Genomic DNA, 118,282 nt, shown 5'->3' with positions numbered 1-118,282 from the left:
CTATTTCCACTTACCACGAACTCTTTCCCCCAGCCATGCAAGCCACTGCATATTCTGCAATTTTCATCAATTTCCCCCACAACATGCTACATCTGGAATCTGGTCTTCTATGAAGTGGTCGGTGGAGTTTAGCTGCTATACAATGAACACATTGAGCTAAAAACTGCTGCAATAAAAGTACTAAAAATCTCCCCCTCTCCTTTCCATAGACTACATAGACTATATCTGATGGCAAATTCAAGTCTTCTTTTACTGAATATGGATCTGAGCAGCAAATTAAGCAGTTTTGGAGGAATGAGCAGGTTGATAGCAGGATTCTAAGGCTAAGGCTCCACGGGCTGTATCCGCAGCACTAAAGCTCTGCAGGAAGAACCACTGCGTTAACGCATTGCAGTTCTGCAGCGCTTTTAAGAGAAAGTTCACAGAGTTTTCCTTGGTGGACTTTCTCTTAACATTATATCTACGGGAAAGCCGCTGGCGTTTCCGTAGATATAATTGACATGCTGCGTGTCCGCGCTGCAATCTTTTCTACAAAGTGGGGATGGGATTCACATGAATCTCATCCACATTGCCTGCACTGTACGATGCCGCAATTTTTCCCACAGCGTCTCCGCTGCAGGCAAATCGCGGCGTTTCCGGTCCGTGGTGCCCTGGCCTAAAGCGTTTTTCTCTACTATAGCAAAAGTTTCATAATCTCACCGGAAATTCATAAATAGTTTGTATTATAAATATTTACAAGACTACATTCATACAAAAGTAGAACTACAGGGGCGTACTGTGCATGCGCGCAAGAGCTGAGTGTGACCCCAGCCGGGCGAAGACGCGGTTGCTGTTGAAGATGGAGGCGTCGCAGGAGAGAGTTCTCTGGCAGCATTGGGGACGCCCCCAGTGCTGTCTGGGCGCTGGGGCCCGCCCCAGTGCTGTGAAAGAACTCATTTGCATACCGGTGAAAACTGGTATTTCTACCGAACGGCGTGTCGGATGCAACGGATAAGGCTAATCCGACGTGTCAACTAGAAAAAAAAAAAGTGTTTAAATGATAGGATCCCTTTAAACATCCAAAACTTTGCAAAAAAAAATTCTTAGTCGTAATTTTTTTTTTTTTTTTAATATTTCCATGTATATGAACTATGGGAAGAATATGCAAATCTGCCTTCTATGATGTAATTAGGAAGACAGTTGCTGCCTCAGTATTGCAAACCAATAGAGGGCGCTCACTGGAATGTGCAAGCCTGTCTTAAGACAGGATTCCAGTGAAATAACCCAATAATGGCTGCTCCCTTTAGCCTCATGCCCGACTTTCCAAGAGGCCTTTGTTTTGCAATGACGCTGGGATTATTACCAGGTATAGTCTCTCAATCGAGGACAGCTGTTTCGATCTGGTTGGATCTCTTCAGCCCGATGTAGAGAGGACTATAACCTGGTAGAGGTGAGAGGCTTAGACAGGGTTCGGAGGATAGCCTCTTGGAAGGTCGGGCATGAGGCTAAAGGGAGCAGCCATTATTGGGTTATTTCACTGGAATCCTGTCTTAAGACAGGCTTGCACATTCCAGTGAGCGCCCTCTATTGGTTTGCAATACTGAGACAGCAACTGTCTTCCTAATTACATCATGGAAGGCAGATTTGCATATTCTTCCCATAGTTCCTTGCAAAGTGGAGTGCTAAAGGCTTAACAAGTCTCCACACACCTATATGGTGGTCTCTCCCTAAGGAGTGACAATATCCCCCGAACCATGTATATGAATGCATATGGCATTTTTTTGCAGGGCCATATGTACTTTTTAGCTGTGCCATTTGGGAGAATGTCTATTGATCACTTTTTATTCAAGTTTTTATCAGAGGTGAAACAGCAAATAGCACTTTTTTTTTTTTTTTAAGTACGGCGTTCACCATATCGGAAAAATAAGTTTGTAGACTGCGCGTTTGCAGAACAGGGATAGCTACTGTGTGTTTATTTTGATTGCAGATTCCAAAGACTGTATAGAACTGTAAAAGGTATGGAAAGGTAACATGAAAGGTATGTTAACTGTCTGTAACCAGCAAGATACAGGGGGCCTTTTTTCTCTTAACCTTGGGGGCCCTAGAAGGTAGTAGGTATTAGCACCAGATATAAAAAAAAAAAAAAGCGTCCCACCCATTTTTTTTTGAAATTAATGAGACGCTTTTTTTTTTTTTTTTAACACGCCGTCAATTCGGCACAGTTTTGTTTATTGTGCATAGACCCTTTAAGTACTAACAGTACTCAGTGTTACAAGACAAATTAGAAAGACCAATTTTACCTAGGAAGTTTATGGAAGGTATCTGGTATCTAAAAATTTCAGAGAAATCATAACTCTCCACTTAACCATCTGTTTAAAGACTGTAAATAATTTATAAGGGATTCTATAGGACGACTTTATTGAAACATGCTTGACAACATCTTTTCTATGCACATGGGACACAGTTTGAGACACTAAATTGAAAATAACTAAACATAGATGCTTAAGTTAGATACTATAAAAATCATTTTAATAATTTGATCACTTAACAAATGTCATATCTACCAAGTGATATAGTAAATGTAGCCATAATTGATGAGTGCTGCCTAGCAGCAACGCAAAGCAAGCTATTCCAGTGGCTGAGACTGAAATAAAGAATTACTGGGACTGGCAGTTGTCAGTGTGCAGGAAATACAATATCATAAATTTCATCATAGTGTTCAACAAAATGCACTTCTAATCCTTCAGTGATGAACTTAGCCAGATCATAGTAATCTTTCTTGTTTTCTGAAGGAAGAATGATACATGTAACACCTGCTCTTTTAGCCTGAAATGAAAACAAAAGAAAATAATATTAGTCTTTAGGAATCTTTTGGGTGATTTCTTCATCCTAAACTGACTCCAGAATGTACAACATTTAAAATCTTATGCAAATTGGCCTGAACTATTCATGGAGGAGCAAAGAACAGCTTCATCTAGTCATACAGTCATTGGTTAAGACTGTGCAGTGTTACTATTATATCCCTCACTGTCAGACCTCAGCCTGATACCCTACCTAACATACAGCCTTTCAAAGTGTGATTTAATATGATGACTGCATGACTAAATGAAGCTGCCCTCTGTGATTAGTTAAGGTAAACTTACAAAACGTTTTAGAAGCTTATGACTTGACTTTTCAGTAACAGAAGAAGCACCATCAAATTTCAGGAGGTCCTAGCAGCATTTTATGTTTTATATTAACATATATTTGAAACAAACACATAAAACGTTTAGCCATGTGCATTTAAAAAATGCAGGGACCAGTGACCACAGCAAAGTGCTGTGAAAGAAGAAAATGTCCGAATTCTTTAATTGACCAGTACTGTGAGGTTGAGTGACTGGCTCATTTACAACAGCTTAGTCAGACCTCTAAGTTTCTGCATCAGCCATAACAGAGAAGAGAGCTGCTTTGCTAAAATTATTAAAGTTGTATTTCTATTTTAAACACAGTAAGTGGGGGAGACACTATTTGTTAATTACATTTAGGCTCCGTTCCAACGGAGTAACGTGTCGCTCATTTAGACACGTAAACACGTGTCAGAGTGAGGCGCTTCAAAACAGATCCTTTTGACTTCAATGAGTGCCGGCTTATGCGCGCTACCCATTGAAATCAATGGGTTATAAAGCCTCTCATTGATTTCAATGTGTAGCACGCATAAGCCGGCACCCAATGAAATCAATGGGATCTGTTTTGAAGCGCCTCGCTCTGACACGTGTTTACGTGTCTAAATGAGCGGCGCGTTACTCTGTGGGAACGGAGCCTTAAAATGTAAAATTGCTGTACATTCTGCATGGACAACTAAATCATGAATACTTACAGCTATAGTTTTTTCTTTAATTCCCCCTACAGGCAGGATTTTTCCTGTTAGTGATACCTCTCCAGTCATTGCCACATTTTGGCGAGCTGGATGTCCAAGCGCAAGGGAAAGAAGTGCAGTAACAATTGTGCAGCCAGCACTAGGACCATCCTTTGGAGTAGCACCCTAGACAGAACAAAAGTGAATTAATATGATCTTTTCACATATAACAATTTAGCTTTATAGAGGATGCACAGATCAGGAGACCCAGTAAATACCGTATTTTTCGGACTATAAGACGCACCTAGGTTTTAGAGGAGGAAAATAGGGAAAAAAAATTTTGAAGCAAAAAATGGTAAAATATTTAATATATGGGAGTTGTAGTTTTGCAACAGCTGCAAGGCCACATTGACAGGTGACCCTGCAGCTGTACGGGGATGCATAGAGTGTTTTTTTTTGTGGGGCCAGCTGTACTTTTTAGTTATACCATTTTGAGGAATATCTATTGCTTAAATCACCTTGTATTGAAAAAACCCCGGTGGTTTATGATATATATATATATATATATATATATATATATATATATTTTTTTTTTTTCTAGGGACATGAGGTGATTTAGAACTTTTATTTATATTTTTAAAGCTTTTTTTTTTTTACTATTTTATTCCCCCCCGGGGGCTTGAACCTGCGGTCACTTGATTGCAAGTCCCATAGACGGCAATACAAGTGTATTGCCGTCTATGGGACATTCTCTCTATTAGTATTACGGCTGGTCATAGAGACCAGCCGCAATACTAATACAGCAGTGACAGGCCTGGGAGCCTCATTAGGCTCCCTGCTGTCACCCGAACAGGTTGGCTCCTGCGATATCGCCGCGCAGGAGCCGGCCTGCAACTCTACAGGTACGGGGCCGGTGGGGACCGGCTCCGGGGGAGAAGGGGCCACCGATACTGACCCGGCATCCGCTGTACTAGAGAGGCGGATGCCGGGGAGGGATAGACGCTGGCACAGGTGCCGGGCCTGAGACATCGCTGCGCTCCTCTGCCCTGCCTGAAGCCAGCGGCGGGGGGACGGAGGAGCGGAATAGCATCACTCCTCCTGCTGCTGGCTTCATGCAGGGCAGAGAAGCACAGCGATGTCTCAGGCCCCGGCGTCTATCCCTTTCCGGCTTCCGCCTCTCTAGTACAGCGGGTGCCAGGCGCCACATTCGGGGGGAAAAAAGTGCGTCTTATAGTCCGAAAAATACGGTAAGTAAGTAAGGTAGAATGTTCTAAAGACCAAGGCTTAAAATGTGTGACTGTTACACAAGTATATGTAAAATTCTGTGTAAAAACTGTTCCCACAAGAGAAACATCAAGAAGGAAAAGTCATTGAATTATAGAAACCACAGGACTGAGAGAAAGACTAAGGACTAAAAAAGGGTTTGCACTCATGAAATTTTTCCAGAACATGAAGTATTTCTCCCAGAAAGAGTATCAAAATAATCCTGTTTGCATTGGAACAACACAAAAAACGGGGGGAAAAAAAGAAAAAAGGCAAATTGGACATGATTTCATACAAAACTCCAAAAATGAGCCAGATAAGATTGTTGGCACCTTTTTCAAAATTATGGGTAAATAACTGTTTCAAGCATGCTTGTTCAAACTCACTTATGGCAAGAAACAGGTGTGGGCAATATAAAAATCACACCTGAAGCCAGAGAAGTTGATGCAGTCTTTACATTGTGTGGCTATATGTGGCACAATAAGATGGGGAACAGAAAGAAGAGAATAACAACTGTCTTAAGGACTTGAAAACCAAAATTGTGGAAAAATAACAACCTGAAAATTACAAGTCCTTCTCCAGTGATCTTTATGTTCCTTTGTCCATGTTGCACAACATAAAACGTTTGCAACCTATGGCACTGTAATTAATCTTCCTGGATGTAGACAGATGACAAAAACTGACAAAAGGTTGCGTGATAGTCTGGATGGTGGATAAGCAGCCCCATTCAAAGCTGAGTGATTTGCAAAAAGTTGAAACTCATCTACCCTCCAACTTGCTGTGATGTTTTGCTAGTAGTAATGGCACTGCACAGAGGGAGGGGGGGGGGGGGGGAGTGGTCTGTGGTGTGAAGAGAAGCAGTGCTTGGTCTAAAATGGAATCTGCTTCACTTATTTAAAGGGGAAAATTTAAAAAAAATCTACATGATTATTTTTAAATTTTCTGCATTTAAAGTTTCTGCATTAGTGGTCGTATCCATGGCAACCGATCAAGACAACAGACTGTCACCACTAAGAAAGTTCGAGAAAATCTTTAAAACTCTACAGAATTTTTAATTACTTATATTTGCAAAAATGTTTAACTTTTAATTATCTACAAGTATAGATATGATTATGTACATGGAAATACCCCTTTAAGCAGAGTTAGCAGAGAAAAACAATGGCGCCCCAGGTGAAAAAGTCTGGAGTATACAGTCTGGTGGTGATCAGAGGTAAAGATCCAAGTTCTTAGTTTTCAATATTATCTGAAAGATGAAGACTCTATTGTGTTACTAGCAGGTCGAGAGAGAAAGCCAGGTAATAGTGATTTTATGGAAAACAATAGATCTCCAGACATGTACTGTTTCAATACAGAGTTCAGGGAAGAACTGTACAGGAGAAAGTTGTAGGTCTTAAAGGGCCTGAACAAGAGCAGGAACAATGGATGAAGGAGCCAGAGGAAGGTCAACAGAGCAGTAAGGGCACTTGATGGTTAGTAAGGAGAGACATTTCAACTTGTCTGTGAGACGGTCAGCTGTAAGACCTAATGGTCAGTGTGCACCTGAAGGGCTCCTAACTGGACAGTGGAGTCAAAATCATGGAGTTGACAATTGGGTGGAAAAAAAAGTTAGACTCCAGATTCAACATAAATAATGATTGAATTGATGATTGATATTGAATAATTAATTAGATGCATAGTTTATTGCAAAGTTACTTTAATATGAATTCAATCAGTATCTAATGAATTAGTGGAGCTTTACGACTTCTGACTGACTAAGGGGTAGGGAACCTTTGGCTCTCCAGCTGCTGTGAAACTACAACTCCCAGCATGCTCCATTCATTTCCATGGGAGTTCCCAGAACAGCAGAGCCAGTATGCATGCTGGGAGTTGTAGTTTTGCAACAGCTGGAGAGCCGTACGTTCCCTACCCCTGGACTAAGGGCTCGTTCACATCTGCGCCCAGTCTCCGTTCTGCAGGTTTCCGTTACCTGCACAAAACAGAGGCAGGAGACGGAAACCTGCAGGACTCTCTCAATCCCATTCATTTGAATGGGTGAGAAAGATGTCCGTTCGTGAGTGGCGGTGAGCGTTTTATGCTCTCCGACGCGAAACCAGTTTTTTAAAATCAGACACAGAGTCGGACATGCAGTACTCTGTGTTCAGTTTAAAAAAAAAAAAAACATTTCGCGGTGGAGAGCATAAAACGCTCACCGCCGCTCACGGCCGGACCCGGTCTGACGGTTTCCGTCTTCTGCATGCAGAAAACGGAAACCACAGAACGTTCTGCCGAACGCTAGTGTGAACCTAGCGTAAAATGGAGTTATAAATGAGTCTGAGTCAGTGGTTTAGCTATGAACTCCACAGCTCTGGCTTTTAATCATGGATAAGATGGGCAAAGATTTAGCAGGTTTGTTGATTTGCGGAGCCACTGCCGAGCAGATAGTTAGAGAAGGTCCGAAATCACAAACTCCCCAATTTAAAAAAAAAAAAAAAAGCATTCAAAATAAACTACAGTTGATCCAAACAATCAGAGTATAACTGGATACAGATTCATACACAATCTAAAAAAAGAAACCAATTTCCAATTAATTTCTTGTGCCAAGATCAAAGTATTATTCTCACCTCTGGTACATGCAAATGAATGTGTGATGTCACTAGGAATTTATTCTCAGGGTGTTTCTTCATAAGGAAGGCACGTGCAAATGTGTAAGCAATTTTCGCACTCTCTTTCATAACATCTCCAAGCTGGCCTGTTACTTCTAAAGAACCTTCTTTACTTTCCTTGTCTAGAGGACGACGGAGGGATGTCTCTATAAAGAGAGTGGATCCACCTACAAAACATATATTAATATAAAAGTGATTAGCACTAAAAACAGATTGACATATATTTTTGGATATTTCCCAACAATCGTAGCCTGGGCAGTTTTCACACTTGTGACATATACAAATAGAATCTAAACTACAACAACATTTATTTAAAACAAAAAAAATGTAGGTATTTTCGGAAAGTAGACACCAGATACATTGTTAAAATGCCACTAAGGGCCGGTTCACACATACTGATGTGTTCCGTCCAGGAGGAGTCCGCATGAGGACCCCCTGAACGGAACACAAGTGCCACTGCAAGCGCTGTGCAGTTCAAGCGCATGGACCCCATAGACTATAATGGTGTCCATGTGCTTGCCGCGCACTGCCCGCAGAAATCATTTGTGCGGGCAGTGCACGGCAAGCACACGGATCCCATTATAGTCTATGGGGTCTGTGTGCTTGAACTGCACAGCGCTTGCAGTTGCGCTTGTGTTCCATCCGGGGGGCCCTCATGCAGACTCCTTCCGGACGGAACACATCAGCATGTGTGAACTGGCATTTAGTCGGTATACAAACAGGCACTTTCATACAATCTTCATTTAAAGTGGATATTTTATTGAAAAAAAATGCATTAAAAAAATACATATAAATTTATACTAGCTCTTAAAAGTGTAACCCAAACATAACATTACATGAGACATCTCCTTAAAATAAGAATTCAACATGTGCAGAGTTTATGCATATCACTAAGGCCTACATGTACAGGCAATGATCAGAACTGGAAGGTATGAAATTCTGCTTTTAGGCTAAGGTCCCACGGGCCGTAATCGCAGCGCTAAAGTGCTGCGGAAAGAACCGCTGCGTGAACGCATTGCGGTTCTTTCCGCAGCGCTTTTAAGAGAAAGTTCACAGAGTTTTCCTCTTAACATTTTATCTACGAGAAAGCCGCCGGCGTTTCTGTAGATATAATTGACGTGCTGCGATTTGCAAAGCCACAATTTGCATGAATCCCATCCACTTTGCCTGCACTGTACAATGCCGCGATTTTTCCCGCAGCGTTTCTGCTGCGGGCAAATCGCGGTGTTTACGTCCCGTGGGACCCCGGCCTTGAGATGAAAATGTAGCAACCTATAAAAGTAGGGTTTACACACACACACACACACACACCTCAATGGGTTATCGTTAGCCATGTGTAACGGTGTCAATTTTTTTTTTTATGGAAGTGAATTAAAACATAGCTGCACAAAACATATCAACCCCTTAGCGACCTTTGACGTAGTATTACGTCATGGGTTGCATGCAGATGTATGGAGCGAGCTCAGGAGCTGAGCTCGCTCCATACAGGCCAGATGCCGCTGTATAATACAGCCAGGACCTGCCGCTAACAGCAGCGGTTGGTTCCCGCACCGATCGCTGCTGCTAACAGTTTACAAACTGTGGTCAAACGCGACTGCAGCGTATAAACTGTGCAGGCGGCCGCCATTTTCCGCCCTCCTGAACGTCACCAGAGGGCGGCGATCAGTTGCTATGACAGCTGGAAGCCTATTGAAGGCGTTGCGTTTCCCCCGTCGTTTCTTCAGGCCCATATCACGGTTCTCCCTAAGGAGGGTAAGGACCACACTCTTTGTTCGAGCTACTTAACACGGACAGCTAGCTCTATATAGGTCTCCCTTCATTCTAAATTAATAGCCCACTTATAAATAATTGCTTCCCATTTATATATAATAGTTCCTCCATTATACATAATTGCACCTTATATATAACAGTAAGTATTTGACATACTGCCGATTTAGCAAGTTTTCCCACCTATAAAGAATGGAAAAGTCTGTACTTTTTATCATAAGTACACTTCAACTGTTTAGATGGAATGCAGAAAATATTTTTTATTGCATTGCGTTTTATTGCATGAAATAAGTATCAACCAGTAAGAATTCTGACTCTCACAGACCTGTTAGTTTTCTTTAAAGGGATTCTACCATTAAAAACTTTTTTTTTTTTTTTTTTTTTGTAGACAAGACGTCGGAATAGCCTTTAGAAAGGCTATTTGTCTCTTACCTTTAGATGTGATCTCCGCCGCGCCGTTCCTTAGAAATACCGGTTTTTACCAGTATGCAAATTGGTTCTCTCGCAGCAATGGGGGCGCCCGAGCGCTGGAAATGCGATGGGGGCGTCCCCACTGCTGCTCGAAAAGAGGCTCCAGCGACGCCTTTATCTTCTGCTGGATCCTCCCCTTCTTTCTTCGGCGTCACCTCCGACGCCTGCGCAGTTGGCTCTGCCAGTGAGACACTAGTAGACAGCGCCGCACCTCCAGGGGTGAACCTACCCCTTTCGCCACCCGAGGCGAACTACAGAAAGCCGCCCCCCCCCCCCTGGGAGGAGGGGGCGGAGTGAAGGGGTGAGGCAGAGTGAAGGGGGCGTGGCTTCACGAAGGGGGGCAGGGCTTAGTGCTGTTCGCAAGCAGAGAGCAGGCACGGAGAAGACCTGCTCTCTGCCTGAGCGTGAGGGGAGGCTGCTGGATCAGCACTGCTCCAGTGGCCTCCCCAAACCACCGCTCGGTGCTAAGCCAGTCCAGGGCAGCTTGTCCTGGACTGGCTTAGATAATCAAAAATGCCGCCCTCCCTGGCATAGCGCTGCCTGAAGCGCTCGCTTCAGGTCGCCTCATGGGAGGTGCGCAACTGATTTGACAAGGGGGCAAACTATTTATAGAAGGGCTATTATTTATAGTGGGGGAACTATTAAATATGAGGGGGCCTATTGTAAGAGTGAACTATTATTGTTCATAAGCTGTAACAGTCATATGGAAGGGGACTACTATATATATGGGGAGACTATTATTTATAAGTGAGATATTTATAAGAGACGACCTATTATATATATATATATATATATATATATATATATATATATATATATATATATGTAAGCAGGGGGCTATTGTAAATGTCCCCCCTTATATTAGTCCCCTTATATATTATAGTTCCTCCCTAATAAATAACAGCACCTTTTGAAATAATAGCTCTTCCTTTATAATAGCCGTCATTATAAATTATGGTACTCCCCTTGTTTTAACGTTCAGAATCAGGCAGCGTATCAGTAGTGTGAACTTACCCTAAGACGCACTTTCCCCCCCCCCAATTTGGGGGGGGGGGGGAAATGAGGGTGCATCTTATAGTCTGAATGTGGGCCTCCGCGTATAGCGGACACCTGGTTGCTATGGCATCTAAAACCCCATTCCCAGCATCCGCCGTTCTTTTGCTGGTCTGTAAAAATAATGCCGGCCGCTCTGCTGCAGAGCGGTCGCCATAGCAACTGGGTCTCCGCTATACACGGAGGCCCAAAGCGAATGCCCACAATTAGAATGCATTCTAATTGCAGGAATTAAAACTTAACCCCCCTTTCCCCAAAGTGTAGAATACACCCCGGGGCTAGTCCCTACTGCCCCCATACCTTTAAAGTTGCAGGCCGGCTCCTGCGCGGCGAGGTCGCAGGAGCCAACCTGTTCTGGTGACAGCTCGGAGCCTACTGAAGGCTCCCAGGCCTGTCACTGCTATATTACTATTGCGGTTGGTCTATGACCAGCCATAATAGTAATGTAGAGAATCTCCCATAGACGGCAATACACTTCTATTGCCGTCTATGGGACTTGCAATAAAATGATTGCAGGTTCAAGCCACCTAGGGGGAAGGGGCAATAAAATAGTGAAAAAATAAAAAGCTTTAAAAAAATAAAATAAATAAAACTTCTAAATCCCCTTATTTCCCTAGAATACATATAAAAGTAGAAAATTACTGTGAAACACATTATACACATTAGGAATCCCTGTGTCCAAAAATGCCCAGTCTACTAATAGTTTTCAAACCGCCGTGGTTTGTTTGTTTTTTCACCGTTTTGCCTCTGATTTAAATAAAAGGTGATGTAAGCAATAGACATTCCCCAAAATGGTATAACTAAAAAGTACATCTGGCCCCGCAAAAAAAAAACAAAAAAAAAAAAAACGCTCTATGGATCTCCGTACAGCTGCAGGGTCACCTGTCAATGTGGCCTTGCAGCTGTTGCAAAACTACAACTTCCATATATTAAATAGTTTACCATTTTTTTTTGCTTCAAAATTTTTTTTCCCCTATTTTCCTCCTCTAAAACCTAGGTGCGTCTTATAGTCCGAAAAATACGGTACTTGTTTGATTTCAAGTCTCTTAGACTGCAATACAATTATACTGCAGTCTATGAGAATTTCGGTATGTTATTATTGCAGAAAAAATACATAGTAAAATACATATTGCAGGACTCGAAGTCCTCATAAGGCTCCAGGCTGCCATAGGAATAGGTCAGCCACCACAATCTCACCATGCAGGAACCGTCCTGTAAAAAGAAACATATCTGGATGCCTGGGGCGATTTATTTTAACTTTAGGGGGGGTTCCTGGTGTGCATTGTCTGCAATCAGAGTACATTATAGCGGAGACTCAGTAGCTAAGGCAACTGTACTGCAGCAGAGTAGCGGCCATCTTTAAAGACCCAGCATCCGCCGTACTATTATCACGGATATCAGGAAGGAGTTAAATACTCGTTGGTATAATCCATCTGAACCTGAAGCCTTGCTCACATTTATTTTGTTTGGTTTGGCCAATTTCTATGTTTATCCAGTTTAGTATTTTGGTTGATGTATTACCAGTATTGGGGACAACCATCATCAACTATTGCCAGTTACATAGAGCTAAAGAACCCATTTAATAGCTCTGCCTTTTCTTGATAGGACCTACCTGTTGTGATCTTGATTTTTTCCCCCCCATTTAGTATCTGACAATAGCTGCTCCCAGTATATATTGTGAAGGGCAGCCCTTAAAGGGGTTGTCCAGCCTAAAATTTAATCCATTAATCAGGCTGATGGAGGTGAAAAAAAGTATAAAAAGAAAACCACACTCACCTGTTCCTGCTGCTCTTACAAACAGTATGGAGTAGATAAACAGTACGAATACATTTTGTAGGAAAACCTTTTATTGTTCTTACCCATGGCAGTCCAAGCTAGGCCCATCACCACCCCAGGAGGAGTGACATCATACATTCTGTCCACAGTGAAGATTGGTTTTCCTACAAAGTCTTGAAGGTTGGATGGATTGATTTCTACATACTCAGCTTCTCCATTTACAATTTTGTATGCAGACTTACGCAGAACCTTAGGCACAAGATGCAGAGGAGTTATTTATGCTCTTACATATACTTGCCAATCTTAAATCCACCTACTTTCTACATTGTACAGTTTTAAAAGAAATACATCACTATTTAATTTTAGCTTTACTACCAAGATGTAGGTCTCTAGAAATCATGTCCTTGTTATTGTTTTTAAATGTATGTGCTTTATTACAGCAGCAAGTAACTTAGGGATTTTTTTTCTTCTCCATTTTAGACATTTATGGCACATCCACCACGTCACAGATGTCTTATGGATACAGGTCCCACTTCTTGGACCAGATCTGTTTAGAAAACAGGAACCTCCACCCCATGACTATTGTAAACGAACAAATGGCCATAACACCTTACCTCCCATTTCCCAGAGGATGGACCCCTCACCAAAAAATCATTTGCGTAAAATCCTGTGGATTTGCCATGAATGTTTTAGATAAGAAAATCCCTTTCATGTGAATTAAGTGGTATAAAAAGTACATACTATTAAGTTTTCTAGGACATAATAGACTAGTGCTCATAACTTTATTTTGTGAATCGTGTCTTTATTTGTACCAAAATTAGTGTTTTTTTCTAATATGCAAATAAGGAATAAACTTGTATGAGGGAGTGGCTGAACCCAGATGCCTCTGAAGCAAAATCTCGCCAACCTCCTGCCCATTGCAGTTAATTAACATCTATGGTTTCTTGGCTCTTGACAGAACTTGTGAATCAGCTAAAATCCACCCAGCACCCATTCTAGCAGGGTCAATTAAGGAAATATTGTACTGGCAACAATCAACTCTGTAGCCAGCATGGCCATCAGCACATTTTATATACTATTACAGGTAAATTGCTAGCAGCGCATTTACACAAACAAAAAAAAAAAAATGCACCAACACTCTGTAGGAGCAAAGACACATTAAAAAAAAAAAAAAGTGTGAAGTTTAACCCTGTCCCTGCCACTCACATATTTATATGTGTGAAATAACTGAAAATATGTTTTACTAGCCTCTGCCTGCGACTTTGCCTGCAGGTTGTTGGAGTGGATGATCCACCTATATTCAGCAAATTGCTGCCGTCGATGGTTTTCCTGCTTTGGCAGCTCTTAAGCTGTGCTGCTGCTGAACTTGTTCCTCGCAGCTCGCTGGGACGCCATATAATGAGCGTGTTCCTGGTGTTTATGATCCACCTGCTCCGGCGTTTCGACTTCTGTGAAGCTGGCCTGTTGCTGAACGCATTCCTCACGCTGTGCCCGGGATTGTTCCAGCATCTCAGCAACTCGCTGGAACGCCATGTAATAAGCGTATTGTTGGTGTTTATAATCGGCATGCTCCGGCGGTGTGGCAACTCTCAAGCTGGCCTGACACTGAAGATGTTCTTCGCACCGTGCCTGTAATTGTTCCGGCATCTCAGCAGCTCACTGCAACGCCATATAATGCATGTGTTGTTGGCGTCGATGATCCCCCTCAGCTCCGCTTGTGGAGAGCTCTGTGACTTCTGGCTCCTTCATAGCTCTCGTTTGCGGCCAATTAGATTTCCTTTTTCCAGGCATGTTTAAAATTGACAAACTGCCAATTTGGATTAAAGGTGTTTGCCTATGTCAATTTGCAGTGCCTGGAGCAGATCAGATAATATGCAAATGTGTGTAGACAAACCACTGAGGGTTAAGTGTGTTTACACAGAGAGATAACAGCCCTGGGACCTGAGATAAGGCTGATGCAGCAGCAGTGTAATATAGTATATGAACATAAATACATAATAGTCTGGAAACCATGTAATTTATCGGGATAAAAAGTAGCCTGTGTGTTAATCGAGGTTATAATCTATGTGCCATATTTCATTCAAATCCGTTCAGCCGTTTTTGCGTGATTGATTGACTAACAAACACACAAACATCGAAACTTTCACATTTATAATATTAGTAGGATAGGATATTCTATTTGCACACTCTTGACGAGCTTCAAGAGGTAGTCACTGGAAATGGTATTCACTTCACAGGTGTGCCCTGTCAGTCTTAGGAAAGGAAGACCAAGAATCACCTCTGCTACAGAGGATAAGTTCATCGAGTCACCAGGCTCAGAAATCGCAGGTTAATTGTAACAGAACCTAGGAGCCTCATTTTCACATGTTTTCAGGCACATGAAAATGGCCACTTACACCAGTTTATTGTGCAAGCAGCTACAGGAAAATTGCCGCGGGCATGCGCAGTCGGCTCTGCCCGAGGCCCAACGGCAGAGCCGACTGCGCATGTTCAGAAGTTTGAAGTCAGCGCCGGAAGAAGGGAGAAAAAATGTCATGTTAGGGAGAAAAAAAATGTAATTGTAATGATTGAATCCCTTTAATATCTGATTTTTGTTACGTTTAAAAATGTCTGGTCCTGCATGTAGGATTTTTTTGTCCGCTTGAAAAAAAGGACATTGTTGTAAACGAACACTAAAGGACAAGATAAAATCCCATTGAAATGAATGGAAATTGCAAAAAGACCAGCAAGTGTCTGTTGCTAAAATCTTTTATTGTACGGACAATAACCCTGGACACTGCTGAGCGGACACCAACAGTAGTGTGAATGCCCACTAAGCTGTAACATAAAAGAATACAGTAATATCTGAAAATTATGGATTGTATGGTAAATATAGACCCCACACTTTTAGACCACAGGCTGAACAGATCTGAATTCAAGATTTTTTAATCGACACTGTAATAGCTACTGTATATACTCGAGTATAAGCCGAGTTTTTCAGCACAGTTTTTGTGCTGAAAAAGTGCTCCTCGGCTTATACTAGTCATCATTTTCTGCTAGCAGGCCAGGAACGCAGACCCCCCCCCCCCCCACTGCTCCATCACACGCCGGGTGACGTGGCCACGTAAGCTCAGGCCCGCACCCAGCATGTGTCTGCTTCCTGGCGCGCTAGCAGAAGTACCGTAAGTACTTCTGCAGTTTGAAATGTACAGTATCACCATGCTCCTGGCAGTAGCGTGACAATGCTGCGGCCCCGACACCCGCCCCGGTGTCTGTAAGGGCCGGGTCACACATGCTGATGTGTTCCGTCCGTAAGGAGTCTGTATGAGGACCCTCCCAGACAGAATACAAGCGCAACTGCAAGCGATTCACGATTCATGCAGGCAGTGCGCTGCAAGCCCATGGACCACATTATAGTTTATGGGGCCCGTGCGCTTGAACTGCACAGCGCTTGCAGTTGCGCTTGTGTTCCGTCCGTAGGGGTCCTCATGCGGACCATCAGCATGTGTGAACCGGGCATAAAAGTGTAATGGCGCCGCTGCAGAGCGGTCGCCATAGAAACCAGCACCTCCGGTGATGCCGGAGCTGCTTTGGCATCTCCGCTGCAAGAGTTACACCCCCCCCCCCTGTACAAGTTTAAGATTAGCCCCGGGGCCGGTCCCCTCACCTTTAAAGTTGCAGGCCGGCTCCTGTGCAACGGGCTCGCAGGAGCCGACCTGTCCTGATGACAGCCGGGAGCCTAATGAAGGCTCCCAGGCCTGTCATCGCTATATTACTATTGCGGCTGGTCTATTTTTTTTTTTTTTTTTTTTTTTGTAACAAATTTTTATTGAAAATTTTTTCTGTTTTATACAATAAGAAAAGACAATTACAAGAAACAAGGCGAACACCCGCCCTGCGAACAAAAAAGCACACAGTGCAACACAAGAAAAAATAAAAACAAAGAAAGCAACAGAGAAAAAACAAAACAAAAAGGGGGGGGGGAGGAGGAGGGAGTGGGTTAGTGGGACAGGTGGGTGGGGGAGAGGACTAAACATAGAGGGTGAAAGGGTAGGTAGGGGTGAGTGTGAGCAGTCAGGAAACCAGCGAGAGCGCTCGTCAGGTCAACCATACCACAGCCAGTTAGGAAGGGCTCGGGAGCAACCACCGGTCAAATACTTGAAATGAACAACAAGAGTATCAATCAGAGGAGGGGTCAGAGCCCAGGAGTGTCCGGTACTCTGCAGACTGTTGAAACCTGAACCAGTAGAACCAGGTTTTGATGTACGCCTCAGTCGTACCATGCAGGAAAGACGTGAGATTTTCCATGTGCATTATCTCGTTGACCTTCGAAATCCAGAGGGAGAGAGGAGGAGGATCCACTCGTTTCCAAAAAAGGGGGATACAAGCCCGGGCAGCGAGGATCAGGAATCTAAGCAGGGAACGCTTAAAGACCTTTACAGAAGACTCACAATGATTAAGGAGGAACAAGGCAGGGCCCAAATGGTGAGAAGTTTCAGTAAGCTGGAGGGTTATCCGTTTGACCCCCTCCCAGAAGGACGAAAGGGCAGGACAGGACCAAAAAATGTGTAGCAATGTGCCTTCCTCGTCGCCACAGCGCCAACATAATGGGGAGACCTGAGGGAACATAGCATGGAGTCTCGTAGGAACCCTATACCATCGGGACAAGATTTTGTAGCTGGCCTCCTGGTGGCGAGAGCTGATGGAGGCAGTATGAGAAAGGCAAAAAATACGCCTACGCTGTTCCTGAGAGAGGGAAAGGGATAAGTCAGATTCCCATTTCAGCAAGAACGGTGGAACAAAGTCCTCCGGAGGTTCAACCAGGATCTGGTAAGTGAGCGAGAGGGAGTGGCGGAGGGGGCCAGCGCCAACACAAATCTTCTCCAAGGGGGTAGGTTCGACACGGAACTCAGTAGGAGCAGGGAGAGAATGCAAAAAGTGACGAAGTTGCATCCCCCGCCAAGCATCCAAAGGGGGCAACTCAGGAGGGGCCTGGGAGTTCAGAAGTGTATTCCATCCCCCTGCGTCCTGGAAGTGACAGGCACAAAAAATCCCATGACGGCGCCAATTACGGAAAACTCGATCAAACATTCCAGGTGGAAAGGCAGGATTGCCCAGCACTGGGAAAAAAGCGGAATCCTTAGGGAGGAGAGTGGAGCGAACAAGGCCCCTGGAGCAAATCCGAAGCGTGGGACCAAGGGTAGGGTGAGAAAAGAGAGATGACAATGAGGAGGAGTCCAACCATGGGGCAACCTGCAAAGGGATAGGAGAGAATGCCTGTTCGATGTAGACCCAAGGTTTAGAAACAGCATGCCTACACCAGTCCACGACACGAGTCAGGTGGGTAGCCAAATAATAGGACTTCAGGTCCGGAAGCGATAAACCACCACATCTCTTGGGACGAAAGAGAAAAGCCTTACTCACTCGGGCGGGTCTGCCCGACCAGATGAACTTCAGTTGGATGGAAGTGAGGGATCTAAGAAAAGACAGAGGAATGTGAATGGGAAGCGTCTGCATCAAGTAGAGAAGACGAGGGAGAATGTTCATTTTAAAAATCGCGCATCTCCCGAACCAGGTAAAGGCTCCAGTGGACCATCGAGTACAATCAGCCCTGATAGACGCCAGAAGTGGGGGGAAGTTGCAACGAAAGAGATCTTTCGGATCCGGAGTAAGATAAACCCCCAAATACTTGAGAGAAGTGGGGGCCCAATGAAAAGGGAAAGATTGACTCAATGAGGTGGCCGCTGAGGAAGAAAGGGTCACATTAAGGGCTTCCGACTTCGAAAAGTTGATTTTAAAGTTTGAAAGGGTCGAGTAAGCCTGAAAGGCGAGCATCAGAGCCGGAAGAGAGACATGCGGGGAGGAGAGAAAAAATAGCAAGTCATCTGCATATGCCGCCACTTTATATAAACGGGAAGAATGAGCAGCACCTGAGATGTTCGGATCGGCTCGAACCTGGCGGAGGAAGGGTTCAAGAGTCAAGACGAAAATGAGAGGCGAAAGGGGGCAACCTTGCCTAGTGCCATTTCGGATAGGGAAGGACTGGGACAGTAAACCGTTCACCCTGACCATCGCTGTAGGGAGAGAGTATAGAGCCATGATCCAACTCATCATGCGGTGTCCAAGACCAATATGTAACAAGGTCTCTTCCATGAACCGCCAGTTGACCCTGTCGAAGGCTTTCTCGGCGTCAGTTGAAAGAAGCATGAGAGGAGAGCCCGATCGTTTAGCCCCATACATGAGGTTGATAGCTTTGGTAGTATTATCTCGAGCCTCACGGCCGGGTAAAAATCCAGCTTGATCCGGGTGAATAATATTTCCTAGCAAGGGCGATAAACGGGTCGCCAGGATCTTGGCTAAAATTTTTAGGTCAACATTGATTAGCGAAATGGGGCGGTAGTTAGAGCACAGAAGAGGGTCTTTTCCCGGTTTGGGGATAACTGCTATGTGAGCACGCAGGGAGTCACGACAAAGGGCTGAGCCATCGGTAAGAGAATTGAAAACTTTCAACAGTCTGGGGCGGAGTTCAGGGCCAAGTTTCTTATAGTATGCCAAGGTAAGGCCGTCTGGACCTGGGGCCTTACCCGTTGCCATACTGGAGATAGCTAAAGAAATTTCCTCTTCAACAATAGGAGATTCCAAGGCTGTCAAGTCCTCCAAAGACAACGACGGGAGACCAGAGGAGGAGAGATAAGAACGAATGCGATCTCGGAACTCCGTGTCAGGGAGAGGAGAAGGGCCAGAGTCTACAGAATACAAAGAGGCATAGTAGTCCCGAAAGGCAGCCGCAATATCAAGGGGCATGTGTAATCGAGTACCCTGGGCGGAACCGATGCATGGAACATAGGTGGAGGACTGCTGAACCCGAAGGGCCCTAGCTAGGGAACGCCCGCTCTTATTTCCAAACTCATAAAAATGACGTCTGCATTTAGCTAGAGTACCCTTCACCCTATCAGTGACGAGCGTACGCAATTCTTCTCGGGCGCTGGCAAGCTGGGAATAAACATCAGGAGTGATTTGGCGCTTATGAAGGAGTTCCAACGAGCGGATCCGCTGCAGCAGAGATTCAATACAAGCCCGGCGTTCCTTGTTTAAGCGGGAACCATGTTGCAACAGAATACCCCGGATAAAACATTTGTGAGCCTCCCACACCATAGGAGGAGCAATCCCCGACAATTCCTCCCTCTCAAAGTATTCCCCCAAATGGGTCTTAATGTCATCCAGGATGGTTACATCATCAAGAAGTGATGCGTTAAGCTTCCACTGACGCTGGAAAGGAATAGGAGAGGACAAGGAAACAGACAAAGTAACTAAAGCATGGTCGGAGAAAGTAATGTTGTCGACTTCCGCAGCCAACAAAGAATGGAGATGTTGGTGACGGATAAAGAGGTAGTCAATACGAGAGTATCGGTGATGGACCGGAGAGTAATAGGAGTAATCCCTATCCAATGGGTGGAGTAACCTCCAGGAGTCCACAAGCTGGTGGGAATGAAGGTCCCTCTTAACCCTCCTGATGAGTGAGTAAGGGTGAGAAGAGACGCCAGCAGAAGAGTCCAATGAAGGGTCCAGGACCAGATTAAGATCACCCCCCGCCACCAGGAAGCCCTCCACAAAGCCGTCCAACAGCCCTAAGTAAGAACTAAGGGCACGACCCTGTCCCGAGTTAGGTAAATACAAAGAAACAAAAGTAAAAAGTTGAGAGGAGATACGACCCTTTACCATAACAAGTCTCCCCTCAGAATCAGTGCGAGTCTCCAAATGTTCCCAAGGCAGGGAGCGAGAAATCAAGATACTAGTCCCTCTGGATTTCGGATCAGGAGAGGAGCTATGATATGCATGAGGAAACCAAGCATTAGTCAACTTGTATGGCTTGGTAGAGCAATGGTGAGTTTCCTGCAAAAATACAACATGAAGGCGCTTACCTTTGAGCAGATTGAAGAGTACGGAGCGCTTCTCTGGACTATGAAGGCCTCTCACATTGAGGGAGCCAACGGTGATGGAGGAAAGGCGATCAAGCGGAGGCATGGAGGGAGACGGGCTTTCCCAGCTCACACCCTAGGAGCAGAGGGAAAAAAAAAAAAAAAAGGGGGGGGGGGAGGGAGGGGAGAGGGCGAAGAATTGAAGAGGGTAAAGGGAGAGGGAAAGAAAAAAGAGAGGAAAGTAACAGGGTAGAGGAAGGAGAGCAGTAAAGAAAGAGGGGGGGGGGAAGAAAGGAGAAGGAAAAAGAACCAAGAGTAGAACAAATCTAACTACCCCTAGACAAATGGGCCAGGGGCACAACAACAGACAGGAAGGATTGAGGGAGTAAGAAAAGATGGGGGGGAGAAGTGGGCCCGCAAGCACCACGAGTGTACCTGGTAAGGAAGACCCCATGCCCCCACCCCCAACAAAATGTATAGGGATAGGATGCACAGGGCTACAAAGTGACTCTAAGGTCCAAATAACAATATTGTATAAAAACACAGCAATATCAACAAGGGCCATCTATAAAGCCCAGCAGGCACAGGATCAAGAGGAACAGAGTAGTCACAGAACAAAATAAAATAAACATAGTGAAAATGTCCACCAACCGCGAAACAAGTCCAAGACCACTCAACATAAAAGGATATCAACACTGTCCTGTGGGCAGATCAAAGACCGGTGGCATGAGGGATCATGCTTCAATGGGAAGCTGAGCTGAGAGATCTGGTTGACGGAGCGGAGACCCAGGCGGATCCGGTATTGGAAGACGTCGTGGAGTTGAGTTTCGCCGAGGTCTCTCTCTAGAAGCAGCCGAAGAAGAACGCCTGGAGCCGCGGCCGCGCCTGGATATAGTAGGGCGGGAGGAATCCAGAGCAAGCCAGTTCGGGACTGAGACAGGGCGCACATCCAGGGAGGCAAACAAATCAGGCAAGTCCGCCGGGGAACGGACAACAATCGAAGACGAGCCAACACGAACAATCAAATGGAAGGGATGACCCCACCTATAGGAACCTCCACAGTCCTTAATCAGAGTCAACACCGGCTGAAGGGCACGGCGCATAGCCAATGTGCGGGATGAGACGTCTGGGTAGAGCTTGACAGAGGCATTCTCAAAAGGCACCGATCCCATATCCCAGGCACACCTCAGGATGTGTTCCTTGTCCGTGAAGTAATGTAGTCTACACAGAACATCTCTAGGATTAGCAGGGTCAAGCGGGCCAGAACGTTGGACTCTATGCACACGGTCCATCATGAAGGTAGCATCCAGCGGGCGTTGAGTCGCCATATTGAAAATGGTATTAATACGGCTGATCAGATCATCCTGAGGGCCTTTTTCTGGCACTCCTCGTAATCGAATATTATTTCTGCGACCCCGGTTCTCCTGGTCATCCAGGAGCAAAGCAATTTGTTGAAGGCGGGCCTCAGAGTAGGTTTGATTGCTCTCCACCGCAGACAGGCGTTGTTCCAAGGAGGACAGTGTTTGATCAGTAGCGTCAGCCCTAGTAGTAAGTTGAGACACATCAGACTGGATCGCACCGAGGGCCTGTGCCTGGGATTGTTCCATTCGGGAAACTACAGCATCCAGGTCCTGTTTAGTGGGCAGAGCTTGAATAAGGTCCCGAAGTAGCTGAAAGTCCGCAGAGGCAATATGGGCTGCCGAGCAGGGCAGGGAGGCTGAATCCAAGGATTGCATGTCATGTCCAGGGGGGGTGGCAGACATTGAAGGAGGTGACTGTGATTGACGAAGCGGAGAAGATGGAGGAGCCATGTCATCAGTGCCAGACCCAGTAGCCGAGGTTCCAGATCGGGACAGGAAGGTAGAGATTGACGGTGAGTGAGTAAGAGAGCGGCCCGGCGTGCGGGAAGGAGCAGTAGAGGTGTTAGGACGTCTTCTGGACATATCACAAGGAGAAGCGACCATAGAAGGTAATGAAGGTACACTCGCAGTATCACCAGGCCTTACATGAGGCGGTCACACAGTTCCATAATCAAACTCGGTACCCGTGAGGTGCCAATAGAGCAGTGGGAGAAGTGCTAGTTCCGTGGGGATATACTGCAGAGCATATAACACACAGCAAGTGGAGGAAGGTGAGGAGCCCCCCCTGATGGTGGAGTAGGGGCTCAGCACTTCCTTCACACCACTGCAGTCCACAGCAACAAAAAATAAATTCCCTGCTAGAAAGGCCTCTGAAGAGTGTAAGAAAGTCCAAAAAAACAGCAGGGAGTACTCACAGGGTTAGCAGAGTGTCCCAGTAGAAAGTGTCAGGATGGGAGCCAGAACAGCAGGGGGGGGGGGGGGGGGTGAGGTGTCTCCACTTCAGGCAATGCAGGGAGGCCAGGCAGCAGGTAGAGCAAGGGCCTAACACAGTGAAGCCTTCAGGGAGCTGCAAGCTGCATACCCCCACAGACGCTGCAGGAGGACCAGAGGAGGGACACCAGAGGACCTCGCCGAGCCAGGAGTCACCACAGAGCAGCAGGCAGGATCAACTGGAGGCAGCCACCCACAGGGAAGCCAGCCGGGATGTAGGCCGCAAATCCAAGATGGCGGCCGCAGCGGTATGAAGAGGAGGCAGTACTGCAGACGAGGAGACCGGCAGGCGGAGGACACCAGGAGGCACCAGAGGATCTCCACCGGGATGAAGAGGGACCGGACGGTCCGGCAGGTAAGTCGCTGCAATCAGGCCACAGCGCAGGGTTAAAGGAGCCGGGTAGGCCGCGAGGCCAAGATGGCGGCCGGACTCGGGCAGTGCAGCAGGCCGCAGTGTTTTCAACCGCCCGGGACCACGCAATACCTGACAGACGGCGCCCAGATACGGCAGACAGAGGCTTGGGGGAGAGCCTCAGGGCAGCCCAGGCTATGTGCAGCAGGATGGCTCCGGTAAACTCAGGATGGAGAGCGAGAACACAGAGAGCTTCGGGAGATACGTCCGCTCTCATACGCGGCTAGCCACGCCCCCCCTGCGGCTGGTCTATGACGATCTGTAATAGTAATGTAGAGAATCTCCCATGGACGGCAATACACTTGTATTGCCGTCTATAGGACTTGCAAGCAAATGATTGCAGGTTCAAGTCCCTTAGGGGGGGCTAATAAAATAGTGAAGAAAAAAAAAGTTTGAAAAATATAATAAATAAAAGTTCTAAATCACTCCTTTCCCTAGAATACATATAAGGGCGGGTTCACACCTGCACCCGATCTCTGTTATGCAGGTTTCCATTTTCTGTCGGTAGAAGACGGAAACGGACATTCACTGTCCGCCGGTCAGCGTCTTCTGCTCTCCATGGCGAAACCATTTTTTTCTTTTACCGGACACAAAGTCCTGCATGTCCGACTTTGTGTCCGGTTAAAAAAAAAACAACCAAAAAAAAACGTTTCACCGCGGAGAGCAGAAGATGTTAACCGGCGGACACTTTTCAAACCCACAAGGTTTGAAAACTGCCTGCTGATTTCCGTCTCCTGCCCAGTTTCTGGGGCAGGAAATGGAAACCTGTATAACGGAGATCGGACACAGGTGTGAACCCCCCTTTTAAAGTAGAAAATTACTGTGAAACACATACACATTTGGTATCCCTGTATCTGAAAGTGCCCGGTCTACTGAATATAGGGAATCTGCAGTGCTCCTATTCCATCGGGAAGGGGTTAATAGGAGCTCTGCAGATACGCTATATTCAGCCAGGCTGAGTTCCAAGTAGGGGGAAAAAAACCTCAAGCTCAGGGAAGGGGCAGACAGACAACCAAAACACCCCCTCCCCTTCCCCAGCATATACTGCACCAAAAAATTCCGGCTATTTTAATTTTTGAAATTTTCCAGTAGCTGCTGCATTTCCATTTTGACTGGGCCATTCTAATATATGAATATTCTTTAGTCTAAACCAATCCACAGTAGCTCTGGCTGTATGTTTAGGGTCATTGTCCTGCTTAAAGGTGAATCTCTTTCCCAGTCTCAAGTCTATTGCAGCCTCCAACAAGTTTTCTTCCAGGGTTGTCCTATATTTAGCTCCATTCATCTTCCCATCAACTGACCAGTTTCAATGTCCCTGCTGAAGAAAAGCATCCCAGAGTATGATGCTGCCACCATCATGTTTCACAGTGGGGATAGTGTGTTCAGAGTGATCAGCAGGTGTTACTTTTCCAACACACATAAAGCTTTGTATTTAGGCTAAAATTTTGATCTCATCTGGCCAGATGTTTGATGTGTCCCCTGTATGGCTTGTGGCAAACTGCAAATGGCCTTTCTTTCAACAATGGTTTACTTCTTGCCACTCTTCCATGAAGGACAGATTAGTGGAGTGCATGACTTATAGTTGTCTTGTGGACAGATTCTCCCAACTGAGCTGTAGCTCCTCCAGCATGACATGTGCCTCTTGGCTGCTTCTCAAACCAGTGCTCTCTTTGCTCTGTCAGTTTAGGTGGATGGCCATGTCTTGGTAGGTTTGCCGTTGTAGTATACTTTTTCCATTTTTGGATGATGGATTGAATGGTGCTCCTTGGGATTCTCAAAGCTTGGGATATATTTTTATAACCTAACCTGACTTATACTTTTCCACAACTTTATCTCTGACTTGTCTGGTGAGTTCCCTGGTCTTCATGATGTTATTTGTTCACTAGTGATCTCTAACAAACCACTGAGGACTTCACAGAACAAATATACTGAGACTAAATTACATACAGTTGGGCTCTGAACTAATTAAGCAACTTTTGAAGGCAATTGATTTGATTTTAATTAGAACCTGTGGTGCCTCATAAAATGTGAGAGCTACAGGGAGGGAAAACAGTACACCTCTCGGAACAGTGTCTGGGAGGCTGTGGTAGCTGCTGCATGCAATGTTGATCTTAAACAGATCAAGCAACTGACAGAATCTATGGATGGAAGGCTTCTGAGTGCCATCGTAAAGAAGGGTGGCTAGATTGGTCACTGATTTTTATTTTATTTTTTGAATGTCAGAAATGTTTATATCTAAATTGTGTTATATTGATTTACCTGGTGAAAATAAACAAGCGAGATGGGTATATATTTAGTTTGTATTAAGTTGAAAAACAACTAACTATAATGAACTGTTAAAACTGTACTATTTTATTCAGGGTACATAACCCAATGTGTCACACAAATAAATATTTGATTAAAAAAAAACGCTTGTGTATTGTAATTTTTGATACGCCAGGCAAGGTAAAACGTTAATAGATGATTACAGTGTTATGTTACTCAATACGCCATGCAGGGTGTATGATGTTATGCGTAACATAACACTGTAATCATCTATTAACGTTTACCTTGCCTGGGGTATCAAAAATTACAATACACAAGCGTTTTTTTTTATCAAATATTTATTTGTGTGACACATTGGGTTATGTACCCTGAATAAAATAGTACAGTTTTAACAATTCACTATAGTTAGTTGTTTCGTTTGATTTGTGAACTTACCTATACAGCCACAATCTGATATAGGGTGTTGGTAGTTTTATTAAGTTGCCTAATAATTCTGCACAGTAATAGTTACCTGCATAGACAGATATCCTCCTAAGATAGCCAAATCAAAAAAAAAAACAAAAACCAAAAAACACTCCAACTTCCAAATATATTAAGCTTTGATATTTATGAGTCTTTTGGGTTGACTGAGAACATAGTTGTTGAACAATAATAAAAAGAATCCTCTCAAATACAATTTGCCTAATAATTCTGCACACAGTGTATGTGCTACTTTGTGTTGGTCTATCACTTAAAATCTCAATAAAATACATTTTTGTTTACGGTTGTAAGGTGACATACTGTGAAAAAGTTCAAGGGTATGATTACTTTTGCAAGCCACTGTATACTGGTGTGTCAATTAACCAAAAAAAAAATTGGACATACACATCACACTTTTTGACTGAATAATTTTGAATTTGTTGATGCCCAGATATATTGCTGAACCTATGATGCAGGGATACATAGATGCTTAGAGAGATGGACTAGATCGATGCATAGCTGTCAGAGAGATGTATAACTTCATAGGTGAATACAAAGTTAGAAAGATAAATATAGTCTATCTGTAAATCTGGGAGTCTATCCATCTGTGTAGTGTATAAAATTTACTGGCAACAATCAACTCTCTAGTCACCAATCAAATGCATGGCCAGCAAAAGAGTATTCCCTTGGATGGTGGGAGGATTTTAGCTGCTTGCTGAGCTCTGTCAAAAGCCAGAAAAGTAGAGAGGATGTCAATTATCTGCAGAGAAAGGGATCTGGCAGGGGATTTGCTGCAGAAATGCAGAGTAGGAAAAAGAGCTCAAAGTTCTGCCGCACCCCAAAGCGCTTTTAGTTTTCACATCAGTAAAAATGCACAGGTAAGTATTGGATTAACCAATGGATAATCGGTTGACGCGCTTGAATAATAGCCGGAAGATATTGCTTCTATCAACAGATGCAATATTTATTTCAGATTACACATTTTGGGGTATGGGAGTCGCATAGGAAGCTCCACCCCTTCATCAGATCTAAAAACATATAAAAAAATTCTACTAGTAAGTATAATTACAAATATTAAAAAATAGGCACATCTGTTAACTGTTATCAAGAGTGGTATATTATTACGACATTATGTCCCCTATACATGTATATCTACAGTGTATGGAGGTGGACAATCGTGTCGAATCTATTGTTATGCAATAAAAAAAAAGAGAGAGACTAAGGTTTTATCTATCGATAAAACCAGGAACACATAATTTGATACTTGTGTGCAAAAATATAATTAGATTGTTTCTGCAATACATATGCACATTTTGCAGTGTGAAAAATAAAAAGATAGTAAACCATTGAATAAAACCAGATGTCAGCAAAGAATAAGACTCCAAAAAAAAAAAAATAATAATAATTTTTTTCTCCAGATAGTATCTACAATTATATAACAAGCGTATGGATCTTGGATCTCTATATAATAAAACCATATCAAAGGGATATCAAACACTTTATCTAAACATGCATGCGAAATACACAATTGTGATTTTAAACATTTTCATGTTACTGTAATCGAACAAATCCCTTCCACCGAGTTTAACCGGTGGATTTAAAACTCAGAAGGAGGGAAATGTTCTGGATCTTCAAACTTAACACCTTAACCCCTAGGGGACTAATGAATCTGTCATCTGAAATAAATAAATATTGCATCTGTTGATAGAAGCAATATCTTCCGGCTATTATTCAATTCCCGAGTGAGCGCGTCAACCGATTATTCATTGGTTAATCCAATTCTTACCTGTGCATACTGTATCGACCTGCTGTCATCTAAGGTCAACGCTGCCAGTTACACTCGGTCCACCTCAAGGCATATACAGTATATGTCTCTGTGATGTATAAATCTCCTATATCTTTCAAGATCAGAAGAAGCGCAGTTATTCTGGTCTACCTCACCTTATTGTACCGGACATCAGTAAAAATGTTATTTTTGTGCAAATGAGAAAAATAATCAGAAAAATAAAGGCATGAGTGCTTGAGACACTATACAGTTAGGGATTGTAGCTGGTTGCATTTTCCTGCTGTTAGTTTCAGCTATCGATCAGAGGGGTTACATGATTTAGGAGGTGATTTATTTTGAGTTTTCAGTTAAAGATGTACATATCTTGATATTAATTTAAACAAAAAAAAAAATTATTACTCACCTTTTCCACTTGCTTCTGCAAATTTCGCACACCACTTTCTCTACAATATTGCTTAATTAGAACTGTGAGTGCCTCAGATGTAATACGAGTCTTCTTTTCATCCAAACCACACATAGTTAGAGCCTGTGGTACTAGATATCGCTAGTAATAAAAAGATGAAACAGATAGATTAATTTTCTTTTTCAAAAGAACAAATAATTAATTCCATGACCAGCCACTTCCGGGACTGAACAGAGCCCTATTCTGGAGATAGATACGAGTTCCACTTCTGAGATCTGTATCTATTAGACATTTATGAAATACACTATAGTTATAGCCAGAAATATCAAGGTGGGAATACAACCTTTAAAAAATAAAAAATGCTACTTTGAAAAAGAGCTGTTATTTTTTTTATTCTTCCCCTCTTTTCTACATCGTTGGTTCATTCACTGTTCACTTGCTAATAGTTGTATAATTCTGTAGCTATAAAGACCCACACTGCCCCAAGTGACCTGCTTCCAAGCTACCACAAGTCACTGTGGAATTCACTGATGCGGAACTCAGTCTTTCAACATCAATCTTTGTGTTCTACAGGAATACATGTATTGTGTCCCACAGGAACAAATAGAAAGTGGTACACTAAAAGCGGAATGCTGCTTTAATCTGTAAGTGTATAACATGCATATTTTACCTCAGCAATAGCCAATTTTTCCTGAGCCACATAACCAGAGACATTGATCATCTCCATGCGATCCCTGAGAGGTTCTGGAATGGTTTCTGTGACATTGGCTGTGCAGATGAAGAGAACCTACAGAAAATGCATTCAATATAAAAATCAACACTAGGATAAAATTTCAGCTAATATATAGAAATCTGAAAGTTTCGTAAACAATAATAAACCATACAGTAATATATAGGAACTCCATGCTACTTTTTTTCTTTTTTTTTTTTTTTTCTTTTTTGGTAGAGTTGGAAGGGACCTCAAGGGCCATCGGGTCCAACCCCCTGCGAGTGCAGGTTTTCCTAAATCATCCCAGCTATATGTTTATCCAGATTCCGCTTGAAGATTTCCATTGATGGAGCGCCCACCACCTCCCGTGGCAGCCTATTCCACTCTCTCACTACCCTCACTGTCAGAAAGTTTTTCCTAATGTCTAATCTGTATCTCTTTCCCTTTAGTTTCATCCCATTGCTTCTTGTACTTCCTTGTGCTAATGAGAATAGGGTAGATCCCTCTGCACTGTGACTACCTTTCAGATATTTGTAGACTGCTATTAAATCTCCCCTCAGCCTTCTCTTCTGCAAACTAAACAATCCCAGTTCTTTTAGCCGCTCCTCATAGGACATGGTTTGCAGACCTTCCACCATTTTGGTTGCTCTTCTCTGGACTTGCTCCAATATATCGATGTCTTTCTTGAATTGAGGCGCCCAGAACTGTACACAGTATTCCAGGTGTGGCCTGACCAGGGAAGAGTACAGCGGAATAATGACCTCTCTTGATCTAGATTCAATGCTTGTCTTAATACATCCCAGAATTTTATTAGCCTTTTTTGCAGCAGCACCGCACTGTTGGCTCATGTTGAATTTGTGATCTACTATTATGCCCAAGTCCTTTTCCCCTATGCTATCACTAAGTTCTATTCCTCCCATATTATATTTGTTTTTTACTTCTTAATTCTGGTGACATATCTCCCAATCCTGGACCACACCAGCAAATCCCTACTGTTGGCTCTTTCCACACAACCAGGAGCACCGCATGGAACCCCTTTAAATCTTAAACTTATCTTACCCACTCCTGCCCCTCCCCCTATTCCGATGCACTATGGAACGATCATTCCATATGCAACAAACTTGACTACAACCTCTTCATCTTTCATGAATTTTCATTTCTTGATATCACAGAAACATGGCAGACAGCACCTCCTGTGCTGCCCTCTCCTACGGAGGTCTGCAATTCTCGCACACTCCCATCTCAGACCTGGCCCTTTCCTGGATCTCCTCATAAATCACCAACCGCACATTCAGCATCTCCCACTTGCGTGCCACACCCTTTTTCTGTAGGTGTCCCCCAAGGCGCCATCCTAGGACCCCTCCTGTTCTCCATCTACACCCTCGGTCAACTCATAGAATTTCATGGTTTTCAATACCATTGCTACGCTGATGACACTCAAATATATATTTCTCTGGACCAGACATTACCTCTCTGTTGGCCAGAGTTCCGAAGTGTCTAGAGGCCGTAAACCTCCTTTCTCTCCTCCCGCTTTCTCAAACTCAACATGGAAAAAACATCATTTTCGCCCCACTCCGTACAGTCCTCTACCTGACCCATCTATGAGTGTCAATGGAACCATGCTTACCCCTGTCCCACGGGTCTGCTACCTCAGGATAACCATGGACTCTGACCTATCCTTCAAATCGCACATACAAACCCTCAACACCTCCTGCCACCTCCAACTCAAGAACATCCATCGAATCCGCTCCTTCCTCACCCCAGAAACTACAAAGATGCTAGTTGTTGCCCTCGTTATCTCCCGCTTAGACTACTGTAACACCCTTCTCCATGGCCTCCCTGCAAATACTATTGCCCCCCCTTCCAGTCTACCTTAAACTGTGTTCCTCGCTTAATACACTTTTCCCCCCATTCTTCATCGGCTACTCCCCTTTGTCAATCCCTTCACTGGTTACTCATTGCCCAGCGAATAGAGTTCAAGTTACTAATGCTAACATACAAAGCCATCCACAACCTGTCCCCTCCATATATCTCTGATCTAATCTCCCACTACCTGCCCACACGTAACCTCAGATCCTCCAAAGACAACCTACTCTGCTCTGTTCTTATCCGCTCTTCACAAAAGAGTCTCCAAGATTTCACCTGTGCATTCCCCATACTCTGGAACTCCTTATCAAAACACATAAGGCCCTGAAGACTCACCTATTCAGGAAGGCCTACATCCTCCAATGACACTACTGTTACCACACCACTATCTGAACAAACTCTCCTCTTACCTTCTGACTCTATCCCACTGTGCTAGTTGGTCACTATTTGTATTATATTTGTTTTGTATACCATATGTAAACCCTCAAATGTAAAGCACCATGGAATTAATTTTGCTATAGAAATAAATAAAAAACCTCAACAAAATATTTTCAACAGGTCATTACTTTCCATTGCTTATATACTGTAACATCAAAATAAGAGTTTTCTGTAACAAGAGATAAACACAACAAAAATGAAGATTTCACTTAAATTTGATTTCCTTGATGACAGCACCCACAGATCAGAAACCCCCAGATCCAATCAATGGTTTCTGAATATTGTGGACAGAGAGGATCATATGGCAAACTTGTGAAACTGATAAACAGGCACATGGCTTCTCTCTGAAGTGGCTATAGATCTAGTAGTGAGCCTCTAGCCCTGAAGGCGGAGAGATTCCTTTGAATTTTAGGCAAAGGAAATGGCCTGCTTAAAGAGATCCTTTCATAGAAACCCTTTTTTATGAGTAACACGTAAGAATAGCCTTAAGAAAGGCTATTCTTCTCCTACCTTTCGTTGTCTTCTCCGTGCCGCCGTTTTGTAGGAATCCCGGTTCTTGTCGGTATGCAAATGAGTTCTCTCGCAGCGCTCAAACAGCACTGGGGGCATCCCCAATGCTGCAAGAGAACTCTCTCCAGCGCAGCCTCCATCTATGTCAGCAGCGTCCTCTTCCTCCTCTTCTTCCGGCGGTGGCTTGTAACTTCTAGGCCTCGGGCAGAGCAAACTGCGCATGCCCACAGGCCACGAGAAAATGGTCACTTGCATATTATAGTATTGTAAGCGGCCATTTTCTCGTGGCCTGAAGGCATGCGCAGTCTGCTCTGTCCAAGGCCCGAGGCCTAGAAGTTACAAGCCACCGCCAGAAGAAGAGGAGGAAGAGGACGCTGCTGACGAAGATGGAGGCGGCGCTGGAGAGAGTTCTCTCACAGCAAAGGAAATGGCCTGCTTAAAGAGATCCTTTCATAGGAGCCCCATTTGCATACCGACAAGAACTGGGATTCCTACTGGACGGCGGCGCAGAGAAGACAACAAAGGTAGGAGAATATCCTTTCTTAAGGCTTTCTATGATAATCCATCTTTCCAGATTACCTTTACTAGCAAGGGAGCCCTTATCTTTCCCGGCAAATGTTATTAAAAGGTGCAAGCCGATGGCTGCTCAGGTAATTAAGGGGGTGTACATCTCACCCAGACTACTCAGGTCTACTTTCGTCTGCTGAGCATTTTGGTAAATGCTCAGTACTGGGCTGGATTTTTAGGAATGACAGGTAGGATTGGTAGTGGGACCTGTCATTCCACCCCCCTCCAGTCCACACTTTGGGGATGTTCCGGCAGCGACTCAGCTGCAGAGAGTCTCCTCGTCAAGGAGGCTTAAGAAGCCAGCTCCAGCAGCAACACTTTGGCAGAGCTTGGCCGGAGAGTGAAACAGAGAGGTCATATTTGTGGAGCTGTGTCCTGAATGATTCTACTGTTTTTTTGGATTCTGCTATTCTAGGTGAAGTAACCTATTCTTATGTTTTGTTAGAGCCTAGCCGGGCAGGTATTTATTTTTGTATTGTTTCCTTTTGTTGCAGCACTGCCTTTTTGAGTGAAAATAAACTCTACCTTTGTTTTGGACTAAAAGAAACTGGACTTGTGTGTCTATGCCCCCCCTCCTAGCAATCCCAGACCCTGACAAGGGGCTCTATCATTGGGAAAAGTCATTTTTAAATAAGCACATACTTGCATAGCCTTTAGAAAGGCTATTCCACACATACCTTTTGTATGTAAATTGCCTCAGTGGTTTTTGAATAAGCCTATTTTTATTCATATGCTAATTAGTCCCCAGCCAGCACAGGAAGTTCCCAGCAGCACTCCTCTCTACTATTCTCTCCTATCTGTGTGTTCAAACAGGAAGCAGGAAGTCATCAGCAGCAGCAACAGCCTGTGCTGTACACATACATAGGAAAGAATCGCAAAGAGGAGTGCACGATGAGACTTCTGGGTTGCACCAAGAGGCTAATTAGCATATGAATAAAAACGGGCTCATTCAAAAACCACTGAGGCGATTTACATACAAAAGGTACATGTGGAATAGCCTTTCTAAAGGCTATGCAAGGATGAGCTCATCTAAAAATGACTTTTCCCAATGGTAGAGCCCCTTTAAACAGCCCTCTAGACTTTCTCCATTCTCTAGTGGTATTTTGCCCTATAAATTGCTAGGCATGTAAATTTGTTTGAACCACCATAAAAACTGTTAAATCAAATAAAAAAAAAAAAAGTTCAGAGGGTGGAGATTGCAGGGGTTGAGGTCTACATTGGTTCTGCACTTTAAACAAATTGCCTGCACAACTGCTGGATTGCCATGTCACTGGTCTCCGAGACCCCTTAATGCCAGGATGTACTATTACGTCCAGTTGCGCCAAGTCCCAGGCGGCCAGGATGTGATAGTACGTCCAGTGTCACTAAGGGGTGAAGTAGCCGACATCCACCATACTATTACTGTTGATGTTGAGAAAGGATTAATAGGGTGGAACAACGTGAGCTGAAATCAGGCAAGGAAGTGAGGAATGAAAACCAAATCGCTTTACATCATGCATGACTCAGTTAATAAACCTACTGACATAATGCGGGGTTTATTTCCAAACTAGTATTTCTATTCCAAAAGGAACAGATTCCCAGCTATGGACAGCGCTGTTTCGGTCTTTTGGACCTTCTCAGCATAGCGCAGGGATACTAATATGGCAGAGTGAGAGACTATAGACGAGGGTCAGGGGATAATCATACACACTAGGGAGCGTGTGTGCCTAATTACATCCTAATTATATCCTGGAGAATAGATTTGCATATTTTTTTACCCAGAATCCCTAGCGGAGCAGGAATGACTTGTAAGTCTCCGTACGCCTATGTAGGCACACACTCTCCCTAATGAGTATGATTATCCCCTATATTAAGTTGTTCTTAGAAGCTAGACACTAAGTAGTGGACACAGCTGAAAAGTAGAAAGCTTTGCCAACTGTGTAGGGCTGTACTAGGTTATTGCACATCAGCTCCTACTTAGTAGGGCTCAGTAGGTCATCAATATCAGATCGGTAAAAGCAATATGTTCACAGGTTACATAAATCCACCACATTCGTATAATTGGGACTGAACTTCAAAATGAAGCACAACCGCTATTCAATTTATGGCACTGTGCTTGGTTTGCAATTAAGAGGCCATAGCACTAGTCCAAATACCATGGCTTTTTTAAACAGCTGATTGGAAAAGGTAGCGTGAATGAGACTCCCAACAATGTCACATAGATAACCTAATGTACCCTAAATATTTAAACTGATTAAACCCCAATGAACCTCCTCACCCTTCCCCACTAGAAATCAATGACAACTGTTGGCTCCAGATATGTGCCACATTTCTGACTTTACTATAAGTGGAAGGCTCAAAGCAGATAGAAGCAGTGAGTTAGCACTATATAAATAAAATGTATTATTACTACTCTAACATATTCGTCACCCCTGTACAATTTGAAGAGTTCAAGTACAGACAAAAAAGATACATTACAAAGAAATAGACAATTCACACAAATGGACTGTGGGCCAAGCTCGCAAGAGCTTACAACGTATGAGGTTGAGGGAGGGGGGGGGGGGGGGGAAGGTGACACGAGGTAACAGAGGCGGCATCGGGGGTAGCATTGCTTGTACAATGGTAGGACAATTTTGTAATAGAGGTGACCGTCATTACACAGACATAAAACTGTATGAGCAGTCAGCAGTTATGTCCTTTGACATGCAGATTGTGTCTGGACATATAAAGTTAGTTTGAAACAGCATATCCTGTTGGGTAATGTGGGAGCTGAATAGAGGGGGGATTATTTTAGGGATTCTAACTACGGAAGGATTTATGTTAGGAATTGTGATAGGCCTGTCTAAAAACTTGTCTTAATCTGAGTTAATCTGATTGTCCGGGATAGAGCATTCCAGAGAAGTGGTGCAACTTGGGAGAAGTCTTGTATTCAAGCGAAGGAGGTTCTGTTTATAAAGAAGGTTAGTCTTAGGTCATTGCATGAACAGAGAGCACAGGTTGGGCAACAGACAGAGATGAGGGAGGAAACGTAGGGAGGTGCAGTATTATGCAGAGCCTTGTGGATTAGGGTAATAAGTTTATATTGTATTCTGTAATGAAAAGGCAGCCAATGTCATGATCGACAAAGACCGAGGCATCGCTGTAGTGTCTAAACGGATAGATGAGCCTGGCCACTAGAGCGGAGTGTTTAGTAAGAAGACCAATTGGAAAGCAGTTGCAGTAGTCAAGACGAGAGTGAAGCTGAGCGACAATAAGCGTATTTAATGTATCTCTGGTAAGGAAAGGGTGTATTCTGGACATGTGTTTGAGCTGGAAATGACATGAGCATGTGAGGGACTGGATATGAAGGGGGGGGGGGGGGTGAAGGGAAGGTCTGAGTCAAACACAACCCTGAGACAGTGGGCCTGCTGCCTAGGAGTTATAATAGTAATGCTGGAGACTGTAATGGACATATCAGGGACAGATCTATTAGCTGGTGGAAACAATAGTAGTTCAGTCTTTGAGAGATTCAGTGGTGTTCTGTATTAGTGCAGCGGTGATGTCACGGGATGATGTGTATAATTGGATGTCATCAGCATAGAGATGATATCTGAAGCAAAATCTGGTGATATTTTGTCCAATGGGGGCTGTGAAGACAGAGAAGAGCAGAGGATCTAGGACCCTCAAGGAACCCCAATGCAAATGGCAAAAGAGGAAGAAATAAATAGAACCTGCAAATGATACACTAAAAGTGTGGTCTGAGATATAAGAGGAGAACCGGGAGAGCACCGTGTCTGTGGGGCCAACTGAGTGGAGCATAGTGAAGATTATAAAATTTTTATATATATTTATATTTTAGAGGCCTCTCAAGTCTGTTTTCTTGTTTATTGACAAAGTGTCTGCAGAAATCTTACCTTTGATAAGTCTACAGGTACATCCAAGTAGTGGTCAAGAAAGTTTGCATTCTGTTCAGGATCTAGAAGTTCTAAAAGAGCAGAAGAAGGATCGCCTTGGTATCCACGTCCAAGTTTATCAACCTACCAGTAGAAATATATTGCAAATTATTACATACTTGGCCTTCTGTACAAACGATCCATTCTAACCTTCCCACCAACAGAGGAAATATTCCTAGCAATCTTTTTTGTCAGTGATATCCATATCAGTTATCAGCCTTCAGGGGGAGAGAGCAGGCTTTATGCTGAACACATTTGGTCTATACAGAGAGTGTGGTCATTCTATTGAATGTCCCCCAAATAACTGACATCAGAAAATAGATATGAATAACTTTGCAAACTTTGCTGGAATTTGATCTAAAACACCATTATGCATTTGCAGAAGTGCCAGAACATTGGAAAGGTGCCTCAAATGACCACATTTTTAAAATTACTAGATAAAAAAACCCACAAATAACAACAAAGCATAATTTTTGCGCCAAATTTTTCACCTTCACAAGGGGGTTAAAGGTGAAAAATGCACTCACAATATGTTACTGACTACGGAAATGTCCCACATGTAGATTTTCATGTAATAGTTTTGAGGCACTATGTTCCATTCTAGAGCCCCCAATGTGCGCTATAGTAATAATCGCGTTAATTCTGGCGCCCTGTATGTTAATGAAGCCGTTCAGTGTCAGAAGGGCGTTTCTGACTATAAAGACAAGAGCTACGTCAGTCTGACACTGTCCAATTAGTATTGGACAGTGTCGGAGCTGCTTCTGCTGTGTGTTCTCGTGAGTTCTCGTGAGATCAGGCAGTCGTCTCTTCACAGGGCTGCACAGAAGACCCGGAGAAGCAATCCAGGCCGTGTATTGAAGTGGACGAAGGGGAACTTCACTGACATTGCTACAGGTAAGTAAAGAAACCCCTAAGCAATGAGCATAAGTGCCCAGTACACCCTGTGGACCTAGGTCTAGCCCCTATACAACGAGCATTAACCCCTATAGCCCCTAGGCAATGCTCATTGCCTAGGGGCTATAGGGGTTAATGCTTATTGCCTAGGGGCTATAGGGGTTAATACTCGATGTATAGGGGCTAGACCTAGTTCCACAGGGTGTACTGGGCACTTATGCTCATTGCTTAGGGGTTTCTTTACTTACCTGTAGCAATGTCAGTGAAGTTCTCCTTCCTCCAGTTCAATACACGGCCTGGATTGCTTCTCCGGGTCTTCTGTGCAGCCCTGTGAAGAGACGACTACCTGATCTCATGAGAACTCACGAGAACACGCAGCTGGAAGCAGCTCCGACACTGTCCAATGCTAATTGGACAGTGTCAGACTGACGTAGCTCTTGTCTTTATAGTCAGAAACACCCTTCTGACACTGAACGGCTTCATTAACATACAGGGCGCCAGAATTAACGGGGCTCAGAGCTCCAAAACGAGGGGGGATAGGGAGATAATTCAAAGTGCACCAGAGTCTGTGCAGCAGCGCCTATAACATGGGGCAGAAAGCTGCACAGGCTTGGAGTAATGAAAGGTCCTCTTTAATTGTTCAAAAGTACCAAATGCAAACTATTACCTTTCAGTACAAAGTTGTATTATTGAAAGCTCTGTAAGCCCTACACAACTGTATTTTGCGGGTTCGCAATTGTGGATCTGCACAGTATTGAGGTTAAATTGCAGTGTTGGCACTTTGTGATAAATTATTTGGTTTTGGGTTGTAGTTTGGGTACTCTGTCTCTAAAAGGTTCGCCATCACTGCCTTAGTGTATGACAATATTGTTGAATGTTGGCACAGGCTGTTAAAATGTAACTACCGTATTTTTCGGACTATAAGACGCACCTAGGTTTTAGAGGAGGAAAATAGGGGAAAAAAAATTTGAAGCAAAAAATGGTAAAATATTTAATATATGGGAGTTGTAGTTTTGCAACAGCTGCAAGGCCACATTGACAGGTGACCCTGCAGCTGTACGGGGATGTATAGAGTGGGTTTTTTTGCGGGGCCAGAAGTACTTTTTAGTTATACCATTTTGGGGAATATCTATTGCTTAGATCACCTTGTATTGAAAAAAAAACCCGGTGGTTTATGACATATGATTTTCTACTTTTATATATATATATATTCTAGGGACAGGAGGTGATTTAGAACTTTTATTTTTCATATTTTTATTATATATTTTTAAAGGTTTTTTTTTTTTTTTTTTTTTTTTACTATTTTATTCCCCCCCGGGGGCTTGAACCTGCGGTCACTTGATCGCAAGTCCCATAGACGGCAATACAAGTGTATTGCCGTCTATGGGACATTCTCTCTATTAGTATTACGGCTGGTCATAGAGACCAGCCGCAATACTAATACAGCAGTGACAGGCCTGGGAGCCTCATTAGGCTCCCGGCTGTCACCCGAACAGGTCGGCTCCTGCGATATCGCCGCGCAGGAGCCGGCCTGCAACTCTACAGGTACGGGGCCGGTGGGGACCGGCCCCGGGGGAGAAGAGGCCGCTGACAGACTGCAGACCCGGCATCCGCTGTACTAGAGAGGCGGATGCCGGGGAGGGATAGACGCCGGGGCCTGAGACATCGCTCCTCTGCCCTGCCTGAAGCCAGCGGCGGGGGCACGGAGGAGCGGAATAGCATCACTCCTCCCGCTGCTGGCTTCATGCAGGACAGGGCAGCGATGTCTCAGGCCCCGGCGTCTATCCCTCCCCGGCATCCGCCTCTCTATTACGGCGGGTGCCAGGCCAGGCACATTCAGACTATAAGACGCACCCTTCTTTTCCCCCAAAATTTTGGGGAAAAAAAGTGCGTCTTATAGTCCGAAAAATACGGTATTCAACTTATTTTAGTTATGAGTAAATAAAAGCTGTGTTTTAGGAATAGTGTAGAATCATGGGTTTTTGTTGGAAAAAGGCAAAATTGTGATTAATGTGGTGCTATGTATCATTGGATCTGTGCCGGTAACGCTGCTATTGGCCGATCAGGATTCAGGGGCGATGTGAATTAATGCCAGAAAAGTCTGGAAGCCTTTAATAGGCTCCCGGCTGTCATCACAATTGATCGCTGGGACCCAGATCTCGTTCCGGGAGCTAGCCATCCTCCCTTAAGTGTCGCTGCCCATGCACTTCCGTGAAAATGGTACCTCGGTCAGCCTGCTGGCACTGATTATAGGCATTAGCATCAGGTTTACCCTGATGACAGACTAATTTAGAATATACTGTATCAAATAGACCCAGTTTTCTAGATCTCTGCTAGTTTACTTCCAGTGGATAACAAATCTGTCCATGGTCACGTGACGGACAGTCTAAGGCCAGGTAATAAACATTCATTATTAGCCACAGCTCAGTAAGCAGACATCTCTCTTGTATCTAGCTGTACAATGCAGAAACAAATATGGATTTTTTTTTTTCTTTATTTTTAACCTTTTTTTTTTTTTTTTTAGCTTTTTAACCACTTCAGTACCAGGCCAATTTCAGGTTCATCACCAGACACATTTTTGGGTTTTTGGTATTTGCAGGGGCTATAACATTTTTATTTGAGCTGTTCAACTAAATTCAGCATCTTTTTTTCAGTGATACATACCATATATACTCGAGTATAAGCCGACTCGAATACAAGCCGAGGCCCCTAATTTTACCACAAAAAAAAACTGGGAAAACTTATTGACTCGAGTATAAGCCAAAGGGAGGAAATGCAGCAGCTATTGGAAAATTTCAAAAATTAAAATGGTCGGAGTTTTTGGGTGCAGTAGTTGCTGGGTGCTGGGGAAGAGGAGGGGGTGTTTTGGTTGTCTGTCCCTTCCCTGAGCTTGAGGAATGGGGTTTTTTCCACCCATTTGGAATTCAACCTGGCTGAATATAGGGTATCTGCAGTGCTCCTATTGACCCCTTCCCGACGGAATAGGAGCACTGCAGATACCCTATATTCAGCCTGGCTATAGACAGACTGAATTCCAAGTGGGGGGGGGGGGGGGGAACAGTGTCTCAGGGAAGGGGCAGTTAGACAACTTTTATTTTCCAGCTATGGCGTATACCGTACAGGGAAAATATTTTTATAGATTTGTAGAGCGGGTGTTTTCGGACACAGGGATACCTAACATGTATGTGTTTCATAGTATTAGTTTTATAGGGGGGGGGGGGGGGGGGGGGCATCTCCACTGTAACTCCAGTGCTCAGGAACGCCATTATAGCTACAGACCACTACAGACTACAGCTACCGTAGTTACAGACTCGGCATACAGACACCAGGGCGGGTGCCGGGTCCGCAGCATCGCCACGCTCCTGGCAGGAGCATGGCGATGCTGTTCATTTCAAACTACAGAAGTACAGAAGGCCCGGGACTTCTGCCAGCAGCGTGGCGATGCTGCGGCCCGGTACCCGCCCCCGTCTTTGTATGCAGATTCTGTAACTACGGTATTATCGTAATGATTTGAATATAGGCCAAGGCTGAAAAACTCGGCTTATATTCAAGTATATATGGTATATAAAATATAAACAAAAACAGGAGAGAAAACGTGTGTTTTTAACTTTTAATTTTTTTTTATTCAACAGCACAAAGTGCTACTAAAAAATAATTTTTAAATTTTTTCCTCTCCAATACAGTAACTTATTTTGCATGGTTTCATCAAGGGTGGAGTTAGCACCTGTGTTAAGGGCATGTTATTGACGTATTCTATATTTTAAGTATTTTATTTAAATTATTTTTGGTGAGGGAGGTCGATTTCCCCTGTGGTTGGGGCTGGTACATTTAACCCCATTTTCAGGAGGAATGCATCCTGCTGCCCATGACTGTTGAGCTCATCTGAGTCTTTTAGGACTCAGCAGTTCTAACAGTGTTTGGTCCCCAGTGGATCACATGATCACCAGGGCAGAGGGGAGCCGCATCATGGTGGCTCCCATAGCGGTGTATGCAATGCTTATTGAATAATAAACCTTCCCTACCTTCTATAGGGGAGCTCTGGTTGTAGTAACAGACTGCTCCCAATTTCAACAGCTGCACGATTTCGTGCAGCTACTGAAAAGTACAAGGACGTACCATTGCATCCTTGCAGAACTAGACATCCATTTTCTGGACGTATATACCGATGGGCGGCCCGGAAGTGGTTTAAAGGAATGAATCACTAGAAAGTGATGCAATGTTTTAAACAAAATTTTAAAGTTTAAAAATTTTGGGTGAGGTTTTAAAAAATATTGCATGTTATCAATATTTTGAAAAATTCCTTAAACTCCAGCATGTTCGTAGACATTCGGACAGTTGATATGCTGAGACTTCCTGTTTTCTGTCAGGCTAGGTTCACATCTGAGTTCAGTCTCCATTCGGGGCTTCCATCCATGAATCTAATTTAAAAAATGCAGAGCGAAAAGTCCTGCTTGCACTCTCTGCACTTTTCCACCTTTTTTGGACGGAAACCAGGCAGACCCCTTTATAGAATGGGATCTGCTTTTTTTTTTTTTTTTTTTTTAAAGTAGATTAGGTTTCTGTTCGTGAGGTCCCCAAGAGATTCCAACAGTCTCAATAGGTGATTTCACAACTTTTCAACTATCCCTTCTGCAGAGGTTATAGCGCATTCCTAGAAAACTGTCCCAAAGCAGTCAAAATGGTCTAAAAATGAGATTTAAAGACTAGGTAATTTGCTTGCGTCAATTTCCCTTTAAGAACATATTTTATTGCGGAAAGATCTTTACTTTTAATTGCTTTAATTTTCCAGTTGCTTAATTCTTCTCTACTTTATAATTTAGTGATGTGTATACCATGAAAAAGTTACCGTATATACTTGAGTATAAGCCGACCCGAATATAAGCCGAGGCCCCTAATTTTACAACGAAAAAAATAGGAAAATGTATTGACTCGAGTATAAGCCTGGGAGGGAATCCTCCATTGCAGATAAAAAGTCTGGTCATGTGCATTACAGCTTAGTAACTCCACGTGCGTCATAGTAATAGCAGTTAACCCCATCATGTTACTCACATTAACCCCGTGTGCCTCACACAAGAGTTACTGATATGTGGGACATATGGAGGTAATAATTAGGTATCTTCATAATTAAGGTCCTTTATTAGTACCCCCCTGTCTCTCACATATTAGTAACCCTTATATGGGGCACACAGAGGTTAATTTGAGGGACATGATGGGGTTAACTGCTATTAATGTGAGGCACATGGAGTTACTGAAACTAAATTAATAACCCCAAATGCCTGACATTACTAGGAATAGTAACCCCAGCAGGTACCTGTGTTTTACTTTCACTTTACTGCAGCTTCCTCTTCTCGATACGACAGACATCGTCTATAAGACACAATGAATCCTGCACATAATGGCCACTGACTTATCTGCAGATGTTACATTCTAGTGGCTACAGGACCTTTGATGTCATCACAGTCACATGACCTACATGACAAGCCAAATCACAGAGCAGTAGCACTAAAGGACCTCCCCCTTCATTTAATTTATGCAGGTTCTTGCAGGTCTCTGTGCTCCATGGATCCTGACTCGAGTATAAGCCGAGCGGGGCTTTTTCAACATAAAAACTGTGCTGAAAAAGTTGTCTTGTACTCGAGTATATACATAATGTGTTTTAAGACTGTCAACAATGTAACAGTAGTGATTTAAGACACAGCAGAAAAGAATGGAAACTTGATAAGAGATAACATTATACACCTCAAACATCTAGAATCATTGCAAACCTCATCAATAAGAATTAAAGGATTCTCAATTTTGGTCTTCTTTAGGCACTGGATAATTTTTCCTGGCATGGCCCCAACATACGTTCTCCTGTAAAGAAATTAAGATGCTATATTTTAAAATCGTAAATGTGTATTCATATACAAACTTATACCAAAGGAGAAGTAATGATCATAGCAGTTAATTAGAAACTAAATAAAATAGCATCTTTGTACATATTATGGTCTAGGTACACATGGTTACGTTTTAGTTGCCTGACATTTGAAAACATTTGCTATATGAAGAAGTCATACAAAAACAGCGCAAAAAGAGCTCACAGATATAGGTCTAATTCAAAATCCAAACTCCAGGCTGTAGGGAATGAAAAACATAGGTCTTGTCCCACAGACTTGAATTAAATCCACTCTGAATAAAAATACTTCAGCACCAAGCCAAAAGATGTTTTTAGAAAATATAAAACTTTTAGGGCTAATTCACACGTCGGCAAAGGGGCGGATTTTGACAGAGGATTTCGCTTCAAAATCCGCCCCTTTACAATGGTGGTCTATGCAGACCGCCGGGCTTCTTTTTTCCGCTAGCGGCGGGCTGCTGCTAGCGGAGAAAAGAAACGACATGTCCTATCTTCAGGCGGAAGCCACGGCTTATTTTTAAAATAGTTTCGAGAGAACCCTTACTGATGGTATAAAATGACATACTAAAAACACAGTATTTAAAAACAAGATGCCACACCCCCACATCACTTGACACAATCATATTAGCGCGGGTTCACATCTGCACCTCTGTCTCCATTTTGCAGGTTTCAGTTTCCTGCCCGAAACTGGACAGGAGACGGAAACCTGCAGTCATTTTTCAAACCCATTAATTTGAATGGGTTCGGAAAGTGTCCGGCCATGAGCGCCTATAAGCGTTCTGTGCTCTCCGCGGCAAAACTGATTTTTTTTTTTTTTAACCAGACACAAAGTCAGACATTCAGGCGGAAAACGGAGAACCTGTGTGAACCTGCTCATAGTGCTCGTCCATAGAAGAGTATTATCAGGAGGGGAGGGGGAGTTCCTCCCCGCTCACACTGTACAGTGCGATAAGCGCTCCTGTGAAGAAGGGCGTCCCTGACTGACTATCAGAAACGCCCTTCAGACTGTAAAGAGCTACGGTACCAGAACCGATAGCGCTTTACCCGGGGCACAGATGGGGAAAGCCGAATTCGCTGAATTCAACTCACTGTCGGCTTTCCAGCAGTATATAGAACTGCCTGTGCCCAAATCAGTGAAAGGTCCTCTTTAACCACTTCCAGAACACCCATAGACTATAAACGTCCAGGAAGTGGTTGCCTAGTTCTGACAGGACGTACCGGTACGTCCAGTCAGAACACAGTAGCTGCACTAAGAGCGTGCAGTTACTGAAGCTGGGAGCCGGCTGTAACTTCAGCCGGAGCTCCCAGAGAGATGACAGGGAAGATTTATGCCTGCCTTCTCGATCGCTGTGTATACAGCGCTCAATGAGCACTGTATACACAGCTATGGACACTGCCATAATTCAGCCACCCTCTGACCCGGCGGTCACGTGATCCGCCGGGAGCAGAGTCTTACCAGAGCTGCTGGGTCCTGCTCAGTAAGCTGTATATACAGTGTGCAGAAGGCTGTATTTCTCCTGCAACTGGGCTAAATGTACCAGCCCCAGTTATAGGGGAAATCAGCCTCCAGTACAAAAAAAAAAAATTTAAAAAAAAAAAAAAAAAAAAGTGATCAGATGTCTCCAAAGGTCTCTTATCACCTTATGAGGACACAATCTGAAAAAAAATAAAAAATAAAGTAAAAATATAATAAAGTTTTTTTTAAAAGAAAATGTAATTAAAATTTTTTAAAAAATAATACGCTAATAAAACTCCGTTATTAAAGGTTATAGCCCCAGCCCCGACGACACCATACAAAATAAAAATTACCGTAACTATATTATAAAGTTTTTCAGTGACACTTTATGTTAATTAAATTTAAAAAAAAATTGAAAACCAGACACAATTTCCCTCCTATTTTGTTTATATTTTCCCGGATATAAAAAAAAAAAAAATTAAAACACATTTGAAAATAAAAACAACATAAAAATAAAGCCCTATGTGTCCCTGAAAAAAGACGCAAAATTTAGTTGACGGAGACATATGAGAAAAATGTTTCAGACCTCAAGACCGCACATACAAAATAAACCTAAAATGTGTCTGGTCCTGGACCACAAATTGGCCCGGCACTGAAGTTGTTAAGTGCACCAGGTTGTACAGTTACGTCTTGGTACATGTCGATGAATATGGCAACTGCTCTGGAACAATGCAGCTGCGCTAGCTGCAGGGTCTTTACCGTTTCATAAAGCAGACATGGTAACATTGCCAGTGATCAGAGATAACTCTGTTCACAGGCATTTAATCATTCCGATGCCGTGGTTAAATGCAGCCACGGCATCTGAGTGGTTACTATCACTTTCTATGTGATGTTCGGTAATGGGACAGCCAACCCCCAACTCCCGTGATTGCCCCCTGGGGTGTTATTGCTTACAATGGCAGCCTGGGGCCTTCTGAAGGCTTCTAGCCCTGCCATAATAATGTAACTACTAAAGCCTGCCTGCAGCAGGCTTCAATAGTTACATAGAAAATCTACCACACACTGCAATACAGAATATGGTGATTCAAAGAATGTTTTTTTCTTCAAAACTTAGAATTTTTGTAACGTTATTAAAAAATGAAAACTAGATAAACTTGGTATAAACATAGCATTTTTACTGCAGAGTGGAAGCCATAAGAAACAGAAAACAAACAAAAAAATAAACATAAAACAGCAGTACAGCTTTTTTTTTCTCAATTTTATCGCATTCTGAATTTTTTTCTGGCTTCCTGGTGCTTTGGACAAGATAATAAATCGTACCATCTTGAACAGTCACACACACCGTTTGATTATGTGATGCACTGAAAAACAGCGATGTATACTTAAACTATTTCTTTGACAAATTGACTTATAATTCTTTTTGAATATGCCACTTTTATCAGTCGTGATATATCATGTGACTGGTTACTACTTCCTGTTTAACTCTGGGAATCCATTAACCACCACCTACATTTTGTTACATTTGATCATATATGTGCAGCGAAGGTTAAGTCCATTCATAACCATATTTTTGTTTAATGTTTTATTGTTCATAACTTGTTTGTATTTGTGTTTAATATAATATGACATTATCTAACATTGTTTAAATTTAACAATATTTATTTACTGCAATGTCTGATTTTGTTTTGTTCTCGTGTTTAATGTTTATTTTGTGTGGTGTTAGCACTGCTTTACCCTAAATGTGAGAAGGAGTGCTATGAGAAGTCTTTCCTTCCGCAGTTAGGCTGTACAACCAACACCGAGCTAAGTGAAGAGTTTTTGTATTTGTATATTGTATTATCTATTCTGCTGTAACATGGTGGAACTATTACAGGATTATCTTATCTTATGGTGGGATTTTTGTATGTTCTTTTTTGGGGATTTTTTCATGATGGTCTTTGTTTGGTATTAAATGATGCAAATACCCATTTGTTATATAAGTATTTGGCTTTTTCTAATATGATTGTGCTGTGATCCAAGGTAGTGTGGTATCTCATTTTTAAATACTGTGTGTTTGAATTTATTCCATGAGTAAGGGACATGTTGTCCCAAAATGCATAGGCATGTTTTCCTGTTGATTCCCGAACCTATGGATTCTTTTTTTTTTTTTTTTTTTTTTATTTATGAAGATTAAACGTTATATTTTATAAAAACATTTTTTTGGCTTGGTGCTGAACTAATTTTACCTGGAGAGTGGATTATATGAAAAAGTATCTGATGTCAATATATAAAAAAAAAAAAAAAAAAAAGTAAAAGTGTGAAACTCCGTTCCAAAGGTTTGTACCCACTGCTATAAAAATCAATGTGTTTGATTACATCTAGAACTTTTGGCAGTTTAAACTCACCGCCCCCAACGTGTGATACTCTAGCTTAACAGCCAGCTAAAGATCTGCCTAACTCCCTGTACATCCTCCTCAATTAGTCATCTCAGCACTGACAATAGAGTCACAAATGAACAGAGATTCTGAGCCAATCCTCCATCCTGCTGTAATAGCTATGTCACTGATGATGTGATACAGATTTCGATAAAGTACCTAATAGAATGTTGTCATTACATGGCAGACACCTTCTCTCTTTTCTGCACTGATCAGAGAGATGACTGCATGTTTTTAGATGATACACTTTTCTCATTGTAGGTTCCACTCCTGGTTTTAGATTACATATACTGACCAAATGCTGCTATACTGGGTGTATTCAATAGTAGAACAGATCATAGCAACAAAGACACACAGACAATATAAATTAAGATGTAATACTAACAAAATGTACAGCTAAACCTCACCCCCAACTTATTTCCGCGATTCATTTTCCTTGTATTGGCTTACTTACTATACAAACTACTTATAGGAGCTCTCAAAAACTAACTTAAGAGCTCCTGTAAAACAAGAAAGGTTATATGGAGTTTCTTTACACAGCATTGGTACAGGCTACTAGATTGTGCATTAAAACAGTACTGTTCCATAAACTCAAGGAGGTTGAAAACTCACCTATGACCCTTAATCTCAGCCACATCAGTCATTCCACCCACACTGAACCGAAAATACTCTCTATTCAATGCACGGGCAATTGAGCGAGCAATACTTGTTTTTCCTACTCCTGGAGGACCATAAAAGCAAAGAATCTTTCCCTGTGTACTTCCCCTGAGCTGACTCACAGCAATGAATTCCTAAAAGACAATGCAATAAGTTTCAATATGTTTGAAGCAAAGCATAACTAGCATCGATGAAAAGTTTCTTTCACAGTGGTCAGATATAAGGCATTAATCAGACAAGACATTTATTTTTTTCCTTTTTAGTTTACCTGGGTGGAAGGATAACCCCAGGATAACTACCACTGTGAGTAATTTGCCCTAATCTTGAACCTTATAGATAATAGTAGATTCTGGATGTCTACAGTTATATAGTGTTTAATGCAATATAAATCTTTATTAACCCTGTTTCAACTAGGCCGAAGAGAAAAAGGAGATTAAAAAGTGAAGTCTATGTTGGAGAGAAGGCATTTAAACATGTCAATCTACGTTAGAATCCATGTCACAAAAGGAGGTCTCTTCAGGAAATGGGTCACACATACCTAAGCTGCAGCTTAAAGGGATTCTACCATTAAACTACCTTTTTTTCTAATGAACACGTCAGAATAGCCTTAAGAAAGGCTATTCGTCTCCTACCTTTAGACGTGGTCTCCGCCGCATCGTTCCGTAGAAATACCGGTTTTAACCGGTATGCAAATGAGCTCTCCGCAGCAATGAGGGCGGGCCCCAACGCTGACACACCGATGAGCGCGTCTCCATTGCTACCCGAGAGCTCTTTCCTGCGCCGCCTCCTTCTTCTGCAGCAACTCTGCCTCTTCTGGCTTCTCTTGCTCTTGTAGTTCTATACAGGAGCATAGAGAGGCCACCCCAAAATGGCCGCCGGCCAGCTCCTGTATTGAACTGCAAGAGCGGCTACCCCAAAATGGCTGCCGGCCGGCTCCTGTATTGAACTGCAAGAGCGGCTACCCAAAAATGGCCGCCAGCCATTTTTGGGTAGTCGCTCTTGCAGTTCAATACAAGAGCCGGCCGGCGGCCATTTTTGGGTGGCCTCTCTATGCTCCTGTATAGAACTACAAGAGCAAGAAAAGCCAGAAGAGGCGGAGTTGCTGCAGAAGAAGGAGGTGGTGCAGGAAAGAGCTCTCGGGCAGCAATGGGGATGTGCTCATCGGTGTTTCAGCGCTGGGGCCCGCCCTCATTGCTGCGGAGAGCTCATTTGCATACCGGCTAAAACCGGTATTTCTACGGAACGACGCGGCGGCGACCACGTCTAAAGGTAGGAGACGAATAGCCTTTCTTAAGGCTATTCCGACGTGGTAATTAGAAAAAAAAAAAAAGTAGTTTAATGGTAGAATCCCTTTAAACATGAAAGAGCTTGAACCAAGTGCTAGGAAGAGACTTTGAAAGAACTGCAGCCTTACTCCTTAAGGAACATGGATGTTAGAGTTGAGAAAAATGGAGTAGTTTCATCAAAACCGGTTCACTTATCCACAGATGGCATGACTTTGACAGAGCTACATTTTGAAAGGAGTGGTCTCTGATGGAACAATCTCTTTACAGATTACCAAAACCATGTGCAGATTAAAGCACTACTGTTACTTGCCCTGAATTATTACAGTAAAATTTTAAGATTAATTTAGCAGAGGCCTGCCAATTTTGGTTTGGTAATATTGTCCTGGAGTTTTAAATAAAAAGGGTGAATTGTAGCACCCAGACAGTTCAAAACAAAATAAAAATGTATGGGAGCGTTCACACTACCGTCGGTGTCCGACAGCTAGTGTCCACTGCTAAAGTCTGCAAAATCTTGTGTGGACATTAGGAGCGGACACAAGCTGTGTCGTGACATTTTGCATTCATTTAAATGGAGATCGGGTGCGTTCTTTTACAGTCTGTGCCTGTCCTTAACTGTCCGTTCCCAAAGAATGTCCGACTTTTCAAGCGGGCAGCAAAACCCAACATGTAGGTTATTTCTGTCTGCTTGAAAAGTCGGACATCTTTGGGAACAGACAGTTAAGGACAGGCACGGACTGTAAAAGAACACACCCGATCTCCATTTAAATGAATGCAAAATGTCACAACACAGCTAGTGTCCGCTGCTAATGTCCACGCAATATTTTGAACGGACATTAGCAGCGGACACTAGCTGTCGGACACCGACGGTAGTGTGAACACCCCCTAAGAGATAATTCTAATTCTAATGATTTATAATAATGGGGAACTCACAATATTATGAATAAAGTAGGTTTGTATATTCTTTACAATAAAAGCAGTGAGGAATCCTGGAAACTTCTAGATTCTAGCAAAATCTTACAAGAATTCTCTTCTTGACATCTTCCATCCCATAGTGATCTTCTTCCAAAACTTTTTCAGCTGTCCGCAGATCCAAGTTCTCTTGGCTATACTTCCCCCAGGGTATGGATGTTAACCAATCCAAGTAATTTCTTGTTACACTGTAAACAGACAAATAGCATTAAGTCCTGTACCATCACTTCATTGTTTGATTGCTTAACTCACTTTCTGTATACATGGTGCTCTACATGTTTTCTGCTTTAGTGCATTCTTTCTCTGCTTTAAAGGGGTTTCCCGGGGCTAATAAAACGTAACTAAAGGCAGGAAATTTTTATATGAATAAACAGACAACTGATTACATGTGTGTACCATTTTTACCATTCCTTATATTTTAAGGGTCAAGCAATACTTCCTGGTTGTGGGAGGGTCAGTGTTTTTCCAAGCAGCCTACCCCAGCATCTGCCCATTACACATCCTAGCAGTTTTTAATTGATGCCCACTACACTCCTCTTCCTGTCGTTTGTCTTGCTGATGTTGAAACCTGCAAATGTTTTTTTAAAAAACAGCATACATTGATCAAAAAAAAAATAATAAAAAAATAAAAAAGTGTTTTCTTATTCTTGGGTAAAAAAAAAGCAACATAAGAACACAGTGTCTGAGCAGACAACTGCGTGGTACTGCTGATCAAGCATTCACATTTTATTGCACATGTTGCTCTTCTCTTCTCCCTATACATCCAGTATGCTGTCAGCCTATTAGTGCCCATAAAACCCTCCCTCTACTCGAAGAATTAATAATGAAGGCAGGGGAGAGGCTTGAATAGTTAAAATAAATTAATTAATCTACCTGTCCTTGCTGATTATGATCACACTATTAATGTATAAAGTAAAAGCTGGCTTGTCTGGTGATCAGGACAAGCTCCCAACTCCTCCTAGTCAAAGTTTAGACAAAAATGGCTTTCATCAGGAATTACATTATGTTCATGTGGGCGTGGCTAACAACTGAAGACATGAGCACAATTCCTATCAGAAGTAAAGAAGTGATAGTAAAAAAAAAAGTGCTGGTCCCTCAATTCTGCAAAAGTGTAGGGAAATTTCATATGTTCTCAATTAGAAAAAAAATATTTCTGCACATTATTTATTTATATATCTCTATATCTATGTCAGAAAACCCCAGTAACTGTGCCAGGAAGTGCCTGTGAACCTGGTTTAATAAGACATAAAATACAAAAAAAAAAACAAAAAAAACAAAGTTATGGCATTAGGGCTCTGTTTACATCATGTTTGTAAAAACTATTGGCCTATGTGTTATAGTTCCATTCACCCAACACGTTCCAACGCTCTATTAGCCTCTGTTTGTTTGTTTTTTATAGTAAAGTATTCAGATGTTACAAACCTAACCGTTTACTGATTTACTCACTTTTCTATATATAGACAGAGATGAGCGAACAGTGAAATAGTCGATATTCGAACAAATATCAAACCCCATTATAGTCTATGGGGAAAAATGCTTAGTTTCAGTGGAACCCATAATTTGACTCAGGAGGGTCACCAAGTCCACTATGACACCTCAGGAAATGATGCCAACATCTCTGCAATGAAATTGGGACAGCAGGGAAGCATGTCTGGGGGAATCTAACACGCCCAAGTCACAGTTTTACCCCACCATCACAGCCTATCAACTACACACTTTCCACACTCAAAAAAACATCTATGAAAGTGGGAACATACCTGGAAACCTTCTTTCCTCCCGAATTGGATGGACAGAAACCCAAATTTTTAAGCTAAAGAAACATTACCAAGCACCCCTTTAAATCACGTTGCCCATGACAACCACAGATGGCATAGGCAATGGGAAATCCAACAGTACCCACCCTTAACTGTCATTGTGGATGTGTGTGTGTGTCTGTGAGATGAGGTAAGACCTTCAAAAATTCACTTTTCTGGCCCTTAACGTGAGCCCTTCCAAATTAAGTTAGAGGCCCTTAAGGTGAGCTACCAGCAGAGATTCAGGCCCTTCAGGTGACTTAAGCCTTTTACCAGCAGAGTTTTAGGCCTTTTAACTTACTTCTGCCTTGCACCAGCAGTGTTTTTGGCCCTTGGGGTTTATTGAGCCTTGCACCAGCAGTGTTTTTGGCCCTTGGAGTGAGTAGAGCCTCTAACCAGCAGAGTTTGGGGGAATCAGGGTGGATTGAGCCTAGTAGGAGCAGAATTGTGCAACGCTGATGATGGAGGAGTATGAGGAGGAGAAGGAGGAGGAATTGTAGAGGGTGAGCACACACATGTCGGGGTGCTTGACACCGGTGGACATGAAAATGATGGGTCTATCCAGTGGCTGTTCATTTTGATCAACAGCAGCCAGTCAGCACTGTCAGCTGATAGCCGGCTGCGCTTATCCGTAATTATGCCACCGGCTGCGCTGAAGACCCTTTCCGAAAGCACGCTGGCGGCAGGGCAGGAAAAGACCTCCAATGCGTACAGCGCAAGTTCCAGCCACAAGTCCAACTTGGAGACCCAATAAGTATAGGGCGCAGACGGATCGGAGAGGACAGGGCTGGGGTCGGCCAGGTACTCCTGCAACATGCGCCTATACTTGTCCCTCCTGGTGACAATAGGCCCCTCAGTGGCGGTAGTTTGGCGAGGGGGTGCCATTAACATGTCATAGACCTTGGAGAGTGTGCTCCTGGTGGGTGTGTACCGTATGGCGGCAGTTAGCCTGTTGGAGGAACTCTCTTCTCTGCCGCCGAGAGTTGATGGAAACATCTCCATCATATTCTGCACCAGTTGCTTGTGGCAATCACTGGTGCGACTGGCCCTCCCCTCTACCGGAATAAAAGTAGATATTTTTATACTGGGGGTCAAGGATTGCAAAAATCCAGTAGTGGTTGCTCTCCAGGATTTTGACAATGCGTTTGTCAGTTGAAAAATCACCCCAACATGAATTCAGCCATGTGTGCTAGAGTGTTACTTGGCATGACTTCGCTGCCCCCACCGGAATGGTCACTCTCCATTTCCTCCTCTTCCTCCTCCATTTCGCCCCATCTGCGCTGCAGCAATGGAACGCAATTAACTTCCCCACTAGCCTCCTGTAGCTACTGTAGACTTGCGAAAGTGGGCGCACAAGCACCACACTTTCACCAGTAGCTCGGGTAAATTTGGGTATGTTTTTAAAAACCGTTGCACCACTAAATTGAAAACGTGGGCCAGGCATGGAACATGTTGGAGGTTGGCAAGCTCCAGAGCAGCTACCAGGTTCCGTCCGTTATCACACACGACCATGCCTGGGCACAGGTGCAGCAGCGAAAATCATGTTGACGTCTCATCGAGGAGGGCATCCCTCACCTCGGAGGCAGTGTGTTGTCTGTCCCCCAAGTTGATGAACTTCAGCACGGCCTGCTGACGTCTACCCACGCCAGTGCTGCAGCGTTTCCAGCAAGTAGCTGGGGTCGATGTAATGGCGGAGGTGAAGGGTAGTGGTTCAGAGGCCCTTCCAGGAATGTCGGGTGGGAAAATGAGATAGACCGCCCGAGTTTGTGACCGGGTCCCAGCCTCAACTACATTCACCCAGTGTGCCGTCAGTGAAATGTAGCGTTCCTGTCCGCATGAACTTGTCCACGTGCCGGTGGTCAAGTGGACCTTTGTGCAAAGCGCGGAACTTAGGGCCCGCCTGATGTTGTGTGACACATGCTGGTGCAAGGTGGGGACGGCACAGCGGGAGAAGTAGTGACAGCTAGGGACGGCATAGCGAGGTGCCGCACTTGCCATCAGGTCACGGATGGCTTGAGTTTCCACAAGACGGAACTGCAACATCGCCTGGGCTAGGAGTTTGGAGATGTGCCCGTTTAAAGCTTGTGTATGGTGGTGGGTAGCACTGTATTTTTGCCTGCGCTCAAACGTCTGGAAGATGGTGGGTTGCTGGGATGAGGCGCATGATGGTGCAGGAGAAGGAACTGAGGTAGGAGAAGGAGCTGAGGCAGGAAAAGGGGAGGATGAGGGAGAAGTCTCCAAAGTGGCGGAGGCAGATGTGGAGGTGTCCTGGCTGCTGGTCTGGACTGCAGCGCCAGCACTGGCAACAGTGGGAGAGGCAGTGGCGGCAACGCCGGACAACAGTTGTCCTGCGTTTGCCCTCTCCCACTTAGCCCAGTGCTTGCATTCCAAATGACGGCACATGGCAGTGGTCGTAAGTTTGCTCTTTTCAGAGCCCCTACTCAGTTTTGAGTTGCAAAGTGTGCAAACCGCACTATATTTGTCCTCCGCACATACATTAAAAAAATCTCCACAACACCGAAGACCGTGGCCTCGATGTGGGAATTTTTCTAGGCTGGCTAGAATAGGGAACATTTTGGGCCCTGCTGGCTATGGCCTGGCTTCAGTGAAGCAGCTGTCCTCTGCCTCTGGACATGCCTCTGCCTCTAGCCATCCTCTTTGGTGCTGCACTTCCCTCCACATCTGCACTGCTTTCCCCGCTTGACATCTCCCCTGTCCAGGTCGGGTCAGTGTCCTCGTCGTCCACCACCTACTCTTGCAATTCCTCTATCGGCTCCTCCACCTGCACACTGACCATGGCAACAGACTTCCCTAAAGGCAACGGTGTCTTGTCATCGTCCTCACTGAGGGCGGATTGCTGGTCAACAACAACAGGAGATAGCGGATGCTCCAGTGTTTGGGCATCAGGACACAGAAACTCATTTGGTACCTCCTGTGATTCGGGACGTGGTGGGACAGAGAGAGGGACAGTGAATGGACCCGAAAACAGCTCCTGGGAGGTGGGAAAGGTGGGATTACTTTGCTGGGAAGATTGGGCAGGAGGAGTTGAGGTAGAGGCTGACTGGCTGGTGAAGAATGTGTGGGAAGCATTATCCGCCAGCCATTGTAAGGGAGCGTTCACACTACCGTCAGTGTCCGACAGGTAGTGTCGGCTGCTAATGTCCGTTCAAAATCTAGCATGGACATTAGCAGCGGACACTAGCTCTGTCCGTGACATTTTTCATTCATTTAAATGGAGATCGGGTGCATTGTTTTACACTCCTTGCCAGTCCTTAAGTGTCCGTTCCTAAAGATTTCCAACTTTTCAAGCGGACAGCAAAATCCGACATGTAGGTTTTTTCTGTCTGCTTGAAAAGTCGGACATCTTTAGGAACGGACACTTAAGGACAGGCACTGAGTGTAAAACAATGCACCCGATCTCCATTTAAATGAATGAAAAATGTCACGGACACAGCTAGTGTCCGCTGCTACTGTCCACACAAGATTTTGAATGGACATTAGCAGCGGACACTACCTGTCGGACACTGACGGTAGTGTGAACGCCCCCTAACACCTGTTCCTGGTGCTCGGGTCTAGCTAGGTTTGTGCCCTGCACCTTACTTAATGTGGCCATCAAGCCGGGGACTGTGGGGAAGCACAATGCTTGCTGCTACAGAGCAGTAAGCACGGGAGACGCTGTTGGTTGACCGCAACTTTGCTTCCCATCTGCATTTATAGCCGGACCCAATTGAGCATATATAGCCAGACCCAATTGCTCTGTATCCCTGTTTTGGGGGGACAATGCCTGCAAAGCTGGGTTGAGCGTATATAGCTGGACTTAATGCTCTGTATCCCTGTTAGGTATATGGGGGGACACCACCTGTAAAGCTGGGTTAAGCGTATATAGCCGGACTGAATTACTCTGTATCCCTGTTAGATGCTTGGGGGGACACAGTGGAAAGCTGGGTTGAGCATATATAGCCGGACTTAATGCTCTGTATCCCTGTTAGGTATATGGGGGGGGACACACCTCCTGTAAAGCTGGGTTGAGCGTATATAGACGGACCTAATTGCGCTGTATCCCTGTTTTGGGGGGACACTTCCTACAAAGCTGGGTTGATCATATATAGTCGGACTTAATGCTCTGTATCCCTGTTAGGTGTTTGGGGTGACACTGCCTGGAAAGCTGGGTTGAGCATATATAGCCAGACTTAATGCTCTGTATCCCTGTTAGGTGTTTGGTGGGACACTGCCTGGAAAGCTGGGTTGAGGGTATATAGCCGGACCTATTTGCTCTGTATCCCTGTTTTGGGGGGACACTCGATGGAAAGCTCGACTCCTCTCCCTGCAGTATATAGCTCTGAAAAGAGCTGTTATTTTTGTTCCGTTTTTCCCTGCCTACTAGAAGCTCATACCTATCTAGCCCTCAGCAGATCTCTTTCTCTCCTTATCTCTCACCGCAAATGTGACGAAGATGGCGCTGACTATAAAACGGAGGTCACATGTTTTCGGCAGCCAATGGGTTTTTTCAATTTTTTTCAATGCCTCCGTTGTCGTAGTTCCTGTCCCACCTCCCCTGCACAGTTATTGGTGCAAAAAGCGCGCCAGGGAAGGTGGGAGGGGATATGAATTTTTACTTCTTTTGCCGCGTGGTATTCGATCGGGGAATTACTATTGCTTTGATCACTTTTATTCAAATTTAAACACTGAAAAAAAAACAGTGATTTGGCACTTTTAATTTTATTTTTTTTTACTGCTACGGCATTTACCATATGGGAAAAATATTTTTATAGATTTGTAGACCGGGTGTTTTTAGACACATGGATACTTAATGTGTATGTGTTTCACAGCATTTAAGTACTTTTATACGTGCTCGAGGGAAAGGAGGGAGACTAACTTTTTTTTTATTTATTTATTTTTCCTTTTTAATAAAACATTTTTTTTTTACGCATTTCTTAGAGCCACTAGGGGTCTTGAACCCCAGGGGGTCTGATCACCAATGCAATGCTTTGCAAAAAAAACCCCTGCAATTCTATTGCAGGCTACATAGAGTAGCTATGTAGCTGTCATGACAACTGGATCCTGGCGATCGCATGGAAATGGCGTCATTGCCAGCTTTGACCAAGGCGCCAGAGGGGTGATCGGTGCGCACAGACACACGGCGGCTATGTCGGCGGCCTGGCTCCCAAGCAACCGCCAAGTTTAAACACCTGATATCTGCTGTAATAGTACGGTGGATGTCGGGAAGGGGTTAAAATAGAATTCTATACAAAGTATGGGGAAAAAAAATTCTATTTTTACTCTAAAATCCATTTCCTGTTGCATTCATTGGGGGACTCAGCAATATGGGTATAGGGCCAGCCACTAGGAGGCAGACACGGAGAATACAAAAAGTGTTGGCTCAGATGAGTGATACCCTTTTCCACAGACAGAAGGTTATTAGTTTTATACCAACAGCAGCAGGAGATTGAAAAACAGAAAAAGAACAGCATGTCCTTATTTCCACGTTCCTGAGTCTAGAGCTCCTGGGGTGCCCTCTCGTGTTTGGCAATGCCAGCTTCCATTACAAAAATAGAAATATAAATTAAGGTAGTAGCCTCCAAAAAGTAAAGGGATACTATCATTCAGACACTATTTTTTCTAGGTACCACGTCAGAATAGCCTTTAGAAAGGCTATAAGTTTCCTACCTTTCCTTTTCTTCTCCGTGCCGCCATTCGCCTACAATCACGGTTCTTATCGGTATATAAATGAGCTCTCTCGCAGCACTGGGGGCGGGCCCCAGCGCTCAAACAGCACTGTGGGCGTCCGCAATGCTGCCAGAGAGCTCTCCAGCGCCACCTCCATCTTCATCTGCAACGTCCTCTTCACCACGTCTTCTTCTGGCGGCGTCTTCTTACTTCTAGGCCTCGGGCCTAGGGCAAGCCGACTGCACATGCCCTCTGGCCACGAGAAAATGGCTGTTCACAATCCTGTGAAAGTGGTACCTACAAAAAATAGTGTCTGAATGATAGGATCCCTTTAAAGAAAAAACGAATAGTGGAAAGTCCAAAACCCACCAAAGAGGATATATGTTAAAAACACTAAACTTTATTATTATTATTCCCCCCTCAATCTGAAATCTAGTCTGGATAGCTGTTTCATTAACTATCCACACACACTCTATCATTAGATTTCTATCAGACCAGGAGAACCTGAGTAATAGAATTTCCCTGGTTCAATGGGATCACCTAACTCGCCAGATTTTGTTGAGGCAGTCAGAATCCCTATTTACGGAGATGGAAAGCCCCTAAAAAATACTCAAAAGTATAAACACCTAACGCGTTTCTAGACTGCGATATCTTGCAGCCATTCATCAGAGGTGTATCATTTAACAATCTAATTTTTCAGAAGAGCCAATACGCAACCCCGCTCCCCCTTGGCACTAGTACACAGCTGCGAGTTAGCGTGTCGCTACGCAGCTTAATATAGGCAAAGGACCATGCCTCCCCTCATTTCATCGACCAATAGATGGATGTCAACAGGACCAAGCCTATTGAGATCTCTCCGGGCCCTGATGCGCATGCGCGTACCACCAACCAATCGCATTGCGCACACGGAGTGACGCGATCAAAGCCACGCCGCCCTCAATAAAGCACTGTTACTAGCGCTGAAAGCATAGGACATATCTACAAAATAACCATCGGTAAGAAAAACAGACACGGACAAATCAAGTAATGTATGTAAGTATGTCTCCTACTAACATAAAACCTTAATAGAGGAGAACCTTAAGGTGGTTATTTTGTAAATATTTTTGTAAATTTTGTGATTCTCTTTGAATATATGGCGATTTTAGTGATGCAAAAGTAACAGTTTGAACAGTGATTTTTTTTGCTCATGCCAAACCATGGGCACAGCAAAAGCCATTCCTTTACTTTTTACCATTCAACCACTGTGTTAGCCCAGAGTAACACACAGTGAAACAAACACGAGGTGCCCAGCTTTTATCTTGATCTTCAATTTGACAGTCAAAGTAATACTTGTAAGAAAGACACACTCACTTGCGCTGATCATCAGTAGTGTATTTGCCACATATGTAGCAGAAATTGTCCGGATTGTTATCACATTTGTGTTTAGCCATCTTAAGTTTCAAAACTGATAGCACTATCATAGATCACTATCGAAATCTATGCAGCTTGCCTTATATACCTACTGCTGACATCAGCCTGTGTGCGTCCGGACAGGTCTGGGAATGTCCATTGGAATATTTTTAATATATAATTAATAGTATATTATAACTTTATAGCTTTGCATGTATAACTTATAATCTAGATGTGTCAGGCAAATTCCGAGTTCATATTTGAAATCAGTGTGCTCATTTTAGTATAAATCACGTTTTTCTCTCAGTAGTAAAATCACTGTTGCGCAGTGTAATTAGTCTACTCAGCCCTCTGTTCCATGCCCAAACAATATTGTGTGTGTATATTATATTGACCATACTCTGAGCCTGATTCTGTGCTGCTGTGTATCGATGTATGATCTCAGCCTACTGAACCCGAGCTGCCCACCCTAACCCATTGTCTACAACCTTGTTATTCTGCTGCCTGCCACTGAACTTTGACCTGTTCCTGACTATCCCTCTGCCTCTACTCTCTGATGGCTCATACCAGAGTCAGTCTGGTCCCTGGGTTAGCTATATGAGGACCCCCTCCGGTAAGTGGGACAATGGGCCTACATCTGTTCCCAGCTACACTCCAGCCCATAACAAAGATGCCATCATACACTGGAATGATGTGGCAGTGCCAACGTTATTTCAGTGGCGATGCACTCTTTACTCTACATCTTTTTTTTTTTTCTCAATCTGAACAAAATTTACTTCTAATGCTTATTGCTCAAAATAGTAAAGTGAGTCTCTTACTTAAATTCAGAGGAATGGTTGTCAAGTAATCCCAGTTTCCCTAGCTCTTCATCAATGACTTCCATAACATGCTTAGGGACTGTAAGGTCTTTCAAACGGTCCCGAAACTTTTCTTCAATGGCATCCTTGTCTTCTTTCTCCAGACCAAGTTCTTTCTTTATGATCTTTAGCTGCTCTTGCAGCAAGTACTTTCTATGTGTTTGTTTGATCTTTTCTTCTACCTGCAAACCACAAAATTATATAACTTAAATTACTGTAGCAAGTACAGGTGTCAAAAGAATAAAAAGATGCATTTACAGTGTCTGCTCCGTATAGGGTGTGTAAGTTTGGCTAAAAACTAATTTAAACTTACACTACAATATATCCAAAAGGTAAAACATAACAAGGGTTCAAAATACAAAAACAAGATAAGGATGATAAACTCTTTGTTTGGCCTTGTTAGCATTTTGAAAATGAATTTCTTCCCCAGATTATTGTACCCCTACAACGATCCCACCCCTGTACCAGCTGCGTTCTAAGGGGGCGTTCACACTAGCGTCAGTGTCCGACAGCTAGTGTCAGCTGCTAATGTCCATTCAAAATCTTGTGCAGACATTAGCTGTATCCGTGACATTTTGCATTGATTTAAATGGACATTGGGTGCATTCTTTTACAGTCCGTGGGTGTCCTTAACTGTCCGTTCCCAAAGATGTCCAACTTTTCAAGCGGACAGCAAAACCCGATATGTACCTTTATTATTTATAGTGCTGTGCCCTCAAAAAAGAATTTGCCTTGGGACTAGTGGACTAGAATACTGTACAAATAGTCACCAGAGACAGAAGTATAAATGATCTCTATGTATAAATGACCTGCCTCATATGGAGTTATATTGCTCCATAACATATGGAAGGTCTGCAGTACATCCCCATGTGTTTGGTACAGGAGATAGAAAAGCTCAGTGCTGGTTAAAAATTGTAACCCCTCCTTCAACCTCAGGCGTCCTCAGGAGTAGAGGGGAGTTGACGCTAATGCTCACAATCACCAAACCTATATAAAGTCTGTTATAACATCATACATGGTTTCATCATCCACCAAGTCAATCCCTATACACTGAAAAGACTGATGTACTAGATGGCCAATATGGTATAACCTGTATATGGTGTAGCTACTGTATGTATATATAACTGCTGGACAGCAGCATATAGTATATATAACAAAACACAAGGGTGCATATATCAATAAATTTTTCATCTCCCTGCTTCAGTTTCTGCCTGCCCTTGACTACAATGGGAGACAGATTCAGGATGGAATTTGGAGCTTCTTTTGGGAAAACTGCCTCAAAATGAGCTCCAAATTCTTCCGTATAAACTTTCCCTACTGTTTTCTTGCATTCTTACTGACGTTTTGCTCATTACACTGTCTGATATCTTGGTTTTCCTACTGTATATATATATATATATATATATATATATATATATATATATATATATCTATATCTCCTTTCACCTCATGGAACGGCACTGCAATGCAGGAGTTGCAGCCTTTCCTGGGCCAAGGATCTACACCTGGGCTGCGGCCTACTCCAGATCCACCCTGGACCACACATATGTCAGAAACCTGGGGATAATATATCTGGACTCCAGTACTGTGCCTGTCACCTTCTCACACAACCAGCTTAGTAACTCTTCAAATTTCGCTATTTGGTGAGATGTTGAACATCACTGTTTAAATGGGGGAATGAGGGTCTTGGAAGCTGCCAGGAAGATCAAGGTTTACGAATGGACATCAAATGCAGGAATTGGACGCATGAAGACTATTAGATCTGGGAAGAGTGTGATTTTTATTTATTTTTTTTAACTTGTATTTTATTAGAAAGATTTTTAAATACACAAAATAAATACAATGATTCAGTATAAGTCACAGTATAGCAAAGTGTAATAAAAAGGGGGAAAGGGGGGGGGGGGGGGAGAGCCAGAGGGAATAAGGATGGCTAGGAGTTAGAGGCAGGCTTAAAGGGAGGCAAAGAAGAAGGGAGGGGAAGGGTCAGTAGGGATCAGAATGGAAGGACATAGGCGATAATATGTGATACACAATCACAAGAACATAACATTGTTCCAGTAGCAGCTGTAACAAATTAGAGGCAAAGAGAGCAAATTCCAGTTGATCAAATTTTAGATTAGAGATGTAAACCAGTGGTAATAACAATGTCAATACAAGGCAAACACTCAGACTGTCCACGCAAACCTTTTACCCCACACGTTTTTTAAGGTATGAATGTTGCCCAGTCTACATGACCGTATATGTTCCATAGTACAATTAGAGGTGTCACCTCTATTAATCTCAGTTATGCAAGTAAGATCAGAGCTTTTCCATAGTTAGGCCATCTTAGATCTGGTGACAGAATGTGGAAAATGATACATTGATCATCATAGTGTAATAAGTCAATGCCTAATGAAAGCAATACCACATCTAATGATTTTCAACTTGAAGCCTGAGTGAAGGGAGAGTGCAAAATTGAGTGAGGTGGGTGCAGCGGTTGGAATAATTCACCCCATTCACGTGTTAAGACAATCCATACATGAAAGCATTGTATAAAAAGGTTGAAAGCCGCTTTAAGGTTTTAGAAAATTTATATTTAAAAGAATAGTTCTCTCTTACCTCTCGACCCAAACGCTGCTGTAGCTTGCTGAGTTCATATTCTTTCTTCAATAGTGACAAAGATTTGTAAAGACGCTTTGGAATCTGTAAAATTTTCATTTTTTTTTTATTTTATATCTACACACAATATATACACAACACACCTGAAATAACAGGAAGAAACATTACTGGATCACTTACATTTGTTTCTTCTAAGACATCTTGGAGCTCCTGAGAATCAGCACCAGTTAATGCTGCACCCATGTCGCTCAAATAAATTGGATTATCTACCACTCTCTGTCCAGCCTGCATCATCTGCATTACAGATTCCCTTTTGAAAAATAAAAGATCAAAAAGCAAAAAGTTTACTAAACGACCTCATATTAAACCATTACACTTAACACTTACCTGCCCGTGTAATCAAAAACATACCGGTACAGAGGATTAAGAGCAATGATGTCTCGGATGGTCTTCACAATTTCGGCAGTGAGGGCCTTAAGTGTTATAGAAAAAAAACAAACACAAAAAAAAAATGACGAACAGGCAGTGAAACCAACAACAGTAACAAAAGCAGCCAAAAAGACAGGACAATCAAGCAGAGACCAATCTAGCAAGAGACTATTTTTTTGTGTTTCTACCCTATTCAATTAAAGCATTTTTCGAGCCCTGTATGCACCATCACCCATTCACTGCATATTAGGCTTCCCTGTGGCAGGCCTCATTAGGTATAAAGCAATTCTTCCATAGACTGCGGTACAGTAGTAAAGATCGCAGGTCCAAGACTGTTTTTTCATGACACATTGTACTTTATGGTGTTGGTAAATTTTGCTCATTATACTTTCCGTATATAGTATACTTTTTTTCAAGTCGTTAAAAAAATCCTACATGCAGGACTTTGCTGTCAGTTTGAAAAAACAATGGTAGTGTTGAACCCTACCTAAGAAAGACAGGGTTAACAGCAAAACATACCATAATATTTATTACTCTCATTCTGCAGTTAGTAAAATTATCCCATATGTGGCCCTACTGTGCAACTTGACTCACAGTCCTCAGAAATGAAAGAGCACCTTATGGATTTTGTTGCATTGATTTAATTAAGATAGTGTCTTCACACTTCTCACCATGTTGCAATTTGCAGAGCCCTAGAGGTACCACAGCAGTGGAAAACCCCCACAAGTGTCTCCATTTTAGAAAATAGACCCCTTAAGGGTATGTTCACACGGCGGAAAATGGATTCCGCATGTGAACGTACTGCACGGCTAGCCACGACGGAATGCCGATGCAGTGCACCTGCATCCCGTCGCAGCATTCTGCTCCGGATTAGGCCCGAATTAATGGGTCTAATTGGGAGGGAGTCTCGTTCCGCAGCAAGATATATCATGTCGCTTCTTTTTTCCGCTACTAACTAGCAGAAAAAAGAAGCAAGAGGTTTCCACTGAAGTTAATGGGACCCGTTTTGGCAGGCGGATTTTGAGGTGGATTCCACGTCAAAATCCGCTGCCAAAAAACTGCGAACTAGCCCTAAGGAATTTATCTGTGGGTGATTTCACTATTTTGAACCCCCAGGTTTTTCACTAAACTTATCTGAACTTGTCTGTCAATCAGAAAAATATGGTAATTTCTCCAGTTATATGTACTCTTTCATAATTTTTTTTTTCTCTTTTACTAGGGAATAAAGTACCCCATCTTGCTACACAATTTCTCACAATTGCAGCGATGCCCAATTTGTGGTCATGAACTGCTGTTTGGGCATAGAAGCAAAGGAGCATTATTTGTCCTTTGGAGCTCTGATTTTATTGGAATGGTTTATAGGTACCATGTCGCATTTGTAGAGACCTATAGGTACCACAACAATGGGAAACCCCCAAATGGGACCCCTTAAAGGGGCTCTATCATTGGTAAAAGTCATTTTTTAACTAAGCACATCCTTGCATAGCCTTTAGAAAGGTTATTCCACACCTACCTTTTGTATGTAAATTGCCTCAGTGGTTTTTGAATGACCCCTTTTTTTATTCATATGCTAATCAGCCTCTCGGTGCACCCATCACGCACCCTCTGCCTATTCTTTCCTATGTATGTATTCAGCACAGGCTGCTGCTGCCGCCGCCGACTTCCTGCTTCCATTTTGCACACACAGATAGGAAAGAATAGCAGAGACGAGTGCTGCTGGGAACTTTCTGTGTTGGCTGGAAGCTAATTAGCATATGAATAAAAAAACCCAGCTCATTCAAAAACCACTGAGACAATTTACATACAAAAGGTATGCCACGACGGAATAGCATTTCTAAAGGCTATGCATGTATGTGCTTAGTTAAAAATTACTTTTCCCAATGATAGAGCCCCTTTGAGGAATTCATTTAGGGGTACAGTGAGCAGCTTTTCTAAATGGTAGTGCACAGCAGATGATACAGAAGGAGAACTGCAATTTTTGAATCGTTTTGGGTTGCAGTTTGGGGACTCTGTCTCTAAAAGGGTCGTCCTATAGAAGATTTTCATACAGTTCAAGTTATTTACATCTTCAGTCTATTCCAGCAGTCATCCTCTAGTATGTCACAGCAGCCAGAGGGATTCAATTCTTATTGACAACATATGCAACAGACAGGAGAGAGACTGAAAGTCACAGGAAGTGGCCAAGAATCTACACCTCCAGGATGTTTTTGTGACAAGAAGGCATTCCACTTATTGGAGAAGAAACCAACATCAAAAACAGCATACGTAAGATCCAAACTAAACTGACATGTGACCCAGACATGTTAAGCATGACACTAGGTTCACACCTGCGTTCAGGGTCTCCGTTCTGTGGTTTCCATCTTCTACATGCCAGAAAACGGAAACCACAGACCGGGTCGGCCGTGAGCGTTTTATGCTCTCCGCCGCGAAACCGTTTTTTTAAAATCCGGACACAGAGTACTGCAGATGTGTCTGGTTTATAAAACCCGGTTTCGCGGCGGAGAGCATAAAATGCTCACCGCCGCTCACGGCCGGACATCTTTCTCACCCATTCCAATGAATGGGTGAGAAAGACTCCTGCAGGTTTCCGTCATCCTGCTCTGTTTTATGCAGGAAATGGAAACCTTAGCCTCGCCCTCACCAGATCATAAGTATTTTCTCTGCCGCCAGCATTTGAATGAGGCCTCTATGGATTGAAAACACCATTTTGAACTGCCAGAATAAAATACATTTCCTTACTGTAATATTGCCTTTACTTTATAAAATTTATTTCAATAGCTACCTTGCATGGTTTGAAATAAATGAATGAATGAATAAGGAGTTGAATGTGGCTCTAATTCACTTAATTATTGAATGTAAAACTATTCTGGTGCCCTTGAATCCACTGAAAAACACCAAAAAAACATGAGTCCTTACTTTGACCTCTTCAGTGATCTGAAATTCTTCATGAACTACATTGTCCACTTCAACCATGAGAACTCCACGTCCCATTTCTGGATTAAGTACAGTTTGCATGTTCTTTTCCTTCTCATTAACATGTCTACCTGCATGGTTTCTTCTTTTTTTGCCTTCTATTTTCTCCTCACTTTCGAGCCTATCAGCTTCAACATCAAGTTGTTTATTGATACGGACCCTATAAAACAAATGGTCCAACAATTTAGTTATTTCATACTTTTTTGTGAATTTTTACCTATGCAGTATTTTACAGTACCAAATATATCCATAACGTAACTTTTGTGGAAAATATTTAATAAAACCACAAATAACTAAATGGATGTGGAATACTGAATGAGTAGGAGAAAATAGTATGAGAGTTTAAAAAAAAAAATAAAAAGTGCCTTGTGGTGCTATGGTTAGATTAAAAAGTTCATATTCAGCAAATTTTAAAAGACATACCCAAGTAGCAAGGGTTGTCCCAAGTCTCCACCAAATATTATTTAATCCTCATCAGCCATAGTGGAACATATAATACATACAATTTAACTTAAAGAGGACATTTTAGCTCCTGGGGCACATGCGATGTAATACACCGCTAGAAAGCCGAAAGTCGGCTCTCACGTTTTGTGCCCCCGGTGAAGAGCCATCGGTGTCGGTACGGTAGCTCTTCAGTGTCAGAAGGGGGTTTCTGACAGTCAGTGAGGAACGCCCTTCCTCACAGCAGCATCTATAGCGCTGTACTGTGAGAGGGGGCGTTCCTTACCATCCAGCGATGACACTGAGGAACGCCCCCCCCCCAGTACTAGTCTATGAACAAGTACTATCAGGAGGGGAGGGAGGCGTTCCTCACCGCTCTCACAGGAGGATCTGAGGTTACATGTGGGCAGGTAGTGGGAGATTAAGTCAGAGATCACATGGAGACGACAAATTGTGGATGGCTTTGTATGTCAGTGACAAACTTTATTCGCTGGGCAACAGGTAGCCAGTGAAGGGATTGGCAGGGTAGCAGCTGACGAAGAACGTGGGGAGAGGTGTATTAAGCGAGCAGCACAGTTTAAGGTGGACTGGGCTGGTTGGGGGCGATAGGATTTGCTGCGAGGCCATGGAGAAGGGTGTTACAGTAATCTAAGTAGGAGATTATGAGGGCATGGACTAGCATCTTTGTAGTTTCAAGGACGAGGAAGGAGCGGATTCGATGGATGTTCTTGAGGCAGCAGAAGGTGTTGAGGGTTTGGACGTTAAAGGATATGTCAGAGTCCAAGGTTATCCCTAAGGCAAACGACCCCTGGGAAAGGGGTAAGCGTTGTTCCATTAACTGTGATAAATGGGTAAGGTAGAGGTGCCATACGAGGTGGGGCAAAAATGATGAACTACGTTTTCTCCATGTTGAGTTAGAGAAAGTGGGATGAGAGAAAGGAGGCTACGGCCGCTAGACACTTTGGAGCTCTGGCTAACAGAGAGGTAATGTCTGGTCCAGAGTGATATATTTGAGTGTAATGAATGGTAAGCAATGGTAATGAAAACCATGAGATTCTATGAGTTGGCCCAGGCCTAAGGTGTAGATGGAGAACGGGGGGGGGGGGGTGTCCTAGGATGGAGCCTTTGGGCACACTTACAGAAAAAAGGATGGTGAGGAGGGGGTATTCGAGTGGGAAACACTGAATATGCGGTTGGTGAGGTATGAGGGGATCCAGGAAAGAACCAGGTCTGAGATGCCAAGGGATGACAGCATTTGTAACAAGAGGGAGTGGTCGACTGTGTCAAAGGCAGAGGAGGACATAGTAATGACGCTTAGCTTTGGCAGTTAGAAAGTCAATAGTGACTTTGGTTAGGGCAGTTTCTGTGGAGTGACACGGTCTGAAACCTGACTGTAGTCTGTCAAAGAGCAAGTTGGACGAGAGATAGGAGAATAGTTCGGAGTTACCGGAAGAGAAGACAGAAACTGGAAGTGACATCACATGCTGCTTGCTGTCTCAGCAGAGGTCTAAAAAGTATGTGAAACTGCTAGCTATCGCCTGAAGCCCCAGGTACTGTGGAATATCCTACTGCCCAACCCAAACCTGACAGTGGAGGAGGACCACAGAAAACACGATGACAAGACTTGGTATCAGGCATCATAAGATAGGTTATGCTCCACAAGCATCAGGAGTATCAGGTATCTGCTCTCTGTGCCCCAGGTAAATCGCTGATTTACAGAAGGATTTAACAGAAAGCCAGAATTTAAAGAGGACCCTTCATCAGATTGGGCACAGGCAGTTCCCTATACTGCCGGAAAGCAGACAGTGCGCTGAATTCAGCGCACTATCGGCTTTCCCGATCTGTGCCCCGGGTAAAGCACTATCAGTCCTGGTACCGTAGCGCTTTACAGTCAGAAGGGCGTTTCTGACAGTCTGTCAGGAACGGCCTTCTCCACAGCAGCGCCTATCGCACTGTACAGTGTGAGTGGGAAGGAATCAAACTGTACAGTGCGATAGCCGCTGCTGTGGAGAAGGCCGTTCCTGACAGACTGTCAGAAACGCCCTTCTGACTGTAAAGCGCTACGGTACCGGGACTGATAGTGCTTTACCCGGGGCACAGATCGGGAAAGCCGATAGTGCGCTGAATTCAGCGCACTGTCTGCTTTCCGGCAGTATATGGAACTGCCTGTGCCCAATCTGATGAAAGGTCCTCTTTAAATTCTGGCTTCTTTCTGTTAAATCCTTGGAGTACAAGGCTGTATAAAATGTAGATAAAATGAGGGTGGGGAGGGTCAGATCAAACAAAACTCAGGTGTTATAAAACATAATAAATTGCTTTTGGTGTCATATGAAAGAGGAGATTGTAGTAAATTGTTGTAGTGCTATCTATATTTTTAGACATATCACTGATTGAAGACATTCAAGAGAAGGACATTTATATCATATATATTATATTATGAAGGTGCATATAAATATCCTAATCTTTTTTTTAATATGACACCAAAAGGAAGTTTCTACACTTTTTAACGTCCGAGATATAACTGTTTGAAGTGACCCTCCCCCCCACCTTAATTTTCTCTACAGTACATTCTACATAGTCCCCGTAATCCAAGCCTGTGCTAGCCACGTCTTGTGGTCATTTATACACCGAATTGTAGGCGTAGAGAAAGTTACTAGCCGGTGGCTGCCTCCATTTCCTGAAACTTAGTTCTTGACGCTACCATACATTTAGACAGACTTATACACAACTTAGAACCCTTGAGAAAGTGATCTATGGTGCAGAAACGCATAGAGAAGGAAAAAAGTTTATGGCTACGCAGGTATCGGTTGTCCTAATTTATTAGAGCTGTAGGGACTTATTAATTAAGGCAGATAGGTGGAGCGGCACAACCGGTGTTTTAAATAAAACGTGACTTTTATTGCATTCTTGTTAAAATTCCATAGACAAGAGACATGGACATCAGTGAAAGTAGTAGGAAAACATAAAGTGTTTTAAAACCGTATCTCAGCTGACGCGTTTCGACACAACCGTGTCTTAGTCGTCTAATTAGCCATATTCTATACATAAGATGTATCCTTAGGAATAGGTCATCAACATAAGACCACTGGAGCTCCAACACCCAGCACACCAAAAACAGCTACTTGGCCATGCTGCACCATTGCTACTACACTCTCAAAGTGTACTGCTCAATAAACTGTACGGTGGTGGTGGACTCCCATCAATCTCATATTGATTATCTATCCCAAAGATAGGCCATATATAAGTAGTCTTGGAAAACACTTTGTGCAAGGAAGAGCAGGTTAAGGTTAGCCACAGCAAACTGTAATACATGATATATATTTAGAAACTTAATAAATACATGCCTTCTGTGTCCCATGACAATCATACGTAGCTTGTCTTCCATGTCCTGCATTTCATGAATCTGAACAAAGGTTCCTGTGTGGTAGATTTCATCCAGGCTTCCAACAGAATCAGACTCATTACTAAAAGTACAGAAAAAAAACACAAAAATAAATAAATAAATTTGAAATTTGTAAATAAAAAACAAACATATTTTTGCTCATAATGACTGTGGTATCTAAATTATTAAAACCTTGATCAGTGTCAGCCGTAAACTGCAGGAACTGCTGGACAGCAGCATATAGTACACATAACAAAACACAAGGGTGCATATATAAATAAATTTTTCATCTCCCTGCTTCAGTTTCTGCCTGCCCTTGACTACAATGGGAGACAGATTCAGGATGGAATTTGGAGCTTCTTTTGAGAAAACTGCCTCAAATTGAGCTCCAAATTCTTCCGTATAAACTTTCCCTACTGTTTTCTTGCATTCTTACTGAAGTTTTGCTCATTACACTGTCTGATATCTTGGTTTTCCTACTGTAACGAATATATATATTTTAAAAAAAGGGCTTCTGTATACTATGCCTATTGTATACTATGCAACCTGCAAATACCTCAGTCAAACCTGCAAAAAAATACCTTCCTCGATAAATACTAGGCTGTATAATAATTGATATCTATTGAAATACATGTACGTATAAAAGCAAATACACAAAAATTAGACAAAACCACACACTGGTACAACAAATAAAACAAAATACTAGAAGCAAGACAATACCAGTTATATTAAACAAATCAGGTTTTCTGCCCCCTAATTTGCAGCTCTGGACTTTTGGCCTGGAAAACAGCCGCAAAAACAACGGCCGTGTGTATAGGACCATTGAGATAGAATAGTCCATACTTTTGTCCACAATTGTGGATAAAAAGTATGGTCATGTGCATTACAATTTAGTAACTCCATGTGCCTCATATTAATTGCAGTTAACCCCATCATGTCCCGCACATTAACCCCCTGTGTGCCTCACATAAGAGTTACTCATACATGAGAGACAGAGAGGTAATTAAATATCTTCATTATTGAGGTCCTTTATTAGTATATATCACAAATATTAACTCATCAACGAGGAAAAGTTCCGTCTCTTGTCTTCCCAGCATATGGAATTCCTGGGCATGAACCTCTATATCAGGGCAAGAGTCTTCTACCAGAGTACAAGACCCTTGTCCTCCAGTGTGTCCTGCCTTCGGAGAAATTATGCTCAGTTTCACTTGTGTCCTCTGCTACTGGAAATTCTAGCCCACCGAGTCTCCATCCAGCCTCGAGAGCCTATGGTGGCTCTGCTGCCAAGGGAAGTACTTTCCCTCCGTTGGCACCAACACCAGACTTTCCGGTTGGGGAGTGGTTTTTGGTGCCTTGACCGTTCCAGGCCTGTGGTGCCAGGTCAAATTCAGATAAGTTCAGTGAAAAGACTGGGGGTTAAAAATTATTAAGTCACCCTGAGATAAATTTCTTAAGGGGGATCTAGTTTATGAAATGGGGTCAAATTTGTGGGTTTTCTACTGTTGAGGTATGTCGAGGGCCTTGCAAATGCAACATGCTGTCTAAAAACTATCCTAAAGAAATCACTGGAACAAAATCCATAAAGGTGTGATTTTATTTCTGAGGACAAGTTTAGTCAAGCTGCACGGTATGGCCATATGGGATATTTCTATAGATCGCAGCATCAGAGTTCTAAATATTATGGCAGGTTTTGCTCCGTTTCCCCACTTCCGGAAATGGATCATGACTACTCCCCCCCCCCAACCCTTCTCCATCCACTCGATTATACTTACCCATTATCTTCCTGTCTAAACTTCCTTCTGCGGGGAAAAGCCCCTCCTTCCTTGATGTGAGCCCACACATGCGTAAAAGAGCAGGCACTTGCTTAGTGCTGAAACTGACACTCAATCTTTATTGCGCAAGCTTGGGAGCCTGCGCAATAGAGATGTATTGAGGGCTACAGCACAGAGTCAGGAATGCTGTGTGCCGGCAGTCACAAAAGAAGAGGAGCTGTTCCCCGCACAAGGAAAACAGGTAAAGTACTGTATAATAGGGTACACGGGTGGGCTGAGTGAATTGGAAAGGGCTAGCAGTGGGAGGAATAGCTAGGGAGACAGGGAGGGGATGTTAGAGGGAGGGAGATCCTGTGAGAGCTTACAGCTACCAGAATGCATTACATCAGTTAAGGCAGCGGGAAGCTACACCATGTGCACAAATGAAGAAGATGCTAGGTACTCCCAGAGAAAACCAGAAATCACTCAAAACACTGCTAAAGTTTATGGGTGCACTTATTAATCCATTAATAGCACTAACAGATTTTTTTTTTTTTAAATAACTTTTGACCAGAAAACCCCTCGAGCTAAAGCCTCACGTTGCGGAAACGCAGCTTTTTTTGTTGCAGATTTTGTTGCAGTTTTTTGAGCCAAAGCCAGGAGTGGATTGAACAGAAGGAAGACATAAGAACTTCCTATATATTTCCCTTTCCATTTCTAGCCATTCTTGGTTTTGGATCAAAAAAACGCAGCAAAATCTGCAACAAAACAAGCTGCGTTTCCGCAAAGTGGGGCTTTAGCCTTCGAGCTCGTTCACACGGTGGAAAACCTTTCCGCCGTGTGGTGGCATCCTGCTCCTGATTAGGTCCGAATGAATGGACCTAAATAGGAGTGCGTTTCGAGCCGCAGCTGACTCAGCCGCAGAAGCGAGATAGCGATAAAAAGAAGCGGCAGCTAGCGTAAAAAATTTAAAAAAATAAATAAATAATCAAGTGGCTCCCATTGAAGTCAATGCCATTTTTCCAGGCAGTTTTTGAGGCGGATTCCACGTCAAAATCTGCCTGCAAAAAACTCTTTCTTAAATAATGGATGGGGTGAATGTGAATGGGCATTTTTCTGGCTTAAGTAACACTGGAAATTTACTCCAGCAAGGAGTTTCTGGAACACACTCTTTCCAATAGGACAGTATGCACACACTCTAAAAAATATTTAGTCAATTTATAGAAAGGAAGACAGAAGAAAAGAAATACTTACTTGTCATCTCTCTTTAGAAAAACCCCTGCATACGGTTGGGCAAGTCTTACTTTACGTCTCAGAATTGCCACCAAGTTTGGATTCTTAACCTTTAATTGAAAAATATAAAATAGTTTAACAATTAAAAGCTTTGTAAGTTTGTTTTTGTACCGTGTCAGCCAGTGGGTAATGAAATATAAAAAACAAAAAACTTGAGTCTTCAGTGGTTCATACCTTTTTTAATGGCTGACTAATAATGATGACAGATTACAAGCTTTCGATGCTCTCGGCTTCTTCCTCAGGTAAATTTACCTGAGGAAAAAGCCGAGAGCTTCGAAAGCTTGTAATCTGTCATCATTATTAGTTAGCCATTAAAAAAAAGGTATGAACTACTGAAGACTCAAGTTTGTTTTTTTTATATTGTAAGATCATACACTCTATTTGAAGACAGCTTGTCATTTCAAGTAGGCAAGTGTTGAAAAAATGCTGTAAAGTAAAAATGCTTTATAAAACATTTTTCTTTCATGTAGATTGTGAGCCCCACATAGAGCTCACAATGTAATTTTTTTTCCCTATCAGTATGTCTTTTTGGAATATGGGATGGAAATCCATGCAAACACGGGGAGAACATACAAACTCCTTGCAGATGGCTTTTATTGCCCTTGGCGGGATTTGAACACCAGGACTCCAGCGCTGCAAGGCTGCAGTGCTAACCACTGAGCCACCATGTTGTCCCTTTATAAAACAACTAGCTTTTACCCGCGACTTCGTCTGCGGTGATTTGAGAATTGGGCGGACACAGACGTGTGAAACTGTAAAAGTGCTTTAAAAAGTTTGGTGGGCTAGCAAATGTGATGTCATGTGTTATATTGTGTATGTCGTGATACAGACAATGTGATGTGTTGTATTGTGTATGTAGTGATACAGACAATGTGATGTGTTGTATTGTGTATGTCGTGGTACAGACAATGTGATGCGTTGTATTGTGTATGTAGTGGTACAGACAATGTGATGCGTTGTATTGTGTATGTAGTGATACAGACAATGTGATGTGTTGTATTGTGTATGTAGTGATACAGACAATGTGATGTGTTATATTGTGTATGTAGTGATACAGACAATGTGATGTGTATGTATAGTGGAAAGCTATATGTAAATGTGAGTGAGTAGAGTGAGGGCTACTCCTGAGGTGACAGTAAGGAGTGTGCAGGCAGGTTGAGGCAGGAAATGCCAGGCAGTGTGTGTGAGTCTATAGCTGGGGCTAGGAGTCCTGCTTTTGTGAGTCTCCTGCTAGGAAGCCATGTTGTTTAGTGGCACCAAAAGTAGCCTGTGACTCAATCCTAAGGGAAAACTATGTTTGTGGAAAATTGAACGCAAATCCGTCCAGGAGTTTTAGCGTGATTGAGGAACAAACATCCAAACTCACAAACATCCAAACATACAAACTTTCACACTTATAATATTAGTAGGATTTGACAGATTAGCAGCTGAGACTCTGAATGGAGACTCTGGCACAGATGTGAGTGTAGCCTTAACTGAAGGGACAAGTAAGAAATACATTTTTCATATGATCATTCTTTGCCTTAACAACATTTGTCAGTTCTTGTAAGCACACTTGCACAATGTTTTTAAAGGAACTTGGCAGGGACCTTGTTGCAAACATCTTGGAACTCTAACCACAGACATTTAGTGAAGGTAAGCTTGTTCACCTTGGGTTACAATTTTAATCAAATAAAATCAGAAAAAAGTGATGTGCAAAAGTATTCAGGCCCCTGTATTCTGATGTCCCTAAATAAAATCCAGCGCAATTAAAGAGGACTTTTCACCATTTTTCACACAGGCAGTTCTATATACTGCCGGAAAGCTGACAGTGCGCTGAGTTCAGCACACTGTCGGCTTTCCCGATCTGTGCCCGGTGTGAAGCGCTTACGGCCCGGTACCGTAGCTCTCCTATGGTCAGAAGGGCGTTTCTGACAGTTCGCCAGAGACGTCCTTCTGCCTCGCGGCGCCAATCGCGCTGAACTGTGGAGCAGGGAGGAACGCCCCCGCCCTCTGCTCGTCCATAGACGAGTATTATCAGGAGCGGGAGGGGGCGTTCCTCCCCGCTCCACAGCACAGCGCGATTGGTGCCGCGAGGCAGAAGGACGTCTCTGGCTAACTGTCAGAAACGCCCTTCTGACCATAGAAGAGCTACGGTACCGGGCCCAGATCGGGAAAGCCAACAGTGTGCTGAACTCAGTGCACTGTCACCTTTCCGGCAGTATATAGAACTGCCTGTGGGCAAAATGGTGAAAGGTCCTCTTTAATTGCCTTCAGTATTCACTTAATTAGTTAATAAAGTCCAGCTGTATTTAATTTGGTCTCAGTATAAATACAACCATTCTGTGAAATCTTCAGTGGTTAGAACACTAGTGAACAAACAGCATTATGAAGACCAAAGAACTCGCCAGACAGGTCAGAGATAAAGTTTTAGGGAAGCTTAAAGCAAGGATTGTAAAATCAAAATTTGCAATTCCATTTTCTAATTATTGCTCTCACAGTTGATTTCTTCACACCAAGCTGCTTGCCTATTGCAGATTCAGTCTTCCCAGCCTGGTGCAGAACTACAATTATGTTTCTGGTGTCCTTTGACAGCTCTTTGGTCTTCACCATAGTGGAGTTTGGAGTGTGACATTTTGAGGTTGTGCACAGGTGTCTTTTATACTGATAAGTTAAAACAGGCACCATTACTACAGGTAATGAGTGGAGGACAGAGGAGCCTCTTGAAGAAGTTACAGGTCTGTGAGAGCCACAAATCTTGATTGTTTGTAGGTGACCAAATACTTATTTTCCACCATAATTTGCAAATAAATTCTTTCAAAATCAGACAATGTGATTTTCTGGATTTGTTTTCTCATTTTGTCTCTCATAGTTGAGGTCTACCTATGATGTAAATTACAGACGCCTCATCTTTTTAAGTGGTGGAACTTGCACTATTGGTGACTGACTAAATACTTTTTTTCCCCCACTGTATAAATTTTTTTTCATTACCATCCTGAACAACCTCTTTAACCCCTTCCCGCCGATGGCATTTTTTGATTATTGTTTTTGACTCCCCTCCTTCTAAATCCCATAACTATTTTATTTCTCCGCTCCCAGAGCCATAGGAGGTCTTAATGTTTGCGGGACAAATTTTTCTTCATGATGCCACCATTAATTATTCTATATAATGTACTGGGAAGCAGGAAAAAAATTCAGAATGGGGTGGATTTGAAGAAAAAATGCATTTCTGCGACTTTCTTACGGGCTTTGGTTTTACGGCGTTCACTGTGTAGCTAAAATGACATGTCCCCTGTATTCTGTGTTTCGGTGCGGTTCCAGGGATACCAAATTTATATGGTTTTATTTACATTTTGACCCCTTAACAAAAATCCAAAACTGTGTTAAAAAAATATTTTTCTAAAAGTCACCATATTCCGACAGCCGTAACTTTTTTATAAGTAAGTGTACGGGGATGCATAGGGCGTCTTTTTTTGCGGGGCCGGGTGTACTTTTTACTTCTACCATTTTCGGGAAATGCTATTGCTTTGATCAATTTTTATTCAAATTTTTATCAGAATCAAAACAGTGAAAAAACGGCGGTTTGGCACTTTTGACTATTTTTCCCGTTACGGCGTTTACCGAACAGGAAAAATATTTTTATAGATTTGTAGAGCGGACGATTTCGGACACGGGGTACCCAACATGTATGTGTTTCACAGTTTTTAACTACTTTTACATGTGTTCTAGGGAAAGGGGGGTGATTTGAATTTAATACTTTTTATATATTTTTTTTTTTACTTACATTTTTTTTTTGCACTTATTAGACCCCCTAGGGGTGTTGAACCCCAGGGGGTCTAATCTCTAATGCAATGCATTACAATACTAATGCATTGCAAAAAATCATCCTTTCTTTTGCAGGCTGCATAGACCAGCCTGCAAAAGAAAGAACTTGCATACAAGCCTGGGAGCCTTGTAAAGGCTCCCGGCTGTCATGCCAACGTGACTTCGTCCCTGGAGCATGCTCCAGGAGCCGGCGATCACCGGAGAGAAACAGTCCTCAAGCTCAGGGAAGGGGCAGACAGACAACCAAAACACCCCCTCCCCTTCCCCAGCACCCAGCATCTACTGCACCCAAAAACTCTGGTCATTTTAATTTTTATTAATGATCTACTTACGCATCGTGCACACTGGGCGGGCATTCAGAGTGTCTCTTCTTCTTCATCCATGCCTCTTCTTCCTCCGATGTCCTCAGGTCCTGTCCTCCTCCGGCGCTCGCTAACTGACATTGATAAAAAAAAAAATGGCCTGGGTGCATGCGCAGTAGCCGTAGTAGAAGCCGCATGCGCCCAGGCCATTTTTTTTTATCACTGTCAGTTTGCGAGCGCCGGAGGAGGACGGGACCCGAGGACATCGGAGGAAGAGGAGGCATGGATGAAGAAGACGGCGCACCCTGAATGCCTGCCCAGCGTGCACGATGCGTAAGTAGAACATTCGTTTTTAGGGTATTTTTAAACGGGGGGGTGGGGGGTAGTTTAATATAACATTTACGGTGCCTGAATAGCCCTTTTCATGATTTTGCTGATAGAGCCTCTTTAAACACAAAACATTTCAACCAAAACTTACTACTAACATGAAGTATAATGTGTTACAAAAAAAAATCTCAAAATCACTTTGGCAAGTTAAAGCGTTCCAAAGTTATTACCACATAAAGGGACATGTCAGTTTTGAAAAATCGAGCTTGGTCAAAAAGTGGCATCGGCAGTAAGGGGTTAAAGAGAGCACCTGCGGTTTTATATACCGCTAAAAAGCCAACAGTGCGCTGAATTCAGTGCACTATCGGCTTTCCCGTTATGTGCCCCTGATAAAAAGCTATCAATGCCGTTACCGTAGCTCTTCAGTGTCAGAAGGCGTTTCTGACAGTGTGAGGGATACCACCCCCCCCCTGACAGTAGAGTCCATAGCGTTATACTGTCAGGGGACGTTCCTTACTACCCAGTGATGAGGGGGGAAGGGGGCGTCATTGCTGGGCGGCAAGGAACGCCCCCTCTGAAATTACAGCACTATGGACTTTACTGTCAGAAGGGGCATTCCTCACAGTTCCTCACCGTGTGCCATTACACCGTGGAACACGGTGTAATGGCCCGCAGCGGCCCCAACTGCACACTGTGTAATGGCCCGGCCTCTATAGTGGTTCAGTTTCACAACCGGATTCCTGGCAGGAACAATATCTGCATACTAATTCATATTTTATTTCAGATATACAAACAACCTTAAATATACCCAAGCCCTATAAGTAATTCTTCTTAGAACAGCAAGGGAGACTTACCTCTATGATCTTGACAAACCTAGGAAACACAGGGTTCCTGGATACTGGGATTACAGGCACATTAGGGAAGACTTCAGGAACTATGAGAGGAGTAAGAGCTGTCACAACGGGGGCTCCATACTCTGCCTCTTCTGACCCTCCGCGGTCTCCACTGTTCCCTCCTTCATTCTCACCTCCTGCACCGCCATGTGCATCATCGTCCCCTGAGAATGCATCGCTGCCTCGGTTTCCATAGCTATAGAAGGATCGAGAAAACACTGTGCATTGAAGATGAGGGAAATGGGCGCCTGCACTGAGGCAACGACTGAGAGGAGTCCTGTTAGATGCAGTAACCATGGGAAAGCTGAGCGCGCAGCGATGTTTCCCGGCATTGGAAGCGTTCCGTATCACTTCACTAGTAGCATTGAACCCTGCCAGTCGGCTCCGCACCAGGCACGTGCTACTTGTCCACAAACGCAAGTAAGCTGTCATGTTTCTCCACTCTCTCCAGCTCGCTGTCTACGTCCGGTGAGCAGCACGCTCTTTCCGACGCATACTGATTACGTCACCTTCCTCAAACCAATGGAGGTCATTTGGAACATTTGTGAATACATGTGTTGCTGTAAGAACCTGGTCCTTATGGGTAATAGTAAATAGCCGGATCACTGTTGAGCTGTCTATTTTCCCTTACTAGTAAGGACTTTTTGCCCCCTAGTGGTCAGGTCCTGAACTGAAGTAGTACTTAGCCAGCTAAGGCAAGGTTCACACTAATAATAAAAACTTTACTTATATAGCGCCAACATGTTCCGTAGCATTTTATAAATCAGAGGACACAAGAACAGACAATATGAGACATTACAATGTGACAAAGAAATAATTCAAACAATAGTAATGAGGGCCCTGCTCATAAGAGGGGACATACTAAAAAGAATGAAGAAAAAGAATAAAGAAAAAGAATGAATATTATTACCAACGGGGAAAGATGTAAAATAAAGATTTCATGAACTTTCTATTTTTAATAGAGTAGGAATGAACAGGTTATATCTGTAGTCTATAATTGAATGAGTGTATATTCCATAGAAACAGATGTATAATACTTTCCCTGTGCTAGATAGAACATATAGAAAAATGTGTAGTCCGGCAACTCTTCCAATAGTAAATAAAATTTAACTTTTAATACATATCATAAAAATGAACAATTTGACTTGGTGATTTTTATAATATCTATTAAAAGTAAAATTTTATTTACTATCGGAAGAGTTGCCGGACTACACATTTTTCTATATCTATATGTTATATATTTCCAGCACTTTTGGAGTGAAGTGCAAGCCGTGCACCCCGAAGAGACCTTTTCATCATTAGAGGTGAGCAGGAACAAACTGACTTTTTTATACTGTGCTAGATAGACCTGGAATGAACAGGATATATCTGTAGTCTACAATGGAATGAACATATATTCCATAGAAAAAAAAATGTATAATACTTTCCCTGTGCTAGATAGACCAGGAATGAACAGAATATATCTGTAGTGTATAAAGGAATGAATGAATGAATGAACATATATTCCATAGAAACAGATGTATAATACTTTTCCTGTGCTAGATAGACCAGGAATGAACAGGATATATCTCTAGTTTATAGTGGAATGAACACATATTTGATAGAAACAGATGTACAATACTTTCCCTGTGCTAGATAGACCTGGAATGAACAGGATATAGCTGTAGTCTACAGTGGAATGAGCATATATTCCATAGAAACAGATGAATAATACTTTATCTGTGCTAGATAGACCAGGAATGAACAGGATATATCTGTAGTTTATAGTGGAATGAAGACACATTTGATAGAAACAGCTGTATAATACTTTTCCTGTGCTGGATAGAGCAGTAATGAACAGGATATATCTGTAGTCTATAGTGAAATGAGCATATATTCCATAGAAACAAATGTATAATACTTTCCCTGTGCAAGAGAGACCAGGAATGAACAGGTTATATCTGTAGTCTATAGTGGAATGAGCGTACCGTATTTTCCGGACTATAAGGCGCACATAAAAACCTACGATTTCCTCAGAAATCGTAAGTGCGGCTTATAGTCCGGTGCGGCTTATATATGGATGGAAGCGGCGGCAAAGTCTGCGTGCCGCTTCCATACATACATAAAAGGCACCGTAAGGGTGCATTCACACTATAGAACGCCGGCGTGTAATCACAGCCGTACACGCCGGCGTTACAGCAGGGCTGCCGGACACTTCCTATTCATTTCTATGGGAGCCGGCATGCGAGCGCTCCCCATAGAAATGAATGGACAGACACTTCCCATTCATTTCTATGGGAGCCGGCATGCGAGCGCTCCCCATAGAAATGAATGGAAAAAAGCAGTCCATTCATTTCTATGGGGAGCGCTCGCATGCCGGCTCCCATAGAAATGAATGGGAAGTGTCGGCAGCCCTGCTGTCACGCCCGCCTGAAACAGAACGTGAAACTTACCCAGCGGTGCAGGGCGGGCGGGCGGGCATTCAGGCCTCCTCTTCCTCCGATGTTCCTTCCTTCTCCTCCGGCGCTCGCTGATAATGGCCGGGGCGCATGCGCAATATCATAATGCTTCTACTACGGCTACGCATGCGCCCAGACCATTATCAGTTAGCGAGTGGCGGAGGAGGAGGACGGAACATCGGAGGAAGAGGAGGCCTGAATGCCCGCCCACCCTGCACCGCTCGGTAAGTTTCACATTCTGTTTCAGGCTTTTATTTTAAAACGGGGGGGGGGGGGGGGGGGTAGTTTAATCTAACTTTTACGGTTGGGCTCTATCAGCATGATTTTGCTGATAGAGCCCCTCCTCGCCTGCCGAGCGCTTCCAATAGAAGCGGCTGGCACGCGGGGGGTTAAGCGGCCGCTGGCAAAGTCTGCCTGCCGGCGCTTTCAATAACATATAATGCCCACCGGACTGCGGCTTATAGTCCGGTGCGCCTTATATATGAACCGAGACGGACTATAAGGCGCTCATGGGCAATGCGGCTTATAGTCCAGTGCGCCTTATAGTCCGTAAAATACAGTATATTCCATAGAAACAGATGTATAATACTTTTTCTGTGCTAGATAGACCAGGAATGAACAGGTTATATCTGTAGTCTATGGTGGAATGAACATATATTCCATACAAACAGATGTACAATACTTTTCCTGTGCTAGATAGACCTGGAATGAACAGAATATATCAGTACTGTATAATGGAATGAAAAGATATTCCATAAAAACAGATGTATAATACTTTTCCTGTGCTACATAGACCAGGAATGAACAGGATATATCTGTAGTCTATAGTGGAATGAACATATATTCCATAGACACAATCAAAGCGACAATGAGTCTGCGAGTGTCTCACTATGTTGGGTAAAGGTGAGATCGGAGTGGATCTAATATCCAGTTCATATGAGACTGTGAACTATATGACTGTGAGACAGGGATAGATGTACTGGCAGGGCTAGCTAAGGATTGCCTTTATTTAGGTGGGAATGTCACTCATCCAGCTTTTTGGGGCTCTATCTGGTCGGGATCCCTGTCAGCTTGCGATATGCGCGAGCTGACTTTTTCCCATAGGAATGCATTGACCAGCGTTGATTGGCCGAATGCCATACAGAGTACAGCATTTGGCCAATCAACGCTGGTTCTGCCGGAGGCTCGTCTGTGAGGAGGCGAAGTCTAATATCGGACCAGAATGGAGACTGCTGTGGACCGATCTTAGACTCCACCTCCTCTGTCAGAATCAGCGTTGATTGGCCGAATGCTGTACTCTGTATGGCATTCGGCCAATCAACGCTGGTCAATGCATTCCTATGCCAAGATGTAGCAGTGCTGGCCATGCGCTCAGCTCGGCTACATTCGGAGATGCAGCCGAGCTGAGTGCACGGCCCGCACTGCTACACCGGAGATGAAGCAGAGCTGTCTGTGTGCTCAACTCGGCTACTCCGGAGATGCAACTGAGCTGAGCGCACGGCCAGCACTGCTACACCGGAGATGAAGCAGAGCTGTCTGTGCGCTCAGCTCGGCTACTCCGGAGATGTAGCAGAGCTGAGTGTGCGCTGAACCTTGCGCACTGTCAGCTTTCCGGCAGTATATAGAACTGCCTGTGGGCAAAATGGTGAAAGGTCCTCTTTAAACATGATTTTCCCAATGATAGATCCCCTTTAAAACTCTGCAAAATGTTTAATTCTGGATATACAAAAAGAAGGATCGGCATCTCTCCGCTATAAATATAAAATATAACTTTTAATTAATTGATATGATAAAAAATACAAAAAGTGAAAAGAGATGAAAAAAATAAAGAAAAAGCTTAAAAAACGGCAGCGCGTTTCAGAACTACATGTTCCTTAGTCACAGCATAACTACACATTGACCAGTCTCTAGTATATATAGCAGGTGGGTAAGTTCTACTTCATATGTTCCCAATAGCTTAATCAAATTGTAATGTTTGTATTTCAGGTTTCCTCATATAAAGATTTTTTTTTAAAAAAACATGTATCCTAGTCTTCTTTCATGTTATTTTATGCTTATTGAAAGGAATGAACATTCATTTCCAAACAATGTCAACATATCTTTACAATCCTCAATATACCTAAAAATAAGCAGTTGTTATAAAGAAGATGTTTTCCATTTTCATATAACCCAGAAGAAGTTGAAAAAAATGGCACTCCGCCAAATTTATATTTTGTTATGGCTCTAAAAGCTCTCCCATTTTTAAATAAATGATTTCCCACTACAAGGGAAATTTGTATTGTATAAACACACTGTTGAGAGATCTACAACCTCATTCACGGCTTAGAGGAGGTCACGTGATTTTAGTCTACCAATGGAATTCCACAACTTTGTGTGTATACACTCCCCATTCATAATTCTAGAAAAGTCACGTGATGATATTTAACCAATGAGCTTTCACAACTCTGTATATATCCAACTTCATTCATGATTCAAAAAGGGGGTCACGTGATGGTTTTTAGCCAATCAGGTCATACAACTCCGGAATCTTATGACTGGAGATAAGTAGATAATGCCATTTCTTTTATTGAAAACGCATATGTGAAAGCATTTAATCATTTTGCTCTAATGAGATGCCATTATTTTTAAACTCTTATGTAGGGGATGAAAATAGAGAGCAAAAGATATTTTATAAAGAATAGAGATTCTATCAAATCAAAGTTCATTAACAACCTCTTTATTAACCAGTCTTCATTAAGGTTTACCTTATTCATTGCAGGGAAAGAGGATGGGGGGGCAATACAAAAGTTCTGCATTTTTGAACATGAGTATAAGATGTCACAATAAAATTTTTAAAATGTAATAAATTAGGCAAATATGTTGCAATTTATTACCCTATTTATCAAATATTAATATATGTATGCAAGATCAGTTCTCATGTTCATTCCTTTTGGATATCTGGAAGTAAATTTTAGGATCCAGAAAGCTTCCTTTTGTAATGGATTTTTTCTCCAGTCTCCTCCCCTTAAAAGTCTTTTCACTCACTCTACCCCACAAAATTTCATGGTTTTTAAACTCCCCCCATGTACCACAATAAAATACTTCGCTGCACTGGAGGAGTTTTCCGGTTGTAACTTCTCTATGTCTGCTACATGTTCTGCTGTTCGAACTTTAACGCTCTAATCGTGCAGCCTATGTAATCCAATTCACAGGCTGTGCACTTTATACAATATACAAGATGGTCCGAATTGCAGTTAATGTATGTTGTTAAATTCACAGTAATATTGGAAGCACAACTCACAACTTTTTCAGTTTTTAATGCATATCTACAGACAGAGCAACAGTTAGCTCCATATTTTACAAAGCCCTTGTGTGCCAGCCAAGTGAGAGATGGATTAGAATGTGAAGTGAAATTGCTGGGTGATAAAATGTTGCCAAGTGATTTTCCTTTTTTGGCCACAAAGGATACTCCTTGTTTAAAAATTTTATTTGTACCATCATCAGTACCCAAGATGGCTGTGGCGTAACTAGGAATGGCGGGGCCCCGTGGCGAACTTTTGACATGCGGCCCCCCCAACCGACACCGTGTCGAAGACCTCGACCTACCCCCTCCTCCGCACTCTATTATGTCCCTTAGTAAGCCCTGCACACAGTATTATGTCCCATAGTGGCCCCTGCACACAGTATTATGTCCCTTACTGGCCCCTGCACACAGTATTATCCCCATAGTGGCCCCTGCACACAGTGTTATGTCCATTAGTGTCCCCTGCACACAGTAGTATGTCCCTTACTGGCCCCTGAGCACAGTATTATGTCCCTTACTGGCCCCTGCACACAGTATTATCCCCCATAGTGGCCCCTGCACACAGTATTATGTCCCTTACTGGCCCCTGAGCACAGTATTATGTCCCTTACTGGCCCCTGCACACAGTATTATCCCCCATAGTGGCCCCTGCACACAGTATTATGTCCCTTACTGGCCCCTGCACACAGTATTATCCCCATAGTGTCCCCTGCACACAGTATTATGTCCCTTACTGGCCCCTGCACACAGTACCCGGACGCAGGCTGGGTTCATGTGACGTCAGAGACGTCAGAAAAGAGGCCTGGCAGGATCGTGGAGAGGTAAGTAACAAAGTACTGTTTGTTATGTTCCCTTACCTCTCTCGATCCGCCGATCATTATACTCGGGGGTCTGCAAAGACCCCCGAGTATAATGATAGCATCCGTGGGGCCCGCGGTGTCACTTGCCGATCCTGGCCCAGCCAGGATCGGCAAGTGAATAGGGGCCCTAATGGCCTATTTTTTTTAAAAACGCAGCGGTAGCGGCTGTCACCGGGCCCCCTAATGGCCTGGCCTGCATGGTGGCAGCCGCCTCCGCTGCCTCTGTGGTAGTTACACCCCTGATTGAGGGCTATATGCTGTGGAGAAGACTAATCTTTCTCCAACCGTATTTTTGTTGTTATGTGTGCCCTCCAATAACATTTTACGATCTTTCTCTTTAACAATATTTTCAGCTCTGTTTAGCATCCATCTTGGATAGTCTGTATCCTTTAATCTATTCATGGTCTCCCTGGAAATAGGATCTGTATCTTCCTGTAATGTACATGACCTTTTTACTCTAATGAGTTTACCTAGTTGTATTCCTTTCATAGTGTGTTTTGGATGGCTGCTATTCGCTCTAAGAATAGTGTTTCCTGCAGATTTTTTTCTGTAAATAGAGGTAACCACTTTCCCTAACTCTACATTCCCAGTGAGTGTTATATCAAGGAAACTCACAGAAATAGGATCAATATGATATGTGAATTTTAAATTAAGATTATTATTGTTTAAGTAAAATAAAAATTATGGTATGGGCGCCATGTTGCCCGACCACACAATCAGTATGTCGTCGATGTAGCGCCCATACCAGAACAAAAATGAACAAAAAGGGTTGGTTGTAGAAAAAATAAAATGCTCCACCCAAAAGGCCATATAGAGATTGGCCAGGGAGGGCAAGAACAAAGAAAATCTGCAAATAAAAAAAACACTGTCAAAAAGAAAAAAAATATGTGTTAATAAATATTTAGTGATACATAAAATGTATTCACAAACCGACTCTGTAAATTCTCCATACCTATACAAATGATAGGCTAAAGCTTCAATAGCAAGATCGTGTAGTAAACTGGGGTATAGGGAACTGACATCGCATATAATCCAATACAAATTAGAATTCCATAAAAAACTGTCAAAACACTTAACCTCTGTACTGTATTTGCTAAATCCAGATGTTTTTAGCTCAAGTGGCTGTAAGATGGTGTCAAGCCATACAGCAGTTCATTCATTAATCGAATTGTAGCCCGAGAGGATTGGGCAGAGGGGAAGGGGAATGATCCCCTTGTGGAGTTTGGAAAGCCCATAAAAAATGGCTGTGCTTGGGGTACGGTTTAACAAATATTGAGACTCTCTATTGGAAAAAACGTCTAAGGAAACTATCTCACTTAGTATGTTTTCAAGAATTGACATACTGTATATACTCAAGTATGAGACAAATTTTTCAGCACAGTTTTTGTGCTGCAGTTTTTGTGCTGAAAAAGCACCCCTCAGCTTATACTCGAGTCAAGCAAAAAAAACAAAAAAAAAACATTTTAAATGATACTTGTCTTGGGGTCTTTCGTTGTGCACCCCATTTGTATTGATCCTTTAATAAAGATTTCAAATTCCTTTCTCATTTGCCTGATGCCTTTTTATACACATAGCCAGTAGTGTAGTCCTCTGTGTCCCTATTAAACTTTTTCCTTTTCGTGTCCATAATTTTGACTTCCAGCGTCTCAATTTTTTTCTGTATATTTTTGTCCCAATCTATCTCTGGTAGTTTTATTTTATCCAGCTTGTTCTGAATATCCTGGATTTCCTCCTGTATAGACGACGTTTTAGTGCTCTCCTGTTCCACAATGAGTTCCATAAGTTTGAATGAGCATTCACTTAAAATCCTATTCCAGGAATCAATGAAAACCTCACTATATGAGAAAGTGGGTAGTTTTTTTTAAGACGCAGTACTCTTGGGATCATTTGTTTTTGCAAATATTGCGCTAAAGTAGTATGATCCCAGAATAATTTAAGCTCCTGTATCAGGAGTTTTTCTTTCTTTCGTAGTAAATCCTTACTTGTGATATAGTCCTCTTTATTAATAGAGAAATCATCTTGATGCCCAAATATGGATGCAGTTTTTTTGGGAGCGTGTACCTTCCTGCATGGTTTTTAAACAGACTCTTATTTAAAACAAAAAAATCAAAAAATGTGTATATATTGTACTAATTGTAACAGTCCTAGACTTCAATCAGTGGCTACACATATGATTCCAAATATCCACGAATAAGTAAAAAAAAGAAAAAGCTGGAGCTCGCTGTAAATATTCTGTTTCTCTTCGGGGTGCAAGATCCATAACCCTTGGACTCAAAGGGATGCAAGTCAATGCTGGATATACAAAATCGCTTAATCAAGTTGTAATGTTCGTATTTCAAGTATTTCCCTTGTAGTGGGAAATCATTTATTTAAAAATGGGATAGCTTTTAGAGCCATAACAAAATATAAATTTGGCGGAGTGCCATGTTTTTCAACTTCTTCTGGGTTATATGAAAATGGAAAGCATCTTCTTTATAAAAAAAAACTGCATATTTTTACGTATGTTGACGATTGTAAAGATATGTTGACATTGTTTGGAAATGAATGTTCATTCCTTTCAATAAGCATAAAATAACGGGAAAGAAGACTAGGATACATGTTTTTTAATAAATCTTTATTTATATGAGGAAACCTGAAATACGAACATTACAACTTGATTAAGCGATTGGGAACATATGAAGTAGAACTTACCCACCTGCTATATATACTAGAGACTGGTCAATGTGCAGTTACGCTATGACTAAGGAACATGTAGTTCTGAAACGCGTTTTTTAAGCTTTTTCTTTGTATTTTTTTTCATCTCTTTTCACTTTTTGTATTTTTTATCATTTCAATGAATTAAAAGTTATATTTTATATTTATACCGGAGAGATACCAATCCTTCTTTTTGTATATCCAGCATTGACTACATCCCTTTGAGTCCGAGGGTTATGGATCGTGCACCCCGAGGAGAAACTGAATATTTACAGTGAACTCCAGCTTTTTTTTTTTTTCTTACTTAAAAATTTTTAATTACTTATAGTTGCAAAAATGTTTAACTTTTAATTATCTACAAATTTAAAAATAATTATGTTCATGGGAATACCCCTTTAAACTCCAGTTTCCAGTGGTTCCTGAAGTGATCTGTCTGCCAGAAATTGCTGCATTTGTGTGTCCTGGCCCATTCTGCTTGCCTTGCTGCCTATAAATGCTATTTTGATATTTGCTTATCACTTTTTTTTTTTGTTTTTATGTAGATTGTGAGCCCCACCTAGAGCTCACAATGTACATTTTTCTCTATCAGTATGTGTTTGGACTATGGGATGGAAATCCATGCAAACACGGGGCGAACATACAAACTCCTTGCAGATGGTTTTATGCCCGAGGCGGGATTTGACCACCAGGACTCCAGCGCTGCAAGGCTACAGTGCTAACCACTGAGTCACCGTGTGGCCCCGTTTATCTTATCACTTTGCATAGTATCAGCATTGTTGTGTTTCACATTTACTTTCTGCTCTATGCTTTCACTGTATCTTGCCTCTCCTTTCTAAATGTGAAACAAGTCAGGTTTTCTGTTTCTCTTGCAGGTGAGTTATTGCCCCGGCTGTCTTTGTGCCCTCTAAGGTGAGCTAGTTGGGCCCACAGCTACTTCTAGTGTGCAAGGCAGGAATTAGGAGTATCTACACACAAGTAATTTAATCTGCTCATTACTGTTTTTTGTTTGTTTTCTTTTGTGATTTTCTTATGCACTTGACTGAAGTTATCAGTCAGGGGCCAGTCCATGGTCAGAGATTCCCAGATCATAACAGAAATAGCACCAGCAAGTGATACCCTAAATGTGTGATCAGAAAGATAGGGCAAAAACCAAGAGAGAGAAGTGTACCCGAGGCCAATAAAGTGAAGCATAATGAGGAGGAGTTGGTGGTCTACCGTGCTATATGTTGCTGAGAGAGCCAGAAGAATAAGTACTGAATAGTTCCCTTTAGATTTAACAGTCAAAAGAGCATTGGAGAACTTTGGCAGGGCCGTTACTGTAGAGTGTAGAGCACAAAAATCTGATTGTAAGGGGTCCGGAAGAGAGATAGCGGATCAGGCAGAAATAGACCAAACGTTCTAGGAGTTTAGACATGAAGGAGAGGTTAAAGACAGGTCGTTAGTTAGCAGCACAGGATGGGTTAAGGGAGGGTTTTTTCAGTGGTGGGGTTATGGCAGCATGTTTAAAAGGAGGAGGGAAAGATTCCAGAAGTAAGAGAAAAACATTTTTTAGTAAGCAGGGGACAGAGACTGAAGGAGGTGTGATAGGATAGGGTAACTTGTGCAAGTAGTGGGTCGAGAATAAGAAAGGAGCTTGGAAACTTCTTCTGTTACTGGGTAAAATATAAAGATTGAGAGTTCTCAGTAGTTGATACCCCTTTTTAATGGCTTTAATAGAACTCTCAATCTTTACATTTCATATCCACTGGCTAATACGGTACAAAGATAATTTTTTCTTGGGTAAAATAATTAGAGTTCACAATGAGGAGTAAGGGAGGGAAGGGAACTGAAGCCACTTGGAGATTGGTTTATTTCATGACGGATTATGTCGATTTTGTCCTTAACCCCTTCCCGACATGCGCCGTAATAGTACGGCGCATGTCGGGTCTGTAACTATGGCGACCGCCCGGGAGCCGGGCGGCCGCCATAGCCGCCGGGTGTCTACTGCTTTAAGCAGTAGACAACCGGCTTTAATGCCTCCGATCGGTCCCCGGACCGATCGGAGGCATTAACCCCTCCAGCGCCACGATCAAAGGCACCGGAGGTGCCATTTTCCCGGCGGCGCATGGGCGCCGCCATTTTGGCTGGGATCGCCGGCTCCTGGAGCATGCTCCAGGGCTGACGTCCCGTTGCCATGACAGCCGGGAGCCTTGTACAGGCTCCCAGGCTTGTCTGCAAATCCTTTCTTTTGCAGGCTGGTGTATGCAGCCTGCAAAAGAAAGGATGTTTTTTTGCAATGCATTAGCATTGTAATGCATTGCATTAGTGATCAGACCCCCTGGGGTTCAACACCCCTAGGGGGTCTAATAAATGCAAAAAAAAATAAAAAAAAAGTTAAAAAAAATATAAAAAGAATTAAAAGTTCAAATCACCCCCCCTTTCCCTAGAATACATATAAAAGTAGTTAAAAACTGTGAAACATATACATGTTAGGTATCCCCGCGTCTGAAATCGCCCGCTCTACAAATCTATAAAAATATTTTTCCTGTTCGGTAAACACCGTAGCGGGAAAAATAGTCGAAAAACCGCCGGTTTTTCACAGTTTTGATTCTGATAAAAATTTGAATAAAAATTGATCAAAGCAATAGCATTTCCCGAAAATGGTAGAAGTAAAAAGTACACCCGGCCCCGCAAAAAAAGACGCCCTATGCATCCCCGTACACTTACTTATAAAAAAGTTACGGCTGTCGGAATATGGTGACTTTTAGAAAAATATTTTTTTAACAGTTTTGGATTTTTGTTAAGGGGTCAAAATGTAAATAAAACCATATAAATTTGGTATCCCTGGAACCGCACCGAAACACAGAATACAGGGGACATGTCATTTTAGCTACACAGTGAACGCCGTAAAACCAAAGCCCGTAAGAAAGTCGCAGAAATGCATTTTTTCTTCAAATCCACCCCATTCTGAATTTTTTTCCTGCTTCCCAGTACATTATATAGAATAATTAATGGTGACATCATGAAGAAAAATTTGTCCCGCAAACATTAAGACCTCATATGGCTCTGGGAGCGGAGAAATAAAAAAGTTATGGGGTTTTGAAGGAGGGGAGGCAAAAACGAAAAACGAAAATCAAAAAATGCCATCGGCGGGAAGGGGTTAAAGTACGTGGCCAGGTCATGAGCACTCAGGTCTGTGACAGGTACCTGCACCTTTGGCGGGCGTGAGGAGGGAGTCAGAGTCGTTTGGGGTTATTGGAGAGAGAAGAGATGAAAGAGGTAAAGTAAACTTGTTTGGCGAGGTTAAGGGCTGGGTTATAGGATTTGAGCATAAACTTGAAGTGTAGAAAATCTACAGCAGTGTTAGATTTTCGCCATAGACGTTCGGCACATCTTAGCATTGCTGAGGAAAACATGTTTGAAGTGTGTGCTAAGATTGCTGGTGTCTGTGTTGAAGTGTTTGGATGGTCAAGGGTGCTACTTTATCCAGGGTGGTTTTGAGATTGTCATTGCAATGTTTGGTGGCCAGTTCAGGACAGGAGAGAGAAGAGATTGGAAACTGTGATAACTATTATATTGTCTGAGAGGTGCTGTGTGTTTACAGCCCATAGATTTCTGTATGTGCGTTAGAGTAGTATATTTTGTGAAAAAAAAAGAACCTTTGATAGTAAAGGAAAGAAGGCAGTGGTTGGAAATTGGTAGGAGAGCATTAGTCAAGTCAGAGACCAAGCTGAGAGAGACCAAGAGAGGCAGATGGGGAGACAGGGGTGTTAAATGTTAAAGTCACCCATAAGGAGGGTAGGAATTTCACAGGATAGGAAGTTGGAAAGCCATGAAGAAAAGTGATCTAAGACCTGGTAAGGTGAGCCAGGAGGACGGTAGATGACAGCTACTCACAGGGAGAAAGGGCGGAAGAGTCTAAATAGTATGCATCTCGAAAGAGGGGAAAGAGTGATGGAACGGGACCTAAAAAAGTGCATTTTGGTGATAGGAGGACACCTAACCCTCCTCCTTGCCTATCCTCAGGTCTAGGGGTGTGATAAAATTGAAGGCCATCATAACAGAGCAGCACGAGAGACTATTTCAGATTGTTTAATTCAGGTTTCAGTGACACCAGCAGGTTAAAATACTTTGAAATGAAGAGATCTTTAGTAACGTCAAGTTTTTTGCAGACTGAGCGGGCGTTCCAGAGAGCACAAGAGAAAGACACTGGTGGAGTAGAAAGAGATGGCAGACAATGAAAATTAATATAGTTAGCAGGGTTTCTTGGTGAACTAGGTACAGAGTTGAGGTTAACAGAAGGAGGATCAGGTTTTGGAGAGATGTCACCAGCAGCCAGTAGCAGGAGAATAGAGAGAGACATCAGATTGTTAAGTGAATTGTGATATGGTCTAATTTGTTGCACAGAAGCACAAGGTGGGTTAAAGTGGTTGAGGAAGGTGAAGAGAGAAGTGGGGAAGAATAGCCTTTCTTAAAGGGATCCGATCACTCAGACACAATTTTTTCTAGGTACCACGTCAGAATAGCCTTAAGAAAGGCTATTTATCTCCTACCTTTCGTCGTCTTCTCTGTGCTGCCGTTCGCCTACAATCCCGGCTCTTGTCGGTATGTAAAAGAGTTCTCTCACAGCTCTGGGGGCAGTCCCCAGTGCTCAAACAGCACTGGGAGCGTCCCCAATGCTGCGAGAGAACTCTCTCCAGTGCCGCCTCAATCTTCATCAGCAACGTCCTCGTCAGCCTCTTCTTCCGGCGGTGGCTTGTAACTTCTAGGCCTCGGGCAGAGCAGACTGCGCATGCCCACAAGCCACAAGAAAATGGCCGCTTGCACAGTATTGTAAGCGGCCATTTTCTCGTGGCCTGTGGGCATGCACAGTCTTCTCTGCCCAAGGCCCGAGACCTAGAAGTTACAAGCCACCGCCGGAAGAAGAGGCTGAAGAGGACGCTGCTGACGAAGATGGAGGCGGCGCTGGAGAGAGTTCTCTCGCAGCATTGGGGGATGCCCTCAGTGCTGTTTGATCGCTGGGGATCGCCCCCAGTGCTGCGAGACAACTCATTTACATACCAACAAGAATCAAGATTGTAGGCGAACGGTGGCGTGGAGAAGACGACGAAAGGTAGTAGATGAATAGCCTTTCTTAAGCCTATTCCAATGTGGTGGTAAGTAAAAAGGGATTCTAATAATAGAATCCCTTATACCACTACCTGTGGCTCTGTTGCAATGTCGCGTTCTATCACATGGGTGTGTCCAGGTGACTCAGAAAACACATCACTATTAGAGATGAGCGAGTACTGTTTGGATCAGCTGATCCGAACAGCACGCTCACATAGAAATGAATGAATGCACCTGGTATTTCCAACACTTGATCATCCGGACTAAAGGTTCCAGGTTTAGCTGTTCTGTTATAGACACGGCTCTGGGACATTTGGGCCTGCTCCATAAGTTCTTTAACAGTACATGCTAAAGAATTACTGCTGCAATTCTGTCCTGCATCAGGGTAATATGTTCAATTACACTCCTCTAAGGAGATTGCTCTTCTTCCCAGGTTTCCTTGGCTATGTCTAGGAGACCACGTGGGGGTCTACCATACACCATCTCAAATCGGGAAAAACTTGTGGACGACAAAAGTACCTCCCGGATTGCAAACATTAAATAGGGCAGTAGGCAATCACAATCTTAGCCGTCCTTGCTAACGGCCCTCTTTAGCATGCCCTTAAGGGATTTATTGAATAGGAGCTTTTTCATATGTTCTCTCTTATGCCTAAGAAGTCTCTCTCCCAGTATAATTCATAGGCCAGGAAATCCAACATTCTCAAATCTGAGACTCAGTATTGTGAAAGTGCAACTTCCAGTGAGCAGTGTGTGTGGGGAGCAGCAGCCAATGAGGAGCACCATGGGCGGGAACTATCTAGAGTAGGGCCAGGGCTCTCCTTTAAGAGCAGGAAGACTAAGCAACTCTGCCTTATTTATAACAGTTGATATACATTTAAGAATGTCTTGAATTCCTTTTGTGAAAGTAATATTGTTGCATTTTATGGGTACTATGATGGCATGAGGACATTGATTTCCATATTTAAAATCAGGAAGGAATTTTTCCTTCTGCAATATGAGGCATTTGCCATTAACTTAAAAAAAAAAAAAATTCCTTCCACTGGATCAATTATTAATAGTCTATTTTCGACCTTATCACCAATATAACTAAGGTATGCAAGTAGAATATAAAGCATTTTTATTTTTATTTGTTTGCAGAATATGGTAGACATCAAATTTGAGAGTTCAAAAATGGATGCAAAATTATTTAATTTTATTTTATATCAAACTAATTTACAAAAAAAAAACCAAAACGCTAAATAAACCAAACCAATAACAAACGAAAGTGATATAAACAATCAGTATTAGCAGTTTATGGTTTATAGTATTGAAATAAAAAATTAACTACATGTGTAGTTCATAATTTACCTCTATTTGTTGAACTAGTACTGTAGTCACTCTAAGTATTAAATATGGTTTACAGAGTGTGATAAAAGAAAAAAAAAAATAGCACACAAACAAAATGATAATGAGGTGTTGGCATCTGCCCAGATTAACACTTCTTTGCCATCATTTTCAAAAATGTCGCCAACACAGCATTTTATTTGTTAGAAATTATCCTACAACAGGTTTAACAAGCATAGACGCATTCATCAATGTCTTAGAACAAGTTTCCCCCTGCCAATACTGTTGTGAAAACCTCTACTTCCATCTGGTCCATGTGGAAGTCGAAGTACTCCACCTGGAAGTCCAAGAGAGACTGTGGTCTTTTTGACAGCTAAAGGACTGCAAGGTAATAACTTATTCTCAATATATATATTGTTAGTAATAGCTTTGCGTTTCTGTACCCAAGGACTGGAAGAGTAAATACCACTATCGTTAAAATTCTCTGAAAATCTTCGATAAACTTCAGGGCTTGTTCCAGGGCTAGCAAAAAAATGGTTTCCAAGATTTGTAGCCAAGGGAGACAGATTGTGGTACGATTGCATGAAACATTTGCGAGCTACTAGTGGGGAACGAGGACTGCTGAATAATTGTGGTTTAAAGTCAACATCAGCATTTGTACAATTCACAGCATTGAGGTAACAGGGTTCCAAAATTGGTGAGGCTGGAGTACTATCAGACTCAGATGAGCTGTAGCATGATGATTCCTCTGCTGTGTGCCGCAGCTTTCCTAGAACTCTATGTTTTTTTGTCAATTTCTTTTTCAGCCAGCCAGAATTTTCAGTTTCATCAGACTCCATGCCATTTTTTTTGCGTGTTCCTCGACCACTTACTGGAATCACCTTGCAGGAATAAGTAATGCTACAGGGTTTTGAGTTGTATGCATCTAATGCTTTCCTAGCACCTTCAAGACTCTCATATTCTACAAGAGCACAGCTTCTTGTAGCCAGTTCTGGATATTTAGATAAATATTTTTTAACATCACAAGGCATCTCTTTACCAGGCTTTATGATATGCACTGAAGTAATTATACCATATGATGCAAACAGACATGTAACAGTCTCCAAAAAGTTTTGAGGTTTTGCAGGTACATTTTTTTCTACTATGTTTAGATCCCAGACTAACAATAGTTTGGTGGGAGGAAGTCCAAGGAGACTGTCTGGAACTGGCTTTTTTCTCCTCACTTTTGTTTCCTCTTTATTAACCTCTAGCAGTTCAGAAAACTGAAGTGCATACAAGGTTTGCCTCCAGTCTCGAGTTAGGGACTTAATCTGGAAAAAAAAAATTGTAGTGATATGATTGATACCAATAACAAGTGTACCAGTATATGTAATCTTGTTTTAACTGCATGCATTCTAGGCCTTTTATGAGCATAACAGTATAAAATACCAAGCAGATCAACATTTTAGGAAAAATAAAACAAATGACATGGAGCAAAATACGATATTCTTAGTATACATTTTGATCATGGTGAATAAGTCATCTACCCACTTCACAATAACCTCTGTATAGTGGCCCCTATCGGTGTAACCATATGAGGGCTTCTTTTAGCAAGGTAACATGCGATGTGATGCACCGCTAGAAAGCAGACATTGGCTTTCCCGTTCTGTGCCCCCGCTGAAGAGCTATCGTTGCCGGTACAGAAACTGTTCAGTGTCAGAAGGGTGTTTCTGACAGTCAGTCAGGAACGCCCTTCCTCACAGTAGCGTCTATTGTGCTTTACTGTGAGAGGGAGCGTTCCTTACCGCCCAGGGATGACGCTGAGCGGTGATGAACGTCCCCTCCCCTACTCCTGATAGTACTTGTCCATAGACGCTCCCTCTCACAGTACAGCACAATAGATTTGGTTTTTTCCTTAAAAATATATTTTCATAGGTCAAACTTAAAAAAACAAACCCAAAACAAGAACACACTAGTGGTCATTAACAGGTTAACTAAACAAAGAAATAGTTTGGTATAAGGTGAATAACAGACACATTAAAGATATTTATTGTCGCCTTGATTCACTCTTACCTTAACTACTGTAACTCTCTTCTAACCAGTCTTCCCCTTACTAAACTCTTCCCTCTACAATGTAGTTTGAATGCAGCAGCAAAGCTTATCCATCAGTCTAGTCGCTACAGCGATGCCTCCGTTTTGTGCCAATCACTACATTGGCTGCCTATTCATTACAGAATGCAATATAAGGGTGCATTCACACTGAGTATACGCTCACCAATTCTGAACGTGTAACTCGTTCCGAATCAGCAGCGTTAAAACAGATCCCATTGCTTTCTATGGGAGCCGACATACGTGCGCTCCCCATAGAAATGAATGGGATGCTTTTTTCCTTATTGCTTTCAATGTGATACGCACGTATGCAGGCTCCCATGGAAAGCAATGGGATCTGTTTTAACGCCGCTGATTTGGAACGAGTTATACGTTCAGAATCAGTGAGCGTATACTTCGTGTGAATGCACCCTAAACTTATCACACTCATCCACAAGACTCTCTATAATGCTTCACCTCCCTACATTTCCTCCCTCATCTCTGTCTATCACCCAACCCATGCTCTCTGTTCACTCAATGACCCAAGTCTAACATCCTTCATTATCAGATCCTCCCACTCCCGTATCAAAGACTTCTCCTGACGCTAGGTTCACACCTGCGTTCAGGGTCTCTGTTCTGTGGTTTCAGTCTTCTGAATGCCAGAAGACTGAAAGCACAGACCGGGTCCGGCCGTGAGCGGCGGTGAGAGTTTTATGCTCTCCGCCGCGAAACCAGTTTTTTTAATCCGGACACAGAGTACTGCATGTCCGACTGTGTCCGGATTATAAAACCCGGTTTCGCGGCGGAGAGCATAAAACACTCACCGCCGCTCACAGCCGGACAGCTTTCATTTGAATGGGTGAGAAAGACTCCTGCAGGTTTTCGTCTCCTGCTCTGTTTTATGCAGGAAACGGGAACCTGCAGTACGGAGAGGAGAACACAGATGTGAACGAGCCCTGAGTTGCACCACTTCTCTGGAATGCTCTGCCCCAGACAATTAGATTAAGACTCAATTTCTACAGCTTAAAGCCCAAACTAACTAAAGACATATCTTTTCAGACAGTCCTATCACAATTCCTAAAGTAAAACCTTATGCAGTTAGAATCCCTACAATAAACCTTCCTCTGTCCACACTCCCACATGACCCCACAGGATATGATGTAACTTTATATGTCCAGGAACCATCTGCACAGTAAAGGACACTGGCGATTGCTCATACAGTTTTAATATATGTAATGACAGTAACCTCTATCACACAAATTTCTGGACCACTATATAAGCAACTACTAATGCTACTTCCTATGCTGTCCCTACTACTGTGAAGGTTATAATTATGTAATGTATGAAAAACATTGTTATCCTTTAAAGCTGAATGCTAGATGTAGTTGCTTATGCTTGAAACCGCTATAATGTTATATCATAAGATGGCACCTGTATCCAAGATGGGTGCAAGAAAAACAAGCAAATGCTTGGCTTGCTGCCACAAGACAGCGCCCCAAGGTCAACACGCAGAAGCGGGACCAGCATAAAGCGGGACCAGCGGCACTGCATAAACTTTTTCTGTTTGATTGAGATACCAATCAGGAATGAATACGAAAACTTATGTTACGTTATATCACTTCCTTTCTCTGATACTATTTAACTCTGTGTTCTCAATAATAAGTGCGTCAGCATACATTCTTTGGTTGAGAGAAGAATGAATACCAACACATAGAGTGGTGTGATTTCTTGACCGCCGGCCCTCAGCCTTATTAATTAGGATGACGACAGTTACCCGAGATTATTGGTCAATTAGTCATAAACGTGACTATGACCTTATCACTACCTCTTGTGTCACCGCCCTCTACCTCATAGAATGTAAGCTCTTGCGAGCAGGGCCCTCAGTCCCATTGTGTGAATTGACTATTTCTTTGTAATGTATCTTTTTTTGGTCTGTACTTTAACCCTATAATTTTTGCTGTGGAATATGTTGGTGCTAAATAAGTAAATTATTATTATTATTAGACTATTATTATTATAACCTTTCAGCTCTTATTTTGCTCAGAAACCGTGCCATGAACTAGGGCCCTTAAAGCTGTGTAAGCCAGAGACAGCAGCAGATGGATAATGGTTGGCGTCACCCTGCACCTAGAGGTGATCTCAACTGTACATTGTGTATACAGTATGTAAAATGAAACTGGATAGTTTCTTACACTCTACACAGTATATTATACTGATGCATACATAGCCTGGTTGGGATGTTGTATGAGGAGTATCTGTATGAAGTACGAGTGTACTGTGCCATGCCAGTGTGAGGTAGGGGCCCTCTGGCAGATTCACTTATGGGCCACTCTAAGCTTGCCAACAGTGGCCATGGTGATGTCAAGAAAGACATGGAAGGCAGGTTATCAACTGCTTCAGCATTTCTGTTCTGGACACCACTCAGAGCTGACAGTATAATTTTAGTAATTGTGCTAAAATGTAAATCCCCATTTAAAAGAAGTTGTTCAGTGAAGAGATACAGTGGCATATGAAGACTTAAAGGGGTTATCCATTTTCTAAGGGACATTAATGGATAGGCCATCAATCTTAGGCCTGGTTCACATCAGCGTTCGAGTTTCCGATCAAGAAGTCCACTTGGGGCCTCCCCGAACAGAAACCTATACGCACTAAAAAGAGGTTACCAGGGAAACCACATGAACCCCATAGACTATAATATATTCTGCACAAAACACTTCACTTCATTTTTTGCTGTGTGAACTTACCCTAATACTAGAAGATTCAATATCCAATATATTCAATATCTTGGAATTCCCATAGAAGTTAATGGAGAGAATCACACTTGCACCCTTCACTTATTTCAGTGAAAGGTGGAGGAATCGCATGGAGGTGGCACAGATCTCCCAAACAGAAATACTCTGTATTTCTGGGCAGCACGGTAGAAGCCTAGGAGGTCTGTAAAAATAAACATCTTTATTCGCCTCTCCTGGGCATCCAGCTTCATGTTCTGGCATGTAGATGATGTCACGTGTTACAGATGTCACTGCTTAGGCCTTTAATTGAGCTTCAGTGGTTATGTGGGGCGCATTGGCATCATAACGTTAGTGTGATTCACGTGTCCGCTGATAGCCCAATCACAGGCCTTAGTATTTACTTTTGGAATGCGTGACATCAACCGCAGATATGAAGAAGCAGCCAGTGGAAATAGCAGAGCAACACCAGGATGCCAAGGAGAGGAAAGGCAGGTGAGTGTAACGTATTTTCCCTTTATACTTAGGGCAGGGAGGGAGAGGCAGTATGGAGAGCCTATTATATGGTGAGATTTAGTCTTCTGTGTGGTAGGGAGCCTATTATACAGTGTAGGGCCACTGTGGAGCCTATTATGTTGTGTGGGGCTTCTTGGGAGCATATTATACTGGAGGGGGCCACTGTGGAGCATTATACTGAGGAGGAACTGTGAGGAGAATCGTATGCTGTGTGCAGGCCACTGTGGTGGGGGGGCGGGCTCTGGGGAGCATATTATACTATTTGAGGTCACTGTGGGAAGAATATTACACTGTATGGGGCATTGTGGGGTGTCTTTTATACAGTGTGGTACATATTTTTGGGCAGCATAATCTACTGTGTGGGGCCACTAAGGGGCATTATACTGTGTTGGGGCTCTGGGGAGCATCTGGGGAATGTTGAGTGTTATATACCACCTGTGGCCACTATGAGGGGCTCAGGTGAGCATTTTATACTGTGTGGGGTCACTGTAAAGCTTTATATACCATGGGAAGCATTATACTATGTGGGGAGGGGTTCTCAAAATTCCTGCTGGCAGCCTTGCGTGCCATGTCTGAATCACTTCTCCCTCACTATAATCTTGCACATACGTGTTGTGCTCCACAGCCGTGCCATATCCCATACAGTCTTGTGCATGAATGCACCATGGAGCCATTGGTGTGTGCACAGTACTATATACTGGATAAATCAGCACATATGTCAGTAGTCAGTGAAGGATCCATCTTGGAGGTTATTAGCAGGAAGCTGTTGAGTGAACCGTCAGAGCAAGTGTCTCGGTGGGCCCTAGGCCCTTCTTTCAGACACTGCACCTTCTTATAAATGATGTCTGGAGGAGAAGAAAAAACAAAACACACGCTCCTGTGTGGAACCTATTAATCTTTCAACTAAGGGAATTAAATAACCCAAAGCTGAAGCCCCTATGTTACGGTACTCAACTGGATGGGTTGTATGCAAACACAACCACTATGACAGCATCAAAGAGTGTGCAGCACTCACAAGCGGCCATTCTTTGGGTATTCAAGACAGTCTGTATAGATCCAAAGCCAAGCAGAATGGCCTCTCGAGAGAAAAATCTTTAAGTTCTGAGCTCCCTCAAATGTACTTTTAAAAGCAAGAATTTTCAAGGAGACGTCATGTAACAGTTTTCCTTTTATCCATGTGACAAGATTACGCGTTTCAGGGTGTACAAAAAGGCAATCCCCCCTTCTTCAGATCCAACAAACATATGAATAAGACAATAAAGCTCATTTGTCTTGTACAATAGAAAACGTAAATCTGCCCCAATTACGGTAATCCAGACAATATGAAATTTCATCACCTGTCAAGCAAGTTACTTTCCCACAATGAAATACAAGTACATACCTTTTTGAAAGAAGTGAGCAGTTTGATGCTAACAAAGCCCATTTTGTTTTTTTGGACGTGTTTCAGTAAAAATGCATCATGAGATAAGTTTTCATCTGACAAGTAGAACTCCACTTGGTTTACAATCCTGCGAATCAGTTTCAAATCAGGAATCTGAGTTGTACAATCCCTTTCATAAGAATCATCATCATCATCCAAAGGCTCACTCAGGTCACAAAAGCTTCTGGAAATAGGTATATATGGAAAAATAAAGACATTAAAACAAACAAACAAAATATATATATAGTTTTATTTTACAATAAAACTTCACTATAGCCTCAAATTTGTCATTTTCACAAGGGGTTCCAAAGGAGAAAATGCACAAAACAGTTAGTTACATAGTTTCTCCTTAACAAAGCAATACTCCACATATGGTTGAAAACTTCTGTGTCGGTACATTAGTGCTCAAAACAGAAACTGTTTTTTTTTTTATGGAGTCTTAATAGGGGGATATACTCCTTTGGTTGGATCTACACCCTGGAACTCTGCATATTACATTAGCAGATTGGGCTTGAGAAAAGCTGTCTTCACAGGTGAAATGTTGTCACTACTCTCTGCATCGGTTTATTATGCCATCATTCTTTTTTTATATACACTGGTGGATATGTAAATAAAACTTCATTCAAGCAAATGTGTGCCGTGGTGTTATTAATTTCAGGCACAAGCAAATGGAGTGTTTGTCTGACACAAACTAGGCACAACAAATTGTGAACTGAAATGGTGTATTGCCATCTTCACTTCTCTGGAGAATACATTAAATCAACATTTGGGGGTTAAAATGTTTACTGCACCCCTGGATAAATTGTTTACAGAACCACTGAAGTTTTCATAAAGTGGAATCCCATAGGGAGTAACCACTGTTTGAAAATGACACCGCTCAAAGAATGTATCGAGTGGGCACAGTAAATTCACACTAGTCCTGACAGAAGAAATTCTCTCTTCGCCAGTTTCAGTATAGAATTGTCAGAAAACCCAACTGACCATATTATATTCTATAACTGCTAGTCCCAAAGCTAGAGTGAACCTATCATTCGATTTCCAAGACATGAATGCATAGCAGATGGAGAAAAATTAATACATAAGCTATGAAGAGTACATTGAGACACAAAATTCCCTTAGGGTAAGTTCAGACTGGGTTTTTTGGTCAGGGTTTTGAGGCCATAATCGCCTCAAAATACTGACCAAGAAGATGACTCCCATTGAAATCAATGGGAGCTGCTCAGGAGCTTTTTCCGGGAGCAGTTTCTTCCGGCTCCCGGAAAAAAAGAAGCGATTTGTTCATTCTTCAGGCCGAGTCGCCTTGCAATTCGGCCTGAAGAAACTCCACCCTTCAGACTAGGCCCATTCATTGGGCCTAATCCGGAGCGGAGCGCGAAGCTGGATGCCGGTACAGTGCACTGGCTTTCAGTCACGGCGACCCAGCTTTTGGATCGGAACAGGGCCCTCACAGCCCTGTGCTAACCTACAGTAAATTAGAAATTTTGTAATGTCAGGAACCACCTCGCACTCTGGCATTCCTCTCTTTAGCCTGGGAAATCCATGTGAGAGGGGAGTGGTCGGTAACCAAACGAAAATGTCGGCCAAGCAAATATCATCTTAGGGACTCCAGAGCCCATTTGATGGCCAAACACTCCCTTTCCACAATGCTGTAACTCCTGACTCAAGTAAGTAACAGGGTGCTCCTCACCCTCAATTACTTGAGAAAGGACTGCGCCTAACCCCACATCTGAGGCATCAGTCTGTACCACAAACTCATTGGCATAGTTGGGAGTGATCAAAACTGGTTGTTTACAGAGGACCGATTTTAACTCCTGGAATGCCCCCTCAGCCTCTTCACTTCATTTGATGAGAGTAGATTTTCCTCTCTTGGTAAGGTCAGTCAGGGGAGCTGCAATAGAGGCAAAATTGGGTATGAACCTCCTATAGTACCCCACAATTCCCAAGAAAGCCCTCACTTGTTTCTTACTCAAGGGACGGGGCCAATTCTGAATAGCCTCTACTTTATTTACCTGTGGTTTTATTATCCCCCTTCCTATTGTGTACTCCAAATATCTGGCTTCTTCCAGGCCAAAAGCACGTTTTCTGGGGTTAGCAGTTAACCCAGCTGCTCAAAGGGAGTCTAGTACCGCTTGAACCTTTGGCAAGTGACTCTCCCAGTCCGGACTAAAAATAACTATATCGTCAAGGTAGGCTGAACCGTACATGCGAAGTGGCCTGAGGATTTTATCCATTAACCGCTGAAAGGTGGTGGGAGCACCATTCAACCCGAAGAGCCCATCTGGAGTAGCAAATGCTGTTTTTTCTCTTGCAGTCTCAGTGAGCGGCTCCTGCCAATACCCTCTTAGACTCTTCAATTACCCTTAGGGCTAACATATCATTGACCTCTTTGGTTATGGCCTGTCTACGAGCTTCAGGTATTCGATATGGCTTCAGGTTGACTCGTACCTGTGGCTCGGTGACAATGTATCAAATTAGTACGTCTAGGGAGTTCGGAAAATACATCAGTTTTTCTCTTTACCAATTCCTTTGTTTCCTGCGCCTGTACCGTAGACAGAGTCTCAGCAATATAAACCTCAGGGCAATGCTTACCAAGTGCACCCCCTGCTTTAGCAGTAACCTGTTTAGGGGTACTTATGGCAGACAAGTATTCCCCGTCTTGCCAGGGTTTCAACAAATTCACATGGTAAATCTGTTCAGGTTTCCTCCTGCCCGGCTGGAAGACCTTATAGTTTACATCTCCCACCTTTTAAATTATTTCATAGGGACCTTGCCACTTTGCTAGGAATTTACTCTCCATCATGGGCACAAGCACTAACACCCGATCACCTGGATTAAAGGTTCGGAGCTTAGCCTTTCTGTTATATACACAGTCTTGAGCCAACTGAGCCTGCTCCATATGCTCCTTTACAATTGGCATTACCGCTGCAATTCTATCCTGCATCTGGGTGATGTGCTCAAAGACGCTACGGTAAGGAGTTTGTTTCTGTTCCCAAGTTTCCTTAGCAATATCTAAGAGACCTCTTGGATGTTTGCCATACACTAGCTCGAAAGGCGAGAATCTAGTAGAGGATTGGGGTACCTCTCGCATAGCAAACATAAAAGATAAGGCAGTAAACAGTCCCAGTCCTTACCATCTTTGCTGACCACCCTTTTCAAGGGTCTTATTAAACCTCTCGATGAGGCCATCTGTCTGAGGGTGGTAGACAGAGGTTCTCAAGTGCTTAATACCTAAGAGCTTACACATTTCCCTCATTACCTTATATATAAAGGGGGTTCCCTGATGAGTCAGGGTTTCTTTAGGGATACTTGTTCGGGAAAACATATAAAACCGCTCCTATGCGATCAGCTTTGCTGAAGTGTGTCTTAGGGGCACAGCTTCAGGGCACCAAGTAGCATAGTCTAACACGACCAATATGTACTGATGCCCCCGGGCAGACTTTACAAGTGGTCCCACCAAATCCATAGCTATCCGCTAAAAAGGCACCTCTATTATTGGCAGGGGTACTAAAGGACTCCTGAAGTGTGAGTCTGGAGCAGTTAATTGACACACTGGGCAGGAGTTACAGTAGTCACATACATATTTGGCCACAACTGGCCAATAAAAACGCTGTAGTAAACATTCTTTAGTTCTCTCATACCCCAAATGCCCTCCCAGCGCATGCTTATGAGCTAAGTCTAGTACCACTTTGTGAAAGGGTTGTGGTACCACCAACTGCTCAATGACCTCATCTCTTATTTTGCTTACCCTATACAATAAATCCTGGTTCATAGCAAAATAGGGAAACTCTCGGTCAGCCCCCGGATACTGGGGTGTACCATTTATCACCTTAACATTTGTGCTTGCATGATACAGGTTTGGGTCTCTGAGTTGTGCAGATCCAAAATTGTCATGTGACACCTCAAGTTCCTGCAGGTCAGATAACTCCCGCTGACCTTCAGTATCGCAGCTAACACTGTCAGGGGCGAGTTATACTCTTCTGGGACTGTGGCTATTGCTGGCACCGCACAGTCCAGGTCAAAAGGTTCTGGCTTAGCCTTGGGCAACCTTTCAGTCACCACATCATGATTATTACTATATGGAACCTTTTGGTTTTTCCACAGGCTCCAGAACACAGGAAAATCTCTCCCAAGAGTCATGCTGTGGAACAGAGACTTGACCACACCAACCTGGTGACAGACTACACCACATGTAGTCTCTATAGGGACCTCGGCAATTAGGTACTCTTTAATTTCATCATGAATGCACAGCACACCCACAGGACGCCCAGTGTATCGTGCAGGGTCTATCAGAGTTGTCCGCACCAAGGTCACCAGTGGAGTAACTCACCACACTCCCAGAGTCCAAGAGAGCGGATACAGAGTGACCCCCCCAGAGTTACCACACACACTTGGGGATCACAGTCAGTTGCTAGTTCCGCTAAGCAGGCAGGGTGAGCAAATAGCGAGAAACGCTAGGAACTGCTACAGTCCATGGGGCAGTGTGCAGCTATATGTCCCAACTCATGGCACCGCCAACATTGTAAATGGGATTGGTCCCCATTTTGAGGCTTGGGTCTGGAGTTCAAATTTCCAGCTGCCTGCTACCCTTGTACATGACCCTCTACCCCAAACTTCTTCATACCCCTGCTGGTGGATATTGTCTTACCAGTTCTTGGGGACGTTGGTCTGGAGGAGTTCCTCAGTGGCCCTATGTCTCTCTACCAGGCAAACTAGCTGGTCTGCTGTTGTGGGACCTGCTTGGCTAACCCAGCGTTGGATTCTAGGTGGGGGGGACCGGGTGTACTTGTCCAGCTCCACACGTTCCACCATCTGGGCAGGTGAGGCTTCTTCTGGTTGAAGACACTTCTTTACCAGGTGGATCAGGTCATGTATTTGGGACCTGGGCGGGAGACCTTCAGAAAAAGTCCAGTGGTGTACTCTTCCAGCACGAACATGCATATTTACACCAAGATGGGCCAGGATCTCACTTTTCAACTTGGAATAATCTCTGGCATCAGTTTCACACAGGTCATAATATGCTTTTTGGGGTTCTCCAGTTAGAAAGGGTGCCACGACATCAGCCCACTGTTCTTTTGACAGCCTCGCTCGTTCAGCCACATGCTCAAAAACATGAAGATACACCTCTACGTCATCAACAGACGTCATCTTCTGTAGTAACCTTTGCACAGCTGCTCAAGCAGTGGGTCTCAACGTCTGGGTCTCAGCAGAAGATTCTCTTCCTGTCCTTTGAGCAACCACGGTTTCACACAATACAGTCAGTTGTTTCATCAACAAGGCATTCACCTCCTGTTTTTCAGATGCCTCCATGGCACACTGTTGCCGCTTTTCAGTGTCCAGCTGGGCTTGCACCAGTAGTCTCACCACGTCCTCCATGGTGGCAGTGTCCAGCCCTGTGTTAACCTCACCACACATACGTGAGGAATCTGGGGGAGATATAGCGACCTTCTAGAACAGTGGTTCTCAACCTGTGGGTCGCGACCCCAGCGGGGGTCAAATGACCAAAACACAGGGATCGCCTAAAGCATACCTCCCAACCGTCCCGGTCGGTGAGAGGTATGTCCCGGTTTCAACTTATCGGCGCCCGAAGGACGTCGATGAGTTGAAAACACAGGCGATTACAGCAGGATCTGTCACAGCCAGCTCATGCTTTAACACTGTGCTGCAGCTTCTGCATGTGTAGCCACAATGTGATGACGTCACATCGCGCCTACAACTATGTGAGTAAGCAAGACTGCGGGGAGAGCGGCGGGGGAGCGTTGGAAGGTGAGTATAAGTGTTTTTATTTGTTTTAAACATTAAGGTGGAACATAATGAAAGGGCAGATGAAGGGGGGGGGGAACAGCATGACACTAGGGGCAGAGATGGAGGGACATGAAGCTCTGGGCAGAGATGGGGGAACATGAAACTGGGGAGCAGATGGGGACATGAAACTGGGGGAAGAGATGAAGGGACATGAAACTGTGGGCAGATGAAGGGGGGGTACGGCATGACACTGGGGGCAGAGATGGGGGACATGAAACTGGGGGCAGAGATGGAGGGGGGGGACATGAAACTGGGGGCTGATGAAGGGGTTATATGAAACTGGGGGAGAGATGGTGAGGGGACAAATAATGTACGGGTGTAGGAGGATTATACTGTGTGGGAGCACATGAAAAATGAATGAGAATGGGCGGAGTCAAAAAAGCGGGCGGGGCTAAATTCACTGCGGCGCGCTGCATATTTTGTCCCTCTTTCTGATCTTCAAAAGTTGGGAGTATGCCTAAAGCCATCAGAAAATACATATTTCCGACGGCTGCGCTACTGTCTGCAGCAACACTATTCAGCTGGAACGTACGCCATTATGGACGCACATTGCAAACTGAATGCGGGGAACTGTATTGCGGGGTCACGGCATTAGAAAGGTTGAGAACCACTGTTCTAGAACTTTCTCAGTCACCATCTCACAAATATATATATATATATATATATATAAGCCAAATGGCTGGTCAGGTAATGGAGGGGGTGCACAATTGGTGGAGGACGCAGGCATACAGCGGTTGCTAGAGGCAACGACACGTCCATTCCTTGCTGGAGAAATTTATTTATTTTTGTCCTGGGTGTAGGCTGCTGCCGCTATACAGACCCAGACTATGGAGCAGATACTGAAGCATCTTGTACAGTCCAATGTGCAGCAACAAACAACGAATAATTTGCTTAAAGAGACTGTTGTCACTAGCCCGCAAAGACCTGTGGAGCACAGAGATGAGAAGCGGGCTGTGAAAAGAGCTTTGCAAAAGATTACCCCAGATGATGCCTTCCAAACTATGTTTAAGAGAGTCGCCGAACGGGAGAAACTGCCAGCTGCAGACTGGGCAGACACCATTGCACCCTCTCTGACCAGTGAACCCTAGAAGGCCTATTATGATCTCTGCCAGGATGTCCAGGACTATGACAAACTAAAGGCAGAAATTCTTGCTCGGCTGGGAGTAACAACTGCTGTCCGTGCCCGGCAGGTACATATCTGGAGCTACCATATGGACAAGCCTGCCAGATCCCAGATATACGACCTGATTCACCTGGTGAAAAAGTGTGCAGCGCTGGGTTGGACATGGAGACAACAAAGTTGCCAACCAGCTCGTCAGCCTTCTGGAAAGGTACCTGGCGACTGAGGCGGAACTCTGTGATGACCCTACAGCGCGACCATCCCCCAGGAACACCCGGCGGAGGGCACCTCCTGGTAAGACTGTTCCGTTATTTGAAAGCGGAGGGAAAAGAGCTGGAGATGTGTTTTCTAGGCAGTCCACCAGCCCAAGAAGGGACTCTCTGCTGGAGAAACCAGGGCTGGTACAGTGTTGGAGATGCCATGAGCAGGGACATATTGCTGCCCAGTGCCCAGTCACCTCTGAGCCAATGGACTGTGATAATGGTGGGCGTCAATCATTATTTGCCAGACCTGTCTGTGCTGCGGCACCGGGACTAGAGACTGGGCCTCAGGTCTGTTAAGTTGAGGTGAATGGCCATTCTGTCCAGGCGTTGTTGGACTCTGGTAGCCTGGTCACTCTGGTGCATGCCAGCTTGATAGCTGGGGACTTTATCCCGGACAAATGCATGAGTGTTTGTAGCATCCATGGGGATGTCAAGGACTAACCCATGTCAAAGGTCACAATAGAGACTATATTAGGATCTGTTTATTATGAAGTGGGTGTTGTAAAAAAACCTTATGCATAATGTGAATTTGGGACGCGTTTTCCCTTTGTTCTGGGATTTGTGCGAAAAAGATACAACCACACAGCCAAAGGTGGAAACCCTGCCTACGCCCAAAGTGCATGAGGAGGGCGACACCTTTCTGTTACAGGTCCTAGCTGGAGAGGAGGATGATGCCTCTTCCAGTGGCGGATCCAGGCTTTGCGGGGCCCTGGGCAATTGACTGTGGCGGGACCCTACTTACAAAAACCCGACATGTAGGTTTTTTCTGTCCGCTTGAAAAGTTGGACATCTTTAGGACAGGCACGGAGCGTAAAACAATGCACCCGATGTCCATTTAAAGGGGCTCTATCAGCAAAATTATACTAATAGAACCCCACATATGCGTGAATAGCCTTTAAAAAGGCTATTCAGGCACCGTAACTGCTATATTAACCCCCAGTCCCGTTTTTAAATAAAAGCATAAAAACATACACTCACCGGCCACTTTATTAGGTACACCTGTCCAACTGCTCGTTAACATTTAATTTCTAACCAGCCAATCACATGGCGGCAACTCAGTGCATTTAGGCATGTAGACATGGTCAAGACAATCTCCTGCAGTTCAAACCGAGCATCAGTATGGGGAAGAAAGGTGATTTGAGTGCCTTTGAACGTGGCATGGCTGTTGGTGCCAGAAGGGCTGGTCTGAGTATTTCAGAAACTGCTGATCTACTGGGATTTTCACGCACAACCATCTCTAGGGTTTACAGAGAATGTTCCGAAAAAGAAAAAACATCCAGTGAGCGGCAGTTCTGTGGGCGGAAATGCGTTGTTGATGCCAGAGGTCAGAGGAGAATGGCCAGACTGGTTCGACCTGATAGAAAGGCAACAGTGACTCAAATAGCCACCCGTTACAACCAAGGTAGCCAGAAGAGCATCTCTGAATGCACAGTACGTCGAACTTTGAGGCAGATGGGCTACAGCAGCAGAAGACCACACCGGGTGCCACTCCTTTCAGCTGAGAACAGGAAACTGAGGCTACAATTTGCACAAGCTCATCGAAATTGGACAATTGAAGATTGGAAAAACGTTGCCTGGTCTGATGAGTCTCGATTTCTGCTGCGACATTCGGATGGTAAGGTCAGAATTTGGCGTCAACAACATGAAAGCATGGATCCATCCTGCCTTGTATCAACGGTTCAGGCTGGTGGTGGTGGTGTCATGGTGTGGGGAATATTTTCTTGGCACTCTTTGGGCCCCTTGGTACCAATTGAGCATCGTTGCAACGCCAAAGCCTACCTGAGTATTGTTGCTGACCATGTCCATCCCTTTATGACCACAATGTACCCAACATCTGATGGCTACTTTCAGCAGGATAATGCGCCATGTCATAAAGCTGGAATCATCTCAGACTGGTTTCTTGAACATGACAATGAGTTCACTGTACTCCAATGGCCTCCACAGTCACCAGATCTCAATCCAATAGAGCATCTTTGGGATGTGGTGGAACGGGAGATTCGCATCATGGATGTGCAGCCGACAAATCTGCGGCAACTGTGTGATGCCATCATGTCAATATGGACCAAAATCTCTGAGGAATGCTTCCAGCACCTTGTTGAATCTATGCCACGAAGAATTGAGGCAGTTCTGAAGGCAAAAGGGGGTCCAACCCGTTACTAGCATGGTGTACCTAATAAAGTGGCCGGTGAGTGTATATGCATAGCTTACTGAACATGCACCGGGGGCGGTGATGCACGATGCCGCGTCATCTTCGGGCACACCTGCCTCTTCTGTCTTCTTGGAGCGATGCCCTCTGGTCCTCTCTCTTCTGCAGGCTTCCTATTGGTCTTTTTCCGGCTTGAGGTCTTCAAATCTCGCGCTTGCGTAGTAGTGCTTCCCTCCGGATCGCTATTGCGCAGGCTCACTCGCCATTTTACTTAATGGCAGTTTGCAAGCGTGCAGTATGCTCGTGTAGTTCTACGGGGACTGGCAAGTGAGCCTGCACAGTAGTGCTCCGGAGGGAAGCGCTACTACGCAGGCGTGGGATTTGAAGACAAGAAGACGGAAGACGACACGGAACCAGAGGGCGTAACTACAAGAAGACAGAAGAGGCAAGCGTGCCTGAAGATGACGTAGCATTGTGCATCCCTGCCCATCAGGTATGATTAGCATATATGTTTTAATGCTTTTATTTAAAAATGGAACCAGGGTTTAATATAACATTTACAGTGCCTGAATGGTCTTTTTAAAGGCTATTCACGCATATGTGGGGCTCTATTAGCAAAATTTTGCTGATAGAGCCCCTTTAAATGAATGCAGAATGTCACGGACACAGCTAGTGTCCGCTGCTAATGTCCGTGCAAGATTTTGAACAACATTAGCAGCGGACACTGACAGTAGTGTGAACGCCCCCTAAGATACTCCATGTGCCTCATATTAATAGCAATTAACCCTATCATGTCCTTCACATTAACCCCCTGTGTGCCTCACATAAGAGTTACTGATATGTGAGAGACATGGAGGTAATAATGAAGTATCTTCATGATTAGTACCCCCATATGTCTCACACATGAGTAACCCTTATGGTGAAGTACACAGGGGGTTAATGTGAGGGACATGATGGGGTTAACTGCTATTAATATGAGGCACATGGAGTTACCAAAGCTAAATGAATAACTCCAAATGCCTGACATTAATAGGCAGAGTAACCCCCTCCCCCCTCCAGCATGTACCTGCGTGTTCTGTCTTTACGTTCACTTTGCTGAACTTCTCCCTCTCATGTGTAAGATGCAGGATGGCAGGATCCATCTGCTGTAGAGCGATAAACTCCGCCTCCTCGGCTCTCCTCACCCTCTCATTGGTTGACAGAGGGCAGCCAGAGAAGGGGGGTGAGGAGGGAGCGTCCTCTATCCATAGCTGCAGCTCCCTGGCTGGCTGCTGTTTATCAGCCGATGCTGCAGGTACACAGTGTGCTTCCGACATATACTTCCTAATAGGGAAAGTATATGTGTCTTGCTAATGCTCGTGATAATGTGACAGTTGTTATCAATGTGCCTCAGGAACCTGATGCTGACCACCAATTCCCACATTTTGCTATGAATAATGACCTCTTGTATCGGGTTGCAAAAAGTAATGGGGAAATTGTGGAGCAGCTTCGTGTACCAAAGCCATAACGCTGTGTGGTACTTGATATGGCCCATAATCATGTGCTTGGGGGACACCTAGGGGTGGAGAAAACACAGGAGAGGATTTTATTGGCCAGGCGTGTACAGGGAAGTGAAGGACTACTGTGCGTCCTGTCCCCACATTTCTGTAGTCCCTTGGTTCCCCTGCCCATCATTGAAGTGCCTTTTGAAAGGATTGGTATGGACTTGGTCGGTCCAATAGTCAAGTCAGCTAGAGGTCACCAATATATTCTGGTTGTCTTAGATTACCCTACTCGCTATCCTGAGGCGGTTCTCTTGCATAATACGATATCAAAGAGTATTGCCTATGAGTTATTCTATATGTTTTCAAGAACAGGCATACCTAAAGAGATACTGACTGACCAAGGCACGCCCTTCATGTCAAAGGTGATGAAAGAGTTATGCAAGCTGTTTAAAATTACCCACATACGGACCTCTGTGTATCACCCCCAGACAGATGGTTTAGTGGAGCGCTTTAATAAGACTCTCAAGCATATGTTTAAAAAGGTGGTAAAAAAAGATGGTCATGACTGGGATTGCCTGTTGCCATACCTGATGTTCTCTATTAGAGAGGTTCCACAAGTGTCTACGGTAGACACCCCAGGGGCTTACTAGATATAGCCAAAGAAACCTGGGAAACTGAGGCTTCCCCACACCGTAGTGTCATAGAGCATGTAGCTCAAATGCAGGACCGCATTTCAACAGTCATGCCAATTGTAAAAGAGCATCTGCAAAGTCCGAGAGTTTAAAGGGGTTGTCTCATCACAAGGATCCTATCTATACTACTTGTTAATGTGGATGTAAGACTTTTCCTAAATACACTGCTTCAGCAAAACTGCTTTGTTTGTCCACTATCTTACTTTATTCAATTCTTTGTGGCCACAGCCCTGACTTAGCTGCTCATGAGTCAAGTGATGTATCTGCTGCTCTCAGGGGGAGGGAGGAGGGGCTAAGTGCAGGGAGCGAGCCTGTGTATCTAGCTATTCCTGTGTCTACACCACGTGACCTATCTTCCTGTTAGCAGATAGGGGAGAGGAGCTGCTTTCATTTCTTCTGTTCTCCCAGTTATCAGGCCAGCTAATTCAATTGAGTTCATTACGGCAGAGACAGGCAGTCTCTGTATGTAACACAGAATGGAGTTGCTGCTGCCTGTACTTCATAGTCCAATATGGGTGGGCGGAGCTAAACGGCAGGTTGCATGTGAAACCCCGCCCACCAAATGATGCAAGAAACCAGGAAGAAAGAAGATTTTACAGCAGTAAAGACTGATGAGTATGTGAGGTGGGAATGCCCAGGGGATAGAGTCCTTATTTTGGAGAGCAAGTTCTTAGCGAAATGGCAAGGCCCATATGAAATTGTGGAAAAAATAGGGCCAGTCAACTATAAGATTCACCAACCAGGGAAAAAGGAAGGAAGCCTTTTCAAATTTACCACGTGAATTTGATTAAGCCCTGGAACCAGAGGGAATCCTTGGTGGCCTCAAATACAGAGGTGGGTGATTCGTTGCCACCAATACCTCCAGTCTGTGTGAAAGAGACCCTATCAGTGCCCCAGCAACAGGACGCAAGAGAGTTCCTGCAGAAAAATAGACGCAAGTTCTCTGATCTACCAGGGTGTACACACCTGAAAGAGCACCATGTACAGACAGAACCTGGGAGGAAAGTAAACCTCAAACCCTACAGAATACCAGAGGCACATAGGGAGGTAGTGTCAGCTGAGGTTAAACGTATGCTGGAGTTAGGTGTAATTGAGGAATCCAAAAGTGAGTGATTTAACCCAATTGTACTGATGCCAAAGCCCAATGGTACTTGGCGGTTCTGCAATGATTTTAGAAAATTGAATGAGATTTCCAAGTTTGACGCTTATCCCAGGTTTGATGAGCTGATTGAGAAGTTGGGTAATGCCAGGTACATAACCACACTGGACCTGACAAAAGGTTACTGGCAAATACCTCTGTCTAAAGAAACCAAAAAGAAAACTGCCTTTGTTGTTCCAGAAGGTCTGTTCCAGTACACAGTTATGCCATTCGGTTTGCATGGAGCTCCTGCTACCTTTCAGAGGTTGATGGACCAGATCTTGCAGCCACATCGTGACTAAGCAGCAGCTTACCTGGATGATGTGGTCATTCATAGCCCAGACTGGGGAAGTCACCTCTGTAAGGTGCAGGCAATACTGGACTCCATAAGTGAGGCAGGCCTTACTATTAACCCTGAGAAATGTGCTTTAGGGCTGGAGGAAGCCAAGTACCTGGGCTATGTCATTGGCAAAGGGGTAATAAAGCCCCAAATCAATAAAGTGGAGGCGATACAGAATTGGCCGAGACCACTAACCAAGAAGCAAGTCAGGGCATTTCTTGGCATTGCGGGCTACTATCGGAGGTTTGTGCCAAACTTTGCCTCTATTGCAGCTCCTCTCACTGACCTGACGAAAGGTGGGAAGTCAGTGATGATCCCCTGGACACCAGAGGCAGAGGAGGCGTTCCAGGGGTTAAAGCAAGCTCTATGCCAGCAGCCAGTGCGGACAGCCCCTAACTTTAGGAAGGAGTTCCTGGTGCAGACAAATGCCTTATATACAGGTCTAGGAGCGGTGCTGTCTCAGGTGGTAAATGGTGAGGAGCATCCAGTAATGTACCTGAGCAGGAAGCTGTCCCCCGCTGAGAAAAATTACGCCATTGTAGAGAGGGAATGTTTGGTCATTAAGTGGGCGCTGGATGCTCTGAGGTATTACCTCCTGGGCAGAAAGTTTAAATTGATCACTGACCATGCTCCCCTTACATGGATGAAAATTAATAAGGACAGAAATGCTAGGGTTACCCGATGGTTCCTGTCTCTGCATATTTTTTGTGTTTGATGTAGAAAACAGGCCAGGGAAATTATTGGGAAACGCTAATGCCCTGTCAAGGGTGCATTGTATGATGGCCACAAATGCCCAGCCCTCCGGTCTGGAGAAGAGGGGTGGGGTGGGGGTGGGGGGGATATGTAAGCCGATGGCTGGTCAGGTAATGGAGGGGGTGTACATCTCACCCAGACTACTCAGGTGGGTGAGATGAGAAAACTCTAGGAATGTTTGTTTTCCGCAGACAACTTTTGTCTGCCGAGCATTTTGGAAAATGCTCAGTACTGGGCTGGATTTTTAGGAATGACAGGTAGGATTGCTGGTGGGACAGGTCATTCTACCCCCCTCCCGTCCACACTTTGGGGATGTTCCGGCAGCGACTCAGCTGCAGAGAGTCTCCTTGTCAAGGAGGCTTAAGAAGCCAGCTCCAGCAGCAACACTTTGGCAGAGTTTGGCTGGAGAGATGACAGAGAGGTCATATTGTTGGAGCTGTGTCCTGAATGATTCTACTTGTTTTTTGGATTTCTGTTATTCTAGGTGAGGTAACCTATTCTATGTTTAGTTAGTATGTGTAACACTTGCGGGGGACGTTGTTCCGTGCCGCAGCCGGGTACCGGATGCTGTGCATGAGGAAACTGGCTTGGCAATGCCGCGCGTGTGCGGGGAAGGCGGACGGGTGCGCGGGGGAGTGTCGGCCTGTGTAAGGGGTGAGTGGCACAGGGAGTGAGAGCGGCGCGGACAAGGTCGCGGGTGATGCTAATATATTTTATTTACATATATATATATATATATATATATATATATATATATATATATATATATATACACACACACACACACACACACACACACACACACACACACACACATATACACACACACACACACACTTGTGCTAAAAAGTTTACGTACCCCAGCAGATTTTGTGTTTTGTGATGGTCAGCAGCCATTACAGCAAAAATGACATAGTAAAATCATAAACAAGCTTAAAATAAACGCACATGTAAACCATGTGACTAATGGCGGCAATTTCTGATGTTGAACCGCTGCTTAGTGTAGGTGCTGGCGGTCAAGCAATGATGAACTCTGCCATTACTCAGTGACTACTTTGAGACTAATGGCAGCAATCCGGGATGTGAGTTTGCCGACAATTGCTATTGAGCTCTGTGATAGGCTACTACTATCAGGAACTGCAGTCCTGCTCCTTTGATTGCCAATAGTGGTTTGTCACTTACTACTGATCAATAGTAGCTATTGATGAGGTCACAAGCCACCTATACCCCTTGCAACTGCCCTTAACGCTCAGCAATAGTACGTCCTCACAAGTACTACGGAAACGCTCAGGTCAGTAATATTACTGACCGGCTTCCCTTTCACCGAAAAAGTTGTGATGGCTGCTGTTCCCTACAGCAGACCATCAGAGGCAAGTAAAAAAAAAGACAAATGGTGACAGTCCCAAATTAGCGATCGCCGCCATTAGTCACTGACTGATCCCAGCTAACTGCCAGATGACAAATGGCAGCGGTCCCACATCAGTGGTCGCCGCCATTAGTCACGTGGATAATGGCGGCGACTGCAGAAGTGTGACCCCTGCCATGTGAGTCTCGTCGCTGCAATAAATGAAATTCCTGCTGTGATGGCTGCTGTAAGGGACAGCAGTCATCACAGCATGCAAGATGAGGTCCCAGTATGATCCACCAAACCCCGGTATGAGGCGCCAGCATTCGGTATGAGGTGCCAGAGAAAAATGGTGGCGGTCGCCGCTAGGATAGTGAACATATTGGCGATCGCCGCCATTGCAAACATTGCAGACATGTGAACAATGTCTGCAATGGCGGCGATCATCAATATGCAAACGTTCTGCATGTTTATCCTGCTGTGAATGAAGAACGCCGTTGCATATGTGCGCGATATGCTGCTGTTTGCATTTCTCCATCTATCCAGATGTGCATTGGCACCCATGCTGTGATTGGCTACTGTAGTAGTAGTCCTGCCTCCTGATCGCCACTATTGGTTAGTCACTGACTACTGACCAATAGGAGTGATTAGTGATGTCACAAAACTGCTACTACATCTTGCACCCTCCTCCATCTTCTCTGTTGGGTTTAGTCAGTAGTTGAGAGAGGTTGCTAGTGGTTGCTGTGCTGTGCTATTTTGAGATATATTCAAAACTCTGTTCCTGTGTGTTTGTGCCCACTTCTGTGTATTACCTGAATTTCCCCCTCTGCCCATCTCCCTATTGCACCACCTGAATTACCCCCTCTGCCCAGATCCTTATTGCACCACCTGAATTTCCCCATCCGTCCACCTCCTTACCTGTGTCCCATCTTTGTTGTATTGCCTGCGTCTTGTCTGTTTGTCCTTTTTTTGTGTGTGTGTGTTTAATATAATTATAACATAGTAGTTTATTGTTAGGAAACCGTCACCTTAGTTTTAGTAATAGGGACTAGTTCAGTGTAATGTAGTTCAGTGTTAGTTAGGTGCGTTTACTGTCCATCTACCCCCTGCGTCTTGTCTGTCTGTCTTTTTTTTTTTTTCTTTTATAGTCAGTGTTAGTAATTAGTTAGTGTCAGGGATATTGCAAAAATTTAGTTAGGTTAGTTAGGTTTAGCATCAGGGAATAAATAAAATTAGTTTAGGTGTAGTGTAGTGTAGTTTAGGGAATCCTTAGTGTAGTGTAGGGAAGTCCAAACTTTTCATTTATACACCTATTTTTTGGGGGGTATATTATTTTTTTTTCTTTATACAGTTTTTAGAGTATACTGTGAACACACTAATACTGTGAACACACAAATATATACTGTGAGCACACCTACATTGCATACAAAAATGTCCCAGCGCTCCTTTACTGCTGAAGAGGCGTATCAATTTCTCGCCTCTGAAAGCGAATCTTCTGATGGTGCCACACTGTTTTATATATCATCATCCTCATCAAGTCATGATGATGTTGATGATGATGATGAGGGGCCCCCAAGAAGACACCCTAGACCCACTGCACTTGAGACCCCAGAAAGGAGTGACAGCACTGTACAAAGCCCAGAGGAAAGTGGCTCCATTTGGACTTTGGTTCCTGAGAACTATTTGATTTCTTTAATTTTTTTTTCTCGGAGGACTTCATAGAGCTCATGGTGGCGCAGACTAATTTGTACACCGAACAGTACAAAACCAAAAACGGTGTTGCATTTCTTTCTCAACCCCACAGGTGGACCCCGTAACAGTAAAAGAAATGTACATATTCTGGGGACTCTTGTTAAACATGGGGCTTGTAAAAAAAAAAAAAAAAGCCGTCCCTTAGAGACTACTGGAGCACGGACATATTATACTACACCCCATTATATCGCACTAGAATGTCCAGGATGCGCTATCAGGCTATACTTTGATTCCTGCACTATGCAGACAATGAACAGTGCCCACCCTGTGATGACCCCAGTTTTGATCGCTTATATAAATTGAGACCCATAGTAGACCATTTCAGTGCCCGGTTTGTCCAAGCATACACCCCAGAGAAGTATATTTCTTTTGATGAATTGCTGGTACATTTTAAAGGGAGGCTTAAATTCCGCCAATATCTGCCAAGCAAGAGGGCAAGATATGGCGTGAGGATGTATAAGCTGTGCGAGAGTGCATCAGGGTATACCTACAGATTTAGGATATACCAAGAGAAGGACACCAAAATTGATCCTCCAGAATGCCCCTCCTTCCTGAAAGTTAGTGCCAAAATTGGGTGGGATTTGCTACACCCACTGCTGGACCAGGGTTACCACCTCTACCTGGATAATTTTTATACCAGTGTGGCACTCTTCAATAGCCTCGCCTCCAGAAATACTGCAGAATGCGGCACCGTCCGAAAAAATCAGAGAGGCCTCCCTAAGACCCTGCTTGGGCAAACGCTCAGAAGGGGTGAGAGCAGGGCTCAATGTACCAGCAATGTATTGTGTGTCAAGTACAAGGACAAGAGAGAAGTCCTTGTATTGACAACAAAACATGGCCACACCAGCACCCATGTACCAGTACGAGGTACCAGTACAGAGACCCCCAAACCAGATTGCATCCTGGACTACAATAGGTACATGGGAGGGGTAGACTTGTCAGATCAAGTCCTGAAGCCCTACAGCGCCATGCGCAAATCAAGGGTGTGGTATAAAAAACTGGCTGTGCACATTGTACAGATGGCAATGTACAATGCGTACGTGCCATTTCGATGTGCAGGCCAGAGGCGAACTTTCCTGGATTTTCAAGAGGTGGTTATCAAGAACCTCCTGTTTAGAGACCAGGAAGGGACAGAACCCAGTACATCTGGAAGCGAGGCCCCACACATAGTTCCAGGACAACACTTTCCAGGAGAAGTTC

At 43.5% G+C, this 118,282-nt stretch overlaps 2 protein-coding genes across 2 annotated transcripts; both read right to left on the bottom strand.

Moving 5' to 3' along the window:
- Window positions 1-2,393: 2,393 nt before the first annotated feature.
- Window positions 2,394-78,292, bottom strand: LONP1 (lon peptidase 1, mitochondrial). Its single transcript, XM_075282964.1, has 18 exons — window positions 77,791-78,292; window positions 72,465-72,553; window positions 69,422-69,541; window positions 65,580-65,796; window positions 62,646-62,707; window positions 62,415-62,544; window positions 62,235-62,318; window positions 59,598-59,818; window positions 49,980-50,118; window positions 47,631-47,809; window positions 43,021-43,108; window positions 36,323-36,445; window positions 29,031-29,147; window positions 28,361-28,501; window positions 12,870-13,035; window positions 7,678-7,886; window positions 3,836-4,000; window positions 2,394-2,805 (listed from the first exon to the last, which is right to left on the bottom strand). The coding sequence occupies exons 1-18, from the start codon at window positions 78,259-78,261 to the stop codon at window positions 2,656-2,658; spliced, it is 2,871 nt and encodes a 956-aa protein (XP_075139065.1). The 5' UTR covers window positions 78,262-78,292; the 3' UTR covers window positions 2,394-2,655.
- A 15,471-nt stretch (window positions 78,293-93,763) lies between these two features.
- LOC142213233 (la-related protein 6-like) lies at window positions 93,764-105,392 on the bottom strand. Its single transcript, XM_075281554.1, has 7 exons — window positions 104,893-105,392; window positions 104,181-104,385; window positions 103,379-103,437; window positions 102,766-102,952; window positions 102,619-102,692; window positions 100,209-100,431; window positions 93,764-94,825 (listed from the first exon to the last, which is right to left on the bottom strand). The coding sequence occupies exons 1-7, from the start codon at window positions 105,390-105,392 to the stop codon at window positions 93,764-93,766; spliced, it is 2,310 nt and encodes a 769-aa protein (XP_075137655.1).
- Window positions 105,393-118,282: the final 12,890 nt, after the last annotated feature.

This window comes from Leptodactylus fuscus, chromosome 1, assembly GCF_031893055.1.
Source record: "Leptodactylus fuscus isolate aLepFus1 chromosome 1, aLepFus1.hap2, whole genome shotgun sequence".
Taxonomy (NCBI): domain Eukaryota; kingdom Metazoa; phylum Chordata; class Amphibia; order Anura; family Leptodactylidae; genus Leptodactylus; species Leptodactylus fuscus.
Note: the sequence above shows the minus strand (reverse complement) of the source record. Positions and strands in the feature narration are given on the sequence as shown.

Coding starts and splice junctions, on each gene's coding strand:
- LONP1 (XM_075282964.1), bottom strand. CDS start 78,261: ATGACAGCTTACTTGCGTTTGTGGACAAGTAGCACGTGCCTGGTGCGG. Junction 62,708..65,579: donor AGATCACTGAAGAGGTCAAA/GTAAGGACTCAT, acceptor ATAACACTTAAG/GCCCTCACTGCCGAAATTGT. Junction 36,446..43,020: donor CTTTAATTCTTATTGATGAG/GTTTGCAATGAT, acceptor TTCTACTGGTAG/GTTGATAAACTTGGACGTGG.
- LOC142213233 (XM_075281554.1), bottom strand. CDS start 105,392: ATGACGTCTGTTGATGACGTAGAGGTGTATCTTCATGTTTTTGAGCAT. Junction 104,386..104,892: donor ACCAACGTCCCCAAGAACTG/GTAAGACAATAT, acceptor TCTGTTCCACAG/CATGACTCTTGGGAGAGATT. Junction 100,432..102,618: donor ACCAAAGAGGTCAATGATAT/GTTAGCCCTAAG, acceptor ACCTATTTCCAG/AAGCTTTTGTGACCTGAGTG.